The sequence below is a fragment of the Halichoerus grypus genome, chromosome 3 (assembly GCF_964656455.1).
Source record: "Halichoerus grypus chromosome 3, mHalGry1.hap1.1, whole genome shotgun sequence".
NCBI classification, from domain to species: Eukaryota; Metazoa; Chordata; class Mammalia; order Carnivora; family Phocidae; genus Halichoerus; species Halichoerus grypus.
Window position 1 is genome coordinate 94,846,609 of NC_135714.1, and position 144,179 is coordinate 94,990,787.

Here is a 144,179-nt window from a genome sequence, read left to right on the forward strand (position 1 = left end):
GAACAATCAGTAGTTATATTTTTAATATGGAATTCTTACTTGTATCATAATTATAACAATTTAAATGTCATGTGATCTCATTCATGCATTTTGAAAAGTTATGTATTACATGCATGTAAGGAGGGAAAAAAATAAGAATAGGAGGTGTGTTTGGCAGGAAATCATGATTTCTGCATTTAGTCCTAAGACAGCCCTCTTTGAACAGCCTTCTTAATCTTTTGGGCCACATTTTACTAATCTCTACAATGTGGCAGTTTTTTCTTTAATCTTTAAGGATCTCTAAGCTCTAATTTAATGTTTTAGTATAGGACAATTAATAGGGGCACCTGGGTGGCTCAGTCGGTTAAACGTCTACCTTCAGCTCAGGTCATGATCTCCAGGTCTTGAGATCAAGCCCCACCCTGAATTGGACTGTCAGGGAGGAGTCTGCTTCTCCCTCTGCCCCTCCCCCCACTCATGAGTGCGTGCGCACGCGCTCTCTCTCACTCTCTCTCAAATAAATAAAAATCTTAAAAATAGACAATGAAAGATATAAAAAACACAAACATTCCTCAAACCATAGACATATTATTATTTGTATTTTTAAATTTTTCTAAAACCAAATGTGTTTAAACTAATTCAAATAAGACTAGTCTACTACAGGGAAAGCTTTGTCCTGCTTTTATACCTAAATCATTGACTCTAATGTATGTTACCATGGCATCCCAAGGACTTCCAACATGCTTGCTCAGTACAGTTCTTTTCTTTTTTTTTAAGTTATAATAACCATTAACTGCATTTTTATAAAAACTTTTCCACTAGTGATTTGTTTAAATAAATATTTAATTTTTCACTAGGGATTCAATTTTGCATGTTATTTATATACTGAGTTTTATTCATTTATTTATTTTTATTTAATGGCCACTTTTTTGTTTTAATTTCTTTTATGTCATGTAGTTTTCAATATTTCTTGAATCATTATCAGTATCAAACAAAAATTGGGGTTTATTTCTTGTCCTGAAGCTAGATTTTTTAAATGTCCCCTTTCTTTAAAAGTAAACATATCCTTTTTAGTTTAGATTCATGACTATTACATTTGGTTTTGTCCTTTATTTTATGATTTCTTTTTTTGGCTCTTTTTATTTTTGTATTCTATTATTTTGCAGAACTGTATAACCTATTTAGGCCCCCATTACCTTTACAATGAGATTCTTAGATACATAGCTTTCTTTAAATTAGACTACAATTCACCTTAATATTTTGAGTCACGCAGTTACCAGAGACATTCTTTTTTTTTTTTTTTTTTAAGGTTTTATGTATTTTTTGAGAGAGAGCAAGAGTGAGAGAGAGAGCACAAGTGGGGTGAAGGGCAGAGAAAGAAGCAGACTCCCTGCTGAGCAGGGAGCCCAATGACTGGGGGCTGGATCCTAGGACCCTGGGATCATGACCTGAGCCAAAGGCAGACGCTTAACCAACTGAGTCACCCAGGCGCCCCTTCTTTTTTTTTTTTAAGATTTATTTATTTATTTGAGAGAGAGGTGGGGGAGAGGGAGAGGGAGAGAATCTCCAGCAGACTCTCCGCTGAATGCAGAGCCGGATGCCAGGCTCAATGCAGGGCTCAATGCAGGGCTCCATGCGGGGGGCTCAATCTCAGGACCCTGAGACCAATAACTGAGCCGAAATCAAGAGTCAGATGCTCAACTGTTTGAGCCACCCAGGTTCCCCTACCAGAGGTGTTCTTAAAGACATATTCAACCTACAATTGAAGTCTCTACCAGATACAATTTTTGTTTCTTCCTTTTGGAGCATAAATATTTATGTTCCAAATTCATCTGATTTTACAAATGTCTCCATTAAAAAATTCAGATTTCTTGGGGTGCCTGCGTGGCTCAGTCAAGTTGCCAGATGCCAGATTGCCAAGTCAACAGATGCCCAGTTAAGCATCTGCCTTTGGCTCAGGTCATGATCCCAGGGTCCTAGGATTGAGCCCCGCGTGGGGCTCCCTGCTCAGTGTGGAGCCTGCCTCTCCCTCTCCCTCTGCTGCTTCCCCTGTTTCTGCTCTCTCTCTCTCAAATAAATAAATAAAATTTAAAAAAAAATTCTGATTTCTCTTTATAAAGAAACAATTATGCCAGCCAAAAATGTGGCCACAGTGGGATATGCCTATAGTCTATAGGCAGGTGACACCAAAATGTTAACCATAGATAGATAAGTTTTGATGTCTTCATTACTTCATTAGCCAGTACATCTCCTCAAAGGATACACTTTAGTTTTGGCATCTCACCAAAAATTACAGCTGTAAAAATAAGCCAGATAAATAAAACTAGGATGAACTCTTCAGTCTTCATTTACTTCAGAATCACTCCATTGCTTTCATTTTCTTTACTACTACTATTAGAATATATGTGCCTTTTCTTGACAAAAATGTCCAGTGAAGCTTCTTTTGACAATTTTAAATTCAGTTTGAAAAAAAAATAATAGAGGTTTTACTTCCCAAATGTAGCTAATAAAGTTAAAATACACAAAGCAGGGTTTGAATAAAAATTAAAATTATTGTAAGATAATGTTAAATATTTATAAATGCTTACATATTCTCAGAGTTTTACATAATTTTGGGTTATAGTTGACAAACTAATCTTAAAATATTAAATGGCACAAGGGGGCTTACCATGTACAGTAAGTACCCCGCTGGTTTGACATTTGATTCACTGCATAAGTTTGTAGAATTCTAATGGACATATAATATTTTCGGAGATGTGCCCATCAATAATGTGCTCGCATAAAGCAGCCATGCCAAAATTCTATAAAATATTCTAATCTTTTTTCTCACTTTCTGAATTAAATCTAGTCCTGGTCTGGTAATGGGTAGTTTGGCAATTAGCACTAAGGTACAAGGTGCACTTTTGGTAGTAATGTTTTAGTCATTGCCTTGGTGTCTTGAAAGCATAGCCCTCAACCAGGGAATTAATATAAACACTAAAAAGTGGGGCTGTGGGAAAAGACAAGAATTCATTTGTCTTAATGTACTCTATCATCCAGGAGCAGCTGACCTGGTAAAATTTTTAAATGGCTTATTGCAGAATTTGCTGTGATGCCCGTAGACAAAAAGAATTCCCTACAAGTATAGGGAGCTGTGCATCATGTGCCTGTAAAATGTAACTGTTTAACTTACTGTGTAAACCAGAACATTTTTCAGAGGGAAAGGGGAAACTACGCAATATGATGATGAGACAAAAGTTTTGAACTGGTACTGCCTGGTGTAAACTGGGAAATATAATCACTCTGGCTTTAAATCCATGACCCGATATTCAGTGTGATGTCCTCCACAGAAAGAGAGCAAAGCCCTGGGATCCACGGTTGGGAGTGGTCAAGAATGCCACTAACCCACCCCCCTTATTACTCTGTTAACCCACTTAAAAATTTTTGCGTTCTATTTCTGTGATCTTGGGCTCATTATGTTTAGGTCTCCTAACACGCTCTATAGAAGGAATGCTTTCGCTGGGAAATATAGTTATGTATCTTTTAAACTGAAAATTAAGAATGTCTACTTCTTACTTGATGTTTCTGCTACTGAACTAACAGAGAGGCATTAATGTGCTGACCGAGGTGATTCATCCTGATTGTTAAGGGAAAATTAAGTGGCTTCTCCCCAATAGTGTCAAGAACAACTATATCACTATATTACAAACTAAATTGCTCTTAAGTTCCTCCTACTTCCCCCGTACTCAGTAATGGTGGTCAGCCTGGTAAGGACGGAAGCATGGAGAACTTGTGTCCCATGGGATGAAGATTTGTGTCAAGTTAACTCTCTACATAAAAATTTCCCAACCAGTGCATATGCCTATAGAAGGTAAGGGGAACATGGAATAAATGGTGTAAGGGATAATGGTCAGCTACATAAAAACAACCATTTTTTATTTGGTTTCATCATTTCTTTTGCTCTGTTAACTTACCTGAGTCTTTCATCCAGTCAAAGCATCTGAGTTGATGTTAATGGGAAAAAGAGGTAGGTTGTTCAAATTATTTTCCATTTTTACCTCCAGGTCCATTCTTCCATGTACTCTATCCTGCTACAAACATTGACCAACTGTCTTCTAAGTGCTAACAACTGACAAAGCCTTTTGATCTTCATCATCCAGGATAATTGCCCAATGGGCAGCCCTAGAAGGGGTTCAAGGACAGTTGGAGAAAGAAGTAAGGTCATTTATTATACCGGCTCACTTTAATCTGTTTGGCTGCACTTTGGCAGTGGTTGCTCACCACTTTTTTTTTTTTTTTAATAGCTGCAGCAATCAGATGTGATAACCACTAGTTCCGCATTCCCTACCAGCCCTAAGGGTGCGAGTGGTGGATTGCTATTGCTAGGGCTGTAGCGATTCACCATCCCTTGCTGTTTTCCTTAACCTTGTCTTCACCTCTGTAGATAGTGTTTCATTAAACTCTCTTCATTTGTACCATTTGAGATCACCATCTGTTTCATGTGAGCATTCTAACCAATACTATAATGGACACTTTATACTGTTAGGATTGCTAGAGATCGTTTAAAAATATTTATCTACATTAATTTTAATTTCTGCTGTATATAAGATAACTGCTGCTGGTAAAAGTAAAAGAAGGTGAGATTTAATACAATATAAAAAAGAGAAATGCTTTGATATAAAAGAAATGAAAAATGATTGTCTACTTGATACTTGTATCTTTATTAAAGTTATAAATATAGAAATGCATGTGTATATACCTAGGACTTTTTTTTTTTTTTTTTTTTTTTTTGATTCATGAAAATGAAATTAAGCTGCCTGGGAATACAGACCTGAGGATGCAATTTGACAAAGGGTATGGGGGGGGGGGGACAAAAGGACAAAGATAAATTTCTGTATACATGAACAATGTTTTTGGAGTACAAATACACAAAGAATAGAGAATAGATGCAAATCAAAAGGAGAGAGAGACTAGGCTATGACTAGCAAGCTAGAAATTATGAAATTTCTTTGAGAGAGGTTGTCAGCTAACTTTTCATTAATATTAGAAATATGTTATGTTTGGGGCACCTGGGTCGCTCAGTCATTAAGCGTCTGCCTTTGGCTCAGATCATGATCTCAGGGTCCTGGGATCGAGCCCCGCATCCCGCTCCCTGCTCCGCGGGAAGCCTGCTTCTCCTTCTCCACTCCCCCTGCTTGTGTTCCCTCTCTCGCTGTGTCTCTCTCTGTCAAATAAAAAAAATCTTAAAGAAAAGAAATATGTTATGTTTACTTTAGGTCCTTTGTCCTCTTGTATAATAAAACTGATCCGTTGCCTTAATTATTCAGTAAAATCTGGTATACCCAAGAAAGCCTTGAATGATGGTATTGGGAGAACAATAGCACAAAGCAGTGACCAACCTATCGTCATCAATCCTCTGCTTAAGTTGTGGTGGTAAGGCCGGCACTGGGAAGGATAATACAATCTGATCTTTCCGGCCATGATAATAGTAGAGTGAATGCAGTAGAGACACATATGACACAAAAGAGCAGTTGTATCCTAGAACTGCCCTGTGAAATTATTAATTCCCCTTTTGCCCAAATAATCTAGAGAAAAGAGGAGACAGATACACAGGTAACTTTAATTTTTTTTAAATTTAAGTCTATAATATAAAGTTGTATAAAGGTAACATGTGTTTGTGTTAAAGATTTATTTATTTATTGAGAGAGAGAGAGGGGAGGGGAGGGGAGGGGCAGAGAGTCCTAAGCAGACTCTGGGCTGAGCGCAGAGCCCAACATGGGGCTCGATCTCACGACCTGAGCTAAAACCAAGAGTCAGATGCTTAACTGACTGTGCTACCCAGGTGTCCCAGGGAACATATGTTTAATAGTAGAAGCAAATAGTATCATGCATTTATAATACATATTTTTGAAGGGTTTTGAATAAATCAGACTCTATAAGAGTCCATGAAGTATTACAGCATTTATATATACAAAAAGTATTTAAATAAATATATATATATATTTATATTTAAAGTATTTCAAATAAACTAGACTCCATAATATAAGGTAAACATTTTCATTTCATCTATTGTCCTTTTAATAGCTCCCTCTGGATTAAATCCCATATACATATGGTTGTTCTCTCACTTTTTTGCTGTACATCTTTCCTTCTTATTTGCTGTTTTGTCCCTTCAGTAAATTAAGGGCGATTGCAAGAGTGCAATGAAGACACAAGGAAGGATTTCATATGACTGGGAATTTTACATGTAATTGGAAAATGTAGCAAGCTATATATTATAGATTCAGAATTTCTGGCTATTTTCTCTAGATGGTGGGTTCTCTAGAGAATTCCATTATTGGGCATCTCTCACTAGTTCACTTTATCAAGTGAGTAATGTCTTCTCTGGGCATTTTTTCTACAGCCCCTTGGATAATGGTACCAACATCTGTGTATCCTAGCCCCTCCAGTATATCTATTAGAGATGGCCCTGTCTGAGTCCTTATGCAAGGTTCACAGGAGAACTACAGGCATCCTTACCCAGTCTGTTTCTGGAAATGCCAGCTATCCATGCTCTGCTGCTAAATAGTAGCAACTCTGGTAACCATTGCTTACCTTAGAGTTGACCAATAGAGTCAGATGTCCTTTGGACTTCAGTGGACACATGGCCAGCTCTCCCAGTGATTATTTTGAAGTCTCTCAATTGACTTGATATGGACAGAAGCACTTCCTCTCATACCTCTTGGGTTTGGTATGAGAAGGGAGAGAAAATACAGAGCACACACAATCAAAACCTTCCTTGGCTATACAAAGAATTCATCTCTATCTAAATCTACATGAATATAAGTATATACATTTATGCATATTTACAAACAACCTTGTTTAATCTCTTCAGGCATAGATTTACTTATAAAGCATGGAAGTAGGGGCGCCTGGGTGGCTCAGTCTGTTAAGTGGCTGCCTTTGGCTCACGTCATGATCCCAGGGTCCTGGGATCGAGCCCCGTGTCAGGCTCCCTGCTCAGTGGGGGAGCCTCCTTCTCCTTTTCCTTCTGCCTCTCCCCACTGCTTGTGCTCTCTCTCTCTCTGTCAAATAAATGAATAAAATCTTTAAGAAAAAAAAAGCATGGAAGTAGTGATAGGCTATTTCTGAGAGTTCCCTTCAATATCTGTTTAGCTTATTCTTCAGAGGTGATTCTTTCCCTCGCTTCAGGTTGCAGAACAACTTGACACCGGTTATTGATTGTTTTCAGCTAAGGATCCACACCTAAAATCAAGAAAACAGAATCTCCTTTACATATTATATATTCTGAATATATTAAAAATAATGTTAACCAAAACACCATTGAAAGTTTTACAAGATGAGCATAATCTGCATTGCAAACATATGTTTATAATTTTTTCAGTGATAGTAATTTATGGTCTTTTTTTTTTTTTTTCATTTTACTTTTCATACGTTTCTGCCCAATTTTCATCCAGGCACTTAGGACTTTTAAGTGCTCATTTTCCCAGGGGAGGGATGTAACCAAAAACAATTTTAAAAATAAAAAGTTTTTAAATATATTTTGGTTTCTAAGAACTCAAGCAATTTTGAAAGACTCTGTTCATAGGCAGAATATGTGATAGATATTCAGAGGTTATAATAAGGGATCCATAGTATGTAGACTTCCTTTGAAGACTACAAAATAGTCTCCTGGGTAAAGGCAAAAGAAGGAGGAAATAGAGCAACCTGTTCCAAAGAAGGGCCTGTATCCTGTGAATTGAAGGAAGGGAGCTTTGTGCCCTCCTTTCTATAGGCATTCAGCAAGACTTAAAAAAAAAAAAAAAAATAGCAATCATGAACCTAGTCACTTTAAGCTGCAAAAAGCTTCACAGATTTTCTTATCTCAGTGGGACTTAAAAGTATCAGACTGACTCTTAACTATAGCATGAGATGAGCAGAGAGAGCTACTGGACCCAAGTGCCTTTACAGACAATGGTAAAGAACATGCCCACAACACTGACAAAGTAGAGACAAACATAAACGATACATGTCAATGAATTGGTTGATGTGTATATAGACAAATGATGTGAGGACTGCATATGCTTCCTACTACTTGGTAGTATAATGTCCTCCCAGAATTTTCACTTAACCCTCACAAAAGGAGGTAAGTAGCAGATTAACTAAAATTAACTTTCTCCTAATTGATAGGTGTTTCAAAATAAAAATTAACCCGAGTGACAGAAAAATAAAGATGAACATATCAGAGTAAAGACTGAAATTTGGAGTGTGCTTGTGTGTATGAGAATGTGTGTGACAATTAAATAAATACAGCTATTTGGGAAATAATATTTATATATCACAAAAGTTATTTAGCTGTATAATCAGGATTAGTGGTGAATACATTGAAAGTTCATATGCAATAAATAATGAGGTAGTAAAGTTAACATTTCATAAATAATTTAAATCTAATTTATAATACACAAACCATCTTTCTGTATTCCTTCATAGCACAGAACATTTTTCTTAAAACCTGCAGAGGGTAGGGTGATGTCTTCTATTATCACTTTGAGTTAAAGTTCACCACATGCAATGCCCTAGGTGTTATAAATGACTCAATTTTGTAAACATGATTTATGTCACCAGCTGCTTTATTTTCATAAAAATCAATTTTCCATAATTTCTAGAATGATTAAATTCGAAGTACAATATTGTGAGAACACATACAAAAAATAGCTAAGCTCAGAAATATTTATGTCTAATTATTTTCAAGTCTGTCCCTAGTGGGAGAGATGAAATGAATGATAGAGAAATTAAATGATAGAATGTTAAACAATTCTTTTTAAAACAGTCTGGTTAATTTGCCTTTGCATGCAATTTGTACACTGTGCATATCTCTTCCTAAGACCAACAGATCAACCCCTAGTCCTTTCTAATTGCAAAACTGTCAGGCTCCTTACCTTGGCAAGCAGTGCCCTGTTATGATGGCTGTTCAAAAAATCAGTGCTGATGAGAAGACTTGTGCCAGAAACTGTAAGCAATTAATTTCTACATTGATCTCTGGAATTCATCCAAACTTTTCAAAACTGAAAAGAGCCTTGCCATACTGTCACTCAGTGAATATATTTCCAACTAGGCTGTCTAATAACTTCACCATGAAGAGGTGAGATTAATTAAATCTATTATTAAGTTATTTGGCTCCTATTTTAATGTATAACGTGTAAGGCAAATTTCCATTAGTGAAAGATATTTCTTAAAAAACAAACAAATGAACAAGGCTACTGCTTGTTAAAACATATTTTAGACCAGAAAAATAATCTTAATTTCAACATGAAATAATAATGAAACATAGCAATGGGCAAAACCCTTGGAGTATCCTTTCCTTAAAGCCTTAATTTATCTCATATCCCACATCCGCTTTGTCAAGGAATCCTGATGGCTCTAAAACCTCTCACATTTTTCACTCACTCTCTAGCCCATGTCACCAATATCTCACTCCTGTACTACTTCGGAACTTACCATGCTAGTATATGTTTTCCACATATTAACCAGAGGCATTGTATTAGTTTGCTACCACTTCCATAACAAAATACCATGTGCTAGGTGGCTTACACAACAGAAATTTATTATCTCACAAATGTCACAATTCTGGAAGCTAGAGGCCCCAGATCAAGGTGTCAGCAGGATTACATTCACCTGAGGCTTCTCTCTTTGGCTTGCAGACGGCCACCTTCTCTCTACATCCTCACATGGTCTTTCCTGTGTGTGTATGCATCCTAGGTGTCTCTCAGTATGTCCAAATTTCCTCTTCTTATAAGGACACCAGTCATGTTGTATTAAGGACCATGCATATGACCTCATTTTACCTTGATTATCTCTTTAAAGGCTCTCCTATACAGTCACATTCTGGGGTACTGAGGTTCAAGACCTCAACATATGAACTGGGGGGAACACAATTACTGTCCGTAACAGTCATCCCTTCTAAGCAAAAGTAATTTTTTGTCACACCTCTGCTCGGAAACCTACTCTAAGTGTGATGGCTTCTCAAGACATCTAAAATAAAAACCACACCTGTCTCTCCATCTTTCCTACAACTGTCTTCCCTACTTATTTTGTCTCAAATTGGCTTCTTTCGTTTGCATAATATACAAAACAAGGTAGGCTCCTACAGATGTTCCATTGGTGATCTTTCAATTTGGAACAATCTTATACCAGATATCATTAAAATTTCCTCTCTCCCTATGTTCAAGTCTTTGCTTCAAGTCTGATACTCATAGAGGCCTCTCTTAACACCTGTCTAAAATAAACACTTTTCTACCCTTTCATCTGCTTTTCTTTTGTCATTTTTATTAACTGCCCAATAAATATTTATTTAAATATTCACCAAATATCTGTTAATCTGTTGCTGGCACTAAGATATAAACTCCATGAGGCCAAGAACTACCCCCTTCTTAAGACATTACCTGATACACAGTATAAAGTTATTCCAAGGATTATATCCAAGGATGTGGATATATTTTGGGGGTCCATTTTGTTCTATTACCATGGAAATAACAGAAGGGATTTTGTGAAATGTGAAACTTCCAAATTGAATGGTTCTGTTCAGTGCTGATCAAGATGAATGAATGAAAAAATTCACTTTATACAGAATGTGCAATGCAACTTGCAGTTGTAGGACTGAGGTTCCTGGATTCTTGCTAGCTAGTGGCTGAAGGTTACTCTCAGTTCCTATGGACATTTTTGGCTCAGAAAGGCTGCCCACAGTTTCTGGCCATGGTCACTTCAGCAAGCCAGCAAAAGTGAGTCCTTAGAAGACTCTACTAGCAAGATGAAGTTACGTAATAAAACACAATCATGGGAAGACATCCCATGAACTTTGCTATGTTCTACTAGTTTGATACAAGTCACAGATTTTGCCTACGCTCAAGGGGAGGGGATTGTAGTTGACATCAGGAATCAGGCATCATGAGAAGCCATCCTAGAATTTGTCTGCCACATTGTGTCTCTGCAGTGAATTATATTTACATAATTTAAAAATATATACATATTTTTGATGGATTTCAACTTATCCAATCAACCTATACGTGAAGCATCAAAGATAAGAGTTACAGAAGAGAGGCATAATAGCCACAACTTTAGCAATATACAAGGCAGTTTACAAAAATGCCCCTAGAATTTTATGAGCATTTACCTTGAGGGATTATGCTGTATTTGTGCCATTCCTGAATCGTTTGTCTTTGTTGCTGACAGCATGTGCTGCAAATTGTCAGCACCTTTGGGTAGTGTAAAATCAGTATAAAAATCTCACCAAATGAAAAATTAACTGTCTTGTTATTTTCAAAATGACCATTGAAGAGATCAGTAAGATCCTATTCACTGCCCAGAGTCCTCACCACAACAATCAAAGGCAGGATTATGGGAATATACAACAAACAGCATCCCACATTCACTAAAGTCCAATAATCTAAGGATAAAAAAAATTGAGACATTCTAAGAAAAATCCTTAACACCTCTAGTAATCAAGCTAAAGGATTCTCTTTATAGATAATAGAAAACCACCACAACACAATGATAGAGAATGAAATTTAAAGTTATGAATGTAACAGTAGAGGTAAGGAACATAGAGATGGAGAGAAGTCCTTGTGGTGATGAGTGATTATATGAGCTAAATCCACATTGATCAGAGTGAGAATTCTAATGTGGTGGATAAATCACAAAATATATGCATTTATTTTATGAATTGATGCCCAAATGAATTAAAACAAAATTAGTAAAATGATATTGTTCTGGGAAGCCTGATCGTACATAAGGAGCAGTGAAATAAAAAGCAACTGCTTTCATTAAAATCATTTCCTCATGACTCAGATTTGTAACCATGAGCATGTATATAATTTAAAAACTAAAATTGGAAATAGCAAATTATAACAATAGTAGAAAATTAAAACTTCAAAGAAATATTGCCAGAAATGTAATAAATATTCCTTAATTCTTAAGTAAGCAGCACGATTGAAAAGAACAATCATGAGCTACCCATGCTTTACTTCCAGGAAACTCTTTAAAAGAAAATCAAATATTATTTTACAAGATGATTATTTTTCACTCTAGGATAAAAATCATGTATTAATATATGTGTGGGGTTTATATATGTATATAGGTGCATACATAATGTATTAATACTATTGATACTATTGAATGATTAATACTATTGATATATACATATATTTCAATTTATATATGTGTAAATTTATACATATACATAAAATAGTATTTATTGAACTTTTAAAATTATCTTAGTCTAATTATCTACTTAATTTCTTGAGGACAACTCAAATATGTAGCCTACTAAAACTGTATTTACCCATTTTCATAGTTCTAATAGATTTTGCTCTATTGAATTTATTTCATGGTCTTTACTTTGTAATTAAGAATTTTCCCAGACTTGAAAATAAGGTGAAGTGGGGGAGCATATTTATTAGAGGTCAAGCCCAGATGTTGTTTAACAGACCTGCCAATGACTATTTAATTTTTTATTAGAATATAACTATTAGACAAAACAAAACAAAACAAGCTCATAGTTGCAGAGAACAGATTTGTGGTTGCCAAAGGTTGCGGGTGGGGGTGGATGGAATGGCAAAATGGGTAAAAGGGTCAAAAGGTACAAACTTTCAGTTATAAAATAAATGTCATAGGCATGTAGGGTATAGCATGGTGACTATAATTAATAACACTGTATTGCATATTTGAAAGTTGCTAATAGAGTAGGTCTTTTTTAAATTTATTTAAATTCAAGTTAGTTAACATATGCTATAGTATTGGTTTCAGGAGTAGAATTTAGTGATTCATCACTTACATTCAACAGCAGGTGTTCATCCCAGCAAGTGCCCTCCTTAATGCCCATCACCCAATTACCCCATCCCCCCACCCTTCTCCCCTCCAGCAACCCTCAGAAACCCTCTCCATAGTTAAGAGTCTCTGCTGGTTTGCCTCCTACTCTGTTTTTATCTTATTTTGCTTTTCCTTCCCTTCCCCTCTGTTCATCTGTTTTGTTTCTTAAATTCCACATACGAGTGAAATCATATGATATTTGTCTTTTTCTGACTGACTTATTTCACTTAACATAATACACTCTACTTCCATCCATGTTGCTAATATCAAGATTTCATTATTTGGTGGCTGAGTATATATATATATAGACATATAGTCACCTCTTCTTTATCCATTCAGCAGTCGATGGACATTTGGGTTCTTTCCATGATTTGGCTACTGCTGATAGTGCTGCTATAAACATCGCGGTGCATGTGCCCTTTGAAAAAAACCCACAAAACTATTTTTAACTTTACTCTTACATTGGATACTAAGCATGAGAAATGCTTGGTTAATTGGTAGGTTGTAAAGAAAAAATAAAAAAAAAACTATATATAAAATATATTTTATATTATATATTTATATATTAATATATATTATATATAAAGCTTATATAGTGTGTCTATGTATACATACATACATATATATATATTTTAATTGTGTCATAGAAAATTAACTGGTTTTGGACCTAACTTAGCATTTTTGACAATTTCTATGCTCTTTAAATTTATTTCACCATCTTACTGCTTCCTTGTTCATAGCTTTAATAAAATTTTACTTCTTTTAACTTTTAAATTGTATATTTTGACATAATGAGTCAAATTATTGTATTCCAGGTTTTGTTAGGTTTGCATGTATCTGATAAATCTTTATCATTACTTTCATTTATTTTTTACCCAGCTGTTACTTTGGTTTAAAAGACTCATTTTCTTTTAATTGGAGAATTTAATAACTTTAACTTTATCATCATCACAAATTTGAGTGATTTTAAACTGACATCTTGTTTTATGTTTTTTTCTTCTTTGCTTATTTTCTTTCTAAATTTTCTATCTCTCAAAAGATACTGTGCCTACTTTAACTATGATTGCTTTCACTTTATTCAACAATATTACCCTATATTTTTTCTTATAGTCAAAGGACTAATGTGTCAGGGAAAACTTTTTGAAATTATTCCACTAATTTCTTACATTTTACAATAATTTGTCTCACATGAAACTGCATACTAACGTGCTTGCTTTTTTTAAAATTTTGTGGACTAACAATGGCATTCAACAATGCTGTTATTCGATTATAAAACACAGGATTATGAAATAAAATTTGTGAAACACCAAGAAGTTATTAAAAATGAATACGTACTAATGGTCCCACATCAAAAACATCTGTTATAATAATTTTGATGCATTTCCATATATTTTTCTAGAAACACAATTACACGTAAGTTTTATTAGCACATAGCTTCATATTTTTTATGATTCTATCTCATGGATATTTTCTAAAATCATGATATATTTTATAAAAACACAATTTAAATGTTGATACCATTTTATTCTGTGGATATCCAACAATTGATTCAAACATTTTTATAATGCTATGTGGGTAATTATATTGAGGAAATATTACTCTTTTTTACCTTCACATCTGATTTTGATTGCTGTTACCTTTAAATTCTTAGAGGTGAAATTATTTAACCCGTAAATTTCACTTTTAGCAGAGCTTTTCTTGTCTTTACACTCACTGATTTTGCTTTGCTTAAGACTATCACATTTAAAGATAATTCAAGCCAAGTTGTTTTCTAAGATGTATAGTCTATAAATAAATGAATGAAGAAATAGATGTGAATATTTGAGGCTACAGTGGGAATCAAGTACATTACTAGTAGCATTATTGACATTATTTTGATTTTCACAAGTTTTGTATTTTGAAACAGAAGAAATAATGGAAGTGCAGAATTTACAAATTTCCAGTTCTAACTTTCAAATGGTGAGACAAAAGGAGCTACTACTTGCCTATTTTTTAAAATCATGCTATATTGGCCTTACACTAGGTCATATTTTCTTCAAGTTTTTTCATTGTGTATGTTATTTAGGGTTTCAACATTTTTTGTTGTTGTTCTTTTCCCGTGGTAGGTTAAGTGACACTACAGTGAGGAGTACTGGCCAGATGTCATTCCAATCCCAGATAAATGTGCTGATTTTCTCTCTGATTTTTTAACATGAATAAAGCATTTTCAAAGAATTATTCATATTTTGGTACTTCATCATCCCATCAGTTATGTTCTCTGGTTTATTCTCTAACTTTTGTGATACTGTGATTTATAATAGGAAATATATATTTTATCTTTCTCCCCATTGCTGGCACAGAGCTGCTAAAACCCTTGGAATTTCCTAAGTAATGAGAGCAATATAGGTGTTTTTTTTTTTTTTTTTTAATGTTAACGAGGTGACCCTTGGAAAGCACTTAAGGATGGAGGCTGATTGCCAGGAGAATCAACCATGTGTTGAGGGTTGGAACTTTCCATGTTATCCCTTCACCTCTGGGGAAGGAAAAGGGACTGGAGGTTGAATCAATTGCCAACAGCCAATTATTTAATCAACCATGCCTATGTAATAAAATCTTAAAACTGAAAAGGATTGGGTTCAAAGAGCTTATGGATAGATGAACCCGTGGAGGTGCTGGGACAGTGGTGCACACAGAGAGAACATGGAAGCTCCGTGCCCTTTCACCTTACCATGTCCTATGAATGTTTTCCATCTGGCTGTTCCTGAGATATATCCCTTTATATAAACTGGTGATCCAGTAAGTTACATCTTTCTCTGAGTTCTGTGAGCTGCTCTAGCAAATTAATTAAAGTTGAGGAAGAAGTCATGGGAACCTCTAATTTATAACCAGTGGGTCAGAAGTACAGGTCATAACCTGGGCTTGTGACTGGTATCTGAAGTTGTATGGGTAGGGAGGCAGTCTTGTATGACTGAGCTCTTAGCCTGTGGGATCTGACTATCTCTGGGTAGATAGTATCAGAATTTAGTTGAATTCTTAGACATCCTGCTGGTGTCCGAGAATTGCTTTTTGGTGGTAGGGAAGCTCTTTCTCCCCGACAAATTGGAACTGGGATCTAGACAAATTTACCTTGCAAAATCATATCCCTGCCTACAGCCCTCCCTTAACAATAGTAATTTATTTGTTTATTATCTAAAATTAGAATAATTACCATTAGCTTTACACTACTCTGGATATATTCCCAGTACATAAGACATTAAAGTTTACAATTTAGGTAAGGTGATGTAAAATAGGTGAATCATTTAAAAAACCAGAAACAAGTAGAAACTCTTTGAAATTAAGCCAAACGGGTAAAGGTTAGAAAGTAGAGAAAAGACCAAAGTTAGAGAAAAGAGAAAGAGAACAGACTCTCTTGGAATAAATTAATAGATATTCATTATATCTTCTGCACAATGAATTTTTATCAGGGATAACTTTATTCTGGTAAAGAAAGAGAACTTACATATACCTCTTTCTGTAGGGTCATAACTATGTACATTTGTTGGAGTCTAGAGAACAAGTCTTTTTTATCCTTGTGGCAAAATTCTTTTTAGACTGTATTTCAGATTACTAGGCAGTAGTGGCTAGGCAGTAGTATATAAACATAGTGTCCTAAATCCCCAAGTGTCTTGAATCTGACAGTTGCAGCTGAGCTTTCTTCCAATGAATCTTGTTAAGCTCTTTATTGGTCGCTAAGTTCACACAACCACGTCACCCAGATGTGATCTAAAAGTTCTATGAAATTCAAAAGTAACTCTCTCTACATTTACTTCTAAAGCACACAAAGCTGGGGATAGGGTAAATAAATCAGTTTCTTTTTGTTTGAGTGAGTTTTTAAAATCTCAAGATGCCTCCAAGAGAATTTCCTCAAGGACTGGCATTTCTCAAATACTGGCATCTAGGACAATTGGGAGCAACATGATACATTGTCATTATTGTCATTCCCAGAGTGATCAGCACAACACTTGACACACTTGACAATGGAGACCCAGGCACACTGAGTGACTAGAGCACAAGGTGAATATAGCATTCATTCTAATATATTGCCCCATTTTTTAAAAAATCAATAATGATTAGGGATTTGGTATCTATTTGAGAAAATTTCATTTGTTCCGAAGGAGATCGACATGAGTTTGCATGTGATTGGCTCTTTTTAGCTTAAGAGATTGAACATGCAGTTTAATATTTCTGAGCTTTAGTTATTTTTTTCTTAATACAAAAGATGGGAAGCAAAAATATGTTTCAAAATATGATTTTTAATGATATAAAGATAAAAAATATAATGCATATTAAGTTTCTGGCATGTAGAAATTGAAGATACTATAAATAAAAGTTTTATTCTTCCATTTATGGTACGTGCATTCCAGAGAATAAAATAATAAGGATGATTTTTTAGAAAAGAGCTGTTAGGTTGTATAGCAGTATACAGTTTACAGGGGAATGTTATACCCATAATTAACAGAATCTTTGTTAAATATTTTTAAAAATTGTTTTTATCTATATTTTACAGAGAAAAAGTGAAAAGTTATAAAGTTAAATGATTTATCTAAGTCATAATGGGTAAATAGTAGAATTAAGAATTTAGTGTAGGCATTTCTTATTCCTAGTTCAGTGCTCTTTTGCTATTAGAAAAAAATATTTCATTCTATGTATTACTTAGTATTATGCAAGTCAATTTTGGACTTTTATGGAGAAATGTCGGTATAGTAAATTTCTTAATAGCAATAAGACACATTGGAGTTTAGAGATTATGGGAGCATCACTAGGTTGAATGCTTTACATGCATCATATTATATAGTGTGGTATGTCTGTGATTGTTATAGTAAAAATTTCATTCACTGAAATATATTCAAAATGAGTGGTGATATTATTCAGCAGCTGTTTTTTTTTAATTTTTGTTCTAAAAAATAAAATTGTATTTGAAGGACACATTATGTTTTTTGCCAACCTTCTCCTTAAGATCTCCTTAAAATCTCTCGTATCCAAATTTGTATAACAGAAAAATACAGGTTCTTTAATTGTATAAAATTGGGTGTGAATGAATATATTACTTTTTTAGGCAATATTTGATAGTGTTATTTCTCTCAATGTATTTCAGAATAGTAGAGTCTAAACTTATAGGAGATGGTGCTTTTAAATAAAAATGTATTTTATTACGCTCTCCACACGAATTTTTGGACCTTCTTTGTGATTCATTTTGCCATTTTAGAAGGAAAAATACTTCATCAAATAATTGCAAAACATGTTTTATTAAATAATTGTAAGCACATTTTATTTATATTTGAGTTGTTTTATTTTACTTTAAAATAATAAATTTATTTAATTATAATTCTACTACCCATGCTACCTTCTAAAGATTCTGTATCACGCAAGGATGTTTCTGAATATTTGTGTCTGTGGGTAAGATAGAGACAATCAAGGCAGGTGCTGACAGTCCCAGCCAACTGCTCTTCAAAGGGCTGGACGCAGCTATTTAGAATCATAGCATCATCTCAATATTCCCAGATACTTTAATGAGTTTCCCCTCTAATTAAATGTGCAACTTGCAGAGATCTTTGAGTGCCAGATTGCTGTGACTGCCAACAAGGTTTCTTTGTTTTATTTATTTATTTATTTATTTATTTATTTATAAGATTTTATTTATTTATTTGACAGAGAGAGAGACAGCGAGAGAGGGAACACAAGCAGGGGGAGTGGGAGAGGAGAAGCAGGCTTCCCGCCGAGCAGGGAGCCCGACGTAGGGCTCGATCCCAGGACCCTGGGATCACGACCTGAGCCAAAGGCAGACGCTTAACGACTGAGCCACCCAGGCGCCCCCAAGGTTTCTTTGTTTTAAATCAGATTTTACATCACCTAAAAAGTCCATTTTTAGTAGTTTCATTATAAATGGAAGTTGGATTTTATTTCAATTAAATAGCTTACAAACTGTTAGTAGGGGGGGAGACGGAACCTAAGTATGCTATTAAAATCTTTCAGAAAGCAACTGTAAACAAAACAGAAGAAATAAACAATATAAGCCAACCAGGAAAACAGATGGAAGGAACGAAGAATCATCAAAGTTCAGTGTTAAAATTTCAAGCTGAATTGTCAGAATACTTATGAGAGTTACACCATGGTGTTGCTGTGTATTACTTCCATCTCTTGATGGTAATTCATTAACATCAAAAATATTTTTCCTGTTATTTTAAAAGAGTTAAATGATGCACTTTTCATTGTGTAGTAACTTAGGATAGAAATCAATTTCGAAGCATCTTTCTTAAAACAGCAAGAAAAATCACACATTTTTTAACCATAAAACACCTAAAATATATTCTATACGTTTTATTATTTATTTATTTATTTATTTATTTATTTATTTTCTAATGGTTAATTTTTAAAATTTTATTATGTTATATTAATCACCATACATTACATCATTAGTTTTTGATGTAGTGTTCCATGATTCATTGTTTGCGTATAACACCTGTGCTCTGTTTAGTACGTGCCCTCTTTAATACCCATCACCAGGCTAACCCATCCCCGCACCCCCCTCCCCTCTAGAACCTTCAGTTTGTTTCTTAGAGTCCATAGTCTCTCATGGTTCGTCTCCCCCTCCGATTTCCCCCCCTTCATTTTTCCCTTCCTACTATCTTCTTTTTTTTTTTTTTTTAACATATAATGTATTATTTGTTTCAGAGGTACAGGTCTGTGATTCAACAGTCTTACACAATTCACAGCATTCACCATAGCACATACCCTCCCCAATGTCTATCACCCAGCCACCCCATCCCTCCCACCCCCACCACTCCAGCAATCCTCAGTTTGTTTCCTGAGATTAAGAATTCCTCATATCAGTGAGATCATATGATACATGTCTTTCTCTGATTGACTTATTTCGCTCAGCATAATACCCTCCAGTTCCATCCACGTCATTGCAAATGGCAAGATCTCATTCCTTTTGATGGATGCATAATATTCCATTGTGTATATATACCACCTCTTCTTTATCCATTCATCTGTCGATAGACATCTTGGCTCTTTCCACAGTTTGGCTATTGTGGACATTGCTGCTGTAAACATCGGGGTGCACATACCCCTTCAGATCAGTACATTTGTATCTTTGGGGTAAATACCCAGTAGTGCAATTGCTGGGTCGTATGGTAGCTCTATTTTCAACTTTTTGAGGAACCTCCATTCGGTTTTCCGGAGTGGCTGCACCAGCTTGCATTCCCACCAACAGTGTAGGAGGGTTCCCCTCTCTCCGCATCCCCGCCAACATCTGTCGTTTCCTGACTTGTTAATTTTAGCCATTCTGACTGGTGGGAGGTGGTATCTCATTGAGGTTTTGATTTGGATTTCCCTGATGCTGAGTGATGTTGAACACTTTTTCATGTGTCTGTTGGCCATTTGGATGTCTTCTCTGGAAAAATGTCTGTTCATGTCTTCTGACCATTTCTTGATTGGATCATTTGTTCTTTGGGTGTTAAGTTTAAGAAGTTCTTTATAGATTTTGGATACTAGCTCTTTATCTGATATGTCATTTGCAAATATCTTCTCCCATTCTGTCGGTTGTCTTTTGGTTTTGTTGACTGTTTTTTTTGCTGTGCAAAAGCTTTTTATCTTGATGAAGTCCCAATAGTTCATTTTTGCCCTTGCTTCCCTTGCCTTTGGCGATGTTTCTAAGAAGAAGTTGCTGCGGCTGAGGTCAAAGAGGTTGCTGCCTGTGTTCTCCTGTAGGATTTTGAGGGACTCCTGTCTCACATTGAGGTCTTTCAACCATTTGGAGTCTATTTTTGTGTGTGGTGTAAGGAAATGGTCCAGTTTCATTCTTCTGCATGTGGCTGTCCAATTTTCCCAACTCCATTTGTTGAAGAGACTGTCTTTTTTTCCATTGGACATTCTTTCCTGCTTTGTCGAAGATTAGTTGACCATAGATTTGAGGGTCCATTTCTGGGCTCTCTATTCTGTTCCATTGATCTATGTGTCTGTTTTTGTGCCATTACCATACTGTCTTGATGATGACAGCTTTGTAATAGAGCTGGAAGTCCGGAATTGTGATGCCGCCAGCTTTGCTTTTCTTTTTCAACATTCCTCTGGCTATTCGGGGTCTTTTCTGGTTCCATACAAATTTTAGGATTATTTGTTCCATTTCTTTGAAAAAAGTGGATGGCATTTTGATGGGGATTGATTTGAATGTGTAGATTGCTCTAGGTAGCATTGACATCTTCACAATATTTGTTCTTCCAATCCATGAGCATGGAACATTTTTCCATTTCTTTGTGTCTTCCTCAATTTCTTTCATGAGTATTTTATAGTTTTCTAAGACAGATTCTTTGCCTCATTGGTTAGATGTATTCCTAGGTATCTTATGGTTTTGGGTGCAATTATAAATGGAATCGACTTCGTAATTTCTCTTTCTTCTGTCTTGTTGTTGGTGTATAGGAATGCCACTGATTTCTGTGCATTGATTTTATATCCTGCCACTTGACTGAATTCCTGTATGAGTTCTAGCAGTTTTGGGGTGGAGTCTTTTGGGTTTTCCACATAAAGTATCTTATCATCTGCAAAGAGTGAGAGTTTGACTTCTTCTTTGCCAATTTGGATGCCTTTTATTTCTTTTTGTTGTCTGATCACTGTGGCTAGGACTTCTAGTACTATGTTGAATAGCAGTGGTGATAGTGGACATCCCTGCCGTGTTCCTGACCTTAGGGGGAAAGCTCTCAACTTTTCCCCATTGAAAATGATATTCGCTGTGGGTTTTTCATAGATGGCTTTTATGATATTGAGGAATGTACCCTCTATGCCTATGCTCTGAAGAGTTTTGATCAAGAAAGGATGCTGTACTTTGTCAAATGCTTTTTCTGCATTTATTAAGAGGATCATATGGTTCTTGTTCTTTCTTTTATAAATGTATTGTATCATATTGATTGAAATGCAGATGTTGAACTAACCTTGCAGCCCAGGGATAAATCCCACTTGGAAGTGGTGAATAATCCTTTTAATGTACTGTTGTATCCTATTGACTAATATTTTTGTGAGAATTTTTGCATCCATGTTCATCAAGGATATTGGTCTGTAATTCTGTCTGGGTTTGGGATCAAGGTAATGGTGGCCTCATAAAACGAGTTTGGAAGTTTTCATTCCATTTCTATTTTTTGGAACAGTTTCAGAAGAATAGATATTAATTCTTTAAATGTTTGGTAGAATTCCCCTGGGAAGCCATCTGGCCATGGGTTCTTGTTTTTTGGGAGATTTTTGATGACTGCTTCAATTTCCTTAGTGGTTATAGGTCTGTTCAGGGTTTCTATTTCTTCCTGGTTCAGTTTTGGTAGTTGATACATCTCTAGGAATGCATCCATTTCTTCCAGATTATCTAATTTGCTGGCATAGAGTTGCTCATAATATGTTCTTATAATTGTTTGTATTTCTTTGGTGTTGGTTGTGATCTCTCCCCTTTCATTCATAATTTTATTTATTTGGGTCATTTCTCTTTTCTTTTTGATAAGTCTGGCCAGGGGTTCATCCATCTTATTAAATCTTTCAAAGAACCAGCTTCTAGTTATGTTGATCTGTTCTACAGTTCTTTTGGTTTCTATTTCATTGATTTCTGCTCTGATCTTTATTATTTCTCTTCTCCTGCTGGGTTTAGGCTTTATTTGTTGTTCTCTCTTCAGCTCCTTTAGGTGTAGGGTTAGGTTGTGTATTTGAGACCTTTCTTGTTTCTTGAGAAAGGCTTGTATTGCTATATACTTTCCTCTTAGGACTGCCTTTGCTGCTTCCCAAAGATTTTGAACAGTTGTGTTTTCATTTTCTTTTGTTTCCATGAATTTTTTTAATTCTTCTTTAATTTCCTTTAATTTCCTGTTGACCCATTCATTCTTTAGTAGGATGCTCTTTAGCCTCCATGTATTTGAGTTCTTTCCGATTTTCCTCTTGTGATTGAGTTCTAGTTTCAAAACACTGTGGTCTGAAAATAGGCAGGGAATGATCCCAGTCTTTTGGTACCTGATGAGACCTGACTTGTGACCTAGGATGTGATCTATTCTGGAGAATGTTCCATGGGCACTAGAGAAGAATGTGTATTCTGTTGCTTTGGGATGGAATATTCTGAATATATCTGTAAAATCCATCTGGTCCAGTGTGTCATTTAAAGTCTTTATTTCCTTGTTGATCTTTTGCTTAGATGATCTGTCCATTTCAGTGAGGGGGGTGTTACAGTCCTCCACTATTATTGTATTATTGTTGATGTGTTTCTTTGCTTTTGTTATTAATTGCCTTATATAATTGGCTGCTCCCATGTTAGTGACATAGATATTTACAATTGTTAGATCTTCTTGTTGGATAGACCCTTTAAGTAGGATATAGTGTCCTTCCTCATCTCTTATTAAAGTCTTTGGTTTAAAATCTAATTTGTCTGATATAAGGATTGCCACCACAGCTTTCTTTTGGCGTCCATTAGCATGGTAAATTGTTTTCCACCCCCTCACTTTCAATCTGGGGGTGTTTTTCGGTCTAAAATGAGTCCCTTGCAGACAGCATATTGATGGGGCTTGTTTTTTTATCCAATCTGATACCCTGTGTCTTTTGATTGGAGCATTTAGCCCATTTACATTCAGGGTAACTATTGAAAGATATGAATTTAGTGCCATTTTATTGCTTATAAGGTGACTGTTACTGTATATTGTCTGTATTCCTTTCTGGTCTATGTTACTTATGGGCTCTCTCTTTGCTTAGAGGACCCCTTTCAATATTTCTTGTAGGGCTGGTTTTGTGTTTGCAAATTCCTTTAGTTTTTGTTTGTCCTGGAAGCTTTTTTCTCTCCTTCTATTTTCAATGACAGCCTAGCTGGATATAGTATTCTTGGCTGCATATTTTTCTGTTAGTGCTCTGAATATATCATGCCAGTCCTTTCCAATCTGCCAGGTCTCTGTGGATAGGTCTGTTGCCAATCTAATGTTTCTACCATTATAGTTTAAGGATCTCTTGTCCTGAGCTGCTTTCAGGTTTTTCCTTTTGTCTCTGAGAGTCATTAAGTTTTACTATTAGATGTCGGGGTGTTGACCTATTTTTATTGATTTTGAGGGGGGTTCTCTGTGCCTCCTGGATTTTGATGCCTGTTTCTTTCCCCAAATTAGGGAAGTTCTCTGCTATAATTTGCTCCAATATACCTTCTGTCCTTCTCTCTCTTTCTTTTTCTTCTGGGATCCTAATTACTCTAATATTGTTTTGTCTTATGGTATCACTTAGCTCTTGAATTCTGCCCTATGATCCAGTAGTTGTTTATCTCACTTTTTCTCTGCTTCTTTATTTTCCATCATTTGGTCTTCTATATCCCTAATTTTCTCTTCTCTTGTCCTAGCAGTTAGAGCCTCCATTTTTGATTGCACCTCATTAATAGCCTTTTTGATTTCGACTTGGTTAGATTTTAGTTATTTTATTTCTCCAGAAAGGGTTTCTCTAATACCTTCCATGCTTTTTTCAAGCCCAGCTAGTATCTTTAAAATTATCATTTTGAACTCTAGTTCTGACATCTTACTAATGTCTGTATTGATTAGGTCCCTGGCAGTCGGTACTGCCTCTTGTTCTTTTTTTTTTGAGGTGATTTTTTCCATCCTGTCATTTTGTCCAGAGGAGAATAGATGAATGAGAGAACAAAATGCTAACAGGGTAACAATGAACCTAGAAAAATATACACTAAACAAATAAAAGAGACCTGAAACCAGGAAAAAGAAAGGGAAAGGAAGAAAAAAGAAAAAGAAAAAGAAAAAAGATTAAAAAAAAGAATATAATCAGATATGATCAGGGCTGGTGCATAGAACAGTGCCACTCACTAGATTTTGGGCATATTTTGGTCTGTTAGAAGAAAGTGCCTCCCAAAGTTTTAAAGAAAGAAAAACTTATATATGTACAAAAATAAGGGTAAATATGACGAAGGGATGAAATATGACTGTAAAGATGAAAATTATAAAAGATTTTATAAGAGGAATTAATAAGACAAGAAGCTGGTTGAAAAAAGAAAGAAGAGAAATTAAAAAAAAAGTGTGGGGGAGAGAATGTGATCAGGCAGGAGACTAGAACAAAGCCATACACTAGAGATTTAGGGTATATTTTGGTCTGTTAGAAGAAACTATATCCCAAAATTTTAAAGAGAGAACAACTTATATATACCAAAAATTAGGTTAACTACTATGAAGGGATAGAATATGACTCTAAAAATGAAAATAAAAAAGATTTTTTAAAAAGGGATTGATACGATGTTGGTTGAAAAAGGGAAAAAGAAAAATTGAAAAAAAAAAGAAAATTAAAAAAATTAACTTTGAAAGACTAAGGAATCATGGGAAAAAAGCCATGAATTCTGTGTGCTGTATTTCCCTAGCGCTGGAGTTCTGCCGTTCTCATTGATTGATAAACTTGGTCTTGGCTGGCTGTTCTTGCTGTACTTCTGGGGGAGGGGCCTATTGCCATGGTTCCCAGATGTCTTTGCCAGAGGCAGAATTGCCCCGCCCTTGCCGGCTCCGGGCTAAGTAATCTGCTTGGGTTTCCTCTCGGGAGCTTTTGTTCCCTGCAAGCTTTCCTTGAGAGTGAAAATGGGAGCCTCCCAATCTCAGTCCTGGAGGAGCCGAGAACGTGGGGCCCCACTCCTCAGTGAGCCCCCAGAGAAAAGCAGTCAATCACTCCCATCTCCCTGGTCTCCTGCCGCACTCCGTGCTCACCCGGCCTGTGACCCCGTGTTTCTATCTCTGGCACCCGACCCCCTGTGGAGTCTCCAAACCCTGCAGATCCCTGCGGTGCACTCCCGTGCCTCTACTCCCGGGGGGAGGAAGGGGAGTCTCCCTGGATCTGCCGCTTGTTGGGTCCCTGCTTCCAGAAAGTGGTCGCTTTTCTGTTCAGAGAGTTGCTGCTATTCTTTTCTTCAATCTCCTGTTGAGTTCGTAGGTGTTCAGAATGGTTTGATCCCTATCTAGCTGAATTTCTGGGACCAGATGAAATTTAGGTCCCCTACTCCTCTGCCATCTTGCTCCTCCCCCCCATTCTATACTTTTAAAGTCTTAGGTTACTTTCCATACTTTATGCATTTTAAATTGTTCTAGGCTGGCCTGTGTTAAAAATAATTTGTCAGTTGTTTTCTATGTACCAATATTGTGTTAAAGATAACCTGGTAGGAACACATTCATCACAGGAACTCTAAGGAGGCACTTTGAGGTACCATGCAATAGAGATCTTGTTTCCATATTTCTGCCCAAATGCCAAGTTCATTAAACCAACAACAACCATATATACAGTTCATGAAAGCACAATATTTAGGTCAGAAAACAGAGCTGTTATTCTATGAAGAGAGCCATTTCCAGGTTATAGTGTAATGAGCTGCAGGGCTTTTGCAGAATATATAGGAACAAAATGCTTTAGGAAGGCAATTGAAAAAGACTACATTTAAAATGAATTTTGATCTACCTCATAACAGATGAAAACCCTTTTTACAAATAGAAATAAGGATTCCAGTTTAGGAATAGCACATCCAAGTACCAGGGTTAAAGTAAGTCAGTAATATTCAGATGAGGATTAGCAAGAGGCAATCAAGATTGAAAAAAAATAGAACCCGGTCTTTAGAGAAGGAAAATTGATTAAGAGACCCATTATAGGGGTGCCTGGCTGGCTTAGTTGATAGAGAATGCAACTCTTGATCTCAGGGTTGTGAGTTTGAGCCCCATGTTGGGTGTAGAGATTACTTAAAAATAAAAAAAAAATAAAAAATCTTAAAAAAAGAGACCCATTATAGTTTTAGTATATTATATTGTATTATATTTAACTGTATAATACATTTATTTAGTTTTATGTAGTAGTAAAGACTGAGATTTTCTAAAGTAGTCATTTCTATGACCTTTGTAAGATTTTTTATTCTATTAATTGGTGTGATGCAACGATAATCTTTGTCCATGGTGTTGATTTCCATCTAACCCTGTTGTGGTAGGGTCTTTTAACATAATAATACTTGAATATTTGAAATGATACTTGAATAATACTTGAAATGTATATAAGAACAAATTAATTTTGGATTTGTCTTACAGAAGCTACAGTCTGAAGAAAAGAGATGGCACAAGCTAATTTATATGGGGGAATGCCATGATTCATCACTTTTTGGAAAAAGCGAGAAAGAATGGTCTTTTGGAATCTGACCACAAGAGGTAAGAAGGTGGGACAGTTGATGCTAGTAGATTTATCAGAGAGGTGGGAGGAAAGAGGGATTAATGAAAGAAGGAAAAAGATCAGGGAAGAAGGAACTTTCATGTACTCATTCATGACTGGATGCTGGATTCTGAATATGTTCAAAATTGTTTATTAAAAAGTTTATGTTCTTTCTGGTAATGAATTCTTTACGCATGTTTTAGGTAAGGCTCTAGCTAACATTGCCAGGCAGTACTATACTTTAGAGAATCCATAGTACAAACTAGTGCTTCTCATTTTCCTCCTTCATGTCTTTCTCAGAATATTAAATCAGGTACTCAGAATCTGTGAAAGAATAGATTTGCATTCAGACTTAAATCTCAATGAATGAATGCATTTAACTGAGAAGATTCTAAACTCTGACATTCAAAACAGCTGCCCATTATTCAGCATCTACTAAGTTTCAAACATTGTTTTGAGTGCTTTGTATTTGTTATTTTGTTTAGTGATTAAAACTTCCCTGGGAGCATGTATTACTTTGCCAATTATATCAAATAGGAAACTACTCAGAGATCCAAGTGTACACAGCTGGAATGGCAATTGAAGTTTCTCTAAATCCAAAGCCCTATCTTTAAAATGTGTGTGCACACGCATGCACTTGCACATACAACGAATCAGATTTGAGTATTGCCTCTGCCCTACTGGATCTTAGAGATTATTTTTAAGACCAAGTGTGTATTTCTTAAGTAGCTACATTGTAGAATATTGTGTTGAGTTGTAAGATACAAAGCAAAATAAAAGAAAAATTCAGCTCTTGATGAATTCCTAAACTTCATCCGTATTAGCAAACAGAAAGGCCACTTTGTTTTGTTTTTGTGTTTTTGTCCTGATATTATATTATTAAATAACTATTCTGAAACACTGTTACTCATGGAATCTCCTCCTTCTCGAATCACTTTTCCCTCAGCTTTTGGGACACCACTGCCTGCTAGATTTTCTCCCACTTTCTGGGACCTCTCTTTTATTTAATTTTTGCTACTAAACTTTATGATATTATTCTTGAAGCTCTCCCCTTGATCAGATACCTCTGCCACAGATAACCAATTCCTGGTCAAACACATCTATTTTCCTGGCCTTGTCTGATGACTCTTGTCTTTAGCAAGCTGTAACACATTTCTATTTCATATTCATTCAAAATTATCTCATTCAACACTCATTCATGTAATAAATTGTAATGGGGGTATTATTGTGTGGCAGGCATAGTTTTTGGCTTTGGAAACCCAGAGCCAAGAGCCTGTTCTCAAGTAGTTTGGATATCTCACTGATACCTCAAATTCATTACGTCTCCAATCAGACTCTGCCACTTCCTCAGAAAATATTTTTCTCCGATATTCTCTATCTCAGTGACTAATTTGCCTTTCGTTCATTTTCTTCAGTTAGACTCTTGGTCATCATATCGCTTAATTTACACATTCTCTCATGTCAATAAATGTTGCAGGTTCTATCAGTCATTATCTCACAAATCTTTTTTCTCCCTTCCCTCTCTCACAGCTGTAGTTCAGACTCTTACCATTTCTCATGTGAATTTATCAGGAAAAGACTCATATCTATTTTTGCTACCTCTCAGGTGGCTCCTAGGTAATGTATTTTCCATACTAATTCCAGAATGACCTTTCTAAAATAAAAAAAACAAATTTGATCAGGACACTTCCCTGCAAAGCCTTCGGTGCCTTCCCAAAGCTTTCAGGATAAAGTTCAAACAGCTTAGTGTGTAAAGCTTTGTCTTGTTTTTTTCTCTTTAGATTAATCTTCTACTTATATACAAGTGTATATTCTACATGCAAATTGGATAGTGCAGTTTCTCACTTTTGTGTATTTATTCATTTTATTTTTCTCAGGTCAAACAGGGTTTACTTTAGAAAGTTTTCTCTGAACCCATCTTGATGAATTAGAGAAATCTCTGACATGATTCCTTTTGCATTCTGTGCATCTATAAAATCACTTAAACATTGCACTTTGATTTCTTTGATTATTTTATAGTCTGAATCATGAGTGTGTTGAGTATATTCAAGCTTTAGGAACTTGAGCTTTATTTATATTTTTAAGTCCTATCACACTTTCTGGACCACAAAAGATACTGAATAGGGTCATCTATAGAATAACTATATTCCTGATATGTGGTCTAAAATTAGTCAAAGTTTCATGCAAGAGTGGAATAGACTTGGCATGAAGTACATATGCTGTTTGAGTTGGTGTTGAAGAAAGAAGCTTTTTTTTTTTTTTTAAAGATTTTATTTTATTTATTTGAAACAGAGAGAGAGAGCACAAGAGGGGTAGGGTGAGAGGGAGAAGCAGACTCCCTGGCGAGCAGGGAGCCCAATGCGGGACTCGATCCCAGGACTCCGGGATCATGACCTGAGCGGAAGGCAGTCGCTTAACCAACTGAGCCACCCAGGCGCCCGAAAGAAGCTTTTGATTAAAGCAACATCATGTAAAAAGGAACAGACACAAGGAAAAAGTAAAGAGTATAGAGACTAACCCATTTGAGAGATGGTGATAATAGCGATCTGGCCTGAAACGTGCACTGGGATTGACAGATGAGGTCTAATGTGATGAATATCTTTGGAGCTTGTCTTTTCTTTTCTTTTATTTCCTTCTTCTTGTTTTTCTTTTCTTGCTTTCTTTTTTCTCCTTCATTTCTTTCTTTTAGTTCTTTCTATTAATTCTTTCCTTCCTTTCTCCCTTTTATTTTTCTTTCCTTCTTTTCTTTTTCTTTTTTCTTTTTTTAAGACACACATAAAAGAAAACCCTTGTAGGTACAGTGTTTTTCCATTTATTAATATCAAAGATTTTCAGTATTTATGGCGTCTTTTTTCTAGTGTCATGTTTTCTCTCTGATTAACCATGTGCAAACATTTATTTACTTCCTCACCTGATTTACACAACTGTAGATCATAACAGAAACCGAAATGTGGAACATGCTGTTTATTCTGCCTGGCGCTGCCCTACTGTTACCTATCATTATTATTTTTTGTTACATATTAGTAATCAAATTTTGAATTTAGATTCCATGGACTTTTAGTTTTTGCTTGTCTGTTATGTGGAATATGAACTTAACTTGCTTTTCAGAGGTTCTTAGTTTGTATTTTCTAATATTGCCTTGAGGCTGCTTGTCTATGTGTACCAGGTCTCCCCCTCAAGATTATGCTTCCTTCTTCTGCTGCTGCAATAGCACTGCCTTGCAGGACATAAGGACACTCAGTGTAGCATGATGCCTAAGGGCACAGTTTATGCAACGAGACTATTTTGGTTGGAATAATGGTTACACTCCTCATGTACTGTGTGACATTGTGCAAACTACTTAACATTTCTGTGCCTCAGCAATAAAATACAAATAATCATATGGCCCTCATAGGGGAGTCATGAGATTTAAAATACTTAATATGTATAAAGCACTTAGAATAACTTTAGGAATACAATAATAACTAATAAATTTTATATTAAATGATTCCTCCAGATTATTACCTCCTGCCAGTGACAAAGACACATAGTATATACTTTTTATTTTTTTATTTTTATTTTTTTTTTTAAAGATTTTATTTATTTGACAGAGAAAGACATAGCGAGAGAGGGAACACAGGCAGGGGGAGTGGGAGAGGGAGAAGCAGGCTCCCCACTGAGCAGGGAGCCCAATGTGGGGCTCGATCCCAGGACCCCGGGATCATGACCTGAGCTGAAGGCAGACGCTTAATTGACTGAGCCACCCAGGCGCCCCCATAGTATATACTTTTTAAAATATGTGAGGTTTATTTAAACACTTGGAATTTTGTACATGACTTGGTGGTTCTGTTTGTCTTCTGTTTATATCAACTATAAATGTTTAGATTTCTTTTTTCTTAAATGGTCTTTATACTTTATTGCTCATTACTTGATTGCCAATGCAACTGCATTTTCTGTTCATCTTCATGAGTGACAGGATGTCAAGTGGAAGGATTTTAATACTAATGAAAATGGTCAATTATGTATCTTGATGGCTAATGAACTTCTAATCAACTGTACTAGAAGGTTTATGTGCATTTTATTGACATTCATCGGCGCTCTCTGACATCTTGATATGAATAAGCATAGATATGTATACATTTTATATAGCTATGTATACTTTATATACATATATGTGGCTTTAAAACTTGATTGTTATTGGCAGAGAACTAAAATTCTCATCAATTTGAATTTATATATCTTGGAGAGTAAGTTTCATTTCACTTGTTTTTATATCTGAGTTTAAGTATTATGTAAGAACTTAATAATACTTTACTGTCTTCTATTTGATGCAACTTACTTGTTAAGTGAAAGGAGCCATTAATAATAGCAATAAACCTTGTCATGTCAATAATCATATTAAATATAAATGATCTAATTGCTGAAGATTATTATGTAAATTTTTATAACTTGCAAAGAATATTTTGACCTGAAAAATAAGCACTTTAACATTTACAAAGTTGGGCGAAAGTGAAATGATACGTTATTTTAATTGACATATCTAAAAATTAAGAATACCAAAAAATTGAAAGTTAGTAAGTTAGAACAGATGAGACCATGCCATTTGGATGGAACTAGAGGGTATTATGTTAAGTGAAATAAGTCAGACTGAGAAAGACAAATACCACATGATTTCACTCATATGTGAAATCTAAAAACAACAACAACAAAAATGAGTAAACAAAGAAACAAAAAGCAGAATCAGACCTGTAAATACAGAGAATAACCAGATGGTTGCCAGAGGGGAAGGAGTCGGGGTATGGTAAAAATGGGTGAAGGAGAGTGGCTTCCAGTTATGGAATGAATAAGTCATGGGGCTAAAAGACAGTCAATGATACTGTAGTAGAGTTGTATGGTGACAGATGATAGCTACACTGTGGTGAGCATAGGTAACATACAGAGAAGTTGAATCACTATGTTGTACACCGGAAACTAATGTAACATTGACTGCCAACTATACTCAAAAAAGAATTTAAAAAAGGTTAGAACAAATATTCAGGGAGAATAATAATTAAAGGCTAACTTGCATAGACACGATATTTGGTAGAATTAATTCAATTATTTTGGACTTTGGTTTTCAAAATTTGATTTGGAATTATTTTTAAATATGAGTTATTGAGTTTTTAAAAATTTTTAAATTTTGTATAATAAAATTATCATACTTAGTTGGTTATTTGTTTTTTATCACATCTATATTGTGGGCATAAGTTTATATTTTCAGGTAGTATTACATATCAAAACATATTTAATTGTCTTTGCCTTTGGGACAACTTTAGGACCTTCCTCCTTTGATATTATGTAAAGATTTATCTTTTAAGTTTTAGTGCTTTCATGGTTATATGGTTTATATTTTATGATCAAACCATATTGATTTTTTTCTGTTTATGATATAGGACATAGTCCAGTTTAATATTCTTGTTTTTCCACAACTTATAATACAGTCATGTATGGTATATTGAAAATCTACTGTTTATATGCATGTATATAATATGTATTACAAAAATCATAGAATTATTAAATACTGAATACACATCAGTATTATTGACATTGCATACCACTGTCCATTTCTCCAAATATTTCTATCTATTCTTTCCTTCCATATATTCACTTGAATACCGATATCACAGTTCCATAATTTTTAAAGCTTTTTTGAGGTTAATTGACATGCAAAAAAATTGCACATATTTAATGCATACAACCAGATGAGTTTGGACATATACATACACTCATGATACCATCAACAAAGTCATGGTAATATGAACATATCTGTCACCTCCCAAAGTTCCATTTGTTCCTTTTTGTTTTTATTGTAGGAACACTTAACATGAGAGCTACCATTGTAACAAATCTTTAAGTGCACAATACTGTATTGCTAACTATAGGCATTATGTTATAAGCAGATGTCTAGAACTTATTCATCTTGTTTAACTGTATCTTTACCATTGAACAAAAACTTCCCATTTCTCCCTCCCTTAATCTGGCAACCACCATTCTATTTTATGCTTCTAGAAGTTTGACTATCACCTCATACCTGTTAGAATGGCTATAATCAAAAAGACAAGGAGCACCTGGGTGGCTCATTCAGGTGAGTATCTGCCTTCAGCCCAGGTCATGATCCCAGCGTCCTGGGATCGAGCCCCATGTTGGGGCTCCCTGTTCAGTGGGGAGCCTTTTTCTCCCTCTGCCCCTCCCCCTGCTCATGCACCCCCTTAAAAAAAAAGAAAGAAAACCAACGATTAGCAACAATATGGATGGACCTGGAAGATACACTAAGTAAAATAAATCAGTCACAGAAGGATAAATACAGCATGATCCCACATTTCTGTGATTTTTATGGCATGTGTAATTGTGATGCAGTATTTCAAATTAATTACTTTTGTCACATATCAATCATTTGTTTTCTTTGAATTAACTCAAAGTATGTTATTTTGCCAAAATTACTTTGCACCTTTTTTTTTTTTAATTTCTTTTTACTTTTGCTTGGCATATCTTTTAGTATGGATTTATTTAATTTTTAAAATAATACTTTGGCAAATTTTATTTTCCAAAGATGACCACAATATCATCTCTTACCGAAATGCCTTTCTAGATCTTGTCATTTCCCATCACAAAGTATGGTATAATTCTCCTTCCCTTAAATCTGAATGGGTTTTTAAATCACTTGTAACTGTCAGAATGTGTCAGAAATTATGCTATATAACTTCCAAGCGTAGGTCATAAAAGACAATGCAGCTTCTGCTTTTTTAGCTGGAATACTGAGATACTCATATTTTGAAGCCATCAGGTGTCAGGCTAAATATTCCAATTGCCATGATGGCATCATGCTGTCAAGAAGACCAAACTAGTCTTCCATTCAGAGAGAGAGGCTAGACTAACCACCAGCTCATCCAGCACCCAGATGCCACCAATACTCCAGGCTCAGCCGCTGTTTGACTGTATTTATATAAACACCCCAAGACAGAACCCCCAGGTGAACATTTCCTGAAACAATGATCCACAAAAATCTTGAAAGATAACAAAATAATTGTTTTGTTTTAAGTCACTAAATTTTGAGGTGATTTATCATGCACCAATAGCTAACTGAACAGAAACCTTATATCTGGAAGTAGGACTCTGATATAACAGAAATATAAATTACGTGCACTGGCTTTGAAATTGGGTGGTTGATAAACATTACAAAAATACTTGAGGAGGCTGCTGGTAAAGACTTGGAGGTCAGAGATGAAAACATGTGGTACACTAGATAAAATGAGATGTCCAAAATACTTACAGCTTTCCCTTAAATTATTAGTTATTAGGATAAGAAATTGATGTCCTATCTCCAGTTGAAAGCAATGGATGGCCCCCTACCCATAGCTTGAGTTTTTATTTTTAAGCAGCCTTATTAAGACATAATTCACATATTGTAAAATTTACCCATGTAAATTACACAATTCAATAGTTTTAGTGTATTTGCAGAGTTATGCAAACATCACCATAATCTAATTTTAGTACATTTTCATCACTCCAAAACTAAACTTTATTCCTGTTAGAAATCACTCCCCACCCCCCCCAATAATCTAGTTTTTATATCTACTAATTTGACTATACTGAACGTTTCATATGAACAGAATAATAGAATATGTAGCATTTTGCACTTGGTTTCTTTCATTTAGAAACTTTTAATGTTCATCCATGTAGCATGTATCAGTACCTCATTCTTTTTTAATGACAAAAAAATATGGTATGGATATACTGCATCTTTTGTATTCACTCAATTGAGAGTCATTTTAGCTGTTTCCACTTTTGAGTTTTTATAAATAAAGCTTCATTTATATACAAGTTTTGGGCAGACACATATGTTTATTCTCATAGGTATATGGCTAGAAGTATAATTGCTGGGCCATATGGTAACTCTAGGTTTATCATTTTGTGAAACTGCCAAACTGTTCCTAAGTAGTTGCTCCATTTTACAATCCCAACAGCAATGTGTTAGGGTTCCAATTTCTCCATTTTCTTGCCAAATCAAGAAGTATGAGCCCTCCAACTTTTTTTTTTTCCCAAGGTTGTTTTGAATAATCTGGATCTCTAGTGTTTCAAAATAAAGTTAAGGGTGAGCTTGTTGATATCTGCAAAAAAAAATTTTTTAAATAAAATAAGGAAGGAAGGGAGGGAGGGAGGGAAAGAGAGAAGGAGGCAGGAAGGAAGGAAGGGAGGGAAGGAGGGAGGGAGGAAAGAAGGAAGGAAGTAAGGGTGATGATTTTATAAGATCAAATCTGTAGATCAATTTGGATAATAGTGAGATTTTAGCAATAAGTCCTCTGCTCTATAAATATGGGGTGTTTCCCAACCCTAAGAAACATGATGAAAGAATAGAAAGATGGAAGTTACAGCTTCCTACTTTAGGGATACATTCTGAGAGGGCACCTGGGTGGTTCGGTTGGTTAAGTATCTGTCTTCGGCTCAGGTCATGATCCCGGAGTCCTGGGATCAAGTCCTGGGGTGGAGTCCTGGGATGGAGTCCTGTGTCAGGCTCCCTGCTCAGTGGGGAGTCTGCTTCTCTCTTTTCCCGTCACCCTACTCTTGTGCTCTCTCTCACTCTCTCTCTCAAATAAATAAATAAAATCTTTCAAAAAAAGTATACATTCTGAGAGTTCCACTCTTCTTCTAAATTACCCACATTGTTAAAAGCTTGGGTACATGATCTCATGTAGCAAGGAGATTGGAAAACAGCGTCTTGTGCCTGGTCAGGGTTATTGACATTTTATTCAGCCAAAAACTGGGATTGTGTGACTACAGTAAAAGAATATACATTCATACTGTACAATATGCCTCCTTCTACGTAGTGCTGTCTCTAGAAATTAGGCAGGGAAATCAGAATCTTCTTTCTTCAGGTTCTTTGAGAAAAGACAGTATGATATTACTCAGGTGTGCTTGGAAGGAATAAATGTTGCAAGCCATTATTAAACTATTTTTTCTTGCCTTTATTACATTTCATAAGTATTTCTTTTAGCATACATTAAAGGATGATTTGTTGTTATTTGGAAATGTTAGAAATATTTAATACTTGCCATTATGCTTTTCTAGGAAGATAATCCAATTCAATGATTTTTATGAGATATTAACATCAGACTTTAGTTGCCTGTTTAGCTTGATAATAGAATAGTTGTGATTTTGTTGTAAATACATACATAGACTAAAGAAAAAATATAATTATTTCATAATTACATAAAAAAGCAATTCATTAAAGGTAGGAAATAGCAGTTTATGTGTCTGTGTATTGGGGAAGAACATGAAGATGACAAGTTTATTTTTGGTTATGCTGAGTTTGAGGTGTTGATAATACATTTGTTTGGAAATGTCCTATAGACTAGAACAAATATTTGAAATAGAAAATTGAGGCTCAGAATAAATGAGATTTTTGAAAAGTAGGTAGCTGCTCTAAATGATTCTAAATCTCTTGATCTCTGTGAATTATATCTTAGGATACTAAAAGTACTTGAAGTTGAGTCTGATAACCTTTTGAGAGATAGGAAAGTAGTTATTAAACCAGAAGTACCACAAGTTAATAGGAAGTAAATGAAGGTCTGACTCCACAATGGTGAAAAGCATAGTTTATAAAACAGTCTATCCTAGAAAAGATTATCAAGTGCATTGCTAAAAGGGATAAATTTTGCATCTTAAAAATGTAATTAGAATCTTGAATCTTAAAAAAGAAAAAAAAAAGTAATTATCAGGAAATGATAATAGTCATAACAATAACATTATTTTTTGATAGAATCACAAGAGAAGTGAAACACTAGCATGACTAGAATTGAGGATTTCTGATGAAGCAAACAGAAAGAGAAACACCCTGCCTCTCTGACACAACTATTAGGCAAATAGGAGCTGACTGAACCACCTTGGGAATTTTTTTCTTTCTAGTCACTAAACAAGGGTGGGCTAAATGGAAATAACATGCCTTTGTATGTTTGCATGATGTTTGTTGGGTAATAATTCCAGATTCTCACTCAGCAAAGTCCCAATATATCAGGACAAAATGAAATATAAACAGTTTAAATCCATATACATATATGCATAAAACACCAAAAGCACAAAAATGGAATTGGAAATATATTCCTTAATGGTAGTGCTTATGAAAAAGTAGAAGATTTAAGTGATTTTAATCTCACCAGAGTTTTACTGTGTGAAGTGGATATTGCAATTGTATTATTAGTGTTTTAAAAAAATGTCCATAAAAATTGTGTCTAATTCATTAAAATATTATACTTTGGCCAGATTACATCTAATTGTTTTTGAACATTTTATTTGATTTTTTGAATTGGTATTGCATTTATTTAGTATAAGCATCACAAAGCATAAGGATGTTCACAGTGAGATTGCCTGAATCATAGTTCCTCATCTTCTCTATTTCCACCTCTCCCAAACTCTTAAGTTTCCTTATGGCTATAGAAGAAAATGTTATTATAGATTATCAGCTCCTCCCTTTTGTTTACATAAGAGTATGTATATACACAGCATTTATATATTGCTTGCTTTTAATTAAAAATGTATTTTAGGGGCGCCTGGGTGGCTCAGTTGGTTAAGTGACTGCCTTCGGCTCAGGTCATGATCCTGGAGTCCTGGGATCGAGTCCCGCATCGGGCTCCCTGCTCAGCGGGGAGTCTGCTTCTCCCTCTGACCCTCCCCCCTCTCATGTGCTCTCTCTCTCATTCTCTCTCTCAAATAAATAAATAAAATCTTTAAAAAAAATGTATTTTAGAAATATGCCTATCTTAGTACATACAGTCTTCATTATTCTTATTGCTGCATAATATTCCATTGGTTGGAAGGATTGAATTTTATCTGGTACCCTATCAAACATTTTAGTTGTTTCTGTTACTTTGGAATAGAAAATGACACTTCATTGAAAATACTGTAAATGTTTTTTTTTCACAAGAGGTCATGTAATCATGTAGGATATTTTATGTGGAATTGCTGGGTCACTGTTTGGGGAGCATTTAAATACTATGAAATTTCCCTCTTAGTAAATCATACTTTAAATATATTTTTGGTACAATACACATATTTTTGTATATTTTTTTACGAGGTTATTGGTCTTTTCCAATTCTCTAGAAGCTTCTACCATGTTAGGAAGAGTAATATGTGTGTGTGTGTGTGTGTGTGTGTGTGTGTGTGTGTGTGTGTGTTATGAGTTGCCCATATTTTTTGTCTTTTGCTATTTGTATTTTTTGGTGGTGTATTGGCTAGTCCAAAGTTTTCAATTTTTAGTTAATGTGGTCTGTTTTTTTAATTTTTTATTTCTGCACCTAGGTTGTATCATTGTTTCAATGCAAAGCTTTCTTTAATTAAAAAATAATTTTTTCTTTTCCTCTAGCATTTTTTCATTGTTTCTGTTTAGATTTTTTTGTCCATTTAGAATTACTCTTGTTATATAGTTTGAATTATGTATCCAGTGTTTTTTCCTAATTACTACCTATTTTGTCAGTAGTATTTAATCAGTTGTCCCTCTGTTCTGATTTGATGTTAACACCAGCAAAGACAGTTGATGCTCACTAGATATTTCAAATGTTTTCTTATGTATTTCTGTCTGCCTTTCTATCTGGCCAAGGCCATTTGTATTTTTGCATCTAAATAAACAAAGCAGTTGTAATAGGTATTATTTTTGAGTAGGAGGTAGTTGAAAGCTGGTTTACTTCACCCATCCCTCCTTTCTCCTTTCATGTTAACTTCAAGTGCCCCATGTTCCAGGTTTCAGTTCTAAGGTGGCTGAGCTTCCATCAATCTGAGCATCTGAGTAAGAGTCTCAGCCATCCATGCCCATGTAATGAAAGTAAGACATAAACCACTGGTGTTTGGAAGTTATTAACAAGCTAGAACACTAAACTCTATTTATCATACACTAAAAACCCATGGATATTTAGACCTATTTCTGGGTATTTATTACTTTCTTTTAGTCTGTAAGGAAAGATACACCAAGATTACTCTGAAGGTGCCTTCCTCCTCCTTTTTTTATAGCTGAACAGAAAAATATTGGACAGGTGAGCTCGAAGTAGGGATATGCTAATACTACTAAATTCTAGAGTCTCTTCTTTTCTACAATGGCTGTTTTTTTCAATTAAGGAGTTAGACTTTGGAATTTATTTAAAGTTTACCAATTTCTTTTTGCACACCAAGAGGTCTTTGAAAAATTTTAAAAATTTGGTCAAACTGATCAGATTAGTGACCAAAGGACTATATATATTATAAAAATGCTACATTTGAGGTTTAAGACCTTCACCACCCATATTTCTCTTGAGTTGCTCTACATAAATCAGTGATTAAAATTAAGACTATAGTTTCAGAGATGCCTGGATGGCTTAGTCAGCTGAGTGTCCAACTCTTGGTTTTGGCTTGGGTTGTGATCTTGGGGTCATGGGGGCAGTCTGCTTGGGATTCTCTCTCTTCCTCTTCCTCTGCTCTTCCCCCCTGCCTTATGCTCTCTCTCTCTCTCTCTTTCTTGAATAAATAAATAAAATATATTTTTAAAAAAGACTATAGCTTCACATCTGGTTATGAGCAAGTTAATTTAATCAATGTTGGGCAGTTTTTGCATTCAAGGCAAAAATATATACCTTGAATCATGCCAGAGGGTTTTAAAAACATTTATCTGACATAAACCTATGGACTACTAATTACTTGGTCTCCTAACAAAAAATAAGAGAAACTTTGAAACAACTTGGGCATCTTTAAATCTGTACCTTAGAGTAGTTGCTTTTACTTGCTTTATGTTGTAGACACCAGTGAGAATTGAATGATAGGTCAGTCTCTGAAGAAAAGAAACAGAGCCTCAAAAAATATTGTACAGTGTTTCATAGAGTTCACAGATCCTATTAAATCCATAAAAGAGGCTCTCTTTCTCTACCTGTAAAATGGGGATAGTCATAGATAATCCTTGTAAACATTTGAGAAGTCCATGTATTAACAAATAATGTTTGAAAAATATAATTATAGCTACCTCAAAAGCTAGGAATAAATCAATAATAAGCCTAAATCCTTTCAAAGAATCTCTGGGCATAAATACCATAGGTTGTTATTACTATTGTTGACATTAAAAAAATTTGGCAAACAGAGTGTATGAACTGAAATACAGTTTTAGGAAAAGCATCAATTTAGCATGATAACTTTAAAGTTATTTTTAAGTTTTTAGATGTAATAAGTGCCAATATTTAAAAAATATTCAGAAATTTTGAAAAGTGTAAAAATGTCAAATCCCTTTTTGTTACTCTAAGTTATGGTTGTATTCTATGGGGATTAAAGGATAAAATATCTGGAAGTTAACATGTAGCATATAAATTCACTCACGCCTTGTTAGGATTGCTGTTTTTCTTCACCTTCACTACTCTTGTCTGTTAAGGTTGATTCCATCCAAAACCAAGAGACTGGCCATCTTTCTAAAGTCTCTAGCATAGACTGACCTTTGTATTGGGAAGAACGGGAGAAGTGAGAATAGAAAAATCAAACTGCAGTTTTTAGGAATGTGAGACAGTGATTTGGAGCTGATGATAAACATTATTGCATCACTTGTTGAAAGGTTGGTAGTTGAGAATTACTGGTATAAAAATGAATTGCAAAACTGATCATACATTGTTTTTGTATTTGTTTTTAAATTATATTAGGTGTAAATGTTTTTTAATTGATGAGATAATTTTATATTTTTTTTCCAAAATAGTGATTTATAATGAAGGTTAATATTAATAAGGGAAAATAAATCATGTTCTACTTTGTTGATGTCATCATTTTTGTCTTCCTTATCTGGCTATTACTGTTCATCCCAAAATATGGCCCTTGCCAATGATTTTAAGCTGATTTGATTTATGGCATCTTCTGCAGTTATGTAATAGCTGTATTCTTGCCAACCATTATAAGAGTCATCTTGTGCCTGAAAATCTTGTTCTGAAAATTAGCTGGCATGAGTTTCTCTTCTCTGTTCTTGTTTGAAAATTTTCCAGATTCATAAGTTTTGCCAGCATTTTACTAAAATAAGTCCACTACAGTTTTTTTTCTTTTGATTTTCATGAACTTGATGGCTTGTCTGTGAAATTTTCTACATCTAACTATACTTCATTATCTGGAAGAAAATTCAGAGTGTAAAATATTAACTCATAAATTTGAATGTTGCTTCCTTTGAAGACTTGTAAATGATTATATTTAATAATCTTGACTTGGTTTCATGGGTGTTTTTGCTTACTACTTCATTCATATATATAAAATATGGTATTTATATAATTAATATAAATGCATTGTATTATATGTGCATTGTACATAATATGTATTGATTAACCCCACTTCATTGTCACATATCTATATTTTTTTCTTAAACATAGTCTAATTTTAAGATAATTCTTATGCTTTCTGTTTCAGATTTTTTTCCAGAGCATAACTGTAAATCATTAATACACTAAACTCCATCTTCTCCAATTTACATGTAATATTTGTCATTTATTTATAAACTCACTTTAAGAGTCTACTGATTACTCATGATTTTCTCCATGATCAAAAGAATGCCATATATATATATATTCTCACTCTATGAGCACTTACACATGCAAGATTTTTATATTAAATTGATGGATAAAGTATTATACACTCTTTTCTGCTACTATTTTTGTCATTCACCAATAACTCAGGAAATCTCTTTTTTATTAACATTTTATTTATTCATTTGAGAGAGAGAGTCAGAGAGAGCAAAGGCAGGGGGAGGAACACAGGGAGAGGGAGAGGGAGAAGCAGACTCCCGGCTGTGCTCGGAGCCCAACCCGGGGCTTGATCCCAGGACCTGCAGATCATGATCTGAGCCGAAGGCAGATGCTTAACCATCTGAGCCACCCAGGCACTGCAAGGAAATCTTTTCATATCAACAAATTTTGCTATATATTCTTATTTTAAATTGACCCCAAGAGAGTCTCCTATTAGCGTACAATGAAAATATGTCAAAGGAACTATTTTTTTATGCAACTGTGGAAGAAAACAAGTCATAATTAGAACTTACTTTATTAACCCATCATTAGAAATCACCTTAAAATGAAACAAAACAATCAAAATTTTAGATGATTTTTGAAGTTTTCCTCATGAGTAAGATCTATTTAAAAGAACCAGGCAGTAGTTTGCAGAAGTGAAAGCTACATAATCGGAAAGCCTTTGTTTGTATCTTGGCTCCACCGCTCTTCAGCAAGGCAATCACTCTTTCTTTGTCTTAATTTTCCCATCAGCAAAAAAGGGACAGCAATAGAATCTCATCAGGGTTGTTGTGAGAACAAAATGAGCTAATACATGTAACGGGTTGATTTTGGTACCTGGTACCAAGTTAGCATTCGGAGAATCATGCTATGCCTATAAATCGCTACTAAAAATTGCTGCGATTCCTTGGATGGTATGAGAACAGGAGCGATGGCAGGATCCAAATATTAAACATCTACAAATTCTGATAGATGTATTAACCCACAATAGGAACATTTATAGTACTGAAGGAATTTCTGATTTTATGCTACATAAAGTTGTTTCTTCTCTAGAGACAATCCCTAAATATTTAAGTTCTGATATTTTCAACTGCCTTGTGTCTCTTGGATACCGCCCTTGCTTCTTTGTTTCCTGTTACAATTCTTGAATTCTACCACTTTCAAACCTCATCATACATTTATTTTTTGGATGTATAAATTTACTCATTCATATTCTAGTCAAACTTTGCTTGCTTGAGAACCATTTTGTTTCTCTTTTGACTTATATCCGATCAGATATATTATTTCAAGTTCACTTTTCTACCAAGTTTCTGGAGCCCTACCACTAAGAGGTTAGGGCGCACATTTACGCACTATCTACGTGTACAGCCCATCCATCCTCTTAGTAAAGTGTGTGGACCTCGAAACCCAATCTTGGTGACACAAAACGCATTCTTCCTGAGTATAACTACTAATAACCAATAGAAAACACTTTGTGTAAAATAATTCTCCAATTGCTAGTAATATTTTTTTAGTTATACTAATCCAAGCTGATCTTCCTCTGATGCAGCTGTCATTGAGCAATTTGGTTTTGTTTCTTAGTTGTTTATTTTCCCTTCCTGAAACATGCATTTTATATCCATTTTCCTCTGAATGGTTTATCTATTATCTAACGTGCTGTAGTAGTATTGGTAGTTCTATTATATTTTCCAGTTTCTTGGCATACATTATTAATGAAATGCTGTCTTCGTTATGAAACTATTCTGTCCCTGTACTTGACTTTATTAGTACCTTTTAAAGATATAACAAAGTGTGATAATTGATTTTTCATCAAATATTTTCTTTTTGTATCCGTTTGTGAGTAGCTAATAAGAGTCTAACTGTCCCTTCAAAGTAGCTGATGTCGAGTTCTGAACAGCCAGAGTTCCTGGTGTTGTAGACATCTAATTCTATGGCTTTCCATCTAGTTTTTCACACTTTTCCACAAAACGATAATTCAAGAAATTTAGAGAAGTTTACCTGTAGTGGCTCCAGAGTAAATATAAATCCAGAACAAATTTACTCAGAACCAGATTAAGTTACCAGACTAGAAAGACATAAAAGGTAAAATGACTTCAGAGATCGTGGCTTTCCCAAACTGAAGTGATCTAAACTCATTATTCTCATGTCTTTTGACCACATGCTGCTGGGATTTGAAAGAAGTCTTGCTTCAAAACACAGTCTCTAACACTTAGTCATGTTCTTCTCTAAGGAGATTTTACAGATCATAATCTTTGAAAAAAATTCCTATAAAATATGCATTAATAAATAGATAACTTCTAAAACCGAGGATTTACAAATTAATAGTTTCAAAAATAAGGCTTGTGACAAAGACAATGTTAAAACTAACACCAAAATTACTTCTTTGATCAATTTTAGCCATTGCATTTTTCCAGAAAAACATTGATATCCTTTAACGTTGCATTTGATTTGCCTTATAATTGAATTTAAGGTTTTTTGACAAAATCATAATTTATTCTTTCTATACCCATGGTTATATCTTTTTTACTTATTCCTAAATTTACCTAATTCAGTTAACTTCTCTTTCCATCTTTAACTTCTGCAATCTATTTTTATTTTATTTATGAACAAATTTATAATAAGCTTATCTCTAGTTTTGTATATTTTAAAACAACCCAATTTTTTATTTTTTTCATTTCTATCTTTTTATTTTTAGTTCTTCTTTAACATTTCATTATTTTCAGCTTTGAGATTTAGTAATTAACATTTCTAGAAAGTTTTTAAGAATAACTTGTTATTTTCCTAATATTTTTAAAGATTAGTACAAAGTCCAATTGCTTTTTATTCTTTAGTAATGTCCTTAAATACTAATTTTTTTCTCTGAGCGTATTTTCCCACAGCCTTTCCATGAAATGTTCCTCTTTTCATTGGTGTGGGGGGAGATTATAATTTCATTTTGAGTTTATTTGGTAAAAGAATTATCTAACAGTGTTTCTTAATTTCTAAGTATTTATAATTTGTAATTATTTTATTATTCATTTCTAATTGTATTGATTTATAGAATGCAGATTTTTAAATGTCTGATTTTAAACATTTTAAAGGCTTTCTTTGTAATTGACTATCAACTTTTTTTTCTGAAAATATCTTTAGGAAACACCAATTATGTGTTTGATTTTTATGTCTCAATTTAAGAGCAGTACTGCTATTTTACTTTGTTGTTCCTTATTATCTCTTGGATTGCCCTTTTATTTTTAACCTTCTGTAATATAATAAGTATGTGCACTTCAGCACCAAAGTTTTGCAGAAATTATCGAAATACTTGCATTTCCATGCCACACACACACACACACACACACTTCCTTCTAAGTTTTTCCTGTTTCAAGAATCTTTAATAACCACTTATAACTAATTATCGTACAATTGAATATAATCATTTCAATCATTTCAAATGTATATAATCACTTAGATAAAGTCTTTTTTTATTACAAACAACTTAAAACTACTTTATTCTATTTTGAGGTGCTACAGCTTCTTTTCTTGATGGCTATTTCTGAATAGTTCTATAATTTTCCTCATATTGATATGCAGATGACATGGTCTTTGAATCCTTGTGTATACAAGGATTGTATATTTATTTCACCATATGAAATGTATTTTTATGTATTTTCCTATATTAAACTATTTATTGTATACTCATTTAGTTTTGGTTTATAGTCAGTTTTAGATTAGTATGAGAACAATAATTTATAATTATAAAAACCCTGGGGAATTGAACTTTTTATTGTTGTGAAATGTGTTCTTTTATGTCTCAGAATATCTCTTACCTTTAAATGTATGGCTATTAAAATAGCTAGAGTAGTTTTCTTTTGTTTGCTCCTTATCTTTCTTTTTTCTTTCCACTTCATTTTTGTCTCCATTCCCACTAAGTCATCTTTGAACCTCAAAATCCTACTGTCTGATTTACTTTAATAAAGGTTTTTTTTTTTTTTTTTTTTTTTTTTAATCTTACCAGGTCTAATCTATATAGCAAGTATTTAATATTTACCACATTTTGTAACCATTGGTTTGTTCATTTAACTAATGTTTATTGAGGGTCTAATGTCAAGATTTGAGTGAAGTAGTGAAAGGGATTATTTGGGAAGTAGAAATCTTCACAAAACACAAATATTATCCAAAGCTTCTTGTTCTCAATTGAGATCAAAGTACTCATCACTAAGCAGCATAGTAAGGTAGATAAAAATTACAGTGCATAACAAGATAAGTCTAACTAATTATGTCAGTCTAAGTAAAGAGGTTCCTTTCTTGTTTTATAGGAGTTCCATGTATCAGGAAGTGCTTTCCTTTAAATCTATCTTTTTATTATTACTACGTTTTGTATTATCAAAATTGTATCAACATCTTGAAACTTGCCATCTTATAGTGAAACCGTATAGATAGTACTAGTCACAATTAGTTTGATTGGATCTAATTTACATTAAATTTAAAGTTGTTGCTAAAATACATGGAAAAGTTTCCTGAAGGGGATCATGAAATCAGCCTTATACTTAAAGCATTTATAATCATTATTTTACACATCTGTCTGAGAAGGCTGGAAACTAAATTAGAGATTCAAGATCATAAAACCTTGTCTGTATCTAGCATATGCCTGTTTTTATAAGGATGGAATTTATAAATATATTTTTGGTGTAAATAAGATATTTAATACTTCATCAAATCATTTGACCTTATATAAGTCTCACGTCACAGAAAACTAGGAAAACAAGAAGGATAAGGAAAACAATATGCTTGCACTGCAATATGGATTCCTAAAAGGTATTCTAAAATTCACATAATTTTAAGCATAAATCAAAATCAAGCATATATTACTTTGCTAAATATACATAACAGACTGACCTTTACAAATTTAAAACAGAAACAATTCTTTTTTATTTGTTATTCTGAAATTGATTCCCGTATTGACTATCTGCCATTTATTGAGGGCCTTTTTTTTTTTTTTTTTTGGTGATGGCTTTATAAAAATGTAATTCACTTACCATATAATTCACCCATTGAACGTTTGCAATTCAGTGTTTCTTAATATATTTACAGAGTTGTGCAGTCATCAGTATAATCCATTTTTTAAGACATCTTCATTACCTCAAAAACAGAACCTGTACTGTTTAGTTACTACCGGTAAATTAGCCTATACCCCATAGCCCTAAGCAGGTACTAATCTCCTTTCTGCCTCTATAGATGTGCCTATTCTAGACATTTCGCATAAATTGTATCACATAAAATGTGCTTTGTGACTTTTCAAATTGCATAAAGTTTTCAGGATTCCTCCATGTTGAAGTATGTATCAGATATTCATTTTTTATGGCTGAATAATATTCCTTCATATACACAAATCACATTTTATTTATGCATTCATCAGTTGATGAACATTTGGATTGTTTCCACCTTTTAGCTATTAAGAAAAATTATTCTAGGGCGCCTGGGTGGCTCAGTTGGTTAAGCGACTGCCTTCGGCTCAGGTCATGATCCTGGAGTCCCGGGATCGAGTCCCGCATCGGGCTCCCTGCTCAGCAGGGAGTCTGCTTCTCCCTCTGACCCTCCCTCCTCTCATGTGCTCTCTCTCTCAAATAAATAAATAAAATCTTTAAAAAAAAAAAAAAAGAAAAATTATTCTATAATTATTTATGTGCAAGTTTTTACGTGGACATAAATATTTTCATTTCTCTTGGATATGCACCTAGGGGTAGAGTAGTTGGGTCAAATAGTAATGCTATGCTTAACTTTTGGTTGAACTGTCAAACTGTTTTCCAAAGTGTCTGCATAATTTTACATTCCCACGAGCAGTATATAAGGGTTCCAGTTTATCCACATTTGGTTTGCCGACGTTTGGTTTTATCTGACTTTTTCTTATAGCCATCTTAGGGTATGAACTGGTATCTCATTATGGTTTTGGTTTGCATTTCTCTGATGGCTAATATGTTGAGCATATTTTCATATGTTTATTGACCATTTGTATATCTTCTTTGGAGAAATGCCTACTAGGACCCTTTGCCCAATTTTTGGATGATTTGAAGAGATTTTTTTTTTTTTAAAGATTTTTATTTATTTATTGAGAGAGAGAGAGAGAGAGAGAGCATGAGAGAGAGGAGGGTCAGAGAGAGAAGCAGACCCCCTGCTGAGCAGGGAGCCCGATGCGGGACTCGATCCCGGGACTCCAGGATCATGACCTGAGCCGAAGGCAGTCGCTTAGCCAACTGAGCCACCCAGGCGCCCCAGAAGAGATTTAATAATACACGTTAATTAGTATCTTAAGCAAAACTGCAATCCACCAATAATATCTCCCCCAAATTTGAACTTCTAGCCTCTCCAAAGTGGGTGAAAGCATTGAAAATTAACACTATTTCATTAATTTAAGATGAACAAGGGTAAAATTATCAAAGAAAGCAGAATATAAACGTTTAAATTCAGTGATCCCTATTTAGAAGTAAGCCCACCTGATTCTTTTAATGTTTTATTGAGGGGAAATTCATATAACATAAAATTAGCTATTATAAACTATACAATTCAGTGGTATTTAGTAACTTCATAATGTGCAACCACCACCGACATGAAGTTCCAAAATATTTTTATTGATCCAAAAGAAAACCTCTACTTCTTTTTTTTTTTTTTTTTTTTTAAAGATTTTATTTATTTATTTGACAGAGAGAGACACAGTGAGAGAGGGAACACAAGCAGGGGGAGTGGGAGAGGGAGAAGCAGGCTTCCCGCTGAGCAGGGAGGCCGATGCGGGACTCGATCCCAGGACCCCGGGATCATGACCTGAGCCGAAGGCAGACGCTTAACGACTGAGCCACCCAGGCGCCCCAGAAAACCTCTACTTCTTAACTCTCATGCCCCATTCCTTCCTTTTGTAGCCTCTAGTAATCACCAATCTGGTTTCTGTCTGTCTTTGTGGATTTACCTATTCTGAATATTTCATGTCAGTGGAATGATACAATATGTGACATTTGTATATAGATACTTTGATTTAGCCTGTTTTTTTTTTTTTTTCAGGTTTATCCATAATTACAACATGTATCAGTACTTTATTTTTATGGCTGGATAATACTCAATTGTATATATACATTTTGTTGATCCATTTATCCATATGCATTAATGGGCATTTGGATTATTTTTACTTCCTGGCCATCATGAACAGTGCTGCTATGGATATTTGTGGATATTTGTGGCTGGTTTTGGTATCTGAGGAATATTGACCTCAGTATTAAAAAATATTCCTTTCTCTGCTTTTTTTTTTTTTTTTTTTTTTTAGCAGGGAGATGAGTATATTGTGTGTAGTTTTTTCAATGATAAATTCCATCCCTATACTTTTTATAGATCTCTTAACTTTTTCTATTTTTTGAGTCAGTTTTTGTAGTTTGTGACTTTCTAAGAATTTATCTTTTTCATGTTAAGCAATTCACCTATTGTTTCATTAAAGTCAGTAGTGATGTCTACTTTTTCATTTCTGAATCTAGCAATTTGATTTTTATCTTTTATTTTTTCCTAATGTTTTGCCCATTTTATTGATCTTTTTAAAGAATCAACTTTTGAGTTTTAAAAAATGAGTTCTTATTTTACATTCTGTGCTTCATTATTTTCTGTTCTTTTATTATTTATTTCCTTCTGCATGTTTTTTTCATTTTTTCTAGTTTAAGAATAGTTTTATTTTATTTTATTTTATTTTTTTATTATGTTATGTTAAACATCATACATTACATCATTAGTTTTTGATGTAGTGTTCCATGATTCATTGTTTGTGTATAACACCCAGTGCTCCACTCAGTATGTGCCCTCTTTAATACCCATCACCAGGCTGACCCATTCCCCCACCCCTCTCCCCTCTAAAACCCTCAGTTTGTTTCTCAGAGTCCATAGTCTCTCATGGTTCGTCTCCCCCTCCGATTCCCCCCCCTTCATTTTTCCCTTCCTACTATCTTCTTTTTTTTTTTTTTAACATATAATATATTATTTGTTTCAGAGCTACAGGTCTGTGATTCAACAGTCTCACACAATTCACAGTGCTCACCATAGCACATACCCTCCCCAATGTCTATCACCAAGCCACCCCATCCCTCCCACCCCCCACCACTCCAGCAACCCTCAGTTTATTTCCTGAGATTAAGAATTCCTCATATCAGTGAGGAATCATATGATACATGTCTTTCTCTGATTGACTTATTTCGCTCAGCATAATACCCTCCAGTTCCATCCATGTCGTAGCAAATGGCAAGATTTCATTCCTTTTGATGACTGCATAATATTCCATTGTATATATATATACCACATCTTCTTTACCCATTCATCTGTTGATGGACATCTTGGCTCTTTCCACAGTTTGGCTATTGTGGACATTGCTGTTATAAACATCGGGGTGCACGTACCCCTTCGGATCTCTACATTTGTATCTTTGGAACAGAATAGAGAGCCTGGAAATGGACCCTCAACTCTATGGTCAACTAATCTTCAACAAAGCAGGAAAGAATGTCCAATGGAAAAAAGACAGTCTCTTCAACAAATGGTGTTGGGAAAATTGGACAGCCACATGCAGAAGAAAGAAACTAGACCATTTCCTTATACCACATGCAAAAATAGACTCAAAATGGTTGAAAGACCTATATGTGAGACAGGAATCCATCAAAAGCCTAAAGGAGAACACAGGTAGCAACCTTTTCCACATCAGCTGCAGCAACTTCTACCTAGAAACATCGCCAAAGCAAGGGAAGCAAGGGTAAAAATGAACTATTGGGACTTCATCAAGATAAAAAGCTTTTGCACAGCAAAAGAAACAGTCAACAAAACCAAAAGACAACCGACAGAATGGGAGAATGACATATGACATATCAGATAAAGGGCTAGTATCCAAAATCTATAAAGAACTTCTTAAACTCAACACGCAAAGAACAAATGATCCAATCAAGAAATGGGCAGAAGACATGAACAGACATTTTTCCAAAGAAGACATCCAAATGGCCAACAGACACATGAAAAAGTGCTCAACATCCCTTGGCATCAGGAAAATCCAAATCAAAACCTCAATGAGATACCACCACCCCTGTCAGAATGGCTAAAATTAACAAGTCAGGAAACGCCAGATGTTGGCGGGGATCCTTCTGCATGTTTTAAGATTAGTTTGCTCTTCCCTTTCCAGTGTTGTAAGGTAGAAAGTTAATCTATTGCATTGACATCATTCTTCTTCTTGTTCTAAATAGAGGCGTTTTCTATAAATTTCTCTCCAAGCAGTACTTCCATTGCCTCCCAGTTTTTCTGTTATCTCTTCATTTTGTATTCATCTCAAGTAATTTCTAATTTCCTTTGTGATTTCTTCTTTGACCCATTGGCTATTTATGTATGCTGTTTAATTTCCTCACATTTCTGAGTTTCCCAATTTATTTCTGTTACTGATTTCTAATTTCATTCCATGTGGTCAGAGAACCTAGTCTGTATTATTTCAAACTTTTAAATTTATTGAGGTCATTTGCTGTTTGTTGTTGTTATTTGTTTGTTTTTGTTTTTGCTATTTTCTGTCTTCTGATGCTTTGAGGACTTAGAGTCTTGCTGACCTGGAGAGACTATCTCTCCCAGGATTAGCCAGTTCCTAGAGATAGTAAACAATTTATTTGCTTACTCATATGCTTTAGAATATACATGCCAAACAATCCAGATCTACTTTTATCACCCTATATACTTTTATCACCCCAGATGAGATATCAGATGACTAGGGACAACCCCAAATGCCTCAAAGCTGCTGAAATTACTCCAGCTATCCAACTGTAAGCCTGTTTCCTTTGCATCATGTATTCTTTCCCACATAAAACCACAATAAAGGCTTTGCCCACTGTTCTCATCTTTCTGTTTGCTGCCAAGCTCTGTTTTCTCCTGTGGCCCTGTGTAGTGTGGTATGTCCCCAACTCTTGAGAACTGTGAGTAATAAACTATCTTTTCTATACAATGTCTCCTGATATGTTGGCCTTACAATATCTCATGTTTTCTTTTTATGTTCAATACTTTAAGTCACTAGCATGAGAAGAATACATATTATTTTGTTGTTGAATGGTGTGCTCTATCTCTATTGTTAGATCTAATCAGTTTACAAGTTTTTTCAAGTCTTCTATTTCATGTTGATCATCTGCCTAGTGCTTATATACATTATTAAAAGTGGGAGTATTGATGTTTCCAACTATTATTGTTGAAGTGTCTATGTCTGCCTTCATTTTTATCAGTTTTTTGCTTCATGCCTTTAGGGACACTATGTTTAGGTGTGAATATTTTTATAATTGTTATAACTTCCTGATGTTTGACCCTTTTATTATTATAAAATGTACCCGTATATCTCTAGAAACATTCTGAATCAATTGTGTCTGATAATCATATAGCTCCTACAGCTTTCTTTTGGTTGCTGTTTGCATGATTTATCTTTTTTTTCTATTTTTTTACTTTCCATCTCTTTGTATCTTTGGATCTAAAGTGTGTGTAATGTAGACAGTATCTTGTTTTTAAAATTTTTTCACTCCTTTCCTTTTGATAGGATTGTTTAAATAATTTACATTTAAAGTTATTATTGATATAATTTAGTCTATTATTTTACCTTTTGTTTTCTGTATGTCTCATGTTTTGTGTGTTTCTAATTCTACTGCATTATTTGCAATAAGAAAATATTGCCTAATGTAACACTTCAATTTCTTCTATCATTTTTCATTACTTAGTTTTCAGTTATTAATGATTTCTCTAGGGCTACCACACAAATCTTATCAGAATCTGTTTCAGATTTATTTCAGTGAGATATAAAAATATCACTTCCATTTAGCTTTATTTCCTTTTCCTTTTGGGGATGGCATTAATATTATACATATTTCATCTATACATGCTACTTACTCAAAATTATAATTATTATCTTTATAATTTTACATCTTTTAAAGAAGACAAGAATGGAGAGCAAGTATACACACACACACACACACATATTGCTTTTGTAATATTAACCATCTATTTGCTGTGTCTCTTTAACTTCATTTTTTCCTATGGGTTTCATTCAGTTACAATCTGGAGTCATTTACTTAGCCTAATACTGCCTTGCTTCCACCTGCCTCTTTTGAGCTAGTATTGAAAAATATATTATGTTTTTATATACTATATGCTCAGTAATATAATTATAAACATATTGTATAATATAATTGGTTTTTAAATCACTTAAGAGAAGAAAGAAGATGAGATATGCATTTGCACTGTCTTTTATAATTGCATAGTTGTCCTTTCCAGTGTTTTTTGCTTTTTCAGACGGATTTGCATTACTGTCTGGAATCACAGTAAGCTTGAGGATCTTCCTTTCCTATATCTTGTAAACTGGGTCTGCTAACTACAAATTCTTTCAGTGTCCTTTTTGTTCATTTGTTTTGTGTGTGTATTGTCTTCATTTCACCTTTATTTTTTAAGGTAGCTTTTCCAGATACAGAGGTTTTGGTTAACTTTTTTTTCTTTATTAACATTTTTTTAAAGATTTTTTGTTTATTTATTTGAGTGGGGGGAAAGACAATGAGGGGGAGGGAAGGGCAGAGGCAGAGGGAGAAGCAGACTCTCTGCCAAGCAGGGAGCCCAATGCGATGTGGGGCTCCATGCCAGGACCCTGAGATCATGACCTGAGCTGAAGGCAGCTGCTTAAGGGAACTGAGCCATCCAGGCACCCCTCTTTATTAACATTTTGAATATGTTATCCTACTGCCTTCTGGCCTTGATTGTTTCTAATGAGAAGTCTCTATTCTTATTGAGGTCCTTTATAAGTAGTCATTTTTCTCTTGCTGCTTTCCAGATTTCTCCTTGTCTTTAGCTTTCAGCCTTTTTACTTTAACAAATCTGTTTGTAGATGATTTTGTATTTATCCTACTTAGCTTTTGGTGAGCCTCTTAGATATGTAGATTAATTCTCACCAAATCTTGGAAGTGTCCAGACATCATTTCTTTAAATATTTTTCTCTTCTTTCCTTCTGACACTTCCATTACATGTACATTGCTGTCCTTCATGGTACCCAGTATCCCCACCCAACCCCCCACCTGCCACACACTAATTGACCTCACTCACTCAGAGCTTAGCTGCTGCAACAAGTAGCTGGGGAAACGATAAAAAATATGGACATTCTGTCCCACTGGGAAGATGCTATAACCCTTTTCATTCGATTTTATAACCATTACCTCAGCTACAGTAATCCAGTGGATTTTTTACACTCCTAGTCATACATAGGCATTCAGACTGCATATTCAGACAGCCAACTGAGTGAACTCAGGATGCTAAATTACACATATTGACTGAAGACTTACGGTGGGAAAAGGCATTTTGATCTGCCTCAAGAAAGAATGGTTAAGTAAACATCATGGGGCCTATGAAGGGAGCACAGAAAAACAAACCAAAACAAAGCATCAAAGTTGAAGTCAGGAGAACTAGATTCTGGTCTCAAGTGTGCAATTAACTTTTAAAGTTAATTTAGCTTAATCACTTAACAGTTCTTGGCTTGAGTTTTCTAATATTTAAATTGTATGGTTGAGCTAGCTCTTTCTAAAGTGATTTTCTTCTCTAAATTGCAGGAGATGACTTCTGTTATAATTGTCACAGATGCTTTTCATATCTGATCACTTGCTGCTTAGGTTTACATGTTCATGAATCACCTCCCTTTACCCTTAAAACCAATAAATTATTCTAATTTATGCTACTCAAAGTAAACTAGACCATTTAGACTGATTTTAAGTTGTCTTAAATTTAGCTTTCAGAGTTGTCTGTGTTTCAATAGCTGATGATCACAGAGAAACAGAAGAAATGATAATAATGGAAGAACTGTATTCACACAGTATTCTCTTGCTGCTTTCCAGCCCCATATTTAAGTATCATCCCAGCCACATGTTAGAATGTATTGCCTATCTTTTTTCTTACATCTGAGTATATGTTCCTATAAAGTATGGACAGCATCATTTTCAACCTGTGGACCTAGAATACTAAATGTAAAGCACAGTGTTCAGGGATATGATGAAAGTTTTATCAGGCAGAAATATTGTTGTCAATTAGCTTACAAGATACCATCTAAATAGAATATAATATATAAGTAATTGCTAAGTTTAAGGAATATTAGGTAGACAAATAAATGTGTTTGAATAATTAGAAATTATTTTTATAAGATGTTTAGAAATTCCTTTATATGATATTTGGTTGATATATAAATATTTGTACTGCATTTCATGTACGTATATAGATTTAAGAAATTACATATCTATGCATAATATATATTAGTGTTTCTAGTAAGCATTAATAACATATAAATGTGCAATCTGGACATAATACATCAACATAACTATTAATCTTTCACACTTTACTTTTACCCTTTGATACTCAACTTACTAGCATTCTTGCGAAGCCCTCAGGGTAAAGTTTATATTAGTATAGTCCAGTGTTTTCCAAATTTTAGAGTCTCTTGGATTTCCCTGGGGTATATGACAGTGTATACAGAATCATTCTCAGAAATATTGGTTTAGTGAGTCTGTGGTGAAGAAAAGAAATTACAGATTTTTTTTTCTTGGTGTCATTTCTTTGTTTTTTAAATTGAAGTATTATTATATGCCAGTTATGTTTCAGTTAAAAAAAATAGGCACCAAAGGGAAGGAAAAAGGATTCTGTAAGTTTAACAGGTAATTTGTGAAAAATGCTAACCTAGTTTTTCAGGTTCCTTTAATTGCAAAAGAGCTTGGATGGAAGGAAACAATAGAAACTCATCTTCCCCGATTAGAACTGAATCTACAAATCAAACCTATTATTTTTTGAGAATAGAAGAAAACATAACAATAAATAATTTTTTCTTTGTTCTGTACTTACAGATACAATACTATTATACATTATATTTATTTTTACTGTGAGTTCTTTGGGGGTAGACTACTTTTAAACTCAGTTACTGTGCTTTCCTAGGTGATAATAAAACAGATCTCTGATGAAGGGAGTAGAGATTAAAGTTCATTTATTTAATTTCACACTCAAGGTAAAACCCTACTTATTTTATTTCACAATGTTTTTTTCTTTAGTCTTGGTTCAGTGTCACAAAAGATATTTCTGCCCTGATTGTTTTTGTTTTTGTTTTTTAGAAGTTCTCTGTTCAGACTTTAAAAAATGACTTTGGCAATTTCTCTTGATATTTGCTATTCTCTCTCTCTCTCTTTTTTTTTTTCCAAAGAAGACATCCAAATGGCCAACAGACACATGAAAAAGTGCTCAACATTGCTCGGCATCAGGGAAATCCAAATACCTCAATGAGATACCACCTCACACCCGTCAGAATGGCTAAAATTAACAAGTCAGGAAACGACAGATATTTGCCATTCTCTTAATTCCATCCCATTACTCCCATTTATGCCTTCTTGTACCATGGTAAGGTAGGGGGATAATCTTAAGGAAGGGGGATCCCTTCTGCCTCTAATGATTACATATGTCAAATGCAGATGTGTTATTTTAAATTGAAATGGGTACTGTGGCTGCAATAAACTGGAGAGTAGTGTAACAGTGTAATAAATAGGCCCCAACTAAGCAGGTGTAAGGATTTACAAACTGCAGCAGCAAGAATTAAGTCACTCAGATAAGAACATTAGAAAGTCTTTCCTTGACCTTTACTTAACGGGTGATCATATTTCAGCACAAGCACGTTACTGTAGTAGTGAATATATAGCAATCATTATTATTTATGTGCCATGCTATTGTAAGTACAATCATAGTTATTTGCATTAATTCATATTTATAAAATGCATCTAACAATATAGTATATTACAATAAGAGAAAAATCTTCATCCCTTTCTGCACAACTCCTACCCTAACCTATCTTAATTTTAATATTTATGGAACGCTAATGTAACTGGAACTCTTTCACACCCACCTGGATTGTTTTTTCTCTAAACATTTCAAAATACGTGACTTGATCCTGATGTAGGAATACATAAAACTTTTTAATTTTACACCATCTATATTTGCTCAAAATATCATAGAATCTTATGTCCATTTACTTTCTCATTCAAATATATGATGAAATAGAGATTGCATGATGAATATGCTTGGTTAAAATCAAACTTTTTTTTTCAATATTATGGAAGATATTTCAAGTAATATCAGAATTGCTCAGGCCTTTAACTGCAAATTGGAAACTCAATTTACTTCCAGTTCCAGAATTTGCTATGTCTTTTAGAAAAAAAAAACTTAAAGTTCAGTTTTCTATTAATTAAAAACAGACTGCTGGTAATATTTTTGCAGAGATGCAATATTGTCTTTCCTGTATCCATGTTTAACCATTTTTTTCTCTCCTTCAATAACAGAATTCCAATTCTATCGATGTATTAATTGTATCAATATGTCAATTATATCAGTTGTATATATAAATTATATCAATGTATCAGTTATATCAATATAAAGTATGTCAATGTAGCACAGTCAAGCTACAATAATTTTCTCACCTTTCCATGCAATTAGGAAAAATAATGAGAGTCTAGAAAGGCTCTTTTTTTAAGATTTCATTTATTTATTTGTCAGAGAAAGAGAGCACACAAGCAGGGGGAGTGGCAGGCAGCGGGAGAAGCAGGCTCCCCGCTGAGCAAGGAGCCCGATGCAGGACTCAATCCCAGGACCCTGGGACCATGATCTGAGCTGAAGGCTTAACTGACTGAGCCACCCAGGCGTCCCTAGAAAGGCTGTTCAAAAAGAGGGCAGAGATTTTGAGAATAAAATCCTCAGAAATGTTTGCTTATTGTCCCCTTCTTTTATCACCAGTTTTCAGTGAATAACCTCTAGCCAAGGCTCTACCTTTTCAGGGTGCCTGTTCTTCCTCTAGCCTATGCTATCATGACCACACACCTAGACCGACATCTCATCGTTCTTTTGTTTCCAGTTTCTTATTTTGTTTTATTTTCAACAATCCTGAGCTCCACTGTCAAATTAATCTGTGTTCATCACTTCATTGTTCTGTTAAAAATACTTAATTAGCTCTGCATTGTCATACACACCTTAGTACTTAAGACTCTTCTCAGTTTGCATCTTAAATTTCCATTTCTTCCCTCCATTTTCCAATATAAATAAGTTGTTCCCGTGAGAATAATCTGTTCAAGATTATTTGTTTTCTGTGCCTTTGCACATGGACATATGCCATATCTCACTTTGTACTTAGATCCAAATATTGCCCATTGATTATTTCCCTGCTCAAAGCCTTTATCTTCCATGGAGCTGAGCACCCTAGTGAACTATGAATTTTCTTCCTCTAAATTTTTGTATATAATTTATAATATAATATAATATAATCAATATAATATAATATAATATAATATAATATAATATAATCAATATAATATACCTGTTGATGGTGATACTCATTTTAAATCAATCAGATACAACTTTATATTGCTAGATAATTTTTTTAATTAGAAAACTTTATTTTTATTTTTTTAAAATTTTATTATGTTATGTTTGTTAGTCACCATACAATACATCATTGGTTTTTGATGTGGTGATCCACGATCCATTGTTTTCGTATAACACCCAGTGCTCCATGCAGTACGTGCCCTCCTTAATATCCATCACCGGGCTAACCAATCCCCCCCCCCAAAACCCTGTTTGTTTCTCAGAGTCCATAGTCTCTCATGGTTCATCTCTCCCTCCAATTCCCCCCACCCATTTTTCCCCTCCTTCTCCTAATGTCCTCCATGCTATTCCTTATGTTCCACAAATAAGTGAAACCATAAGATAATTGACTTTCTCTGCTTGACTTATTTCACTTAGCACAATCTCCTCCAGTCCCATCCATGTTGATGTAAAAGTTGGGTATTCATCTTTTCTGATGGCTGAGTAATATTCCATTGTATATATGGACCACATTTACCCCAAAGACACAGATGTAGTGAAAAGAAGGGCCATATGCACCCCAATGTTCATAGCAGCAATGTCTACAATAGCCAAACTGTGGAAAGAGCTGATATGTCCTTCAACAGATGAATGGATATTGCTAGAGAATTTAACATGCCCCTTATCTTTCCAAATACTGCAAAGATGGGAAATATCTCTTACAATATTTTGTACACTTCATAGCTTATATTCACAGCATTTAACATATTTGTCTTGGTCTGAGTACTGAGAAGGCTCATTTCATATATCTAAGACTCTTTCACCAGAGTTTTCATTTGTTTAATACAGTTAAACAGATATTTAATATAGTAACTAATAACTTCTCACTCTGCCTTAATATTATACTGTTAGTTATTTTCACAGAATTTTCCAATTAATCTTCGAGTTCCTCATGACTTTTGTGAACCTAAGCTGTTATCCTCAAATATTCTAGATTTCCATGGTAACTGGGAAACACACACGCACAGAAATTATAATGCAGTATAGTTTAAAAATAAATATTCAGGCAAAAATATTCAATTCCATTTTTAAAAAATCTGCTCAGAAGTAATTTATGAGAGGCATACTCATAACAAGCCAAACCAATCAAATTCCTTTCATAAGTGTTTTTAACTGGGAGGTAGTAAGGGACAGTCTCTGTTTATTTCTTGGTCAGAAGTTTTGAATATAACTCCAAAGATAACAGTTATGTTAACATGCCAAAATTACAATAGAGAATGTCAATTCCAAATAAGATTCTACACGTTCTCCCATACTGTATAAAAGTGTGAGAGGAAGAAATGGAACACAATAACTTAATTTTTTGTTTTGGAGCCTGAGTTACCTGGAACTCTCTTGATTCTTGAAAATTTTATTTCAATTCTATAGTTACTATAGTACACTAATAATAATTGCCTTCTTATATTAAGTTGACTTAAATTTCTGCCAAACACAATTTAGAGGGTTCTAATTAATTTTAACATCAATGTCATTTAAGTCTTTTTAAACTTAAATCTCATGCCACATTCTATGTGAAGTACTTACTAATTATTCTCTCCAGTGGTGGTCCAACCATGGGAGAGTGAGAGTGCCTTGTCCAGGGGTACAAAAAAAGGGGTGCATTGTCTATGGGATGAAATCAATTCAACCGTCGGCCTGCTTTGTTTTAAAAATCATTTTGTGTTGTCAATCTTATTACTATCACTGATTAATCTTCCCTGAAAAAAAATATTTTGTCAGTCTATGTTCTAGAAAACTGCTGCAGTTATTGCTGATATTATATGTTTTACTAAGCTTTTAATTAGTGTATTCAAGTTACTTACACCTTGGTAAAAGTTGTATTCGGGATATTAATTTGGAGAACTCCCAATAGTATAGTGAGATCCCGACACACCAGGGCTTTGCCACATGGGTCCCAAGGAGAGTTAGTTCATAATGTTCAGACTCATTTGAGCTTGCATAGGGTAGAGTTCTATTTCCCAGCCCTGTGGTACTCCATATTCCATTTTGTTATTTGTGTATAAAACAATAACACAGTTACTGTAAATACAAAGAAACAGAACTCCCATTACTTCAATGAAGTTACTGTATGTGCATGGCCTTCTTTGAACTTCTAGAGTGCACTTTTTAGAAATGTTTTTCATTTTGTATTTATGTCCTTTTTTAAAAAAAATACATAAATATAATAAAAACCCTTTACTTTTCCCACTTCTTATAAGTGGAAAATAAGATTTCTTTACTTTTAATTTTTAAAAATATATTTATTAATTTATGTATTCATTTTATTTTTACTCGAATGATTATTCATGTAAAAGAAAATGTTTCCTGCCTTTCTTTTCAGGCCATTGTTATTATTTGTCTTTTTACATGATTATTAGTAGACAGGCTGGTTTAAAATGATCTACTAATGGGGTGCCTGGATGGCACAGTTGGTAAGCATCTGACTCTTGGTTTCAGCTCAGGTGGTGATCTCAGGGTCTTGAGATCAAGCCCCATGTCAAGCTCAGTGTGGAGTCTGTTTAGGTTTCTCTCTCCTTCTCCCTCTGCCCTCCTCCAACCCTGCACACTCACGCTCTTTCCTTCTCTCTCGTTCTTTAAAATAAATAAATAAATCTTTAAAATAAAAAAATAAAAGTTCTACTAACAAAAGTGTCAAATATGTCCTCCTCCTCTTCCCTAAGAAGTCAAGCTATGGAGTGGGTAATAGAATTTTTGAAAAATATTTTATCTTATTTTAAAAATATTTTCCTTTTCTCTCTATCCCATATATATATGGGATATACATAGTAATTATGCTATGCAATATACATAGTAATTGCACCTATGTAAATATATATATATATATGTATATAAATATACATACAATCACTTAAGATAAAAATGTGTGGGTTACCCATGAAAAGTATGTTTCATTATTTTCTCTAAAATTTATCTCACTGAGTCAGTAAAGTTCTAATATTTCAGTATTTTACATCAAACTACTATTTCCAAAATGACATGAGTATTTGTTTTCATTTCTATCTCCTTTATTTCTATTTTATATAAGTTGTTTCTACAAAAGCTTTTAAAAAAGGAAAAATGGCTACCAGCACCTGTCTCGTTTTGAGAGGCAAGATCTTATCACTGACAGCTAATCAATAAAAACAAATGAAAAGTAATAACATCAGACTTGAGAAGTAAGGTTTTTATTCTTAGCCTGAAGCTAAGGTTCACCAATATGCTAAAATCAATCTTTCCCTCAGACTGAACCTAAATCCTAATCGTTAAATCTTTAAAAGTACCATATGCAGAGCACCCTGCTGCTTGCAGTCAGAGTACAAAATAGAACAGACTGTCACTGCTGTTCTCCCCCTCAGGCCTTCATAACCAAGACAGATCACCACACAGGATAACACCTGACCCTGAGAGTAGAGAGAGCAAGGCATCCTCAAGACTTTTCTTGCTAAACAGATTATAAGCAACCTCCTTGTACCCACTGTGATGAAAGTCATTCTGAGCTTTCTGAGAAGCAGGCAGTAAACTGACAATGCAAAGCTGGATGGTGATCAAATACACTGAAAATAATGGCCAAAGGGCTGGAAAGGGGTTTGCATATGCATCATAATCTATCACCAATAAGACAGAAAGCAGAATGCATGCCTTTGCTAGAAATTGTTTACTTCATCAGAAGAGAGAAAGTAAAACTTGTAAAAGCTTCAAAATAATGTTTGGAAGTTTTCTTGTATATGCAACTTATATACATTTGATTCTTTAAAAATAAATGTTAAGAAACCATTATTCACTGCATGTACCTTAATTCTGCTTAATCATGAATCTGCTGTGAGCCTTGTCCTTTAGCAGACTCTCTCGCAGAGTTGTCCCTCTCATCCAACATAGTTAATTAGAATATCAATGCACTTGAAAGAAGTAAGAGTATGCAATATAAAATATTTGGCAAAAATAATAAAACACATTCCCACAAGAGCTCCAAAAACAGTATTAGTATTAGTATTCACTAATTCCTTCTTAGATATAATGATAAATAAATGGTTACTCATGTTGATATGATCAGATTTCAATGGCCAAAGTAAAAAGAATTATGTTATCTTAATTTCTCATAGGAAAAAGTGAAATAAATCATTTAGCAAATAGGGTACTTTCCACTGACAGTTGTGGCACAAATTCTTTCTCTGCAGACTAGGTAAAAAGTAATTTAGTTTTCTAAAGTTTTATACATTTTACTTTAGTATGTTAATGGGTTAAATTACTTGGCTCCCATTTTATCTTCTTCCGGCATTTTTTTCTCCACCTTTGAGAAAAAATTGCTAAAACTCTGATTTCCGTTTTGGAGAGAAAAAAAAAAAAAAAAAGAAAGAGAGAGGAAGACAGAGAAAGAAAACAACCCTATTTCAGAGTAATTGCACCTACAGCAGTGATCCCAACAACAAACAGCATGAAGAGCCTATGAGGAGAGAGTCAGAGCCTACCTGTACTTCCTTCCCAAAGTTTCCACATTACCAACATTACTTCTACATCCCCAGGCTACGAATCATTTTCCTGAACTTAGCTGTCTTTTAAAAAATACTTTATTTATTTATTTGAGAGAGAGCAAGAGAGAGAGAGAGAGCGCACAAGCTGGGGGAGAGGCAGAGGGAGAAGCAGACTTCCCGCTGAGCAGGGAGCCCCGAGATGCGGGACTCGATCCCAGGACCCTGGGATCATGACCTGAGCCTAAGGCAGACACTTAACTGACCGAGCCACCAGGCACCCCTGAATTTAGCTGTCTTAATTATATGATGTCCTTCATAGTTTAGTCATAAGAGGGGTTCAGAGAATCATAATGTATTGACTGCAGGGAGCCCTGGAGAGACCGTCTGGTTTTATGCCTTCATTATACCCCTGAGAGACATTAGGCTTAGAAAGGGCAAGAGCCTTGGGGAGAGGGGTCATAGAATTTATTTTTTTTTTTAACTTGTAAATTTAATATTTATTATAACAAAAATTATGACATGTTCATTTGGGCATTTTGCTTTAATATAACTCTTGGTATGTAAATGATCTAACTGAACGCTATACAGTCATGCCGATTGTGGCAGCAATAAGGAACACAAAAAGTGTCTGCAAAAGTCAAGAGGCTGGGTGGGGGCAGGCGGGGAAGAAAAAAAGGGTCAGAGGCCCCTTGAGTGCAGGTTCGTTTCTAGCGGCTTAAGATCCACCTTATCTGAAAAGAAGTGCTCTTCCGCGGCTCAGCCTCCACACTGAATGAGCTCCAGGTGGTGTGTGAGGTGGGGGGAAGGCTCATCCGAGGGGGAGAAGGAAGAGAAAAGTCAGTTGTTTAGGCTGTGTCCTTAGGCCAAAACTACAAAACATCTGAAGCGTCACTATACAACACTGAGCTATTTATTTTTAATGGTGACCTGCAGTCAAACGGAACTGTTTATCATCCAGATGCTCTTAGCTCAATTTGTTTTCTATTTTTCTTTCTTTCTGTATCTATCTATCTACCTACCCAACCTTCCACATATACATAGTCTGGTTGTAATGACCAAGTGCTCACATTTGCCCATTCACTTACCCATTCATTTGACTTGATTGAACTTGATCTAACTTTAGTCAGGCTTTCTCCTCCCTATAGGCTCTTGAACTTTAGCTCACTCCTTAGCTTAGACAAGCACTAACAAGCATAACATTCGCCCTTAAAGACTCATTCTAAGAATGGACTGACTGCAGGGGAGAAAAATTCCCATTTACCCTCCCCCCGATCCTGCCATCTGCTCACCTCTATCTGCTTACGCTTCTCCAGCACAAAGTTCTTTCCAGCCCTGCTTATGCTACCCTATAAAAGAAAGAACTTTTTCTGTTTAATTTTGAGACATTTCTAGAATGTTCCGACTGTTCTCCCTGTTGCAATAGTCTTTTTGGATAAAATCTCTCTTAAGTCTACATTTGTTGTTTATGTGACAGTAATAAATGTCTGAAATTATATTCTCAAAAAGACAAACTTAAGAAAAGGTTAGTTTCTACCCAACAGTTATCAATTTCTATCTTCATCCCTTTTTGTATTTGTATAGTATGAGTTCCTCACTTTCAGTTTCCTAAAACTGCTCTCTTTTAAGCTCACAAGTCTGTGCCAACAGCTTATTCCCAATTCTCAACCTGCTCCTACTCTTACCATGAATTTATACTTTAAGCAACCCTTTCATCTAATATATATCTTCACTTTCATGAGAATAGTGTTTCTCTTTTTCCCTTGTGGTATATCTAAAATGTAATATACCAAGACCTTCAGTCTTTATTCATTTCCCCATCTCTCCTATTGAGACTTTCCTATTTGGTCACAATTGATCAAAGTTTCTTTTATTTCTTATTATTCTTGGATAAATCATAGGTCTTTTTCATCTAGAGTTTCCTTTCAAAAATTTGTTTTTCATGATCTTCTGGGATATCCAAATGATAACCTTCCATCTTTATAGGTAAATATATAATCTATATGCTGACTCTCATCAAGAATTCTGACCATTTAAGTCAAGATGGTATTTCCACAGAAATAAATTAATATATGCAAACTGCTAAAGATGAGCTAAAGTAATGTGCAGAAGGAGAAAATTCAAATAAGTTCTGAAAGCTTTTGTAATTTTTACAAGGTATGGTATTATGCTCCACAAAATTTTCTCCATTGAACTATATATTTTACAATTTCTTTGCCATTCCTTAAGTAATATTGGCTCTGTGTCAGTTTCATCAATTTGGATATGGGCTTTTTTCCAAAGTGGCTTTTCCAATGATGTCCTCATTATAGCTATTCCACAGACGAAAATAAATATATGAAATAATATATTATTTTCTTCAGTAACTTTGTGAATTTTAAAATTGAAATGTCAGGAGGTTGTGATTCACTTCCAAACCAAAACATTTATTAGCAGACAACAACGATTTGGCTTCTTATATCTGCAGGATTGTTTCTCAGATATTGGTTCACTGACCACTTGCATCAGATTCATGCAAGTATATGTGTGTATGTGTACCTGTATTTTAAATTCAAATCCTTGCGCTCTGCACAAAACAGCTTAATTATCATTTCCTGAGGTGGGGCTTGGATTTTTTTTAATAGGCTATCCTAGTGATTTCTTTTATATACTTTATTTTTTGTTATTTTTAAAAGATTTTATTTATCTATTTGAGAGAGAGAGTGAGAAAGAAGGGAGGAGTGAGAGGGGCCAACAGACTCCCCACTGAACAGGGAGCCTGACATAGGGCTCCATCCCAGGACTCCAGGATCTGAAGGCAGACTTTTAACCGACTGAGTCACCCAGGCACTCCTTCTCTTGTATACTTTAGAGTATGGGTATCACTGATATTGAGGAATGAATTACTTTTACTCCCATCTGCCACTATCTAGAAGGTGTTTAGAGAGAACACAATCAGTGAGAACATACCCTCTAGCCTGATAAGGCACAACAGATCTATGTCTTCTGAGCTTTAAAAACCTCTGCTGTCATTTGTCTCAAATCCCCTAACACCATTTAACAGGGAGGCCCTGCAAGATGACTTTCTCTCTGCCACTGTTGTGTGGGGTTGCAGGGATAGCTGCAGTGGCTGGAGGAACAGTCTGGAGGTCAGGGTCTTGCTCAGGGGCTGGGGAGTGGGTGTGTTGCTGGTGTCTGTCCTTTCAGGTGAAGCAAGGGTTTTACCCCTACAGCTGTTTCACTTCTACCACTTGAAGTCCTAGCCAGTCTTCCTGGGGGCTTCCACGTGTCCTGAGAAAACCACACATCCCAACATTTCTTTTAAAACTAAAATGGAAGATACCCTCTTTTCAAAAGATATAAAATTTTGCATATGACCTCAGTAGATCCACTGAGTAAGCTTCAGTGCTCTATATATTCTTTGAAATTTTCTGCACAATATTGTGTGTTCCTTTGCATTCCAGATTAAGAGCTATATCTGATATACTATTTTGAGCCTCTGGAGAGTTAAGATTTTTATCTTACTCAACTAATTTCTTACATTGTTCCAGTCCTTCTAAAGTAAAAAAAAATATGATTCATATATGAAGGGTCTTGTTGACTAGACTTCAATGTATATTTGTTCTGTTAAGTTTATTATTTTTTACAAGGAGGTGATGAATTTGTTATGAATTATGTATACATACCTCATATTTTCCATGTAGTAATCAACAACATAAATTTGTGAAAGGGACTATCATAATTGTAGGTATAATCTGGAATAATAACATCCCCTTTGCACACAGTTAATGGAAATCCACATGGAATGCTTTTTCTTTTCTTTTTTTTTTTTTTAAGATTTTATTTATTTTTAGAGAGAGAGAGCACAAGCAGGGAGAGGGGCTAAAGGGGAAGAGGGAGAAATCTCTAGCAGACTCCGTGTGAATGTGGAGTCCTACACGGGGCTCAATCTCACGATCCTGAGATCATGACCTGAGCTAAAATCAAGAGTCAGAAGCTCAACTGACTGAGCCACCCAGGTGCCCCTGGAGTGCTTTTTCTCACTGAGTTTGATTAGTATCCAATAAAGTAAAAAAAGTAATTTTAGCTAAGTCCTCTCACGAACTTAATCATGATGAGTGAATAATGGCTGCAAAGCATCTATCTAAAGCAGAGATGACAGTTAGCATGTGTATCCAAGGTGCTAATGAAATGAGGCAGTCATGAAAAAAAAAGAATTATGAGAGTGTAATGCTAATATCTGACATAGTTTAATCTTAGTAGACATTTTCAAATAGTAAAAAAAGGGTCATTTAATTTTGGGAAGTGGCAATAAGTGAATATAATTTGGTCACTAATCTTTGTGTGCTGTGATACATAACATAAAAGTGAGAAAATTAAAATAAGTGCTAAATTAGGCAGTCATCAGTAAAATAGATGTATTTTCACTTAAAAATGAAATGTATAAAACATCTATGGCGTAAAATATAAAATTTGTAAAATCAATACAAGTTCATTCATTATACACTCTTCTGTTAACCATATATTTCTACATTCATTTATCTTCTATCTTCTCTCTCTCAACAAACATCTTGAGAATCGGTTTATGTTTAAAATCTTCACTTTATTCTTTCCATTCAAATCTTAATTACTGAAAAATTTTTCATGGCCCTCTCCTCTTCCTCCTTATATTCTTTATTCATGATTCCACATTTATACTTCCCATTTCTGTACACTGGTGCTTCCAGATCTACAGCTTCAGCCCAGACCTCACTATTGAGTGTCTGACCTACATTTTCAGTTGACAGTACTATGAATACAAAAAATTTAACCTAATCCAAATATAACTGAACGACCTAACCACCATTTTCCCTCTATCTATATTTTATAGCTTACCATTTCTCAAGTCATTACTATGTGTCAATAAAACTATTTTCTCACTTTTCCCACATTCCATTAGTCATGAGGTCTGACTTCCCCTTTTAAATATTTATGGCTTCTGTTCTTTCATTCATTCCATTAATTTTGTTTTAATTCATGACTTCTGTAGGATTTCCTCTCTATGGACTTCACAAAAATTTAATCTCTGCTATTAGATTGATGTTTCTCAAACGCATAATGACCATATCACCATTTCTTCCTTAAAATTTTTCATCTGTGTACATTGTCATCATGAGCCTTGAGGGTAAGATTAATTTTAGTCCCTATAACTTTGCACAGTATCTAAAATGTAACAGTTGCTTGATAATCCTTTTTTTTTTTTTTTACTGGAATTATTGTAATTTTATTGGTACTCACAGTTCAGTTAAATCTGGGGAAAATTAGAACCCATATACAAAGGCTCAGGTTGTAATAAGACCAGCATTGTTAGTCATGGTAAGAATTTTGCAATGGAAGGAACATTCAATCTGTGGATACTTTACCGAGAAAAGGCTAAGAAGGAGAAAAAATATTGAAACATTTGTGCTGCCAAATATGGGAAAGTCAATATAAATTAGGATAGAACAAGTGGTAATCTATCCTATTGTCTGGATAGTAATACGGGTAACCACTTCGTTCTTATACCCTCACCTTTCTATCATCGGCAATTCACTTTTTCATTCATTCAATAAGTACTTAGGCATTTCTGTTCTTTCTCAGATACTGTTCTGAGCATGGGAATCCATGAGGGAAACAGTTGAGTAAAGAGTAGAGGATTTAATGAAGTGGAATCATAGAGATATAGGGGTAGGGTGAGATGGAGAAGATCATTCTAGCTAAAGGGAGGACAAAAAGCTTTGAATTGCAGAGTACCTGGTATGTACAGTAAGCAGAGAGATCAGTGTAGCTGGAGTTACAGGGAAGTCAAAATAATATGCTTTTTTTTGGTTTGTTTTTTGTTTTTAAAGATTTTATTTATTTATTTGACAGAGAGAGACACAGCGAGAGAGGGAACACAAGCAGGGGGAGTGGGAGAGGGAGAAGCAGGCTTCCCACTGAGCAGGGAGCCCGATGAGGGGCTCAATCCCAGGACCCTGGGATCATGACCTGAGCCGAAGGCAGACGCTTAATGACTGAGCCACCCAGGTGCCCCATGCTTAGTTTTTGATTTGTTGAATTAAAACCTCAGAAGACTGGGACTCAGGTTGAGTGACCCAGAAATTTGTGGAGTTAGATGCTCCTTCTTTCAGAACCTATGTCCTTGGATATAATTGGAAATGAGCTAAATAATCACCTTTATGATTTTAAAAGAAGAGTGACAAAATGACCCATAAAAACAAACCTTGGATGTGAGGATTATGATGGAGGAATTTATCTTAGTGAGCCAGATGATTTTGTTGTTTGAATGCTGCGGCATATAAATCTTCCAAATCTGTGTCCATTGGATCACTTATAGTTTAATCTTTTTATTTCTTCCCAGAATTGCTCTTCTTCATTATTTTGAGACTTCTACCAGTAACACATGATAGGATATTTTTAGTCATATTTTACTCCTCTCATGGTAACACTATTAAAATATCATATCTTACTGATTTCAACAGTAACATACTCATTCTAACATATACATTTCTAAACAAAATTCTTAGTTTTAGGAATAAGTAAGAGTACCTATAATCAAGAGTTGTGATTGCATATTAAATAATAATTTTGGTAATCAAAATATAAATAACACATGAGTCACTGTTTTCTAAATTGCATTTCCTGCTGTATACATAGGTTAATACTCTAAGGCACTTTAGCATACATCTATGTCAAAGGTTGACTTTTTATATAATTGGAGTAGGTTTCCACGATATGCTGTGAAAGCTCTTAATACTCAAAATATGTCACGCAACACCTCTCCTAAGCATCTGAAATTCTACTATAAAAATGTGGCCTAAGGTGCTCATGTAAACAGATGTCCATATATATTGACTTACCAAATTTTTCCCCGCATAGCTAGCACTGAGCATGGGATGGGCATTTTGATTAAAGGAGTGGGCAGATAATTATATTTCAAGAGCACTGCCTGAGGAGGGTAGACCTCAGAGAGTAGTTGGGTGCTATACATTAGGCAGCCTCTGTATTAGGGGCACTCTCAGGACTGGAGGGGAGCCCTGTCAGGAGAGGGCAGAGAGGTTTTAAGTAAATTTTACTTAAAATTATTCTTATTTTTGCAGAACATGTATCAGAATAATTGTTTCTTGAATACTTTTTATTAAAGAGAGTTATATCAGAAAGATAATGTGACTTTAAGTAGTAAGGTGATTTTATGTGGAGGTTTTAAGAGAAGAATGTTGGAGTGGCATGCAGAGAACCTGGCTTATCAAGTCTGTGGTCAAATATTTACCAAGGTGGCTCTGGAGATGAGGACACAAGTGATAGATATAAGAGAATTCAGTGGAACTCTCGGAAGACAAGTATTAACCTCTACGTCTAGTGAAGCAGAGAAGGGAATGCTGAAGAGACAGGTTTTTGTATGAATATTTTAGCATGCCACATAAAAATGATATTGTAGACAATGTCCCTACAATTTGTCTTTCTTTGCCTCGTTTACTGTGAGCTTTGTGACCTGCACTTTAAAATATTTTCGCTCTTTGGAGATTTATGCTTAAAATAAAATTTTTCTTAGTTACCTAGTATGACAATGATTTAAAAATCCTTGTAGTTCAAACCTTTTCCTTTGAGCACTTCCTGTTACAGTATATTTAAGAAATGACTATACTAGCTCTGCATAGTATTGGTTTGTTATTACATGGTTTTTGTACATGATTGCAAATTAAGGTCATTTAAAAAATTGATTCTAGCTCCCAGTGACAGCTCATGGAGTTAAAAAATAAACTTCCTGTAATACATACAGCACTGACATTGTAAAATGTCATATTAGGCATCAGGTCCTATTTATTAATACCTGCTTTTCATTTAATAGCCAGCTGTGACAACAACTTCAAAACCAATGCCAACAACAGATAATTGTGTATTGCTTTATGGACTTTACTGTGTGTGTGTGTGTGTGTGTGTGTGTGTGTGTGTTTGTGTGTGTATACATACATAGGGACATATATGTATATATGTATATGTATGAGTTTTGGCTGCACATATTTGTGGGGGTCATTTTGTACAAATTTTATTTGGGAAAATTCTATCTTAGTATGAGTAAGCAATTTCAAATTTCCACACTTCATAAATCATTCATATACACACATCTTGTCCATTTCTGTTTTGTTTATTTAGCACTGTGTTGTGGTGATGAGCATTATTGAAAGGACAGAGGTTCTTTGTCATAAGGGAGACAAGTTCTGGAATAAGAGGTTGTAATCATAACTTTGGAGTTCCTTCAAAAATAGAGATGAATCCATAACTTCATTGTCAGGAAAATTAGCATCTTGAGCACAAAGTTCCATTTGTGATTCAACTTAACATTACAAAAATGTTGTAATCATGATGACATGTTTTTCATTTTTATTCCTAATTGATCTTCTTTTGGTCGTCTTTTGTGTTAATAATAATCAAATTAAGCTGTAGTAATGAAAAAGGATTAAATAGCATATCCTAGTCGTTTAATATTAAATATGTTGATCTCCTTTTGAAAGGCATTATTTTATTTTTCAGATATATAATGACCTCTAGGCTGTTAAATAATGCCTCAATGAATGACTATTATTTAGAGTAGACAAAATTATTATCTATGTGTAGCAATGAAGCATCACCAAAAATCCTTTTAAAATATGCTAAGAAGCATTGTTGCATTAGAAGGAGAAATACGCCTATTTTCTGTAAAGAATATAGATGAAACTGGCTTCTACATCATAGAGAAGTACGTATTAGATACAAGTGATGCCTTATGCTTCTGTCTATACTATTTACTGTAGTTCATATATTGAATAATTTAACTATTTGTGTGGGATCCTATTGAAGGAATAGTAATAATTTAGAATGGCTCAATTATAAAGATTCCATGCAGGAAATAACTTTTAATAACTTTTTTTTTTCTCTTTTCCCTGAATCTTGATGACAACTGAGCTAAATTTTACTCAGGACAATACATTATGTTACCTGGTCCCTATGCAGTTATTCTTCTAAAGTAAGTTTTAACTATGACAATACAGATTAGATCTCAAAACATTTCAGGTAACAAGGTAAATGCTGGGACATAACTATTTTACTCAACTTAGGTATTCTTTATTTTATTATTCCAAGAAGCATGTTATTTTAAATTAAAAAATCACAGGAAAAGAAAGCAGTTCCTTCCAGAAATTTTCCTATTGGAATTACCATAGACAATAATAAAAAATACATTATTATACACATAATGACATACATATTAAAACATGCATTCTCTTACACCTTGATGTATAATAGTTTACAAGAACTTCATTTGGTTTTCATATTTTTTTAAAACCACTGGTATATACTAAAACTTTAAGTGAGGATAATTCAAATGCTCATACAACATTAAGATTTGATTTATGTATTTTAAAATAACTCATATTAATTTTAAGGATGATAGTTCTGGCAACAATGCAGAGGAGGGTTGACTATATTTGGACTTTAAGAAGGGCAGTCCCCAGTACCTGACAAATACTATTTATCAGGACCTACTAGGTGGTAGGAGTTAAGCTAAGACTGAGCAAACCAGGCATGGCTCCTACCCTCCCAGTGATCCAAGTCTGGCAAGGAAACACACTTTTATAAATAATGACAATAAAATGTGAAGATGATCCTGTTTTTTAAAAATCTGTAACAAGCATCCTAAGGATCCCAGGACTCAGGCTCTTTTTACTTTCTAAGTTAATTTTCAGCAGAGTCTTGAAAGATGAGAGCATAAGATGCAGGTGCAGAATAAGGGCAGTTTTCTTGGAAATAAGAATTTCATATGCAGTTGTTTTGAAGTTTGAGAAGGAATAGGAAGTTCAAGGAAAACTGAAAAAAAAAAAAAAGTTTAGCATTGGCTGGCTTTATAACATGGGAGCACCTGTGTAATGTATGAAGCTGGCTTATATGTTATAAGCAACATTAAGAAATTTGAGATTTGTCCTATGTGCAGTGAAAGGCCAGCAAATATATAAGCAGAGTGATGCCAGAATCAGATTTGTATGTTTGGAAGATCAATCTGGCTATATTATTTGAGGTTGATGGGAGAGAAATATTGACAGAAGCTTTATAAATAGTTGAGACAAAACAAAACAAAACAAAACAAAACCAGGAGACCTTAAACTGTGCAGGAAGGAAGAAATGGGCATTAAAAATAAAAGTCAAGACATAGAGACTGTATTAGATTCCTAGGGTTGCCATAACAAAGTAGCACAAACTGGGTGGCTTAAAACAATAGAAATTTATTGTCTATAGTTCTGGAGGCTAGAAATCCAAAATCAAGGGAACAGCTGAGCTATAGTCTCTGAAACATCTAGGCAAGAATAATTTTCATGTCCTTCTTTAGGCTTCTGGGGTCTGCTGGCAAACCTTGGCTTTCCTTTGCTTGCAATTGTGTGACTCCGATCTTTGCCTCCACCTTTAAGGAAATGACATGTTTTCCCTTTGTGTCTCTCCCTCTTCTTTTCTTCCTATAAGTACATATTGGATTTAAAGCCCAGCCTACTCTAGGATGACCTCATCTTAAATAACAATATTTGCAAACAATCCTATTTCCAAATATGGTCACATTAGGAGGTACAGGGTGTTAGGACTTCAACGTATTTTTGAAATGATGCATTTCAACCCATAACTGTGACCAATGTGATAATAAGAATGAAGGAAATTTGGAAATTGAGAATAATTCTGGGGTTTATACCTTGGAAGATTAGGTTGATTGCATAGATGAGCACAGATGAGGAATACCACTGAAGGCACTTGGAGAAAACAAATAATATATAATTATTTTGATATATTGAAGTCCCTGTAAAACATAGAGCTAAATATGTCTATTAGACAGAAACTGCTTAACTGAGGAAAAATATGTGAGTTGGAGATACATATACTTGGGAGTCATTGATTATAAATGATGGATGAAGTCATGAAACTAAGCGAGTTCAGCCAAGGAGAAAATGCCAAGGAAGAAGTAAAGAGAATCAAGGGCAAAACCTTAGTAGAGATTGAAAATTTTTAAGAAGCAAATGTTTAGGAGGAATTTGAGAAGAAAGATGAGATGGAATAATCAGAATGAGGAGAAAGCCAAGAAAGGATTGTAACGTGGCAGACACTATTCTAGAGAAAGACTCTTAAGGTATAAAGGTTGGAAAATATTGTCCAGTGATTTGAGATGTCCAAGGTAAGTGCAAAACATACCTTTGGCTAGGAAAATCCAGCATTCCTTGTTAATTTTAATTAAGGTACCTAGCAATTTGTTTTTCATTGGCTAAAGAAGATAGAATTCAGAATCATTGGTTAAAGAAGATAGAATTCAGAATAGTATAATAATTTAGAGCAAATACTAGATCCTGACTAACATTCTTACCGGGGCTGTGATCTTGAGGAAGTTACTTAAACTTTGTGTACCTCAGTTTCTTTATCTATAAAAGTGGGATAATAATATCACCTCATCACTCATGAGAATTAAATATAAATGACTGCTATTATTATTATAATGAAATGATGACTTAGTACGATTTAAGGAAATGGGGAAGTCTGGTATAACATATGTTTTCAGAATGTATGTTAGTGATAGCTATCCATGATTCACTCTCCCTTACAAGTTGAAATATTCATGGAACATAGATATAAAGTAGAAGATTACTGAATCAATGAATACTCTAGAAAGTTATCCACTAAGGGGGTATATATGATAGGACCCTGAGTCAAAAGAGTGAAGTCAAGAAGGAAGTCTGTAGATTTCTATTCACCCCCTTTGTATATGTACAATTTTAACTTCAGAGGTTCTAGGTGGTTGCTTACTAAAAGAAGGAAAACACCCATCTACAGTGTAGGTGTGGCTTCCTGAATTGGCCAGGGCATTTCACACACTGTATCTCATCAATATATTTATTTATATATCTACTCAGGGACTAAAATCATCAATGCAGTTTAGCTTTATACTCATAGTTTTTATTGTTGTTGTTGTTCCTCATGTTATTTTCACAGTACTTTAGGATAAATGTAAGCCCTATCAACTTATGTATTTATACATTTTTATACCCTGAGAAAAGGACAAGACCAGTGGAAAGGAAGAATAGTGTAATAAAGCCTAATGACATATGCAGTTATTAAATTGGTCTTTGAATTAGAAGAAGCCAGTGTGAACAAGGAACTGTGTAACAGAAGATTTAGCTGATACAGGGTGCCTGGGTGGCTCAGTCGTTGGGCGTCTGCCTTCGGCTCAGGTCATGATCCCAGGGTCCTGGGATCGAGCCCCACATCGGGCTCCCTGCTCAGCGGGAAGCCTGCTTCTCCCTCTCCCACTCCCCCTGCTTGTGTTCCTGCTCTCGCTGTGCCTCTTTCTGTCAAATAAATAAATAAATAAAATATTAAAAAAAAAAAAAAGATTTAGCTTATACGCTGCCCACCACCCATTAGAGCTGCTACTAGTTTCAAACTGGCTTCAGTCATTTTTTTCAGTGTCATGTTCTATTAATAAGTGGCCTTATATTATCAGAAATTGAAAGGAACTGAATGATCTGAACATTTGTATTTCCCCAGAATTCATAGGTTGAAATCCTAATGCCCAGTGTGATGGTACCAAGATGAGGGACCTTTGAGAGGTGCTTAGTCATGAAGATGGAGCCCTCATGAATGAGACCCCAGAGAGATCCCTAACCTTTCCTGCCATGTTAAGATACAAGGAAAAGTCTACCACCAGAAAAGAGCCCTCACCCGACCGTCCTGGCACTCCGATCTTGGACTTCCACTCTTTAGAACTGTGAAAAATAAATTTCTGGTTTTTTATAAGGAGCTCAATCTATGGTATTTTGTTATAGTAGTCTAAATGGATTAAGACAGGAACTGTGTTTCTTGTCCCTATTATATCTCTAATAGTTTATATAGTACAACAAAATAAATTCTCCAACGGAATCCTACTGCCAATAAAAAGTTAGCACGCAGCATGGAAGCAGACATATGACCAGTGAGGTCCCCATCCTATTTCTTCTTATGCCCTCTGATAAGGAAGCCTTTGTAAATAGTATCAACTTGAGGAGAACATAACAATTTTCTGATAGTAAAATGAGAATAATTCTAGTCCAAGTTTCTTAAATATAATAGATGCAGTTACTCCTTTTGATAAAATAATTATTAATGTGACTTTCACTATTTTAATATTAAAATTCATTGCTAATAAAAAATTTTCTATACACATTATTTAAAATATAAAATACAGATTATGTAATGATGTAAGAGAGAGTTAAAAGAAAAATAATTTATAGCATAACCATGTATAAATTCTCATATACGACTAAACTGATACACATAATAGTCATCTACGAGTAAATACATCAATTTGTAAGTGAAATTGGTTTAAAAAGTCATTTTGTACAAGCAGTACAGGAAAGTTTAAAAGCAGATGTATAAGTGGACATTAGAGTAAAAATAGTTACTTGGAGGGGCGCCTGGGTGGCTCAGTCGTTAAGCGTCTGCCTTCGGCTCAGGTCATGATCCCAGGGTCCTGGGATCGAGCCCCGCATCGGGCTCCCTGCTCGGCGGGAAGCCTGCTTCTCCCTCTCCCACTCCCCCTGCTTGTGTTCCCTCTCTCGCTGTGTCCCTCTCTGTCAAATAAATAAAATCTTTAAAAAAAAAAAAATAGTTACTTGGAAAACTAATAAAACACATAATTTATTTGTATGTGAGAAGAAAAAGAGTATAAGCTTAACTTAAGACATGATAAAAAACACCTGAGAAGTCAAGCCGGAAAAGGAAAATGAAGTATGCAGTTCTTATAGATGACTTGGACCTATTTATAAGGGCAGAGACAAAATAATTCTCTGTAGTATGTTATACAATGGTAAAATGAGGAATTAACACAGATAACCTATCTTCTGTTTTGAAATCCCCCAATATACTAAGATATATATTTCAACCTCCAGTAGTTAAAAAATACTTTGGAGACCACGTCGTTTGATAAGTGATAAGGAATAGAAGATTAACTAGGAAAAGAAGCAGCGGGATGAAAGGCTACAGATTGTTTTTATGGAAAACTGAGGAGAGTATCAGAGTAGGATTGGGGAAAAGTAGGCAATGCAAAAATATATAAAAAGAGTTAATATGCAATGTTCACATTACTATTTAATCATTGTGCTACAGGTAATTTTTGAATATGCAGAGGTAACAAATATGGGAAATATTGTGAAAATTACCTTTATTAATGAGGTTGAATAATATTGTTTCAATGCGTATGTCTTTGCAAATTTAATATTTCTTTAAAGTCTGTTCAGAGGAGTTTTGAATATTTTCTTAGTCTTATCCTGAGCATAAAATCTTTTGCAATTAGACAGATTAAATAATTTGCTTTCACCTCAAAGTTATTCCAATTCCTTCTATAAAGAGTGCCAAAACATCCTATACCATGACTTTTTATCAGAAAGTTATAAGAACTTAAAATCAACAAAGCATAATTTCAATAGCATCCAAATAGGAATAATTTAGTTCTAAATCAGTATATGTAAGTGCATCCTTATAGAATAGCAGTAGAGCTATTCTTAAATATTAATATTGTTTTTAAGTAACATATCTATGAAAACAATGTTTCATTTTCCTTGAAGCTTCAGAAGAATCTGATTAAACTTTTTGCATATATCTGAAATATATGTTACATTATCTTTAGTATTTCAATTTAAATTACATTTAGATATTTATTATTGGTTGAATAAAATTATTATACTAACCTTTAATAATTAAAAATTCTTTAAAAATGTAGTAGGGTAAAAGACTATTCTGTGTAGAAAAACCATTAAAAGTCTTTTGCACTGATTATAAAATTATCAATTATTCAAAGGAATGCTCTTAATGTTATTAATAGCATGGATAATATTTTTTGGTTTATGAAGTCTTTCGCTAAATTCTTGGTTATTAGTGTCATACATGAATAGGGCAGTGTTTCTGACCAATCCAAATAATGGTGATTCTCTGCACAAAACTGTCGTTGGAAATTTGTTTCCATATTTCTGAAATATATTTTAGTGTTTCAAGTATTGAAAATAATCTTCCTTCTGAGACCTTTTACTTCCTTACGGACATTACAAATTCTGGCAGTAAAGCGTCATTTTTCAAGCAGGATCCTTTCATCAGCGGGTAATGAAAATCTGCTCGACTGCAGCTTATTATACAGCTGACACGTATTTGACACAAAGCTGGCATAGCTGACACGATTTGACACTCATCTGAGATCATTCACTCCCTTACACATTCTTTTTTAAACACTGTCTTTGCTTAATGGGATAAAATTAATTATTTCATTAGATATTCATCCAAAAATATCCTTGTGCCGCTGGGAAAAGAATTTTTCACATAATGTAAGATTGTCCACTTCTTTTTTTCATATTTTCTACTACTGTGAAGGAAACTATATTTTTAGCCTTCAAGTCTTAGAAGTATTTTATGCCTTTTCAACTTTTTAAGAAAATTTCCATGCAAAATGTTTAATCTTGATTCCCACCCTCCCACAATCCGAAAAAAAGAAGTGGAGGCATGCTGGTAACTGTGCATTTGTTAGTAAAATTTTGAAACCTATTTGGAACTATCAGTTGAAATATTGTCCTTACTTTTATTTCCAGTTGGCTTTTTTATTGAAAATTAAGCGAGTGTTTTTTTTTTTTTTTCTGTGTATATGTTTAAATTCCATGAATGTTACAACCACAAATAGTGGCTGATATGAGTGTTTTATATTGACAATAATAATAATAATAATAATACATAAGAATCTCTGCCATTGGAGAAGCTATTTTCTCTGATGGTGAGCAAATCTTGGTATATAGCATAATTACAGTCTTCCTTAATATATACAATCATTGCTTTTCTAAAAAACATTGTTTATTAAGCTTCTACAAAATATTACTGTATTTATATATATGAGAGAATTTGTTCTAAGTACAGATAAATTTAAAGGTATTTCTTCTAGAGTAATGTGTGGTGGTATATTTAAAAGTTGTTCAGGTAATAGAAAAAAAGTTTTTTGTTGTAGTTGTTTTTCAGGAATAAAGAATTTCACGGAGTTTTGATTCTGGTCACGACAGAATAACAAGGACCAGACTTACCTTCTGAAGCAACTAGAAAAAGGGTCAAAATACATCTTAAATGGTATTCTGATATTGCATATCAGGTAGCTCAGTACTCTGATTCCTGAGAGAAAGCAAATGAATGAGTCAAACCTCATAAAAACCCCACCTTACTGCCTAAGGGAAGTTTTGAGGCTAGGGAAAGAGGGGACATACAGTGTATCCCTAAGTCGAAGACGTGGAGTTATGAGTCTGAGGAGGACAATGATTTTAGAATACGCAAATCAGACTACCGGAGAACAGAGAGACCGAGAAAGACAGAGAGCCAGAGCTGGAGGGCACTGTGGAGATCTGCAGAGTACACCGGGAGCATTCAGCCAACTAAAGATCACTGTGTGTATGTAACAAAACTGAGACTGGGGGAGGGGTGTGGTGGGGTGGCTCAGTTGGTTAAGCATCCGACTCTTGATTTCCACTCAGGTCATGATCTCAGGGTGTTGAGATAGAGCCTGCATCCAGCTCTGTGCTCAGCAGGGAATCTGCTTCTCTCCCTCCCTCCCTTTCGTTCTGCCCCTCCCCTCCCCCCACTCATGCACACACTGATATGCGTGCTCTCTGTCTCTCTCAAATAAACAAATCTTAAAACGAAACAAAAACAGAGACAGGGGAATGAACCACATGGAATAAGCAGAGGGAATAATTACTGGAGCTGACACAATGCCAGGAATAGTTTGTATTTCAACAAGCCATACTAGAAAAATCTCATAATTCAAGATATTTGGATGTTTTTTCCTCATTAGTGGGACAAAATTAGCCCTACACTAACAGCTGCTTTGGTCCTACCTAACAAAACTTAAAAATAATTTTAAGTAACTTAAATTTTGTCCCAGAACAAAGGTGAAATTTGCAGTATCTGGAATGCAATAAAAAGTTATTGCATGTGCTAAGAAGCAGAAAAATATGAACTAAAAATTAAGAAAACATCAATCAAGAGAAACAAATGACAAGGATGATAGAAGATAAAGATTTTTTAAAAACATTACTAAATATGTTTTATATGGTCAAGATGGTACAGGAAAGATTGAGCATGTTAGCTAGCTGGAAATACGGAAAATACATATAAAAAGGCCCAAATCAGGCTTCTATAAATGAGAAATACAATATCTGAGATGAAGCTCACTTGATGGAATTAATAGCAGATTAGAAACTGCAGAAGAAAAAAATAGTAACTTTAAGATGTAATAATAGACATTTTCTGAAATCAGAGACAGTGATAATACAGGGAAATGACACTAATATATTTGGAGACAAAGTAATGCATTTCTAAATAACAATTAGCCAAAATATCAAGAAAAAATGAAAAAATATTTTGAATTGGATGGAGATGAAAAGACAGCATATCAAAATTTTTACATGAAAATATTACAGTACTTAGAGTAAATTTTATAATATTAAACTTCAGTATTAGAACAGAAGAAGGGTCTCAAAAAATTGCCTCAGCTTCCCTTTTAAGAAAATAGAAAAAGAAAAGGAAAATAAAGTAAGTGTAATAAAAGGAATAATAAATATCACAGAAAAAATCAATAAAATGTAAAAAAGAAATAAAACCTTGTGTCTTGAGAAAATTACCAAAAATGTTATACATTTAGCCAAACTGAGCAGGGAAAAAGGGGAAGAGATAAAATTTACTAACGCTAGGTATGATAGAGGTGACTTTACTATATTCTCTCTATATTATAAAAGTGTAGTAAGGAAATATTATGAATAACGTTAGGGCAGTAAATTCAACAGCTTAGGTAAAACGGATAAATTCTATTAAAGGATACAAATCCAGAATGAGATTTAAATGGGCAGTAATTCCAATTTTATTTTATTTATTTTATTTTTTTTAATTTTTTTTTAAAGATTTTATTTATTTATTTGACAGAGAGAGACACAGCGAGAGAGGGAACACAAGCAGGGGGAGTGGGAGAGGGAGAAGCAGGCTTCCCGTGGAGCAGGGAGCCTGATGTGGGGCTCAATCCCAGGACCTTGAGATCCTGACCTGAGCCGAAGGCAGACGCTTAACGACTGAACCACCCAGGAGCCCCAGTAATTCCAATTTTAAACAAACTTTTCTAGAAAATTGAAAAAAAGAAGGAATAATTCACAATTCCATCTAGAAATCAACATTACCTTCATTTCAAAACCAAATGAGGATAAATAAAACTTCTGACCAAAATCACTCATGAACATAGTTGGAAAAATTCTTATAAAATTGTAGCGAATCATATTGTGTGTGTATGTGTGTGTATGTAAACCACATGCATAAGTGAGGTTTATCCAAGGAATATGTTTGGTTTAACATTTTTTTTTTTTAAGATTTTATTTATTTATTTATTTATTTATTTGACAGAGAGAGAGACAGCAAGAGAGGGAACACAGGCATGGGAAGTGGGAGAGGGAAAAGCAGGCTTCCCGCCGAGCAGGGAGCCCGATGCGGGGCTCCATCCCAGGACCCTGAGACCATGGCCTGAGCCTAAGGCAGACGCTTAACGACTGACCCACTCAGGCGCCCCTGTTTGGTTTAACATTTTAAAATCAATGCAGTTTGCCATAGTAGGAAAATACACAAGAACAAATATATAAGCTTTGCAACAGATACTAAAAAGCTTTGGTAAAAGGCAACATCTCTTCCTGATAAAATTCTCATCAAACTAGAAATAGGAGGTGACTCTCAAACTGGTAAAGAACATCTACAAAGCACCCACAGCTAACATTATACTTCATCTCAAAAACTGAATATTTTTCCTCCAAGGTGAAGATATCAATTGTTTCCACTTCTATTTAACATTGTAACTGAAGTTTATGCTAATGCAGTAAGTCAAGAAATTGACGTAAGTGTCATCTAGATTGGAAATGAACATGTAAAGCTCTCCTTATTAATAGATAAGTGATCATCTATATATAAGAACACTCCAAGAACACTAAGTGTGTTTAGCAAAATTGAAAATTGCAAAATCAATTTACAAAAATTAAATGCATTTCTAGTATACTAACTAGAAACAATCACAACTGAAAGAAAAATAATGTCATTCAAAGTCACCTTATATTATGAAATACTTATGGATAAAAATTCTCGTTTTCATCCACAATAAAACAGAAACTTGTTTCCAATATTTAGGAGCTGTTATGGTGAAATGGAGAAGATAGAGAAATGGCAAAATGGCCTCAGTTCTCAGATCTCAGTTCTCAGTTCTCAGATCAACAGCCCTCAGTTCTCTTCCCACCTTGGATTCATCCTTTATCACAAGGCCTTGTGCACATATATATGGACAACTCAATACATACCTCCAAGCTCTGAACCCATATCATACAAACATCCAATCCTTAGTCATGTTTGGATCTAAGGACATGCATATGTGCTGCATGGTCTGCCCTTATGAAAACAGATTGAAAATAAACTAGTAAATATCGCGCAAATGGACTCTGGACATTTGGGCAGGGAATTCCACAATCCTGAGTAGGTGGATTGTGATCTATAAGGAAGCCAAAGATAGCTGTGGGTAGGCATATTTCCTTGTCTCAATGGATTTCTAATCCTTTGGGAAAAACACAGCTGGAATATGCCAGGCAGTTTCCCACTGACTGGTCCAATGTGCTTAGGATGGGGGCCATGATGGCCTGAGATTCACAAGTGTTCCTGCTCATTTTTCTTCAGAGTAGGAGTGCTGGGGGTCTAAAGCCCTAGCCAGAAATAGAAGATAGCCTTCTGGAAGACTCTGTATGTAGGATGCTGTGTTCAAAAGAGCTGTGGTGAGAAGAACATACTTTGTAACAAAGGCATTTCTTTCTTTTCAGGATATACCAGTCATGCTATATTATAAATACTATTCTGGGGCGCCTGGGTGGCTCAGTTGGTTAAGCGACTGCCTTCGGCTCAGGTCATGATCCTGGAGTCCCTGGATCGAGTCCCGCATCGGGCTCCCTGCTCGGCAGGGAGCCTGCTTCTCCCTCTGACCCTCCCCCCTCTCATGTGCTCTCTCTCTCATTCTCTCTGTCTCAAATAAATAAATAAAATCTTAAAAAAAAAATAAAAAAAATAAAAAAAAATAAATACTATTCTGTCTCATTTATTTGAGTAAATTTATTTATTTTATTTTTTATTTTTTTTATTTGCGAGAGAGAGAGAGAGAGAGAGAGAGAGAGCACGAGAGGGGGGAGGGTCAGAGGGAGAAGCAGGCTCCTCGCCAAGCAGGGAGCCCGATGCGGGACTCGATCCCGGGACTCCAGGATCATGACCTGAGCCGGAGGCAGTCGCTTAACCAACTGAGCCACCCAGGCGCCCTCATTTATTTGAGTAAATTTAATCTTAACTCTTTAAGCTCCTTCAGCATGAGGACCGTGGCGTAAATCAGTTTTGTATTTCTTTTCCTGTCTTATAATCTTTAAATATCCCTGACTGATATATAGCATAATAATGCATAAACTATATTATATGCATAATTTATATACACATGTATTATGGATTTACTTGTGTCCCCTCCAAATTCATGTGTTGAACTCCTTACCCCCAGAACCTCAAAACTTATTTGTATATGGGGTTTTTACAGAGACATTCTAGTTAAAATGAGGTCATTTAGGGTGGGTCCTGATCCGATATGGCTGGTGTCCTAAAAATAGAGGAAATTTGGACATAGAGATATGTATACAAGAAGAAAGCTGTGTGAACATGAAGGTGGACACCTATAAGCTAAAGAGAGAGCCCAGAACAGATATCTCCCTCAAAACCCTCAGAAGGAACCAAGAACTTGAACTTGGACTGCCAAACCCCATAATCATGTGAGCCATTGATTATAATCAATTTATGTCGTTTAAACCACCTGGTTTGTAATACTTTGTTATGACATTCCTAGCAAACTAATACAACGTGCATGATCTAATAATTGTGATAATAAGCTGTCTTTATTATTGGAATTTAATTTTAAATTTGCATAGATCATTCACTGTTCAGACATGTGATCAGCCCAATTTCTAAGAAATTTAAAAACAAGAGGACAATATGACCTGAAATTAAAAAGTTAAAGATGTGTTGACTATAATGTGATACATACAAAATGATTTAATCTATTAGATAAGGGAAGTTTAGTAGGAAAGATAATTAAACCCTATAGATAATGATTTCAATGGCGATAACCACAGGACAGTGGGGATGACTTAAGGTCAGCATGAAGGAGTGCCTTTCCATTCACTTGGGCCAAGCTGGCATCCAGACTGGGGATTCATTTCAAACCGTTGTCTAGAACATGAAAGCCAGACAGACGGTATTGTTCTTTTTTTTTTTATGATTTTTTTTATTTATTTGAGAAAGAGCACAAGCAGGGGGAGAGGCAGAGGGTGAAAGAAGCAGGCTCCCCGCTGAGCAGGAAGCCTGATGCAGAGTTTGATCCCAGGACCCTGAGATCATGACCTGAGCCGAAGGCAGACGCTTAACTGAGTGAGCCACCCAGGCGCCCCAGATGGTATTGTTCTTGACGGTAAAAAGGATCAGCTGGAAAATGCTAAATTAGGCCACATGATTGCATCCTTTTATACCTTCTTTTGTGAGACAAGAACTAGGAAGTGGGCACCCAAAGCACTCTTCATGGACCTGGAACCAATGGTTATAGATAGGATTCCTACAGAGGAGTATCATTCACTTTTCCACCCACAGAAGCTCCTTAGCAAAAAAACAGATGCTGCAAACAACTATACTTGAGGTCACGGTTCTGTGAGGTCAGAGATCACTGACCTTGTGCTAGAGAGAATCCAAAAGCTGGCAGATGCTCTCTTCTCCTTAATCAGGACCATACCTGAGTACCTGGGATTTTGCAGGACACTTCCCAAGCATCAACAGCCTTGTCCACCACCAACATCCTTGCCAGCTAACCTTCTCACCTTGGAGCTTCTTGCAGATGCCCAGAGCTAGTCCTGATATTGACTTTGATTATGAAGGAAGGGTGAAATAAGCCTTTATATATCCTGTATGTTTCCCATCTACTCTTTTTTTTTAGATTTATGAGGAAATGTTTTGTTTTACTTTTTTTCCAGATTTATTAGGATATAATTAACATATAACATTGTGTAAACTTAAAGTGTACAACGTGATGATTTGGTATACATATATATTGTGAAATAATTACCACAATAAGATTATCTAACACATCCATCACCTCACCTAATTAACCTTTCTGTATGTATGATAAGAGCATTTAAAATTTACTCTCAGGAACTTTCAAGTATACAACACAGTATGGCTAATTATAGTCACCATATATACATTAGAGCCTCAGAACTTGATTCACCTTTTTTTAAAGGATTTATGTATTTATTTATTTTAGAGAGAAAGAGAGTGCAAGCCCATGCGAGTGGGGGGAGGGGCAGAGGGAAGGAATCCCAAGCAGACTCCCCGCTGAGCAGAGAACATGTGACAGGGCTGGATCTCAGGACCCTTGAGATCCTGACCTGAGCGGAAACCAAGAGTCGGATGCTTAACAAACTGAGCCACCCAGGCACCCCTTGATTCATCTTCTAATTGAAAATTAAAAAAAAAAAAAAAAAAACAACTGTGATATCAATGGCTCTTTTCTAAACTCTCCCAAGGATGATACCCAGCTAGTACTGTTCCAGATGTCTAGGAGAGAAGTTAACTAATTACATTTAATGGATGCCTTGGGTTTTAAGGGCTTAAATGTCTCACAGAACCCCACTGAGAAGGGCTGAATTTAATCTGTGCTCTATCCATTGAAGTTTGGTGATTTCATATTATGGATAATTGACTAAAATACTGTTTAGATATTTTATGGAATATAATTATAAGTGTTGCCTGTACTAGGGATACCTGGGTGGCTTAGTCGGTTAAGCATCCACCTCTTGATTTCAGCTCCAGTCCTGGTCTCAGGGTTGTGAGATAGAGTCCCATATCTGGCTTCCGCTCCGTGGGGAGGCTGCTTGAGAGTCTTTCTCTCCCTCTCGCCCTGCACCTCCCCTCTGCTCTCTCTCTAAAATCAATCAATCAACCAATCAATCATCAATCAATCTAAAAAAAAGTTACCTGTACTCCTAGTCATGGATTGCATTCTTTTATAATTATGAAATTACTAATAGTTTAAATTATGTATTTAATTCAATAGCAAATTCACATATTTTCTAGCAAAAAGATACAAGGTCTAACAATTCAATCTATCTCTTTATTCACAGGGGCCATGCCTTCATATTTACACTATGTTAAGGGCATATATTTGGCCTCTCTGTATACATTTTATGAATTGATCAATTGAATTTACTCCTACTCCTGGACTTTCCTAAGGAACTAACCTTGCTTAATAAGCAAAGAATATATCAAAGAAAAAACAAGTAAATGGCTAGATTGTAATTTTTGAACTATTACACTTTTACCCTAGGTTGAAATAGTAGGTTATGGTCTGTCCTTATGTTCCCATTAGCATATATTTGATGTGCAGTAAAGAACAAATCATTTAAAACCGTAGTCACCTTGTTAATACTCTGAAAATGTGCAAGCACTTTTTTTTTTTTTTAGCAAGGAATGTGCCGTCAGCTTTCCTGCAATGGCAATATCCTTTGCATCTTTTTATTTTTAATCTTATTCACACACTCAAGGTTATGGCCCATTGTAAAAGGAAATAAAGATGGATATGGAGAGATTTATTCTGACATTCCAAATAATACTATTAAAAACCACCTCGCAGAACTGTTTATATAAGAGTGTATGTATGTGTGTGTGTGTTATGTTTAGCAAAATTGCCAATATGTTTTCACTAATCCTCCCTGTCTCTTATTAAAAACAAGCCATTTATTCACAGGGATGTAAATCATATTCCAATATAGTTTTCTAATACTTCAGTAATTTATTTGAGCATAGGAAAATAAACACAACTTTGCATAGAGTAACAGTGCTGGAATGATATATTTAAGAAATTTGAATTCTAAAACTGGCTTGACTGTGGTTTGGGGATGTCCTTGATCTTCTGTAAGTCGTCAGCACTTTCCTGGGTCTGACACTAAAACAGTTAGTCCCAGAATCACACTCTAACTTTGCTGCAACTGTGGGGATTACCTAGCAAGTTCTCCAAGGGCTTGGCATTGTCTCTGCTTGAACAAACTTGGGATTATATCACAGTTTTCTCAAAATAGATGCTTCTGAAATCCGAATCCTTTCTTATCTACGTGCAATACTATGCCACAGTGGGTAAAACAATTTAAAATGATTTTCTTGACAAAACATGTACATGGGAGGTATATCTCACTAGCTTTTGATTGGGAGAGTTCCTGTATTGATCCTTCCGTTAAAAAGAAGCAAAAATGCTATAACTGGTGTAATGAGTTAAAATCTGGTAGGAGAAACTGAAAAAACAAATAACTTCTGTTTATGCCCATGAATTAAGTTCATGGGAGCCCATCTTTTTATTGTCAAAGAAGTTATATATACAGGATAGAATTATTTGTAATGTATGTAAGAGTCTCTTTGCTTTTTTCATTTTCATTCTCAGTGTCTTATGGTCAATAGAATTTTTAATTTGTGCAAAGCCAAATTTGTTTTCTTTTTTCTTTGTGGTTAGTGCTTTTTAGTGTCTCCTCAAAGAAATCTTTACCTTCCTCAAATTTTCTTCTATGTTTTCTATAATTTTAGGTTTTCTATATAAGTTCATAATTCAATATTAAAGTAGTTTTTGTTCATGTTGTGACAGAAAGAATCAAGACCACTTCCCCTTTATGTTATTATCCAGTCACTGCAATGCCATTATTTGTTCAAAGGCTTTTATTTCCTCATATAACTGCCTTTTCCTTTTGTCAAAATTCAATTGACCATATACGTGTGGGTCTATTTCTGAATTCTCTCTTCTGCTGGGACAAAAGACTTATATTTTATTCATAGTAGCAAAAAAATGAAAAAAACCCAAATGTTCATTAACAATAAAAGGGATAGTTAATTGCAGTATATTCATATAATGGAACAGTACTCAGCTAAAACAAAGAAATTGACAATTGATGTGCGCGCAACATGGATGCATCTCAAAAGCACTATGTTGACGGAACAATCCAAACACCAAAGAATATATGGTGGATGATCCCATTTGTATAAAATCAAGAGGAGTTAAAAAAAAAAATCTGTAGTTCTGAACAGAACAGTAGTTGCCTATAAGGGTTGAGGATTGACTGACAGGGATAATATCTCTATCTTGATTGGGGTGTTGGTTACATAGTCTTATATGTTTTTCAAAATTCACCAAATTTTACACTGAGAATCCATGCCTTTTTTGTATGTAAATTTTACCTCAATTTAAAACAAACAAACAAACAAACATCTTTATAGACCAGAAAGGGAGCAGAAAACCACAACAGTGAATAGATGTTAAAATTGTAAATTACTAAGATACACATTGCTACCTGAGGAACAAGCCGTGGAGGACTCTACCTCTGAGGAGGGATCACAGTCCTCATTCCCAGCAGCATTTCAAAGCCTGTCTACCTTCATGAATTAAGGATTTTGTTTTACTTGACACTTATGAAATAATTTTTATTGTTTTTGCATTTTCTGTAAAGAAGTATGGTATAGGTATGGAATAAGGATTATATTTTAGACAAATATATTATCACAGGGAAGTATTCCATACACCTATTTTTAGGAAATGCTAGATATATGAAGATATTTTATATCTCTAACAGAGTCAGAGAACTGGTTCTGTAAAGGGTCAGAAAGTAAATATTTTAGGCTATGCTGACGATATGGTTTCTATTACAACTACTCACCTCTGTCATTTAGCAGGAAAGCATTCACAGATAAACAACATGGAAATGAAGGAGTGTGGCTATATTACCATAAACCTTCATTGTAGATGAATGGATTAGAATTTCATATAATTTTCATGTGACAAAAATATTACTATTTTATCTTTTTCAAAATTTTTTAAACTGTGAACAAAACAAAAACAAAACAAAGAAAATCCCAACTTCTGGGTAATACATAAATAGGTAAAGGGCAAAATTTGGCCTGAGGGTCATATTTGCCTACCTCTGAAATGTATTATAAAATATATGTTAGTACTGTGTTTCCATAGCTACTCCTTAATAAAAGAGGGCCATTTAACTTAGACAATTAACAGTTTTAAATGTCTATATTTCTGCTATATATGCCAGTGCACAAACTTTCATGAACACTACATCTTCATTGCAATTTGTTTAATTTTAAAAATAAAATAACAACTCATTTATTCTTCAAAACTTTCTAAAGTTGTTTTGTCTGGTGTTAATATCAGATGTTTACTTTTTACTTTGCCTGAATTGTGTCTAATTTAAAAAATTTTAAACATTCTGTTTCATGTTCCTTTTTGCATACTTTGTAAATTAGGTAGGGTCAGATGATGCTCTTTTGGTATAAAGTGTGAATTGTTTTCTTTGGGTGGTAATCAAACTATAATTGTAAAATGATTGCATCTCTTTTCTTCTCTCATGTTTTGTGCTTTGAGTTTGTTTCTGTCATTCTTTTCTGTTAATGCTTTTGCTTCCTTTATGTTCATATATGATTTTTATAGTATTTTCTTTAAATTTTCTTTAATGATAAGGGAGAAGTCCCTGGTTTTGTGTGTGTGTGTGTGTGTGTGTGTGTGTGTGTGTGTATGTGCTCACCTTCAGGTTTAATTTAGATCTACTATCACTCTTTTAAAATTAGAATTTCAAAACTGCTAAAATACTTATTGCTTAACTGTATGAAACTTCGCTACCCCATTTCTGATCTACTTCTCAGTTTGTAAATGTGATTTGAGATTTCAGAAACAGATAAATTTATTTTTTTATCTCTATAATTTTGTTTTATTTTGAATTATCTCTATTTACAATAGATAACTGTAAATATTACCTTTCATTGTATTCTCAATTCATCTTCATTGGGCTCTCTCCTTAGTGTTCCTTTGGTAATTCTCTTATCAACATAATCAATGATAGTACATTGATAAATCTGGATTTTTTTGAATGTGTCATTTTTACTTAATTATTCTTTTAGGACCATTCCTCAAAGACAGCAGCTCCTTTCTTATTGAAACATCATATTCTCTTGACTTTTGTAAATCTAATTTCTCATATTCTCCTAAATCATTAGCTGCTCCATTTCTGAGTAGTTTTTCCTCCTTTACTGCTCAACTTCTAAAATTTGAAGTGACATAAGGCTTAGCTCTCTCTCCTTCTCTCACTTTCTCTCTCATGCATTTCCCGAAGTGATTTTGTCCATTTCAATGGCTTTAAAAACTCTAACAAGGTGATGACTGCGCATCCTATACCTCTAACTCTGAACTCCATTTACGAGGATCCAAAAGCCAAGTTCTTACTTGACATATTCAGTCAGATATGTTACATTCATTTCACATTCTACACCACCAAAACCAACTTCTAGAATACATTCACAATCACAATAGCATCCCCATTCCCTTCACTTTGCAGTCATCATTTATTCCAGTAAACTAAAAAATATATATATATGTATATATGTACATATGTATGTATATGTGTATATCCTTATCTTTTCTCCCTACCCCCCCTCTAATAAACATCCAATAAATTAGCATGTCATTATCTCTATATCTATAGCATTGCTCAAGTCCATCTATTTCTATCTCAACTACTACCAACTTAGTCCAAGATACCATCTTCTTTTTCATGGACTACATCAATGCCTTCTGAACTGTTGCCCTGTGTTCATATTTTTATTTCTATTATTAGTTAAACTTACATAATCTGTAATTATCTCTTTAATACATAAATCAGAACACTCGATTGCCAGGCCTACTGTTTTCCAATGACTCCCAGTTCTATGTAGAATAACAGCAATATTCCTTACCTTGTTTCACACATTCCTACATAATTTAGCATTAATCAATCTCTCCAACCACACATAGTACATCTCTTGTCCTTGACCTATCTTTTCAGGCCACATATTTTGCTCTCTATTTCTCTAATACATCAGTATTATTACTAGTTTTAGATTTAGTACTAGTTGTTCATTCTGCCTGAATGCTTTCATCTGATATCCTTGTGGCTTATTTCCTCTTTTTTTGTTTGTTTGTTTGCCTCAAGTTTTTAATTAATCTCTAGTTAGTTAACATATAGTGTAATACTACTTTCAGGAGTAGAATTTAGTGATTCATCACTTACATATAATACCCAGTGCTCATCACAAGTGCCCATCACCCATTTAGCCCATTCCCCCACCTACCTTCCCTCCAGCAACCTTCCATTTGTTCTCTATAATTAAGAGTCTGTTTTATGGTTTGCCTCTTTCTCTCTCTCTCTGTTTTTTAAATACTCATCTCTCCACCTAAATATTACCTCTTTAGAAACTTCTCCCTTGTCCATCCTACCAAAAGGGACTAAGTCACCAATATGTCACAGTACTTTTTAAAAATTATTTGTGCAATGCTTTTCATTGCCTCGTATATTTCTTTTATAAATATTTTTTAATTTTTGTACTGTCTATCTCCCCCAGTTAAAGCATAAACTATGAAATCAGGGGTCTTTCCCAATTTGACCCTTGATATCTTTTTTTTTTTACTTGAAGTATATTTGACACACAATGTTACATTAATTTCAGATGTACAGCATAGTGATCCAACAAGTTTATATGTTATGCTATACTCAACACAAGTTTAATTACAAGCTGTCACCATACAATGCTATTACAATGCCATTGACTATATTCCCTATGCTTTACCTTTTATTCCCAAGACTTATTTATTCCATAACTGGAGGTCTGTATCTCCCACTCTCCTTCACCAACTTTGCCCATTCCCCCATTTCCCTCCCCAATGGCAACCATCAGTTTGTTCTCTTTTTTTTTTTTTTTAAAGATTTTATTTATTTATTTGACAGAGAGAGAGAGACAGCGAGAGCAGGAACACAAGCAGGGGGAGTTGCAGAGGGAGAAGCAGGCTCCCCGCTGAGCAGGGAGCCCGATGTGGGACTCGATCCCAGGACTCTGGGATCATGACCCGAGCCGAAGGCAGATGCTTAATGACTGAGCCACCCAGGCGCCCTCAGTTTGTTCTCTTATTTATAGGTCTCATTTTGCTTTTTGTTTGTTGTTTATTCATTTGATTATTTTTTAGATTCAACATAGAAGTGAAATCCTATGATATTTGTCTTTTTCTGCCTGACTTACTTCACTTAGTATCCTACCCTCTAAGCCCATCCATGTTGTCACAAATAGCAAGATCTAATTTCTTATGGCTGAGTAATATTCTACTGTATGTACATACCACATCTTCTTCATCCATTTATCTATCAATGGACAGTTAGGTGACCATCGCTTTCTTATTGCCTAGAATCATGCCTAATAATAGTAGGTAATCAGTGTCTCTTTAATGAATCAATGGATGATTTTAGAAAATTTTTGAGCAATGATGCATTTTGTGGAATATTTTAATAAAAATTTTATTTTATTGCTTTCATCTAGTATAAATCCAGATATGTATAATTACCTTATAGTTTCAAATTTAACATTCTTTGAGCTATTTCTAGATGAAGGAATTAAGATGATATCATATCCACTGCATGAATGGTAGCTCTAATTAGCTATTCCACAGTATCTTACTTTTCATAAGATTCAATTCAGTTTAACAAGGTGGCTGAAAAACCTCACATATTCTCTTACTGCTTTATCAAGACACTTTCTAGAACTATAGAGTGACTCAAAGAATGGCTTGTCTAAAAACAACAACAAAAAGAATAGTGTTCCTTCAGAAGTATATGTAGACTCCATGTTATGTCCTCTGTATAAGAAAACTATTCCAACATATGTGATGGGATCTATAGCTCTCATCCAGGAGTTCTTATTTGTTCATCATGAACTATTACTTGGAAGCAATTAAATAACTAGTTAAAACATGATGTTATGCTATAAAAATGGTATGATAGTATGAGATGGTTTACAATATTTTACAAACAATATGTAGATAATAAATTAACAACGAAATTTGGGGTGGGAGATTATAAGTGTAGGTAAATAAAATAAAAATGAAGTTGATAATATTATACAAAGACATATGTCATAAATCAGAAGCAGCTGATAGATTATGGTATAAATCTATCTCTGGTAAAAATGTGCCTATGGTAAAAATTTCCTATTAGTCATTATAAGAAACACAGTTATAAGATCCACAAGAGAAAAAAATAAGATTTTGAAGTAAGAAAAGCATATTTTTTCTTGCTTTGAAACAGGACATTAAAGTCTTCCATGTGCTTTATTAAAAGAGGTAGAGTAGGGGCACCTGGGTGGCTCAGTCGGTTAAGCCGCTGCCTTCGGCTCAGGTCATGATCCCAGGGTCCTGGGATCGAGCCCTGCATCAGGCTCCCTGCTCAGCGGGGAGTCTGCTTCTCCCGTTCCCTCTGCCTGCCTCTCTGCCTACTTGTTCTCTCTCTCTCTGTCAAATAAATAAATAAATAAAATCTTAAAAAAAAAAAGAGGTAGAGTAATAAAATGGACAGCATCTTCAATACCATCATATATATATACACATATATATATATGTAGTTTTCTTTTGACTTTACCAATTAAAATGACATAATGCTAACATAGAATAGAGTAAAATTCATTCTTTGGAGGAACAAAATATACAATCTGAAATAGTAAATTTATAATTCTTCCTAATGATAGCTATAATTTAGAAGAATAAGAGATGGGTATTTTTAAAAACAATATCTGAACTTTTTATTCCTTCCCAACTTAACATGCAGTAAAAAACTGGAAAAACTGAGTTAAGGTTGCATTATCTGTAATGAGCCCAGATGCCAATTTAGTTCAGGTCTCCATGCTTTAGTATTCAACAAATCACATGATGATGTAAATAAAGAAATAGAACTACTATTTTTTGTAGAAATGAGTAGTTTTAAGGAAAAATAATTTTTATTTCTTACCTATATCAAGTTATTAATTTGTACCATCACTGATGTATTTCTCCACACTCTCTAAGACTCCAAAACATCTTTATCCATTGATTTCTTAGGGACAAATGCCCAAAACTGAATTTCAAACAACTTCGCCAGTAGGTATCACCATAAAACATACTATATCTAATAATAGTTTAATCTTTTAATAGGAATATTGACAGTACACAGAGAACCAAGTTTTCATGCTTCCAACAGGTTAACTTATGAAATGTGTACCTTATATTACCTCAATAAAAGATACATTTTATGCAATTACAACATCTTAATTGTGTAAGTATAAACATAAATCCTGTGTTTTAAAAAAATCTTCAAACATTCCCTAAATCACATTTACTCTTTTAAAGTTTTAAATAAATTTCCTTATCAGTAAAGCATTTGGGCACCCAAAACAAAAGCTACCATTTATCTGACTAAAAAATAATCTGAATGAGATGAACAAATGCAACATGAGAACACAAAAGTGTTCAAATATATATCATGAATAGTTCCAATTTCCTCCCTAAATGTCAGGTACTAACTGTGTATTTTACTTGTAACAAACACTGTAGGGTGCTTGCTAATATACTTCTGAAATGACATTTTCTTAGTATGACCTTTCTTTCTAACAATAACTTACATTTTAATTAAATCGGACCATTTTCATTACATGCCAAATATCTCAGTGCCATATATTATAATCCTCCTTTGTCAGAACTGATAGTTAAAGGTCATGGACTTAAATAATTATTGAGATTAACAGAATCGGTAATTTATGAGAAAATGGCATATACATGGTAGTTTTTCTTTCAGGAAAATGAGACTTGCTGATGTTTTAATAGATTTGAAAGAGAAATGTTAAGAATAAAATGATTCAGCTGGTCATATAAGAATCACAAAATTTGAGAATTTGTCTCTATGGACATCTGAGTTTATGTTATTGCTCTATATTTTCAGCTTTATGTCTCAGTTTTTTTTTTTTTTTTTGGTCAGTAAACATATGAAGAACTGAAATAACTCATGAAGAATCCTATTAAGAAAGATCATGAAAAGTGAAAGTGAAAAACATGTTTAATGATTATTTTCACCATACGAAAATTCATAATTATAAAATCAGAACAAATTGAGTTAAAAAATCGCCATCAACACAAGGCTTGATTGTCCAATTTTTTTTGTTTCTGTTTCAGATAAATTTCCTTTTCCCTTAAAAACCTATTTATATGTAGTTTCATGAGATACAATAGCAAATGGTGAAAAAAGAAAAAAAAAACACTCCTTATAAAGATGAAGCTATTATTCCAGTATTTTTTCTAGCATTCAAAAAGAAATAATTAAACAAAATAATCTCAGACTGTCAAAGTATACAAAATTGAGATCAATATGTACCATTTTTAACTCTGAATAATTTTATAAGTATATTTATTTATTTATACATAGTTATCACATTCACCTTTTAAAAATTAAAATATTATAGTAAAAAAAAAAGATCCTATTACTTCTGCCCTCCCTCCATTATCTAATGACCTCTTCCTGTATAGGTATCTGCTATTACTACTCTTATGTATACTTTCAAAAGCTTTTTTTTTATTTTTTAAAATATTTTATTTATTTATTTGAGAGAGAGAGAGAGAGAGCATGAACATGGGGAGGGGCAGAGGGAGGGAATCTCAAGCAGACTCCATGCTGAGCATGGAGCCCTACCTGGGGCTCGATCTCAGGACCCTGAGATCATGACCTGAGCTGAAACTAAGAGATGCTTAACTGACTGAGCCACCCAAGTGCCCCCAAAGTATATTTTTTATACCTATAAAAACACATACAATTATTTAAAAAATGAAAATGATGAAGTACAATGCAATGTGTTCTGCACTTTGTTTTTTTAATATGTTGGAGTAGATTTAGATGAAAATTAAAAGGGCTTGCTCATATATTAACTGCTTCATAGTTTTTTTTTATGGATAAATTTACTATAACATTTATTTAGTCTTCTATAAATGATAATTTTGGTGTTTAAGAAATATAGATACAAGTAATGCCAGAATGACTCATCTTGTAGGTAGTTTTTTTATACCACAGGAGATCATTTAAATCAATAAGAAAGAACAAATAACAAAAATAAATAAATATTGGATATCAATAAATAATTAACATAAAATAAAATATAAATGGCTGTGAAATATGAAAGATACTCAAAGTCAGTCATAGTAAGAGAAATGCAAAATGATACTTGCAAGTAGCAAATACTGTTTGCCCATTAGACTGGTGAAAAATCACAAGTTTGATAGTAAACATTGAAGGCAAAGGTGTAAGAAACCAAGATGGGAAAATAAGTGCTTCCCCATGTTAATGGGGTCTACAGGGAAACAACTACTATGAAGAGCAGTATTATTATGTCTGAATATGTATTATATATATATGTTATATAAAAATAATCATTGTATTCAATTGAATAAAGTTTCAAAAGCATTAACCTTTTGACCTAGCTTCTTACTTTTGGAGATCTTGAATTTATTAGCCTTAGCTCTTCCAACATGCATTTGTTTTAATAAAAGATTTGGAAGAACGTAAATGTCCATTTTACAAGGGATTGTAAAATTCTGGTATTATTTACTTAATATAAGACGTGTACCTTTGAAACAAATAATACATTATATGTTAAAAAAAAAAAGAAGAAGAAGAAGATAGCAGGAAGGGAAAAATGAAGGGGGAGAAATCAGAGAGGGAGACGAATCATGAGAGACTATGGACTCTGAGAAACAAACTGAGGGTTCTAGAGGGGAGGGGGTGGGGGATGGGTTAGCCTGGTGATGGGTATTAAAGAGGGCACATACTGCATGGAGCACTGGGTGTTATATGCAAGCAATGAATCATGGAACACTACATCAAGAACTAATAATGTAATGTATGGTGATTAACATAGCATAATAAAATAAAAAAAATATAATATTATCCAGCTATATAGAAGAATGGGGAAACTTGAAGTAAGATTATATGAAAGATCCAACATATAGTATTAAGTGAAATGATCAAGATATAGAATTTTATATATAATGCCCCACATTTTGTGGAAAAATAGGAAAAATCAATACAGATATTTATATTTGCTTAAATTCTATAATTATTTTTGAAAATGACCTCACATTTTTCAACAATCTTTTCAACAAGGAGTCGCATGCAAGTGATCTCCCTTTGAAGCTTGGTAGGTTTGTGACTCGCTTGTAAAGAACAGAATGTGTCAGAGGTGAAGCTATGTAATCAAGAGCCAGCTTTGTGGACATGCAACCTGTAAGTCACATAGAACTCCACATTCATGAGTCTCATACTTAGTTTAATGCTCTAAACATCACTGTCTTAAAATTCTTAATAATTATTGAACAAGGTGGCCTGGCATCTTCATTTTGTATTACACTCTGTGTACAACTGTTGAGGTTGGGCCATAAGAACAATGCTGCTTGTACTTTGTTCACTGGACCATTTGTGCTTGGAACCAGCCCTGAGATGCCCTGTAAAACCTCCAATAAACCTGTATATGCTGTGAAATTCAAGCCACATAGAGGTGCCAGGTTCAGGTGCTCTGATTGACCTTTCAGTCATTTCAGCTTAGGGGCAAACTTTGTGACATTGAGTCTTCAGTGATTCCAGAAGCCAGCTTTGGAATTACCCTAGCCTTTGCACTGTCCTGGTTGAAGCTACAGCCATCGCAGAGCATGGATAGACCATCCCTGCTCTGCTCTGCAAGCACTATGAGACTTAAAAAAATAAATGTTTCAAGCCATAAATTTGGGGTAATTTTTTATGTAGAAGGAGTAATCAGAACATTCCATTTGAGAAACTCTGGAAGGAAACATAAGAAACTAAACAATATTTAATTATGGAGTATTGAGGTGGAATCCAAGAAATGAAGAACAAAACAGGGCTCTTTTTACTGTGTAGCTCTTTATGTTTGAATATTTGAACCCCTTGGGTGTATTTTTCTTCAAAAATGAATAGAAATATGAAAAAAACCTAAAACTATTATTTTAGGATGTGTAGGTTGAAGAGAAAATATTTTTGTATTTCTGCAGAGGTGGGGCTTTCTGAATATATTTTGCTGCATACTTGGGATCCTTGGCTAAGAGCAAGCCTTGGGGAGTTAATTTATAACTGGATAGTGAGAGAACTTCAGAGAAACTTGCTTAACTCCAGAGTCATGTTTTTACATTTCAGGAGAAAATGATGCCTGGACTTTTGAGATACCTCTAGTTTGTAAAAAGCTAGCGACCCCAGTGCTTATCAGACACTTGAAGAGGTGTATTTATTTTTAAAATGTTACAGTGAGAACCTAGAAACCTTTCCGTGGCTTCTTCAAGAAACAGAGGTTTTTCTCCCTTGTTTTTCTCCTGTATACAAAGCAGAGATTATTTATTTTTTTCCCCACACCTCACTTACGGATTTTCCTGTCATATTTTTTTCTATCAGTCTTTCATTGCATTGTCCCAGTGGTAAGGACTTGGGGAAGGAGGGACCTAACATTTATGATTTACTATAAGTTGTCTCTGATCCAGAGGCGCCTGGGTGGCTCAGTCGTTAAGCGTCCGCCTTCTGCTCAGATCATCATCCCAGGGTCCTGGGATCGAGCCCCGCATCGGGCTCCCTGCTCAGCAGGAAGCCTGCTTCTCCCTCTCCCACTCTGCCTGCTTGTGTTCCTTCTCTCGCTCTGTCTCTCTCTGTCAAATAAGTAAATAAAATCTTTAAAAAAAAAGATGTCTCTGATCCAAAACACCCCATGTGTACTTTGAGGAAGAAGTTAATAAAAATGAATATTAAAACCCAACAAGATATATATTTGATAACTATACATTAGATAAAACTATATAAAAAGTTCACATTAAATAACCAATTTTAGGGGCACCTGGGTGGCTCAGTTGGTTAAGTATCAGACTCTTGATTTTGGCTCAGGTCATGATCTCAAGGTTGTGAGATGGAGCCACGTCACGCGTTGGGCTCTGCACTCTGTGGGGAGTTTACTTGGGATTCTCTCTCTCCTTCTCCCTCTGTCCCTCCCCCTGCTCTCTCTCTCTAAAATATATAAATAAATATTCAAAAAATAAAAAAATGAAATTAAAAAACAAATTGTAGAGTAAACGTTGTTTCAAAGCGAGAGGGTAATTTGATTTAAAATGGGAGCACAGAAAGACATGCAGTGATATTAGCACAAATTTGTTCTTTTTTTTTTTTTCTTTAAGGTTTTATTTATTTATTTGAGAGAGAGAGAGCACGAGCCAGGGGAGAGGCAAAGAGAGAGGGAGAAGCAGGCTTCTCACTGAGCAGGGAGTCCAATGTGGGGCTCGATCCCAGGACCCTAAGATCATGACCTGGGCCAAGGCAGATGCTTAACCAACTGAGCCACCCAGGTGCCCTAGCACTAATTTGTTCTTGAGTGTTCAGATGATGGGTGTTTCTCTTATTGTATTGTTTCATAATTTGCATATGTGTTTCATATTGTTTATGTGTAATATAATACACACTAGGTTACAGTATAAAGTGAGAGTCAAGAATATGATGTGGGAGGCCAGTTAGGAGGTAATTGCATTTCTCCTGGGAAGAAAAAAATGGTGCCTTGTACTGGGGACATAAAGAAAGAGAAAAATTGTGAGAGATGTGTTTAGATTTCAGATATATTCTGAAGATGATAGTATATATAATTTTTTAGAGGGGGAGGGGCAGAGGGAGAGAGAGAACCTTAAGCAGGCTCCACATCGATTATGGAGCAGAGCCCAACCTGGGGATCGATCTCAAGACCCTGAGATCATGACCTGAGCTGAAATCAAGAGTCAGACACTTAACCAGTGAAGCCACGCAGGCGCCCTAGGGTTGATAGTATTTAAAGAGACATGGGGAGAGCAGTGTGAGAGAAAGAGAAGCTTTGAGAAAGATTCAAATTATTTTGCTGAATGACTGGGTGAAGAGTTTCCTAACACATTGAAATATTGGTGTAATACTACATTGCCTAAAAAAAATCCAATTATTATATATCTAATTCTATTAGAAACAAGATAACACTGTGCTATGATATTAAAACTTCTAAAGTCTCAACTGAATATAAAGTTTTGAATTCATATTCCTGAACCCTTTGGTCTTCGAAAAAGAGAGGGTGATTAAAAATATAAATTTTAATGATCAAATCAACAACTATTTTTTATAAACCTATATTTCAGCTAAATATGATACAATTGCTTATTGGATAAATTTCTAAATTCTTTTTAAAACCAGTGCTAGAAATTATAGATTCCTGTAACGAAAATGTAGCTTCAATACATTAATAAATTGTTCAAGTTATGGAAATTATGGTCTGTTCCAAAAAGGTTTGCTTGGACAGAAAAATACAAAGTTAATAGGTTTTTACTGTCACTTTGTTCTGTTTCTCTCTAGTCCAGTGAAACTTCCTTTTTTTCCTTCCTGCTTTTTTTCCCTGCCTTCCTCCATTGTTTTTAATGGTTTTTCCTCACACTATAAGGACAATAAGCAATTAAATATCATCTTCTACCCTGAGACATTACTGACTCCTATCATAGGATAATGTAAAAACAGTGTAATTAAAACCCTGATAGAAGACAAATGATTCATAAAATGATACAGCTGTAGCTAAATAAAAGTATCTAGGCTTCTTGATTTTGCACCTAAATATATTAAAAAATATATTTTCCTAATTTAGTTAGGCCCCAGATAGTATAAAGTAAATAGCAATCAAAGCAACATTTATTCACACATATATCTGTTTGCATTTATGCACATAAACACACATCTTATATTAATAAAACATGCCTGTTTTCTTTCTTTTATTTTTTTTATCATATGCACAAAATGATATATGTCACCTGGATTTATAGGTATCATAAAAAATGAGAATATGCTGATACATTGAACTCAATCCCATGCAGAAAGTCAAGGTTTGTATCTTTTTGATTATTAGAAAACAAAAGGAACTTTAGCATTCTATGTTAGTCCATTGTTTTTAGTAGAAATTGAAAGCAACTCTAACAAAATTAAGCAGAAATATGATTTACAAAAGAATGCCTAAAAATTGAGAGAATTAATACCTGCCCTGCAGAGTGGCTTTAGGAATAGAAATAATACATTTAAAGTGCTCTATTGATAGAAGACAGTTAATAGTATTTATTAGTTGAATTAGAACATTATAGAAATAAATTATGGCTTACAAATGAATTTTACAACAGTTCTAAAATACAACATGTTAAAATAATTTCAAAAGTGTTTATCAAGTGAAATCGTCCCAATTACATGGTATATAGTCCAGTCAATCTATAATGTCTTTATCCTTGACCTTCTAAGGCAAATGTCGTTTTCTATGATTATTACAAAAAAGCCATGTCATCTCTATTTTTGAGTAGCTCAAGATGACAGAAAACATTAGCGTAAACTCTAAAAAATCGCTGATGTGTATATGTGCTAATACATGTACAATATTCTTAAATCTCCTGTCTTCTATAATAATATATCAAGAGACACAGTAACTTGATAAGGAGTAACATGTCATTTATACATATTTAAGAAAGATAGAATGTGGGTGAGTACTGTAATAATTCAGAGTTGAATATCCTCTTGAGAATTGAATCCAATTTTGTTTTCTTAGGATTTATATTTATTATCTTATTAGGAATACCCTGAGTGATAGCTACAAAAGGTAAAATCGAAAAGACAAATTCAACCTTGAAGCCAGGGAACCTAAATGAAGATGACTAACTCTAACATACTAGATTCCAAAGATTATAGAGAACAAGGGAAATGAACTCTATGTGACACACATCTCTAAATTGTTAGATTCTGAAATTTACGAATAGGTGATTTGGCAGGGTAATTCTTAAAAAGGATTACTACAACAAACATACTGTAATACTCTAAAGTGAGGATTATATAAATCTGCAATGTGATAGATTATGACTACAGACACACTAAAAGGAGATTAGAATCCTTTCATAAATATTTTAGCCTTAGTACTGCAAAAGCCATCAAGATTTTGATTGAGTTAGAGGATGTTTGAAATGCTGTTAAGAAAAGAATAATAGCTTGCATTACTATCCTATGGACATCTGTACCCTAGAACTAATACAGTATTGATCTGGAGAAGTCATAATGCAGTCAACTCAAGTGATTTTCTGTGAAGATGTTTTCTTCTGGAAGTTCCACAATTATTATTAAATGCAAATCCTATGGAATTGGGATACTCATATTCTAGTATCTATAGCAGTGCTCTATTCCTAATACAACTTTTAAATTTGCCTCAATTCCCATTTCAGGTTCTGTGCACTCCTTAAAAACTACCTAACCCACAACAACTCTATTCTTCTTAACATTTCTGAAGTACTTATTCTCTGTATGATATAGATTATCTCATATGCATACTATTTTTTTTCAATTAGATTCAAAACTCTTTAGACAAGTAATTTCATATTCTTCTTTGGTGAACTTTTTAACTCCTGGTAGATTGTGGGCTCTTAAGAGATAAGATAATGTGTGGACTATGTATGTGTATGTGTGGTATTTGTACATATTACTATAAATTTATATCTGTAATATGTTATTTATTCAACTCATTAGCCATGAATATTTATTAACTTTTACTTGCATATTTTAAATAACCACGCCTTCATACAAGTGAAGAAAATAATATAAAATCTCTGTGGAGTCACTTTGAGTTGGTCTGTGCCATTTAACTGTTCTGTATTCAGTATCAGTTTATATTTTTCTGATTCTTCATTTCTTCAGTTGTAAAATAAGCATGAATATAGATATATGAATTTTAGATAGATTTACATCTATTTATATAGCTTTATATATTTAGGATAATAGCTTTATTTAAATTTGTTAGAAGAATAAAGTGATGCATATAAGACACTTAACATAGTCTTGTTCACACAGCAAATTCTAAAACACGTTGCTATTATTAAGAAAGGAAAAGATAAACTTCTTATAAGACCAAATTATTTTTTTAATTCAGAAATTGAAGTGCCTTGATTTAATGAGGTTTTAATGCAATATCAAACCGTCAACTCATAATATGCGCAGGTTACTACTAATACTGACAATAATTTGTCACCTTGTATTCAATCGGTAACATTCTTCTTTAGATGAAATTCATTTAAAAATTTTTGTTTTGTATTTATAAATTGCTTATTTAGCAAAATTAGAGATAATTGTAATCCCCATTTATTTTTGTTATTATACTAACATCAGAAATAATTATTCAAAGAATTAAAACTCCTTACATATATTTGAAAGTATGAGTCAACTTACATATTGTATATTGTAAAATCACCAAAAATAGAGGCTCCTAGGGAATGCATATCTTTCCATCTTTTAAATGATACTAAAATTTTATTGTTTTTAAAGATTATTGGAACTTTTCATTAGTATATCTGTTTGCTTTGCATTTTTTGTATTTTATAGAATAAGAAAACAATTGTTCATTGACCTCTTCTGTAAAATATATAGAAACATTACCATGAACAAGTATTTTAAATAATTTTGATAATTTGTGTTGCTTTGAAACAAAAAATAAAACTGGACAAAATATATTTAAGGTCAATTTTTATAGTAGAAAAAAATGACCTTTCGTCTGTACAGCTTCGTGTCTAACATATAAAAACAACATACAACAAATAATGTTGTACTTCAAAAATACCAGTAGGAATTCATTTAAAAGAAATCTTAGTATGAATGCTGGGTAAGGACTGGTAAATTGAAAAAATGAAAACATAGTCACAATTATATTTATTTGGACCCCATAAAATATATGGGATATATCAAAATAAATAGATATCATTTTTCATGAGACGCCTAAATATAACAATGTTCCTACTAAAGGTAGAAATATTGATTATTCATTTTAATAATATTTCTTATTAAATATGAATATTTAATAAAACTAAACCCAATGTCTTATCTTATTTTCTTAGTTAGGAAACTTATTTCTGAAGTGTTGGTCCACACAACACTGTTTCATTCTTTCATTATCTGTAATATGGATTAAGATTTCTAATAGAATCCTTTATTTTGGAAAAAGAGGAAATGTGCTGATTTTGCTCCACCTGCCCTGCTTTTCTCCCTAGCCTAATCCATTATTTGTTTCTCCCTTCCTAGGTTGTGCCCCGGGGCCAAAATTCTACTGACTAAATCATGCATGTTTCCCTTTTGGGGAAGGTGGGTCCAGCTAATGGCCAGCTAGAGTTCAGAATGAAGAAAGAGAGGTTGGGGATATTTATTGTGCCCACCTGGCAGCCCCATGTCTCCATTCTAGCTCTCCACTCTTCTCTCCTTTGTGAATTATTACCTTCAGCCTATAAGCATAGTTTTTCTTACTCCCACAGAATTAAAATATAATTCTCTTAATTTCATTTACTATGTTGGCAACTAATATAGATCTTTAACACTTTTGTTAAAAAATTCTTTAGACCAAGCAGTTGAAATACTTGTTGAAGCATTACTGTCATGTTATATGATGTTGAATAATTCTAAAAGAAATATGAAAAGTATATTGCTAGCTTAGGTTAACAATAAATATTTTCTTTTTTATTTCTACTTTAATGTTATATTTTCAGGGTTTCTTAAATTTTAATTGAGTTCTTCAACAGGTGTTCAATTATTCCATTTTCATATGTCTTTTTGAACTTATGTGACATGCCTTAGCATTCAGGGAATGACACTTTAGTTATACACAGAAATAAGTGTGCAAGACTTTAGTTGAGACAAAACAAATATACCTGGGAATCCTGCAGCTCAGTTCCTAATCTTCAGTTTGAACCCAGTTCACTTCAAGAACAACTTTTAGGCAGTGTTATACATATTGATGATGCAGCTGTTTATACTTAAACAGATTTTTTTAAACTAAAAAAAATCAAGAGTAAAAGTTAAATGCTTTGTTTTATTATATACTATATAAATGCTTTATTTCCAAGTTTGATACTCACGATTTTTATGACAAGAGAATGACCTTGCTTTTCCTACAATATTTCTTTTCCTAAGAAAAATTCGATAAGCCCTTCACTACAGTTCATTACATTGACATTGCCAGTCTAGTCAAGTCTCCCTAAGAGCCAAAGTGGATGAAAACTTCAAAGTTTTATATTTATATCTTGATTCACTCTGCTTGGATTTATCACATTGTGACAAATTTATTACCGGAGATTTGCCCACTCTGAAGATTCTGATAGTGTTTCATTATGAAATATAAAATATGGTTACAGGATCATAAAAACACCCTATGATTAAGTGTGGTCTTTGCTAATATCAAAAAGTCTACATTGTATCACATTGTTGGTAGAGTTCTTATTTTATATCCTTGATTTTATTTTTATGTGGTTTCTGACCTATCCTCTGATAGCTTTTAAGATGTTGTCCGATCTGTGCTCTTTCCTAATATTTTCATAATGTGTCTCTGAATAAATTTTGACATGGTTTTTAAATTGTCTATTTATGGTAGTCATGTGGCAGTTGTTGTGAATGGAATCACTGCTTTGTGTTTTCTCTAGAAATTAAAATTAGTTGAGCTTTTTTGTTCTATCTCAATGTGGTTCATATATAAATTGTATTTCATTTAATTAAATCTGGGAATACCACATGCTATATCTTTTCAGCTAGAAAGTACTGAGCTCATTGCAAAGAAAAATGTGTCACTGAACAATACCAAAATAGCTTACATTAGAGAAAAATAAAACTTAAAGAAAAGTAAAGTTAATGACAATGACAGCAAATTGTATTTATAAATTTAGAGAAAAACTGCCTAGAATAATTTTAACTTGACCTTGACCATCTCATACGGAGATAAAAATCCCTTTTGCATGTGCCCTTGATTGCTAATATCCATCCCTCCAAAATAATTTTAAAAGGCTTATTAAACATATTTTAACAAAAAAAATCCTCCAGGATAGAAATTGTATAGAATGCCTAACTTGAACAAAGAGTAAATACTGTTGATTAGAATTTCCAATACTGTTGATTAGAATTTCCAGCTATTTATGTAGAATCTTTCGTGATACTTAATAGATATTCTGTCCTAATGTATTTGGAATAGAGAGGTTCACCTGGAATGATCCAACTAACAAATGCTTTGACTGAGAACTGCAGCTATCTGAATACTATGTTTTGAAGAACTATACTTCTCTTTACCATGCCTCTCTGACCCAGCCTTAAATTTCAGATAGTGTGCACATAGACTGGTAAAAGAAGAAATATGATTTAATAGTCAATAAGATCAACAGAATTAGCCATTTAATCAGTGAAGTGTCAGGAAGCTGAATAAATCACACGTTATTGTATTTCTAAAACATCACTTATATTTTAATTATTAAAAAGTATGAAAGAGATTTAACAAGTTTTATTAATTTAATGAAAGATTAAATTATACAAGCAAGTATTACTTTAATCAGATTGCTAACTTTTAAAAAAATTATACATGAAAAAATTATACATGTTGATTCATTTCATAACTTTCAAACTATTATCAATGCTGTACATTATGTTTTTGCTTTATATGTAATTGTATTTAGTCACAAACTGTACACTGCCTGCTATTTAAATTTTTTTTTTGCTTTAATTTATTTCAAACCATATACTTAAAAAAATTTTCCTATAACTTAGGGAAACATTATTCATTGTAAGTTTAGATGTGGTTCAAATCAAATGGCTGGCACTTATCATGTGGGTGATCTTTAGAACTATATTGAATCTTCTATGTCCATTTATCTTATTGTCAAATGCCTAAAAGGGTTGCTATGAGGTTTGAATGAGTTAACATTGATGAAGAGCCTAGAACATTGTCTGGCAAATGTTATATGGAATATAAACATAACGTAAATAATTTTTATCTATCATTATTTGTATGCTTATGACAATACTATTTTCATTATCAAATGGAGCTTTATACCATGTTTGTTTTCTGTCTTGATTTTATTCTATACAACTTAAGTTTCTATTCGTATCTCTTTGTTTAGCTCTTAGAAATTTTTTTTTTCAATTCCTCTCATTTTGTTCAAGTTAAATGTTCCCTTGGATTTAATCATAGCCTAACTTCTTTATCCACATACTTTAACCTTAAAAGCCAATTATATAATGGTAATTTACAGATTTAAGTTCTAATCCCCACTTCTCCCTTGAACCAGAGAACCACATATAAAACTACCTGCTACATTTCCATTTAAGTGTCCAATTGGCATCTTGAACTTAACATGCTCAAATAGAATTATTGTTTGTCTTCGGTCTCCACAAGCTATCCCTTCACTTCATCTTTTCCATGTTTGTAAATAGCAATTGAACTGCTCTCCACTTAGTTGCTTACTCTGAAAACCTAGGAGCCATCTTGATTCCACTTATTCTTTATCACCTGCAATTAATCCTTCAAAGGGCTTTTAGAGTTGCCTTCATAATAAATGCCCAATGTGTTCATTTCTTTCCAGCTTCACTGTTACCACTATTGTACAAGATTCTTATTTTCCATTTAGAGTATTATGATAGCCTACTATCTCAATTCACTACTCTGTCCTCTATATGACATACTTCTTACAGAACCCAAATGTGTTAGATAAATTCCCTCATCTGTTGGAATCTCCAGGTTTGGTTTTATGTTTTTCTACATTTAGAAGACTATTTTAAGTCTAAACTTACATGATCTGCTACCATCTATATTTCAAATTGCATCTCTGTGATGTATTGTGATTTATAATAAGAAATATATATTTGGTCTTAACCCCAATTTCTGGCAAAACCCCCAAAACCCTGGAAATTTCCTAAGTAATGACAGCAACAAAAGTCTTCTGTTATGTTAATGAGCTGGCTTTTGAACTCAGAGGGGGGTTGATTGCCATGGGAACAAACCTAGAGTAGAGGGTTGGAAATTTCATGGAGTTTGAATCAATCATCAATGAACAATGATGTAATCAATCACAGCTATATACTGAAGCCCCCATAAAAGAGCAAAAATACTGGGGTTCAGAGAGTTTCCAGGTTAATGAACAGGAGCACTTCCATGTGCCGCTGTCTAGGTCCCAGACTCCACCAGGAGGAAAGAAGTTCCTTTGTTCAAGACCTCACCCTATGTTAATACTTCATCTTTAATATCCTTGTAATAAATTGGTAACCTAGTGAGTAAACTGGTTTCCCGAGCCCTGTGAACCACTCTAGCAAATGAATCAAACCAAGTAGGGGGTTGTGGAAAGCTGGTCAGAAGCACAGGTGACAATCTGAGTTCTGACTGGCATCTGAAGTTGGGTGAGGAGGGCAGTTTTGTGGAACTGAGCCCTTAACCTGTGAAATTTGATGCTATCTCTGGGTAAATGGTGTCAGAATTGAGTTGAATTGAAGGTCACCCAGCCTGTGTTGCAGAACTGCTTGCTTAGTATGGGGGAACACACCCCCTAACACACACACACACACACACACACACACACACACCACAACTGGTTACAGACCCTTAATCTTGAATCCCTGTCTCCCCTAGTTCAGTGTTCTAAGTGGGACAACTTCCTTCCTGTGCCTTAAAAAACCCACCGTATTGTAAGTGGTCACCACATTCTCAAATGACTGGTTCCTTTCTGATTTCAGATTTCATGACTTCATCAACTTTTCTAAATTACCTTCATATCCCAGCTACTCTGAACATCATAGTTTTATTTACTACATAACACTACTTACTGAATTTCACTTATTTATTTACTTAACATTTGTTTCCCTTCTTTTGCTTTTGGATAGAGACTTTATATGTCTTGTTCACTGTTGCTATAGTCCCCAAATCTTGAATTATACTGAACTAACATTACTAACTTGGTATACATATGAATGAATGAATTCAAGGAGTCATTAAGCATATTTACACTCCAAAAACTAATGCAATAATCATGTCATTAATTACCAATTTAAACTTTCCCAGCATTTTCCTGACAAAACTCTTTTTTTTTAATTGTTGTTTTTTGTGACTGCTTCTTACAAAAAGAAAAAGAGAAAAATAATAAATAGTGACTGTGAAGAAAGGTGGTCTTGATTTGTGGTTGGGAGTAGGAGTAGGCTGGAGCTGAAGCAGGAGCTTGGCAAGAGCATGCTGGGCATCCAGTGGCAAGGATAAACTGGAAGAAGGGACATTTTAGGACTGCCCAAAACTTGAGGATGGAGGGCTGGGCCTGTACAGGAACTTCTTCAGTAGATTTGTAGGTCCCTTAGTCCTTCTCCCCTTTTTCACTGCCTCCTCCCCAATAATGATTCTTTCTTGCCTTAATGTCCCCTGTGTCCCCAGGCCATATATCTATTTGCCAGGACCCCTCCCTTCAGGCCTTCCTATGATATTTAACCAGGAAACACAGAATTTCATGAGCACTGGTCTGTGCCAGAGCCCGGACAGCACCATCCCATCAGGACCTTATTACCACCCCAAGGAGCAAGGCTGTGCCCCCCTTACCTACCACCTGCCCCCCAGCCCCCACCAGCTGAGAGTGAGGAAGCTTGGCTTCCAATGAAGTCTAGTTTTAAAGCAATGTTTTTCTTCATTTATAGGCCCTTACATATTTATTTTGTTGACCAGAAAGAATGACTAAACCACATGTCATAATGTGTCATTAAAAAATGTTGGAAAATGTGCACATTAATTATGTGCATTTGAATTTTAGCAGTTTTGATGTCAGCAGGACAGGTCCAAGGACCCACATGGAGTCCCACAGAACCAGCCAAGAAGGTTCTTGGCTTCGCACAGGATAGAAATCAAACTCGAGTTGACAGGAAGCGTGAGCAGGGTTTATTGAAGATCTAGAGTGCAGATGCAGACAGCATCCAGGAGACCCGGAAAGGAAAAAGACAGAGTCTCATCTTTGTTTGGGGTCCGGGGTTTTTATTGAGGATTGTGGTCTTGTGTACATGCCCTCTCAGGAATCCAGGAACCATTCAGAACAAGGACAAGGGTCCAGGTGTTCTCCATAAGTCACTTATTCTTTGGAGCCAGGGGTTCTCGGCATTGAGATGTCTAGTGCTAGTGGGTTGGAATGCGCACAGTATGGCCCCACCTGCTCATTCTTGCCCAGTCTTTCCTTAGATGTTATCTATTGTGCTGGAAGACTTGAAAGAAACCATTAACTCCATGTCCCTCACAAGGAGGACATACATTATTTGAACTTTGAGTCAAGTGTAGGTGATGGTGTAAGCCCTAATGAGAATAACAGGAAAAGATTTTTATGGGGTCCTTCAGTTACCCTATCTCAGTCTCTTTTATTTTGGGGTCTTTATCTTTCACATGCCAAAGGGTAGATTGATTCACATATGGTTCTAATGTAAAGCAAATATAAATTAATCCTGCATTTTAATTGGTTTACATTAATAAATTAAATGAATTTGGATGTAAATAATACTCTTTTTGTAGAATGAATTGTAAGCACTTAACAAGAAAGACTTGATAATAACAACTAATATTTACTGAATGTAAATAGTAAGTCAAATACGCCCTTAAGCACTTTAGCATATATTAATTAATATATATTAACATATATTAACTGTTTTAGTCCCTTCAGACTGCTATAACAAAATGCCATAGACTGGGTGGCTTATAAATAATACAAATTTATTTCTCACAATTCTGGAGTCTGGGAAGTCCAAAATAAAGGCACTTGCAGATTCTGTGTCTGATCAGTCCACTATTCATAGATGGCTCCTCCCAGCTCTAACTTCACAGAGCACAAGGAGCAAATGAGCTCTTCAAGGTCTTTTTTATTAATAAGGGCACTAATCCTATCCATGAGGGTTCTGTCCTCATGACCTAATCCCCTGCTAAAAAAACTAACATCCTTATACCATCACAACATGAATTTTGGGAGGACAGATATTCAGACCCTAGCATTAACCAATATATTAAATACATATTAGCTAATATTCACATGTATGAATTCATATATGTGAACTAATATTCCTAAGAAATCCATGATTAGTGTTACTCATATTAATCTCTATCTTACAGATAATGAAATGGCAGCAATGAGGGTTAGATAATTATCCCACGGTTATAAAACCAGTTAATGGGGGGCGCCTGGGTGGCTCAGTTGTTAAGCATCTGCCTTCGGCTCAGGTCATGATCTCAGGGTCCTGGGATCGAGCCCCGCATCGGGCTCCCTGCTCGGCAGGAGGCCTGCTTCTCCCTCTCCCACTCCCCCTGCTTGTGTTGCCTCTCTCGCTATGTATCTATCTGTCAAATAAGTAAATAAAATCTTAAAAAAAAACAAAAAAAACAAAACAAAAACCAGTTAATGGAAAAATCAAGATCAAATCCAGGCATTCTAGAACAAGAGCTCATGGTCTCTACTCTAAGCTATCAGATCCATAAAGACAATTACTTTTGTGCTTTCTGGTTTGTGACGCGGAGTTTTTATCTTATCATGTTACTAAGATTTTATATATATACATATATATATATTTTATTTGCCAATTATTTCATCAAATTTCCCTTTTTTTATCTACTACTCAGAATCCCTACCATAACTGTAGGACTATTTCTGCTGCAAGAGAGATTCCTAAATAAACTGCATTTGAAATATAAAAATATTGCAAATGTTTTCTCAACTGAATATTTGACAAAGCAAGAAAATGAGAATGTGATAATACATTTTGAAAGTAATTCCCAATGACCAACATGTTTGCCAAATTGAAAATTTATTAAATATAAATTAAAAAGCTAGGTAAAAGTGACCTGTTTCCCTAAATACGATTATGTGAATTCCACATTTCTTACAGTGAATTTCAGCAGTACAACCATACCTTGCTGTATTTGGAGTTTCAATATTCACAAAAATTATAATAGGAAGTAGAAAAGTTGTCAGGAACAATCCATCAGAGATATCAAGAAAAACAACTTTAGTATTTAAAATAATTATATTCAGGTACTGAGGTTATGAGCCTCAAGGAAAATTTTGGCATGCATTTTTCCCTGTTTATAATTTATTAAATGTGATTTATCTTTTTCCATTTAGAGAATTCCTGCTGCTTGCTTTATGGTAGTATTTTACATAGATTTTGCTATAGGTGACATTCATTTTTGTTACATCTTGTATTCATGATTAATATGCAAATATTTTCTGAAGCAAATTACCATATATATTTGATAAAATGCAGCATACATTGTTTTTAAAAAGGAAAACAAGATACATATTTAAAAGAAGTACAGTCCTGTCTTCAGAGAATGCTTTAAGACCTATCCATGTTTAATAAATTTGTTGTTGATTTCTTTGTTCATTTAACTACACAGGTTGTAATGCCTTGGTATCCTTCTAGTCTGAGTACAGCATTGCAGTAAATGATTTCAAATTGCTAACACTAGCCCTGCTATGTGAATGGATGTGAAAGTCACAGCAGATGCTTTTCTGTTCTGGGTTAAAATTGATACCCCCTTCAATTCACATTGTCAGGATTGTACTAAATATTTTATTGTTCATTGTAATAGCTAAAGAAGATAACCTAATTAATGTAAGAGTATGGATGCTAGGGCAAGTTGAATTTTATAAGCTTTTTTTAAAAATTGTATAACTTTCCTTTCTTGCTCTCAGTTTGTCACAATTACTATATACCTTAATGTGAAACTTTCCCCACTATGATAAATATACTTGGCTCCCAGCAAAGACTATATTCTGAAGCTGATATGATATTGAATATGTTTTGTATCTTTTTTAATTTTAACATTGTCTTTAACATAAATTGGTAAGTATTTTACCACTTCTAATTAACTAGTCTATTATAGTAGAAGCTAAAGTATTTCGATTTTATACCAGCATTATGAATATTTTAATTGCAAATAAATTCAATTATATGATTTTCTTAATTTTCTGATGAGCATCAATACATTATTTACTTCCTTGATGATATCTTTTTATCAGAATCAACAGATATAAAATTTTAAAACAGACACTTTGATGCAAATTATGAGACCAGTTTTCTAGCATACTATATTAACTTCTTGGAACATTTGTTAATTTAACTAGTTTTACTGTAAAATACATACATCTTTCCTTCTATTGGGGGCTATGATTCAAACTCAATGAAAAATTAAAATAATATGAATATCTTTCTTTCCATCATTTCCTTACAAAAGTGCCAAAGTTTATATCCAGTGTGGTGGAAGATGAATGAGTTCTAGGATAAAACAACTCTGTTTCTTACAGTATATGCAATATCAGTCTAAAATTTTAATAGGTCCTAAAAACCTTTTAATCCATCTTTCCCCAAACCTTTTTAATTACACTGTTCCTTCAGTCCCTTCTCTTTTCTTTTTTTGAATTGTTTCCTCTCCCCTCCCCTCCCCTCCCCTCCCCTCCCTTCCCCTCCCCTCTCCTCCCTTCCCCTCCCCTCTCCTTCTCTTCTCTTCTCTCCTCTCCTCTTCTCTTCTCTTCTCTTCTCTTCTCTTCTCTTCTCTTCTCTTCTCTTCTCTTCTCTCTCTTCTCTTTTCTCTTCTCTTCTCTTCTCCAATCTAAAGCCAATAAACTGAGCACACATAGTTCACTCTATAGGTAAACATGAACTCTACAGTTAGACCTATTGAGGTAATATCCTCACTCAGTGTTACAGCATTGTTGGCTTTATATGTTAGTTTTTCTCTCTGAGCTTCAGTTTCCTATTTGCACACATATAATTAAATATTTATTCTCTTTTGCACCTCTTTTATGTGTTGAAAGTCACGAGAATGCTTTCAAATTTGCTAAAATGTCATGTCACCATCTTAGTATATTACAATATTTATATTTGTGAATCTTGTTCCTGGACTTAATCACTTACTTTATATCTATTATTTGTCTAATAGCCTACTGAGTTTTAAGACAAACATAGGAGAGTATATGACTAAACACAAAAATATCTGTTAGTAAGAGAGAGCTCAAAGTTGACCAGTGGATGTTTAAAAAAAAGGCGAATGTTGATTTGTGATTTAAAAAGCAAAGGTTTAATTTGTATTTTCCATAGGCCTGGGGAGTAGCATAAAAAAATGGCATAGATTTATCATTCTGGGTCCAGTCAGGAGATAGAAACTGTACAGTGGTTTAAACAGAAAAAAAAAAATTAATGACAAAAATCATTAAACTATGATAGAAAAGTAACTATAAGGTATAATGAAAGTCTTTATGGTACCCTGTGGCTGAGGGAAAGAACACAAAGAAGAACAAAACTTGGAAGGGGTCTCGTCCCAAGGCTGGGATTCATACCTCAATGGAAAAGGTATAGTTCGATCTACTGGAGAGTGGTAAAATTTGCTGATTTGTCCAAGCAAAAGTTGATCCACAATAACTGAACAAGCAGGCAGCAAACCCTCCAAGTGCAACCAGGAAGCAAGTAGGAACTCTTGACATGTCCTGTGGAGGAGGATGGGTGGAGGGGGAGTTGCAGAGGGAGCTGGTTCTGTTAGATAGAACCCATGGGGGGAAAGGCAGAACATACCTGGGTTTGCAGAGATAGTGAATGTGGTTAGATGAGGGCTCTCCTGGCTGCAGACAACCTGCGCATGGGCTTACAGGGGGCAATCAGGAAGTCTGTGCAGTCAGGAAGCCTTTGAGGCACTAATTTTTGTGTTGAGAGGTTCATAGAGAAAGTTATCACCAAGTCAAGGCTTGAAGGTCATCCAGGGACCATGTTTTGCACACACGGTTGGGGCAGGCTTAATGGTGTGTTCTCACGTTCAGACAGCTCACAGCAGCCAGAAAGTGCATGAGAACCCCTTCTTCCTGCAATGTCCCTATAGCACCTGCTATTGAGAAGCTTAGCACAGGGCTCACTTTAATGGAGAAATGCTTAAAGGAAATCTATTATCAAAGCACACACTGTACAGTGAATCTGGAGCTGAGACAATAAATTAGTAATTGACACAGAGGTAGAGATGGCTGAGATATATTCCCTGATGTTACATACTTGTTTTGTGTCTTTAAGCTTTTCTTTTTTTCTACCTTGTAAACAAGAATAGACATGAATTTTTATAGTGATTGCATTTTAAATGTATTGCATTCAAAACCATTTCAAGAATATTTTAGTAGCTTTTATATGTTTTGAAAATATCTACCACCCAGTAAAAAACTTTTGTTACTATTAATAGAGAGGAAAGGACAAGAGAAATATTTTTGATGACAAACCTATAAGCAGCTTTACATTCATTTTCTTATTTAGTTTTAAAAATAGAACATTGAAATTAGTGTTCAAAATGTTAATAACAATTATAGTGGCCATTATATAGTAAGGAAGAGGACTAGAATTCTGAAGCCAACGCCTACTGTATGTCACAGTTCTTCACGGTATACCAAGATAAAATTAACATGTGAAACTCAATATATTCATTTGCAACTGTCCCTGATTTCAGAAAAGACTGAAAAGAACATGCTTGTAGCTGTTTTCCAAGATTTTTTTTTTTTGGTCCTACAGTGCATTCACTCCAAGGTAATTGATCAGTAGAAAGTACAATGGCATTCAGAATATTTTTATATTTCAGAAAAAAGATATTATAGGATACATATGCATTCTAAATATGTGAGAGGTGACTTATTTACATTATAATTAACCATTCTTTTCTTCCTTAACAAGGTGACTTGACATTGTCAAGTATTGATGCTGTCATTAAAATGCGAGTGAAGTTGTGTTCTTTATTGCTAATTAAGAAGTCTTTTAATATAACTGAAGTCCACTGCCACTAATTACTATCTTAATAGAATATGTCTATATACATACTGATTGCTTGAAATATACCTTGCTTTTAGTGAGATGAGAAATGCCCTGACAGGGATGTGGCCTTGGCTCATCATTTTTTCTTCAAATTGCAAGGAGGAAGAGAATGAAAGAAGAGGAGAAGGGGGAGGAGAAGGGAAGGAAGAAATGAAGGAAAGAGAGATATGGTGGTCTGAATACTGTAAATATCTTAGAGCAATAGAGTAATTGACTTTGAGCTGTGGTGAGTACAAAATATAAACTACCATTAAATCATCTTGTAAACCTATGGGGGCATATGTTTGGTCCTGTGCACATTTGGACTTCGTATATCCACTTTTCCTGAAGCAACGTGCATCTTTTTGACTCTGTATATTTTAGCTAACATAAATTTTTCCTTTATCATATAAGAAAAGAATGCAAATAAAGCAAGGAAATAAAAAAACAAAGGGAGATAATTGGATAAAAGGGTAGAAGAACATTCATCGAGTATGTACTCTTTGCTAGATTCTAGTCCCAAGCCCATCAACAGCTTTACATTATTTACATCAGTACACTCCCTGTATGCTACAGATCCAGTAGGAAGTGAAATACTTGGTGTTTTCTAGTTGTAGAATTATATTATTTTCTTTAACAGTCATTTGTGATGACTTCATTATGAAATGTCAGCTTAATGTATCACCAAAGAGGAATGAGAAATTACGTGTAAGTCATCTTAGGTGGCCAATCTTGGTTACTTTTATTATTAACCCTATTAAATATATAACAGTTCCCATTTTATTGATTAAAAACAAAGTTTGAGAAAAGTTAAATATTTTTTTCTTGGCAATTGGCGCAAAGATAAGGGGAATGCATTGCTCTTTGAAAAGTCCCAGTAATGTAGTATTTTCCCCTAAGATATTGAAGAAAAATTCATATTAGAGAAAGTAGTTTACTAAAGATAAAATTCATTAATAACCAGTTTTTGTCTACCAGGGCTTTTCAGCCCTTCACTTGGTTTGCAAGTCCAGAATTTTCCAAGTGAACACAAGATGATATTCTTACTATGAGACTTTTTTGGGGATTTGATTACAGGTCTCTTATTCTAAATACCATGCTCTTTCTGTTATAAGAACAGTTTTCAAATTATGTTAAATGTTCCACTAACAACTGATTCTATTCCATTTTTAATAGTTTCACTGTTTGTATAACGAAAATAAATACATAACACTGGCTTATCAAATGTTAACACCAGCGATGAGTCAAATTATTTTTGTGCAAAACGTGGAATAAATTTTCCTGCCATCTTGGGAGATATATACACATATATATATATATGTATATATATTACATTCTGTGTTGTTGTAGACGTGCCCTGTTGATTTTTTTAACATTTAGTCTTAGATCCTGAGTCCAAAGATTTCCTTAAATCAAGAGTCCAAAGGAAATGAAAAGTATTCTGGAAAGGAAGAAGGTGATTATTATAAAAGTATTCCTCCATGCTAAGGTTTTATCCAGCAATGATTTGGGGCCATTTACAATATTAAAACTATTATAGAATAAAATCAGAAAAATTGAGATTAAAATAGTATGGGAAACCATGTGGCATTGAGAGGAAACACTATAGTAATGAGTGAAACTTAGGATGTTAATATTAAGCCTGAAAGAAATATTTGTATATCTCACAGATAATACCCAGGTAATTCTTACAAAATGCAGAATCACTTCTAAGTAAGCCAATTAGAAGATGTTCTCTTTTGATTGTCCCTAACTTTATTATATTTATTCAACAAATGAGTAGTTATATTTGTATTCATAAAACATAAATGTGTTACCTATTATAAGTCAGGTCCCATCCAGGGTATTAGGATTAAAACTGTAAAAAAGATAAAAAAATAATGTATATTCTGGTTTCATAGAACATACCTTCTAGTGAAAAGGGCGAAGGCAATTAATTCTCTATGATAGACAAAATTCTGTATTTTTTAAAAAAAAGACTGATATGAATTTCTAAATTATAAAAGAGAACCAGTTTGTCCAGGTGATCTGTGAAAAGAAAATTGCAATTATAGACCAGGAAATAGAAAGGGAATGAGACTGGAACTTTCCAAAGATGAGATAATATGTGGTGATAGAGAAAATATCAGATAAGGGTCAATGGCAGGCAGAGTGCAGGGCTTGTGGGACATTTACACTACAATAAGGCATTTGGATATTTTTCATAAATACGTCAGGAAGACTCATGTTAAGTCATGGCAATAATGTACTTCCTTGGAACCCTATTTTTTAGTATAGAGAGTGGTTCAAAGAATTGAATTTTAGTCACATAACCTCTGAATTAGTAATGAGATTTCAGACTTTCTAAAATACTTTCTCCATATCCTGTTTTTTATGTTGTTGTTGTTGTTTATTTGTTTGTTTTGGAATCAGACCCAATTCTCACTGGTCCTTCTCTTCAAATATTTTATATTGTACTTGAGATATTATCTCATATTTACTCATTTATTCCCAAAATTCAAAGGAAGTTATGGGGTTCTCTAAATGTGATATCAATAGATGTATATTATTTAGAGAAAGCAAATTCAATCTATTCAGCAATCAAACCATCCTTTAACCAGGTATCTAAGTTTATTAAAATCTATTTTTTTTATTTTTTAAATGATTTTATTTATTTATTTGACAGAGAGAGAGAGACAGCCAGTGAGAAAGGGAACACAAGTCGGAGAGTGGGAGAGGGAGAACAGGCTCCTGACCGAACAGGGAGCCTGACCTGGGGCTCGATCCCAGGACCCCGGGATCATGACCTGAGCTAAAGCCAGACGCTTAACAACTGAGCCACCCAGGCGTCCCTTAAAATCTATTTTTGATCTATGTTTTCTTTATTCTAGTTTACTTGACCTACAATTTTAAAAACAGCTAGTAAGATTTTATCACTCTCTCAGTAAGTTTTACCCTTTGTTGTCTTTTTTTCTTCTTTCAAGGTAAAAAACAAAAACAGACTGAAATGATAAAGAATGGTGTGTGTGTGTGGTGTATGTGTGTGTTTGGGAATGCAGAAATATATCATAGAAGGAAAAAAACTGAAATCAGCTATTATTAGTCAACTTAATCTATATTTACTGAGCATAAGCCCTGTATGATTTCCAGGCCAGTGAGTAGGGATTATATATATATAGATAGATAGATCTCTATCTGTTTATAATGGGGTTGTGAATAGGAGGGATAAACAATACAACTTACTGAAGAATCAGATGCTAAGTCATGGGTAAAATGAATTCTTTAGTAATATAAACTATATAATTGATCTTATTTATTTTAGTGTGCTTTCAATATTCTAGGATTTAAATAATCTGATGTCTGTAGAAATGTTATGTAACTTTTAGTGATACTTTTTGTGCTAATTTACCCTTTAAGTAATGTGCTTATTTCTCTACTTTTTCCCCCTTTCATTTTTATTTCTTATGCATTTTCATTTAACTTTTATCCTGTTTCCTGTTTGTATTTTAAGATTCTCATATGTTTTTAGAATATGTTTGCTTAAAAATATATATAAACACACCTTCAGACTCGATCCAGGACTTTATTGATAGAAATCAATTCAGTTAATTACAAGACTGACATAGTTTAATTTATGTTTCACTCATAAATATATACAAATTAGAAAATTTTATCAACCTTTCGAAGCAGATAAATTGTGATTATAATTTACACAGCATGAAACAAAAGTCTAGAGGGCATTAATACATCCAGTGTCTTATGGTTATAAGCACTAGTTCTGTCCATCGAGAAACTATGTCACTGGCCAGAATTCCCACTCAGTGTCATCAACAATACAGTGTCATAGAATTTAATTTTGTTTGTCATTTTTTGGTGAATGGTAAAGTCATTTTTATTATGCATAATGTACTTTGCTCCAAAAATAATTTTGGTATCTCAAGAACTTACATCAAGATTTAGAACTAGACAATCAGGATTTAAATTTATTTGCAAGAACTGAGAGTGATGGAATAGAGAATATAAAGGAATGAAAGTCAGATGTTCCCAGGAGGGAAGTTTATTTACAGATCTCAACTTGGGGATCACAATGACTTCAGAGGCCTGTAGGTAATACAAATGTGTGAAGCATCTGGGTATAAGAAATAAATAGCTGTTGTTGCAATGAACTAGAGAGCACATCAGTCCCGTAAAGGTACTCATCATATTAAAAAGAATAAAAACCAAACCAGAAAATCCCGCTGGTCAAGTAATATAAGTCAGGTGTCCAGATTCAGATCAGGAACCACCAATTTACAACAAAATTATATCAGTCCTATATTTATGTCCATTTATAGACATATGCACATACAATTATAATTATTAATAATTTATTAAATTAAATAATATATAAATACTTGTCTTAGTGTTTTTGTTTATTGAATGGATGATAACTTGATAATAATTCTACAAGCAAATTGACACTGTTGAAATGCTTATGAACATGTTCTTTTATATAAATTCAACATTTTCCTGTGTTTATTTGCATGAATCTTAGTATATTTGTCTTCCTGTTAAGTATATCCATAATTTGATTCTGGTTCGGACCTGGTCAGTAATAATGAACTTTCTTAGTAGTCGGTTGCTAATATATTAAACTTAACCAAACACAGATGTTATTATAAATTAGGTATAATTACGTAGACATTAAGGAAAGTGAAAACATATCAAAACTATAATTTGTATTCCCAAAGAGATAAGACCAAATACTATATTTATCAAAAAGTATTCTGAGACTATGAACAAACAACAAGCAAGCAAGCAAAAACATATACATTAAAAAAAAAAAAATAGAGGGCTGGAAATCAAAACCCAACAGCAGACATAGAGAGAATTATTCCAGAATGAAGCAGAGAATGAATTCATCCCAGAGTAAGTTCAGCATAAATAAAAAGTAATATTGATAGACTCTCTGGGGTTTTTCATTGTATTGAGAAGACATTGTTATTGATGACAAAAGGCTTAAACTTGGATTAATATTTAGTACATGGAAAAGTAAAAATATGAAGAATAAAGAAATGTAAAGCCATAATATGTCAAAATTATATAAATATCTATGTAACAGGTAAGAAAAGTACTTATAATAATATAAGCAATATGAATTATGCTAACCAAATGCTGTAACTAAACTGTGAGAATATAAGAAAGTGAAAAGTGCCTGGTAGAAAGAGGTAATGAAAAGGACATATGAAAGCTGTTTCCTAAATTTCAATAAGAAAACTTGATATATTGGAAACTTAATAAAGAAATTTTTGTGTAAGCCAGTTATATATAAGACAGAGATAAATATAAGGGAAAAAAAACCTCCTGAAGTAGTTGAAATGTGTTGTTTCTGGAGAATAAGAATCAGAGTTGGAGGATAAAAAAAAATACCATTTTTTTATTATAAACTTTCAGATTAAGTCATCTTTTATAACTATATACATATATGTGTCTATATGTTTGATTAAATAAAATTTGAATTAAAAATTGAAACTTCTGTTTTCAGTCCAACATGCAAAGAGCTTGGAAGTTGCCACCGCCATCCTCACAAGAAAAACTACTGAACAAACTGAAATTCAAAGATTCTTAGACCCATCAGAGACTTGCTGTCACGAGAAAAATTGCACAGTGATATGTTTTCCTCGCAATAGCCTTCCCACAAGGGACACTATTTTACTAGAGCCTAAACAACTTTGGTTACCAGAACCTAATGGGCTTGAAAGAAGAGAAATATCCAAATCCAGTCTCTTCTAGGCTTCTCGTCTTACCTATATGGGAGAGCTGAGAAGCCCCTGTGAAAGTCACAGCCCTGAGCCACAAACTCACTAAAAGACTAAGATCTAACTGTAGGAGCAAAGACTTTCTCCTCCTGCCACACCATACCAAAACATTGACATATCTTCAGAATAATAATATGAGATTACAGCTGAAAGAAATGTGAGGCACAGACCTTAATTAAGAAGAAATGTCTGTGGAAACCCAAAGACAACAGAGGATGCAAAGGGTGGAAAGGAGGAGGGACAGATGACGCAAAGGGCCTGGAGGACACTTCAGGCTCTGACACGAAGCTGTATCAGACAGAAACACACCTATACTCCTAGCTAGCTAAACAGAAAATTTTACAGGAAAGCCTTTTTAATCTCAGTTTCTTTAATCCAATATATCCTGTCCAACTTTAAACAAAAATGATAAGGCATGCTAAAAAGCAAACACAGTCTGAAGACCCAAAGCAATCATCAGAACCAGACTCTCATATGGCAGAGATTCTGGAATTATCAGAGTGAGAATTGAAGCCAGCTATGCCTGATATTATAAGGAGTCTAATGGAAAAAGTGAACAACATGCAAGAGCAAATGGGTGATATAAACAAAGAGATGTAGATTCTAAAGAAGAATCAAAAAGAAATGCTAGAAATAAAAAACGCTGTAAAAAAAATGAAGAATGCTTTTGATAGCATCATCAGTACACTGCACATAGCTGAGCTAAGAATCAGTGAGCTTAAATATGTGTCGATAGAAATTCTCAAACTGAAAATCAAAGAAAACAAAAACAGAATAGAACATCCAAAACTCGTGGAGCAGTTATAAAAGATACAATTTATGTGTAAAAAGAATAACAGAAGGAGAAGAATTGACAAAAAAAGTACTTGAAGTAATAGTGACTGAGAATTTTCTGAAGCTAATGACAGATATCAAATGACAGATCCAGGAAGCTCAGAAAACACCAACCATAATAAATACTGAAAACATTTATACTTAGGCATTTCATATTCAAACTGAAGAGAATCGAAGATAGAGAAAGGTTGAAAGAATCCACACAGAAACTTGGACACAAATGTTTATAGCAACTTCATTCATAGTTGCCAAAACTTAGAAGGAACTAAGATGGCCTTCGATAGGTGAATGGGTAAACAAACTGTGGTATAGTCATACAATAGATATCATTCAGCTATAAAAAGGAATGAACTATCAAGGTACAAAATTACATAGAAAACCCCAGATGCATATTTCTAAGTGAAAGAAGCAGTCTGGAAAGTCTACAGACTGTTTGATCCCAATTACGTGACATGCTATAAAAGGCGAAACTATAGAAATGGTAAAATGATTGGTGGTTGCCTGGGGGTGAGGGAATGGATAGGTTGAGTGCATATTTAGAGCAATAAATATATTGTCTGATAGTGTGATGGTGGATACATGTCATTATACATTTGTCAAAACAGACAGAACTGTACAACCTAAAAAGTGAACTTTAATGTAAACTATGGACATTAGCTAATAATAATATATCAGTACTAGTCCATCATTTATAATAAATGTACCACACTAATGCAAAGTGTGGAAATACCATATGTGGGTTGGTTTGTGGGAGAGGGCATATGGGAATTCTCTGCTTTCTGCTGAATGTTTCTGTAAACCTAAAACTTTTCTAAAAGAATTTATTAACTTAAAAAAATTTCATACAACATGCCAGTTGATACTTGAATCTGTGATGATAATCTAGATTAGGAATTATTAATATTATGTAATGAATTACCCAGGCTACCAGGTGGAAAAATTTTAAAAAGGTCCTCAAAATCAGAGTACTGAGACTTAGAATAGGTAAGATATGTTTAATATATTGTTTAGTGTTTAACATCTAGTCTAAGTGTTTAGTGACATGGAAAAGTGAAGACTTTGAGAAAATTACAGGGAAGAGATATGATAAAAAGGTAGAATTAGAATATCCAGATTTAAGTTAGAATATTCTAAAAGTGAGCTAATGGAGTCAAAATTAGACTTGTTAGAATGGGCGTGGAGAAAAATTATGAATCCATGCAACAAGTTGTTACATTATATTATTTATCTTAAATTTTATCTTAAATGTAATTTACTTTGTGTCAGGGCCTTGATACATATAGAAGACTCCGGAGGAGAAATTGTTAAAATTTGGTCCGGTTGACTGACATGACTGAGTGAAGGAAGTACCGGTTTGAGAAGAAAAACTAGTTTTGTTTTACAATGAATGGATTTAGACATTTATTTGAAATCTTAGTTTAACATCCACGTAGAAATATATTATGCAGGAAGATATTTTTGTGATCAATTTTCAGGGAAAAAGTGATGACAGAAAACTAAGAATGATTATCTTAGAGGTTATATGAAGAACTACAAGAACTACTCAGGAAAGAAAATTCAAAAAGAATTGTGAACTGAGGTCTGAGATTTTTGGAATACTTATTGATGAGAATGAAAAAAGAAGAACTAATGAAAAAAGAAAGAGGCAATCAGCGAGATACAAGGTGGAGGAGCTACAACATTATGCAAGATACAAGGTGGAGATCAAGGCAGTACACGACCCTTTTACAATGGATGGCAGAGCATAATAAGGCAGTTGTCTAAAATAGGTAAAATTCATTTTCTGCTCCCCATCTCCCTCAGACTCTCTCTCCCCTTTTATTAATCTCTGCTTTCTTAGTATGCTTAATTTTCCTCTAGAGGAGTGTTTCTTGGCAACATGCATTCTGCATTTTTAATAAAGTCCCAGGTAATGCTGATGCTGATGGTTTTGACCACACTTTGAGTAGTAAGACCTTAAAAGGTCAGATGTCACCACTTTTAATCTCTGCTCTGTGATTACCATATTCTAAAATTATTCTCACTCTTTCCCTCTCTTTATCCGTATTTTTATTTCCTTAAATGCTAGAGGAAAAAATATGCATGATAGGACTGCCTCATAATTCTGAGACTTGGAGTTTATTTTGAAACATGTAAGAAAAAGAATCATTTTTTTTCTCCAATTATTATAGGGATGCGATTTCGCTGTGATTCCCAGATGCTATTAGGCAAAGCAAAGTGGAGTCCCATATTTAATATTTTGATTTCAAAAAATACAGGCATGCATGAATGGCTTTGTGCTTTGAGCTAATCCAAATGCCAGATCCAGGGACTCATAGGGATTCCATTTTTCCTGCAGACGAATTCTCTCTAACTGCTTAAGCTAATGATAAGAAGGCATCACCTGTCACCTTTGCTTCCTAATGAGTTCTGGAAAACTATCTGGGGGCAGCTGTATTTTCACCCTGAAGAATCAAATAGCTGTCATACTGCACTAAATTACTTCCTACATTCCTGAACCTTGTAAGCCAAAATAACGTTTTATCCCTGCCTATTCATTTTTTTCGTATTTATTGCATAATATTCTTTATGTTATTACATAATTAAATATTGAATAGAAGAATTTAGGCTTACCAGATATTCTGCATCTCTAATAAGGATAATTTATTTGTACCATTATGAAGATTATAACTCTTTGATGATTCCCTGAGATTATATACCAGAAACAATTGTGGTGTTAAGACCACCAGAAGTTACCAAATAATTAGATCTCTTTAAATTAAAGTTTTTTGGCTTGTGACATCAAATCTAATTGGCATATTTTTCAGAAAGCTCGATGAGGTATATTTTGGGAACAAAGATAATTAGTATTGAATAAAAACTCTTAAGCAGTTTTCTTTCTTACTGGGCAAAATGATGGAAGAAGAGAGAAACGGAACCTATGTAGAGTAGGAAACTGCTCTGAGACCATTTCCATGAATACCTGATATACAGTGGTAGCTGAAAGCCCACCCCCAGAAAATGTTTGGGAGCCCTCTGCTCATAGGACCCTGTATCCCATTCTTGAGATACAGAGCAGACCAGTCACTATTATCCATGGACCAACTTAGATGAACATGGCCTTTTCACCTAAAAAAAAAAAAAAAAAAAAAAAAGACACAAAAGCCTGACTTTAAACCCCAAACAGATATTGGTGTAGGATTAAAAAAAAAAAAAAAGATCAATTCTTCTAGTTTCATTAACTGGGGGAAAAAGCATTTTTTTTTTTATAACTTTTCCCTCCTTGACCACAATCCTTTCCAAATAACAATAATAGCAACAACACACAACTTTGTTTTTGGAAAAGTAAATATTAATTTCAGTCATTTACAACACATTTTTGTCAGTTGTACCTGATTACTGTTTAGCCATTAAGAGTCACACACATCAATAGGAATCAGATTAACTAAGTTGTGAATTTTATTTTATTTGGTTTTCATTCTGGAATTTGTTTAAGGATACTCAGCCTCTAAATTTGTTGTTTGTGTCCCATGCTGGTCCATTGATATTATACATAATTGCTTAAGCTTTATAAATATGTAGAATATTAAATGCGTCAGCTAATGGTATGTTTTAGTAGAAATGACTTTGTGGCTAATTGATAACCACATAGGACCAAAAGAAATTGGGTGAGTAAAGACTGCACAGGTGGGAGAAATTTGCAATTTAGGTGGGACAGTAGCAGAAAACTAGGATCTAAATGATAATTTGTTTTTTCTCACTACCTAATTAATAGTTTTCAAAAGATATGCTGGTAATAAGAGCTAACCATTTTTTTTTCTTTTACTGAAGAAATCTTTGAATAGTTGAATCAGTCATTCTGGAAGATAACACTAATGAGTCATAATTGCAAAGATAAATTAATTGACAGCAATCAAATATTGTTTCACTTGCAGGCAATTCAAAATGTCATTTTGTGGGGGCGCCTGGGTGGCTCAGTCGTTAAGCGTCTGCCTTCGGCTCAGGTCATGATCCCAGGGTCCTGGGATCGAGCTCCGCATCGGACTCCCTGCTCTGCGGGAAGCCTTCTTCTCCCTCTCCCGCTCCCCCTGCTTGTGTTCCTGCTCTCGCTATCTCTCTCTCTGTCAAATAAATAAATAAAATCTTTAAAAAAAAAAAATGTCATTTTGTGAAAGAAAGAACTTTTGCATATATCAATATTCACTGATCTATTTTGTAATTGTAGTTACTCAGAAACTCAGAGCAGAATATTAGGTTTTGGAATAATCTCTGTATATTTTACATTGCCAAGCACGTTCCTGTAGTTTAGAGGGATGCATTTATCCTGATATCCACAGTACAAAAAGGCAGCCCTTTTGTGGTAATCTTGAGGAGGGAAAAACTACCAAACATTGATATACCATGTAAAGTAATTCACAGTGAATGCGAAAGATTTGCATTTATTACTGTTGCTGTATTTTAACAGAACTTTTCATGCATTTTTTTTTTTTTTGGCATCTGCCCCAGTGTACAGAGGAATTTTTTTTTCTTCAGCTGACAGATACTGAATGGATAGTGAAGCCAATCAGTACATGTTAACTCTGTGACTCTAGTAAACTCTGCAATGATTTCTCATGGGATAGGCTAATGTAATGTTAAAATAGGTTATTATAAGTTGAAATGTCTTTAGGCAAAACTAAATTGCTTCCAGAGCCATTAAGGTGGCTGAGTAAGGTTTTTAGCCCATTAACTATGATTCTTCATTTTATACAGCTTTTCCTAATTCCTCTCAATTTTGTTGTGACTTCAATTTTTTCATTCACTTATGGTTACACTAGACCTTATATTTTTAACATATCAAAATGGTATTACTTTTCATTGATTTTAAGCAGAAGGAATTTGTGAAGGAAATATAAAACATCCTCTTGGATCAGATTTAAACACTGAGTTGGAAATAGACACATGGGAAAGAACTGGACTAGAGAGCGTTACATGGATGAAGAGTCACAGTACTTCCTGTACTTGTATAAACTCCTAGCATCTGCCAGTAATTGGATATATTTTGTCTGTAATCTTCACAAGTGTGCAATATGTATACAGTTCTTCAGCACCATTTTTGTAATATTTGCCACCATTTGGTATTTGTACCATTTTATCAATTTGCCAAAAGTTATACAATTGCTAGGATTTGCATTACCATCTAAAATAACAACTTTTTAATAGATGAGATTGCTTCTCTCGTTCAGAACCAGTAATTTACCTTGGTTGAAGAGGAGGCAAGAATCAGCAGCACACTGGGCTGGACTTCAGTGAGCCATATATATCAAGTGTCATGGGAGGTCATCTGGCAAACAGGGAAAGCAGCCGGTGGCCAGAGACACATTTAGATTTAGAAGAAGGAGTATCAATCATACCAAGGTATTTGGGAATGTTCAAATAATGTATCACTTTTGTTATTTTATTTAATTAATACATTTAACAAATTAAAATTCACATATTTGCCAAGTACCCTGTTGGCTACTTGGAGTACCTACGTAATAATTTGGGAATGCTTACATAATATCTGGCCTCATTCAGTTTGTATTCTATGAAAAATGATGAGCATTACTCCACTTTAGACAACAATGAAAACCCTTTCAGTCTTTCCTGGAGACTTAGTAATAAGAAATAAAGATGTACATGAAAATAGCTACAGAGCAAAGTAGGTTTTGTTATTTGTTATAATATAAATTCTGATAATGAAGATAAGAGAAAGGAAATATTACTAGCACTGGGGAGTAGGGACTGGATTGGGATTAGGATAGTTCCTGAAATGAGGCATTTGTGTTAGAATTAGCTAAAAATGTTACATGCAATGTTGGTATAACAATACAGTTTCATAACAGATTTATGAAATAGTAAGTTTAGAAATGCTAACAATATTTGTCTTCTATGTAGCATATGGTTTACATATCACCAATGCGATCATTTGTTTATTAGTTTAAAACATTTCTGAGGTTCTCTTATGTGACTTTGTTAGGAACAATAGATATAATGCTGAATTTAGAAAATATGGTATTAACTTTTAAGAAACCTTGTGGGAGGGCATCTGGGTGGCTCAGTCCTTGAGCATCCGACTCTTGATTTTGCTCAGGTCATGATCTCAGGGTTGTGAAATCGAGCCCTGTGTGTGGCTCCATGCTCAGTGGGGAGTCTGCTTGAGATTCTCTCTCTCCATGTCCCTCTTGTCTACCCCTCACACCACGTGCTCTCTCTCTCTCTCAAAAATAAATAAATCTTTAAAAAAGAAGCCTGTGGGGTAAATAAAGATCATTAAACTAATTGTAGACTATCATGAATACAAAAGTGTAAGTAGAATGTGCTGGGACAACATGTATTAAGGTATTTGACCTTGGCTAGAAGTCAGGGAAAGTCTCCCTGTAGAAATAGCATCTCAGAAGAACTCTAAAGCATGAAGAGATGATCATGGGTTAGAACTGCGAGTTTTTCGGATAGAGGTGAGTGTAAATTTGTAGTAATAGATCTAAAAAGAAACTATCCTCAAAAAATCAAAAGTCCACATCTATTGAAAGTGTAACTAAACAAAGAAAGAGAAAGAAAAACAAGAGCAGAGGGTGAAGATAGTCAGGGATTAGATCCTGCAAGTACTTTCAAGCCATTGTATCGATTCACAACAATTTTGATTTTTTTCCAAGGAAACAGGTGGTTTAAAAGTTTTAAATGTCAAGAAGACACATTCATATTTGCATTAAAAATTCAGTTCTCTTCTGAAGAATAAGTTATGTTATAGCTGTGCGAACAAGTGATATGGGTATTCTCTAATTGTTGAATGTAGGATTGTGTGTGTGTGTGTACCTGTGTGCACATCCATTAGATTAAATATGTTAATTTTACTTTTCAAGTCTTCTAGGTCTTTACTATTATTTTAACTTCTCTATTAATTTTACGTACTAGTGGTGAATTTTCCTCTTATATTTATGTAATGACCTTCTTTGAATCTAATAGTGTGTTTTATCTTAAAGAGTATTTTGTCTAAGTTAATATAGCAGCCCAGCTTTCAGTGAGCAATTGCCTAGTGTAGCACACCCACCATGTGTTCTTCCCAAATGTTCTCATGGAAAGTACTGTAAAAATACTTGATTTTTGTATCTTTCACAACTAAATCTAGTAATTTTCTATTTTTCCTATTTGATATTCTGTTGTCCCTCTTTTCCTGTCTTTGTTGGATGAGCATTTTTTTTTTAGGATTCTATTATATCTCTACTATTGGTTTATAAGTACCGCTTTTTCTATAAAATTGAGTTGTTACCTTAGGGTTTATTATATACATCTTTCATGTTTCACAGTCTACTTTCAACTACTAAATGCTGACTCCTTTCTAGGCTGTAGGTACGAGTTCTTCAGAGGTTACCAGAGAACATTGCACTGCTGTCTTGAGGGATATACATTTATTTTTTATTTTTTATTTTTACAGACCACATTTCTGTGGTCTCGTCACCACAGGCAGACTGTCCCTTTTTGTTGAGTACTAATAGTGATTGACCAAGTCTTTTATCTTCTTCAGATCTAGTTGGCACACAGGAAATGTACAATATATGCCAAACATTGGTAGCTCCGGCTGCTGACCTCTGCCCGCCCCATTCATCCTGATACCTAGGGATCCTCCAAACAGTATCCTGTATTTAGAATTCACAAGCGCTGTGAATTGTGTAAGACTGTTGAATCACAGACCTGTACCTCTGAAACAAATAATACATTATATGTTAAAAAAGAAGAAGAAGAAGAAGGAGAAGAAGATAGCAGGAAGGGAAGAATGAAGGGGGGGAAATCGGAGGAGGAGACGAACCATGAGACTATGGACTCTGAGAAACAAATTGAGGGTTCTAGAGGGGAGGGGGGTGGGGGGATGGGTTAGCCTGGTGATGGGTATTAAGGAGGGCACGTACTGCATGGAGCACTGGGTGTTATATGCAAATAATGAATCATGGAACACTACATCAAAAACTAATGATGTAATGTATGGTGATTAACATAACATAATAAAAAAAATACATTAGACACCAAAAAAAAAAAAAATTCACAAGGTGGGACCAAGACAAGATTCCATATTATTATATTGTTATTATATGTCTTAAACTTTAGGATATACAAGTCTAGTTTTGTTTGTTTGTTTGTTTTGTTTTTTTAACTCTCAGTGGCATTTTGACTATTGCTTTTGGATGGGTCTAGGAGTTCCTGCCACCTAACAGGTGTCCACATAAGGGGCATGACAAGAGAGTCTCCCCTTCATGCAGACTCAGTCTTCATCATTAGGTTTCTTAAGCTATCCTCTCTTGCTTAGTTGTCTCATTATTCTAATATATTATTTTCATCATTCTTTGAATTTCTAGTCTCTTGATAATGACTAGCAGTGGATTAGGAGTTTACCTATTTTTTATTAAGTCCTGCATGCTTAAGCTGAACAGCTTCTCTTTAGAATTTGTGGGGCACTTACCACTTATTGCTGTCAGTTTTGGAGCTTTAACTGAAAATCCAATACAAAAAATATTGTATTTTATTCACCTGTTACATATATTTCCCAGAATAGTATCTGACATGTCAAGTTAATCATGTGTTTTCATGTATAATAAGATTTTAAGTTTCTGTTATCTCCCTTGTGTCTCTAGAATGTGGTTATATTTCAAAGAACAATTTGTAATTTTAATCAGCTCTATTACTTTTACACTATTCTCATTCTCTTTCTGACCTTCAACCTATTAATTCCTTAATTATTGTTTGTGTTGATGCTTTTTTTTTCTTTTTCTATCTCCTTGAGAATCACTGTAACCATGATCATATTTTACTCTTCATTTTGGCAAGGATAACATTGCCTAGCACATGGTATTTGCTCAATAAACAATTGATGAGTGAGTAAATACAAACGTTAACTCTGAATTTCTCTCTACTACTGACTTACCTGTGACCCACACTTTAATAAATGTAATGATATTATTGTTAATCTATTGTCAGTATTTTGTAATAATACAGCTCCTTTAGTCCATGGATCATCTAAGCTCTTTTCCCTAAGGTTTTAGGTTTAAGTGTGTGTGTTGTCTTTTAGTTGAGTGGTCATGCAAGCATGGACTTTAGAGTCATACTGCTGCACCATTGATAAACTATCAAACCTCTCTATGTCTCAATGTACTCATCTGAAGGAAAATGAGACAGTTTGGGCCCAAGCACTATGCATTATCTGATCTAATCTCTTAAAAAGGTTAAATATGCGGGGGGCAGAGCAAGATGGCAGAGGAGTAGGAGACCTGGATTTCGTCTGGTCTCAGGAATTCAGCTGGATAGGGATCAAACCATTCTGAACACCTACAAACTCAACAGGAGATCGAAGAAAAGAATAGCAACAACTCTCTGAACAGAAAAGCGACCACTTTCTGGAAGGTAGGACGTGTGGAGAAGTGAATCCGAGGCGATATTTGGGAGGATAGACGGTGGGGGAGGGGGCCTCCGTCAGCCGCTATGGGCAAGTGATAGAGCTGCGGAGCACAAAATCGGAAATTTAGAAGTCTGCTCTGCTGAGGGACATTGCACCAGTGGCTAAGCAGGGGATGGAACCCTTATGGGACAGTGTGGTCTCAGGACCCTCGGGGTCACAGAAAGACTGGGGGTGCCTGAGTGCGGCAGAGGTCCCAGGTATCGGAGTGGGGAAGCCGGCGGCAGAGACAGAGCCGAGGCACAGGCTCTCAGCTCGGGGTTGCCATAAACCGTGATCCGCGGCACAGTCGGCCCACTGCTCCTCCAGCAGGGACCCAACAAGCAGCAGATCTGGGGGGACTCCCCTTCCTCCCCTGGGAGGAGGGGTGCGGGAGCACACCACAGGGATCTGCTGGGTTTGGAGACTCCACATGGGGTCGGGTGCCAGAGACAGAAACAATCGGTCACAGGCCGGGTGAGCACGGAGTGCGGCCGGAGACTGGGGAGATGGGAATGACTGACTGCTTTTCTCTGGAGGCTCACTGAGGAGCGGGACCCCGAGTTCTCAGGTCCTCCGGGGCAGAGATTGGGAGGCCGCCATTTTCACTCTCGTCCTCCAAGGCTGTACGGAAAGTTTGCAGGGAACAAAAGCTCCCAAGAGCAAACCCGAGCAGATTACTTAGCCCGGATGGCAAGGGCAGGGCAATTCCGCCGCCAGCAAAGACATCTGGGAACCACGGCAATAGGCCCCTCCTCCAGAAGTACAGCAAGAACAGCCAGCCAAGACCAAGTGTACCAATAAATGAGAACGGCAGAGCTCCAGCGCTAGGGGAATATTGCACATAGAGTCCATGGCTTTTTTACCATGATTCTTTAGTCTTTCAAAGTTAATTTTTTAACTGTCTTTTTTTTTGTTAATGTTTCTTTTTCCCTTTTTCAACCAACATCTTATCAATCCCTTTTTTAAAGAACATTTTTATTTTTCAATTTTAGAGTCATACTCTATCCCTTCATAGTAGTTACCCTTATTTTTGGCATATATATATAAGTTGTTCTCTCTTTAAAATTTTGAGATACAGTTACTTCTAACAGATCAAAATATACCCTAAATCTCTAGTGTATGGCTTTGTTCTACTCTCCTGCCTGATCACATTCTCTCCCTTTTTTTTTTCTTTTTTTTGTTTTTAAATCCTCTTCTTTCTTTTTTCAAACACCTTCTTATCAATTCCTTTTATAAAATTTTTTTATAATTTTCATCTTTACAGTCATATTCCATCCCTTCATCATATCAACCCTTATTTTTGTACATATATAAGTTTTTCTTTCTTTAAAATTTTGGGTGGCACTTTCTTCCAACAGGCCAAAATACACCCAAAATCTAGTGTGTGGCACTGATCTATGCACCAGCCTGATCATATTTGATCATATTGTTTTTTTTTGTTTTGTTTTGTTCTGCTTTCTTTTTTGTTTTTATCTTTTTTTTTTCTTTTTTCATTTCTTTTTTCTTTCTTTCCCTTTCTTTTCCCCCGGCTTTAGTTTTTTTCTGATTTGTTCAGAGTATATTTTCTGGGGATGTTGTTACCCTGTTAGCATTTCATTCTGTCATTCATCTATTCTCCTCTGGACAAAATGACAAGATGGAAAAAATCACCTAAACAAAAAGAACAAGAGGTAGTACCAACTGCCAGGGACCTACTCAATACGGACATCAGTACCTTTCTGGAGAAATAAAAGAACTAAAATCTAACCAAGTCGAAATCAAAAAGGCTATTAATGAGGTGCAATCAAAAATGGGGGCACTAACTGCTAGGATAAATGAGGCAGAAGAGGAATCAGTGATATAGAAGACCAAACGATGGAAAATAAAGAAGCTGAGAAAAAGAGAGATAAACAACTACTGGATCATGAGGGCAGAATTCAAGAGATAAGCAATACCATAAGACGAAACAACATTAGAATAATTGGGATCCCAGAGGAAGAAGAAAGAGAGAGAGGGGCAGAAGGTATATTGGAGAAAATTATAGCAGAGAACTTGCCTAATTTGGGGAAGGAAACAGGCATCAAAATCCAGGAGGCACAGAGAACCCCCCTCAAAATCAATAAAAATAGGTCAACACCCCGACATCTAATAGTAAAACTTACGAGTCTCAGAGACAAAGAGAAAATCCTGAAAGCAGCTCAGGAGAAAAGATCTGTAGCCTACAATGGTAGAAACATTAGACTGGCAACAGACCTATCCACAGAGACCTGGCAGGCCAGAAAGGACTGGCATGATATATTCAGAGCACTAAACGAGAAAAATATGCAGCCCAGAATACCGTATCCAGCTAGGCTGTCACTGAAAATAGAAGGAGAGATTAAAAAAACAAAAACTAAAGGAATTTGCAAACACGAAACCAGCCCTACAAGAAATATTAAAAGGGGTCCTCTAAGCAAAGAAAGAGCCTAAAAGCAACATGGACCAGAAAGGAACACAGACAATATACAGTAACAGTCACCTTACAGGCAATACAATGGCACTAAATTCATATTTTTCAATAGTTACCCTGAAAGTAAATGGGCTAAATGCCCCAATCAAAAGACACAGGCTATCAGATTGGATTTTCCAATGGAAAAAAAAGACAGTCTCTTCAACAAATGGAGTTGGGAAAATTGGACAGCCACATGCAGAAGAATGAAACTGGACCATTTCCTTACACCACAAACAAAAATAGACTCCAAATGGTTGAAAGACCTAAATGTGAGACAGGAGTCCCTCAGAATCCCAAAGGATAACACAGGCAGCGACCTCTTCGACCTCAGCCTCAGCAACTTCTTCCTAGAAACACTGCCAAAGGCAAGGGAAGCAAGGGCAAAAATGAACTATTGGGACTTCATCAAGATAAAAAGCTTTTGCACAGCAAAAGAAACAGTCAACAAAACCAAAGACAACCAACAGAATGGGAGAAAATATTTGCAAATGACATATCAGATAAAGGGCTAGTATTCAAAATCTATAAAGAACTTATCAAACTCAACACCCAAAGAACAAATGATCCAATCAAGAAATGGGCAGAAGACTTGAACAGACATTTTTCCAAAGAAGACATCCAAATGGCCAACAGACACATGAAAAAAGTGCTCAACATCTCTCGGCATCAGGGAAATCCAAATCAAAACCTCAATGAGATATCACCTCACACCAGTCAAAATGGCTAAAATTAACAAGTCCAGAAACCACAGATGTTGGCACGGATGTGGAGAAAGGGGAACCCTCCTACACTGTTGGTGGAAATGTAAGCTGGTGCAGCCGCTCCGGAAAACCGTATGGAGGTTCCTCAAAAAGTTGAAAATAGAGCTACCATACGACCCAGCAATTGCACTACTGGGTATTTACCCCAAAGATACAAATGTAGGGATCTGAAGGGGTACGTGCACCCCGATGTTTATAGCAGCAATGTCCACAATAGCCAAACTGTGGAAAGAGCCAAGATGTCCATCGACAGATGAATGGATAAAGAAGAGGTGGTATATATATACAATGGAATATTATGCATCCATCAAAAGGAATGAGATCTTGCCATTTGCAATGATGTGGATGGAACTGGAGGGTGTTATGCTGAACGAAATAAGTCAATCAGAGAAAGACATGTATCATATGACTTCATTGATATGAGGAATTCTTAATCTCAGGAAACAAACTGAGGTTTGCTGGAGTGGGGGGTGGGGTGGGAGGGATGGGGTGGCTGGGTGATAGACATTGGGGAGTGTATGTGCTATGGTGAGCACTGTGAATTGTGCAAGACTGTTGAATCACAGATCTGTACCTCTGAAACAAATAATGCAATATATGTTAAGAAAAAAAAAAGAAAGAAGATAGTAGGAGGGGAAGAATGAAGGGGGGGAGATCAGAGGGGGAGATGAACCATGAGAGACAATGGACTCTGAAAAACAAACTGAGGGTTCTAGAGGGGAGGGGGGTGGGAGGATGGGTTAGCCTGGTGATGGTTATTAAAGAGGGCACATTCTGCATGGAGCACTGGGTGTTATGCACAAACAATTAATCATGGAACCTTACATCAAAAACTATTGATGTATGGTGATCAACATAACAATAAAAAAGTAAAAAAAAAAGGTTAAATATGCATATACATAGAAATGAAAATATAATAATAGTATCTTGAGATGTCAAAAGAATCTCCATAGAAACTGGAGAAGAATAAGGAATTTAGCTTGGTAGCTAGATAACAAACAATGTATACAATGCATTTATTCTCTTTTATGTCAGCAACATCTAATTGGAAATTACGTATCATTTAAAATAATACTGGGGGGTGCCTGGGTGGCTCAGTCGTTAAGCATCTGCATTTGGCTCAGGTCATGATCTCAGGGTCCTGGGATTTAGCCCCGCATCAGGCTCCCTGGTTGGCGGGAGGCCTGCTTCTCCCTCTCCCACTCCCCCTGCTTGTGTTCCCTCTCTCGCTGTGTCTCTCTCTGTCAAATAAATAAATAAATAAATAAAATCTTAAAATAAATAAATAAATAAATAAATAAAATAAAATAATACTGGGATGTAAATATGGTAGACTAAGTGCAACAAAATTTCACAAGTTTTATATTAGTATATATATAACTTATTGAGATAAATTAATAACTTAAATATGTATATACTGTATTTATAAATTTAAATGAAAAAAGATAAATCTTTCCAAATTGCTAGGTAGGTTCATTGCAATCTCAAACAAAAAGATCAAAGAATATCCATGATAGTCTTGAAGAAGAGTATAGTGGCTAGACTTGTTCCACCAGATGTCAAGATTCATATAGTAATGTTATGTAGAACAGTGTGGCTTTGATAAATGTTAGAAAATAAGACCATGTAATGTATTATAACACCAAAAGCCAGTATGATGCATCAATACTTTTTGTATAACAAAGGTGGTTTTACTTTATTCAGTAAGTTTTCTATTCAAATAAAATCTGAAGAAGAGAAACATTATCAAGACATGTAAAATCATATGTTAGATATTAACTATATTGCCCAAATCTTGACTTAAGTTTTTAAAGGTGTTCTCTGGTGAATCTGGTGATTTTCCAACATTAAAATTATGTGTCAACTATGGTGATAAGTAAAAAAATAAAAAGTTTCATATACTTAAAGTACTTAAGGGAATCATTGGTCCTTTTGGGCTTGAGTAGCAAAACAATTGAAATATGTTACCTTTCTTAAAAATGTTTTAAAATACTATATAAATCTTAAAAACTCTGAACATGTAATAAGCATAGTAGGAAGTATATAAAATCAATGTTGATTGCATAATTAATGTTAATTTTTCAAAGATAAATATAAAATTTCAAATCTATATAAATAATTATGATCCAATGTTTATATTTTTTCTTACAAATGAAATTAATTATAAATTTCATCAAAAATATTAATTTTCTAGCTATATCATCATTTTATTTCAAAAATAAGGGAGACAAAGGCAGGGGAAAGTTGTAAGAATTAGGTAAATTTACAAAATCAATTATGTTTCTTTTAAGAATGCAGTACCATATGAAATTCTTTTCTATATCACAATAATATGTGTTTATACATATTTATCTCCATAATGTACTTGCTAGCTGGGCAAAAGCTCCAAGTTGGACATTTTTATTCGGAGGGTCAATCAACAATTTTAACTCACCTTGGACAAACATGTGCTCCCTGCTTTCATTCTTTGCATTTCATATTTTAATATGATCTAGCCTTCAAAATCTAATGGTGTCCCTCATTCTCTATGACCTCTTCAAATATCTACTGCGTGATTTGCTTCTCTATTCTCTGAATGTTTTTGGAATTTATAACCAATTACCTTCCAGATTTGTGTTGTCTTCAGATAGACCAGAACATCACTGATGGTAGGAGTAAATCTTATTTATTTTCTATTCTACATAAATCTAATGCTTTGTGTTGAGTATCCCGGATGATCAAAAATTACCTGTTCATTGATAAATTAAGAAATATGATCATTCATAGAATTATTTGCATTGATGAATACAAGTAAAGAGTATAGTTATCTATAGCCACTGAAACATGACAAAGTAGTATAGAAGAAAATTATATGCATTATTTGTAACATCAAAAGTGCAATTGAAGTTTTTTTTAATTTTTATATTTGAGTTTAGTTGGCACACAATGTTACATTTGTTTCAGGTGTACAGCATAATGATTCAACTTCTCTATACCTTATGTTACGCTCACTATAAGTATAGCTACTGTCTGTCATCATACACTCTATTACAGTATCATTGACTATATGCTTGCCTTTTATTCTTGTGACTTATTCATTCCATAATTGGATCCCTGTATCTCCTACTCTCCTTCACCCATTTTACCCATTATTCTACTCCTTCCTTCTGGCAACCATCAGCTTGTTCTCTGTAATTATAGGTCTTAGTCTGCTTTTTGTTTATTTGTTTATTCATCTGTTTTGTTTCTAATATTTATTTATTTATTTATTTTGAGATTTTATTTATTTATTTGACAGAGAGAGACACAGTGAGAGAGGGAACACAAGCAGGGGGAGTGGGAGAGGGAGAATCAGGCCTCTCGCTGAGCAGGGAGCCCGATACCGGGCTCTATCCCAGGACCCTGGGATCATGACCTGAGCCGAAGGCAGACGCTTAACGACTGAGCCACCCAGGTGCCCTTGTTTTGTTTTTAAATTCCACATTTGAGTAAAATCATATGGTATTTGCGTTTCTCAGTCTGACATTTCATTTAGCATAATACTCTAGGTATTATCCAATAATTCTGCAACTGTGTATTTACTCAGAGAAAACAAAAACATGAATTTGAAAAGATATATGCATCCCTATATTTATTGCAGTATTATTTACAATAGCCAAGATCTATAAGCAACCTAAGTGTCCATCAATAGATAAATGGATAAGGGAGATGTGGAATGTATATACCATGGAATATTATGCAGCCATGAAAAAATGATGAGATCTTGCCATTTGATTGAGGTTTTATATCCGTCAATAAAACAAAACGAAACATGCCAACTGCATTTTAAACATGGTATTTAACATAAACTACTAGTAAGTTTTAGAGTATTTGAGGAATTTACAATAGATATTATGTCATCACACTTTATCTTAAATAGATGTCACAGTTGCATGATTGTATTTCCTGAATTCCTGTGTTTTCCTTTCCTAGAATGTGAGAACACTTGCAGAAGCACATTTAACTATAAATAAGTGTAGTTTCCAAATTACTGTTAATCAAAATTAAATTAAACTTCAGATTGAAAATATTCCAAACCAACGAAAGCTATTGCTTAGACAAATGAATATATTTTAGAACATGAAAAGAAAGAATATCAGATGTTCCCAAGGAATAGAAAAATAATTTAAAAACCAGTAAGAAATGGAACAGACAACATGAAATAAAACATGAAGCAATGTGAAGGTGAGCTGTTCAGCTGTATTTCAAGTGTTTACAGCTTGGAATGGAAGGTGCTCCTATCAAAACAAATAGGAAGACAAAATTTTTCTTCAGATAACTATTCCAAATCATCAAATAAATGCAAACTATGAAATTATCAAATTGAATTAACCAAATGTATTGCAATGTAATGAAAGATAAGCAAATCTCTGGCTTGATAAATATTAGATCAAAGCTAATCTAAAATGTATAATATATAAATCAGTAAAATATCAGTACTATATCAGCGATTTTATAAGAACCAAAATATTTTGATAAATATTATTAATAATTATCCTGTATTTGTTTTTAGCATTTATTATATTATAAACAAACAGTATTAGTTAATGAATACAATCTTAACCAGTAATTTAATAGAAGCTTATTAAAGTCTAATTGAACATTTAAAAGTAACAGGAAAAATAACTTCCAAACCTCATCATCTACATAGAAATTCTCTTATTTTTAAGTTCTCACTATGGGTGCTCATAGGAAATTAATGAGTTTTGATGATCTATAGACTAACAACTCCTGAAAACTCATGGATGTTTTCTATGATGAATTTTTTTTTCCCTTTTGCCCCTTATCTCTTCTGGTTTCATTATTACTGACCAATCTTTTCTCTCTTCATGTTTATTGTTTTCCATTCATTGAATAAATATTTCTTGGGCACTTAGGATGAGTTATGCCCTGCTTAAATATTTGGGATACATCAATGAACAAACAAACCAAAATTCTGCATCATTGTCCTTTTATTCCAGTAGAAATAGAAAGTTAAAAAACATAATGAATAAGTAAAATATACAATAAATCTGAAGATGACAACTACTGGTGACAAAATAAAACAGAGTAGGAAGGAAAAGGAATGTGGGAGATGAATGAAATTTTAAAAGATAAGCTAATCAGGTCACATTTAAGCCCAGAACCTTCTGCCTATTATGAGATATCCTTGCATTTATGCTTACAAATTGATTATATTTCTATAGTGTCCTGATTGTTTTTATTTAATTAACATTTAATATATTTGAAAATCTACTGAATTTTATTTTTCTCATATTTTTAAAATTTTAGGCAAGCTTTTACATATCTCCTTTCTTTTTTTAAAGCTGTTCAACTTTTTGTCAAACTGTAATGGTTTCTTTTGTTTCATAAAAGCAACATCTCCTCTCATATTTGGAGAAAATCAACTACATATATTTTAAAACATTCACTTATTTCTTACAGAAATAATTTTCATCTATATCCTATTATTACTTAGTCATAAAAAATCTTTCTCTTTCATTTATGATATTTTATTTTGTAAAGGTTTTATCATTGTAATGCTCTTCTCTTGCTGTGAAACAAATTAAACAAACATAATAGATTAAAACAACACATATTGGGGCGCCTGGGTGGCTCAGTCGGTTAAATGTCTGCCTTCGGCTCAGGTCATGATCACAGGGTCCTGGGATCGAGCCCCGCATCGGGCTCCCTGCTCAGCGGGAAGCCTGCTTCTCTCTGCCACTCCCCCTGCTTGCTCTCTCTCTCTCTCTCTCTCAATTAAATAAATAAAATCTTAAAAAAAAATAAATAAAACAACACATATTATCTCATAGTTTCTATAGGTTAGGGTTCTGGACACATCTCAGCTGGGTTCTCCGCTTCAGTGTCTCACAAAGTTGCAATCAAGGTATCGTTCATGGCTGTCATCACATCAGGAACTTTTTGGGTAAAGATCTGCTTCCAAGCTTCCTCAGGTTGCTGGCAGAATTTATCTCCTTGTATCTGGAGGAATGTGCTCCCATTCTTTTCCTGGCTCTTGGCAAGGGGCCACTCGTCTCCTAGAGGCTTTCCACATTTCCTTGGAACATGTCCCTCTCCATTGGCTCACTCACAACATGGCAGCTCATTTTTCAAAGCCAGCAAAGAAGAGTCATTGTTCTCATCCATACTAATGTGACCAAGCATATAACAGCATAACATAAACATGAGAGTGACATCACATCAACACTGCCATATTTAAGGCACAGAACCTTCCCACACTCAAGAGGGGAGGGCAGTCATATAGGGCATGAACATAGGACATCCTAGAATCTGCTTGCCATAATTATATTTTGTGAATATTTTCATTCAGATATGGTGATTTTCAACACTCATGGGGTGTCCTTAGCTCTCTACTTTAAACTTACATGTTTTGAACATTGATCTCTCAAATATAGTCCTCAACTCTAATTATTTGCTATAAATACCAGGCATCTAAATAATGGTGTGGATTGACCATTTGATCCTGTGACAAGACTAGAGAATAGATAGAGCTTAATAAACTTTCTCTTCCTAAGATAACAATTTAAAAAGTCACCTCTTGTTTTCATCTTTGCATTTTCATGCAACTATTTCCCTTTATGCTACTGTGAGGGCTAGGATACAACACATGTTATAAAATTCCTTTCCACTTTCTGTTTTATTATAAACATAAATGCCTCTAAATGGTTGCTAAATTATAATTACTTACAAGAATTTATAAGAAATATAAATTATAAGAAATCCTGATAATGTAGAGTTGAACCTGTAAATTGGGAGTTGAGATTTGTCTCTAGCTGATTTGAAAGATAGCTCCAACATACATTAGGTATGATTTCTTTGTATTCTAGTTATTATATCCCTTGCAATCTCAAGTTAGTAAGAAACAATGGAAATAAATCAAAGTCATCTTTACCTACACTGGAGCCTCTTACCTAAATATAAATGAAAGTGTGGACCTTATAGTTGAATTTCAATTATTGATGTGGTTAATAGAAATTTTCCTCAGGAATTTTCACTTTGTCTTCACTTGCATTTATTTGGATTTTCCTTTATTATATGTCATCATGGTTAATACAAATGTAAATTGAGAGGGGATACATTAAGTACCATATGAAACTGGAATTTTTCCATTTATTGTTTGACCCTATTTTAGTAATACAAATTGTTTGTGAGGGTGTTTAAATTTAATCAGTATTTTCAAATTTGCTATTTTACCATTCTTTATTAGTGTTTTAAAAGCTCTATTTTTTGTTATATCCATTTTCTCGTATCTTTTCATTTATATATCAAGTGATAAATTATTATTATTATTATTTAATTGCCTATGTATGTTTCAAGTTTAATGATTTGTGTGATTTAATTTTATAATTACAAAGACCAAAAAAAGCTTAAATTTATTTATAAATCAACATTACAGATAGGGCTAATTAATTGAGATTACGTGGTCTGAAGTTTCCTATTAGATGCAAACAAGAGCAATTTCAATCAGCAGTGGTAAGAAACTATCTCATTCACTTCTCTTTCATATTTATATTGATAAATTCAATCATTAATTTGGGATTAACCATTAAGATGCATTTTCAACATTTTAGTGTTTGATGATTTTAAATGCTTCAAACTAGACTTTTAATGTTAAAATTGAATGAATTTAGTTAAACTTTACAGCATATTGATGTTACCGATTGGATGAAATGATCCTACTATTCATCTGAAACCAGATGAGTTCATTCATTAGAATGATCTTCTTTCCTTTATATTAGGTGTATGAACAGGGAAACTATGAAGTTGAAGGTAAGCAGAAGTCTAAATTAAGAATTAAAAATACACCTTTGTGAAAAAATGTAATTTTTTATTTACAAAACTAAAGGCATTATGTAGTTTCATGGGCTTATGAGGAATATAATTCATATGGGGTGGAGTGTTGAGTGGATCTATTAAAATTTTTGTAAGAACTACGGATTTAAGATAAAAAGCAGTGTTACAACACATAGTTCCTTATTTTTTTCAAATGACATTTTTATTCAGAAATTTAAAATGTACATTATTTCCTCTAATTTCTCAGTCATTACTACTTTACTAGCCTGGAAAATATTGTGACCATGTGCTGTTCTTACCTTGAGTACATCATGGTAACCATAGTATTTAAGTAGTTGTTGGCAGCTTTAACAGGAAAGCACAGCTAAGAAAAGGAAGTAGATACATTATGTCTTTCATTACTCTGATTATTTTTTGATAAAGAAGTATTTTTTTAGTCATCAAATGATATTTGCTATAAATAGTATTATTCATTATTCTGGTCTGATTTCTAAAAAAACCCTGTAATATGTGTCACTAAATCTAATAACCTTTAACCATGATTAAATCCCAATAGTTCATTTTTACTTTTGTTTCCCTTGCCTTTAGAAACATGTCTTGCAAGAAGTTGCTGTGGCCAACGTCAAAGAGGTTGCTGCCTGTGTTTTCCTCTATGATTTTGATGGATTCCTGTCTCACATTGAGGTCTTTCAACCATTTTGTGTATCATCTTATGTTTCAGCAATATGAAAATATCTTACTCTAGATAGTTCTCTATTCATTGTAGATTACAAATGAATAGTTTTATACATGTTTTATTGCATTTAACAGAATAATGATGCTTAATAATTATGATATCTTGATAGTCTATATTTATCAGAAGAGGTAAAAAAAAAATTCAGCTGATCAGTCAGAGGTCAGGATCGTTATTGATTTTCTCCACTAGGTGGACCACATCTAGTGCAGCAGATACAATTGGATTTACCCCATGAAAAAGTTTATCATCCATGTCATTCTTCAAAACTTGTTTTTGTCCTTGCTAAACTTAAGAATTGAAGAGACCTCTGATTGAAATTGAAACCCCTGCATCTGCAATGATTTTCTGGTAGAATTAAACTTTGTAACCTCCTTGAATATGTTGTATTGGTATTGATTGGCTACTTTTGTTGGGTATGGCAGCATTAGGATCTTCTACTTCACAGTTCTTACTATAATAACCTTTTCTTCATGAGATAGAATTGTACTGTGAGCATTTTTGCCAGTTGCTAAGCTATCAGTTCTTATTAAATTTGCAGGAAATGGGCCAATAGTAAATGGTGTATTTGCAGACTTGCCCCCCAATCCTGTGAAGTAAAATTTGGCCAAGACACTCTCCCCCAACCCCACCCACTCTCTTTCTGTGTCTTTTTGGAGACAAAACCAGCAGCCCTATATAATATGTTTTCTAAATTCAAGTTTCTTCTCCTATTGTGCATCCCACTACAGATGCAGGTGTTATCTGGCCCCTTCTGGGTCACTCTGTTGGGATGGGGACTCAGGGAAGCAATACAAAAGAAACAAGATATTGCACTGGCTGCTTCCCACCCCACCCCCAGGGCTCCCCTAATGAATAATAAATAGTTTTTATCTTATTCAAAAATATGTATTTCCTGTGAGTCCAGGTATGTTTTCAGTGTATAGGTCTAATATATATTTTGTCGGGTTACGCCTGGTATATTTTGAAACTATTGTCAATGCCATTTTTTCTTCAATTTTTGTTTGTCTTTAATATTGGTAAATACAACTGATCTTTGTATTTTAAGCTCATATTCTATAATCTGGCTAAACACCCTTATTAGTTCTATTAGCTTTTTGGGAGATTTTTTTCAGATGTTCTACGTAGACAAATATATCATCAATAAATTAAGGAAAATTTATTTCCTTCTTTGCAAACTGGTGGCTGGTTTATTTTTCTTGCCTTTTTACACTGATTAGAATCTCCATTAAAATGTTTAATAGAACTGGTGAAAATAAACATTCTTGCTACCTTCCTGAATTTAAGAGAAAAGCTTTCACTCTTTACCATTAACTGTATGTTAGCTTCATTTGTTTTT

At 34.4% G+C, this 144,179-nt stretch overlaps 1 long non-coding RNA gene across 1 annotated transcript; it reads left to right on the forward strand.

The window, feature by feature from the left end:
• Positions 1–4,052: 4,052 nt before the first annotated feature.
• On the forward strand, positions 4,053–75,156 carry LOC118522453 (uncharacterized). Its single transcript, XR_004910632.2, has 3 exons — positions 4,053–4,173; positions 26,862–26,978; positions 74,885–75,156. It is a non-coding gene; the product is annotated as an uncharacterized LOC118522453 (long non-coding RNA).
• Positions 75,157–144,179: the final 69,023 nt, after the last annotated feature.